The 142018-nt window shown below is 45.5% G+C and overlaps 11 protein-coding genes and 1 pseudogene across 16 annotated transcripts; 6 read left to right on the forward strand and 6 right to left on the reverse strand.

Annotated features, from left to right (window-relative positions):
• Positions 1–2069: 2069 nt before the first annotated feature.
• Positions 2070–3631, forward strand: LOC125535104 (bisdemethoxycurcumin synthase-like). The gene is made up of 2 exons (XM_048698154.2): positions 2070–2458; positions 2644–3631. Exons 1-2 carry the CDS (start codon positions 2272–2274, stop codon positions 3624–3626), a joined length of 1170 nt encoding a protein of 389 aa, XP_048554111.1. The 5' UTR covers positions 2070–2271; the 3' UTR covers positions 3627–3631.
• A 2972-nt stretch (positions 3632–6603) lies between these two features.
• On the reverse strand, positions 6604–9444 carry LOC125535103 (uncharacterized). The gene is made up of 3 exons (XM_048698153.2): positions 9231–9444; positions 8085–8221; positions 6604–6856 (listed from the first exon to the last, which is right to left on the reverse strand). Exons 1-3 carry the CDS (start codon positions 9354–9356, stop codon positions 6739–6741), a joined length of 381 nt encoding a protein of 126 aa, XP_048554110.1. The 5' UTR covers positions 9357–9444; the 3' UTR covers positions 6604–6738.
• Positions 9445–14596: 5152 nt separating this feature from the next.
• Positions 14597–21446, forward strand: LOC125535106 (cysteine-rich receptor-like protein kinase 44). Of its 6 annotated transcripts, none has more exons than XM_087542763.1 (11): positions 14597–15306; positions 15411–15485; positions 15599–15667; positions 15790–16198; positions 17043–17134; positions 18386–18471; positions 18713–18804; positions 19426–19657; positions 19762–19999; positions 20095–20239; positions 20615–21446. In XM_087542763.1, the coding sequence occupies exons 1-11, from the start codon at positions 15008–15010 to the stop codon at positions 20912–20914; spliced, it is 2037 nt and encodes a 678-aa protein (XP_087398889.1). In that variant the 5' UTR covers positions 14597–15007; the 3' UTR covers positions 20915–21446. The 6 variants fall into 6 exon arrangements, with proteins under 6 accessions (XP_087398889.1, XP_087398888.1, XP_048554112.1 ...); XM_087542762.1 differs by having other exon boundaries at positions 14598–15306; positions 15784–16198; XM_048698155.2 differs by having other exon boundaries at positions 14599–15306; positions 15784–16198; positions 19447–19657.
• A 6579-nt stretch (positions 21447–28025) lies between these two features.
• On the reverse strand, positions 28026–30070 carry LOC125535107 (7-deoxyloganetin glucosyltransferase). Its single transcript, XM_048698160.2, has 2 exons — positions 29352–30070; positions 28026–29259 (listed from the first exon to the last, which is right to left on the reverse strand). Exons 1-2 carry the CDS (start codon positions 29854–29856, stop codon positions 28289–28291), a joined length of 1476 nt encoding a protein of 491 aa, XP_048554117.1. The 5' UTR covers positions 29857–30070; the 3' UTR covers positions 28026–28288.
• Positions 30071–38070: 8000 nt separating this feature from the next.
• Positions 38071–41968, forward strand: LOC125534747 (protein FAR1-RELATED SEQUENCE 5-like; annotated as a pseudogene).
• Positions 41969–51324: 9356 nt separating this feature from the next.
• Positions 51325–53030, forward strand: LOC147982971 (glyoxylate/hydroxypyruvate reductase HPR3-like). Its single transcript, XM_087542767.1, has 2 exons — positions 51325–52256; positions 52342–53030. Exons 1-2 carry the CDS (start codon positions 51828–51830, stop codon positions 52861–52863), a joined length of 951 nt encoding a protein of 316 aa, XP_087398893.1. The 5' UTR covers positions 51325–51827; the 3' UTR covers positions 52864–53030.
• A 231-nt stretch (positions 53031–53261) lies between these two features.
• Positions 53262–55887, forward strand: LOC125535109 (7-deoxyloganetin glucosyltransferase). Its single transcript, XM_048698162.2, has 2 exons — positions 53262–54674; positions 54784–55887. The coding sequence occupies exons 1-2, from the start codon at positions 54164–54166 to the stop codon at positions 55218–55220; spliced, it is 948 nt and encodes a 315-aa protein (XP_048554119.2). The 5' UTR covers positions 53262–54163; the 3' UTR covers positions 55221–55887.
• A 651-nt stretch (positions 55888–56538) lies between these two features.
• Positions 56539–66886, reverse strand: LOC125535108 (ABC transporter B family member 25, mitochondrial). The gene is made up of 20 exons (XM_048698161.2): positions 66507–66886; positions 65553–65765; positions 64712–64898; positions 64483–64544; positions 63772–63815; positions 63396–63498; positions 63140–63247; positions 62912–62995; positions 62741–62801; positions 62224–62369; positions 61817–61933; positions 61615–61700; positions 61100–61188; positions 60146–60201; positions 59935–60015; positions 59091–59156; positions 58905–58997; positions 58734–58798; positions 57193–57328; positions 56539–56956 (listed from the first exon to the last, which is right to left on the reverse strand). Exons 1-20 carry the CDS (start codon positions 66765–66767, stop codon positions 56840–56842), a joined length of 2175 nt encoding a protein of 724 aa, XP_048554118.1. The 5' UTR covers positions 66768–66886; the 3' UTR covers positions 56539–56839.
• Positions 66887–68646: 1760 nt separating this feature from the next.
• Positions 68647–76220, forward strand: LOC125535110 (uncharacterized). The gene is given in 14 exon segments (XM_087540605.1): positions 68647–68749; positions 69199–69383; positions 70216–70369; positions 70605–70739; positions 70884–70966; positions 70968–71225; positions 71642–71701; positions 71785–72167; positions 72831–72996; positions 73392–73470; positions 73569–73830; positions 74813–74978; positions 75362–75440; positions 75698–76220. Coding segments are annotated over 14 exon segments (2367 nt in total). The 3' UTR covers positions 75952–76220.
• A 673-nt stretch (positions 76221–76893) lies between these two features.
• LOC125535111 (7-deoxyloganetin glucosyltransferase) lies at positions 76894–78601 on the reverse strand. The gene is made up of 2 exons (XM_048698164.2): positions 78010–78601; positions 76894–77902 (listed from the first exon to the last, which is right to left on the reverse strand). The coding sequence occupies exons 1-2, from the start codon at positions 78518–78520 to the stop codon at positions 76932–76934; spliced, it is 1482 nt and encodes a 493-aa protein (XP_048554121.1). The 5' UTR covers positions 78521–78601; the 3' UTR covers positions 76894–76931.
• Positions 78602–82322: 3721 nt separating this feature from the next.
• On the reverse strand, positions 82323–84193 carry LOC125535112 (7-deoxyloganetin glucosyltransferase). The gene is made up of 2 exons (XM_048698165.2): positions 83584–84193; positions 82323–83486 (listed from the first exon to the last, which is right to left on the reverse strand). Exons 1-2 carry the CDS (start codon positions 84116–84118, stop codon positions 82516–82518), a joined length of 1506 nt encoding a protein of 501 aa, XP_048554122.1. The 5' UTR covers positions 84119–84193; the 3' UTR covers positions 82323–82515.
• A 17674-nt stretch (positions 84194–101867) lies between these two features.
• LOC147982972 (7-deoxyloganetin glucosyltransferase-like) lies at positions 101868–103743 on the reverse strand. The gene is made up of 2 exons (XM_087542768.1): positions 103129–103743; positions 101868–103031 (listed from the first exon to the last, which is right to left on the reverse strand). Exons 1-2 carry the CDS (start codon positions 103661–103663, stop codon positions 102061–102063), a joined length of 1506 nt encoding a protein of 501 aa, XP_087398894.1. The 5' UTR covers positions 103664–103743; the 3' UTR covers positions 101868–102060.
• Positions 103744–142018: the final 38275 nt, after the last annotated feature.

Raw genomic sequence — 142018 nt, forward strand, 5'->3', positions numbered from 1 at the left:
CTCCCATCTCCACAGTGTTGATGGCTCAATGGCATAGATTCCTACCGACCTCTCTGGTTGGTTGGGCTAGTGGTAGATGAGGGTTTTTTGTCAAAAACAAATATGTAGTTAACTATTATATTTGGAGTATGAACTCTGTTTGTATTTTTTTTTTACACAGTAAACTACTAAGGTTTGGCGTGCGAACTTTTGTTTTTCTGTTCCTATACATTGAACTGATATGGTTTACAGTTAACTTTTGTTGTTTCATATAATGAACTGACACCTTGTATTTAATTTTTTTTGTAGTCTTTTTTTGGGTTGGGGGGGGGGGGGGGGGGGGGCAGTGGTCATTGTTGTTTAAAGGGTGAACTTCTGCTGTTCATGGAATTAGCTAGTGCGGTTTAGTGAAAAATGGATGCTGTAAAAGATCTATTATTTATGTTTCATTCACAGTATTAATTTTTACAAAATAATATGTATGTGCTTCCAGTAGCTTGGACCGATCCTGAAGTATTTTATTCATTACTATCGATAACATAAATGCTTATGCATTCTATGTAGAATTACTATTTTCGTGTATCTATCCTTTATGCAGAAAGGCCGTCTTTTTGTTCAAGAAATTATCAAATCCATGTTTATTTTATTCCAAAAGTGACAATATGGGTCGGCAAATAGACCATAGATAAATAGAAAGATTCATACTCCTGTATCCGTTTCAAATGGCACTTCTTGTCCCAGCTCACATTTGCTTATTCACCTTCTTCAATTTAGTTGTCAAAATAAGTGCTTCGTTGATGCATTGTCTTTGCACATTCTCCTCCAAACTAATTCATACGGCATGGATATACGTACATACTCTCTCCGTCCACGCGTTTGGCATGCTATGTTCCATTTTTCTTTGTAAACTATCTCGCAGAAAGACGCAAGCAAAAACCCTTAATTAGATTGAGAAAATTTTGTGCATGCAATTTTATTAAATGCCACATTGAACTTTAGTGTCACGTCAACAACAGCGAGAGCATTAAAACGAGTGTATTGTTGGCCTAATTTGTGGTCTGAATGAAAAATATGGAATTGTAGAAACAATCACTAAGCTATTGGCTCGATGGTGTCAATGATGATGTCGTCGGATGCATTCTAGCCCTGAAAGACTCCGATTGAATCATGTTGCATATGTTGTGTTGTGCCCTTAAGGCACTGGAACTGAACCGTTCTCTTTGTGTGATACAACGTTTTTCCTTTCTTTCTTTCTAGCTGTTAAATGACGGTTGGTGTTGTGGATGATTCTAGTAAGTTTTCTTGGCTTCTATTGTGTGGTGAAGTGGGAAAGACGAGATCACAAGAGTAGATGGCCAATTTTTGGCGGGAAGGAAAACATACACCTTGTCAAACTTCCCAAGAGATAGAGATTAATTAATGCCAAACTTTACGTGGGTAAAAAAGCTAGTACAACTTTGTACTAACTAAATCTTCTCGTTAGCGCTAGCATATATGTTTCTCCTTGAAAGAGTTTTTGGAAGCTAACCCCTAGCCACAAAAGCTTCCTCGTCTCGCCGCAGGCCAGGCTGTGGGCTTCCAAGATCTTGGGGAGGTGGTACTCAAGCACTAGCCTTTTGGTACTCTAGTTCGACTCCGACCCAACAAGTAGTAGCACTTTTGACACCTTCATGGCTGGAGCTTGTGTCTCTTGGATTTCACCCTTGGGATCTGTGGAGTTTTGTGTTTGCCTTCATCGTCTGGTCTGGCATCGTCTTCTTCTTCGAGCCGTTAATCCTTCTGAATCAATGTCCCGGATTCTCTTGAAAGAGTTCGACGACTTCCTGCTGCTTACATGAATAAAACTCTCTTGTTCAGGTACCGGCGCGGAACTCCAGCGACAACAATTATCGGCACACTGTTGGCATGTGCAAGTCGTATAAGATGGAGGAAACTCCAAGGTCCAACATGTAATATGATTTCTTCTGGAGTTTTTCTTCTAATTCTAGTATATTTTAATATTGAGCCTCGGGTTCTCCAGAAAAGAACCACATATGTAGGGTCATAGAAACCTAGAAATATCCATGGACCAGGATGTAATTTTCATTTTTCTCACAGATATTCTTGCAATGCTAAATCCATTTTAACATAGAGCCTCGGGCTCTTCTGAAAGAAAAAAACACTAAACATAGGTCGTTGAAACTTTGACCAAACGAACTACAAAAGCATGAGCCAACAGAGCCCATTAGACGCATCAGGTTGAACATTCCCAAAGTGCAGCCAGCAAAGAACGTACGTAACGACACATCCACCATGACTGCAAGAACCAACGGAAAGATGTTCATTCGGCAGCACGGTGAAGGCCCTTCTGCGATGCTCGCCATCGGCACGGCGAACCCGACGAACCTCTTGCTGCCCCAAGATGTTTTCGCCGACAACTTGTTCCGCGTGACCAAGAGCGAGCACCTCACTGAACTCAAAGAAAAGATGAACAGAATCTGTAAGCACACATGCATTCATTATCTATTGACAATAATTGTGCGTGTTTTTTTTTTGCATAACAGATTTGCTAATTCTCAGCCGCCTACCCTCACCTAGCGGTGGATATTTTTGACACGATAAAAATGTGAGGATGAATGTTCAAAAAATAATGTGAGGATGAGTTTGGAGTTTTCGTAATTCCAGGTCAGAAAACGGGCATCGGGAAGCGCCACTTCCACCTGACCGAGGAGACACTGGGCGCCCACCCGGAGTTCCTCGACAGGGAGCTGCCATCCCTCGACGCTCGCATAGAAATGGCCGCCACCGCCGTGCCGAAGCTCGCGCAGTCCGCCGCGGCCAAGGCCATCGCCGAGTGGGGCCGCCCGGCCACCGACATAACCCACCTTCTCTTCAGCACCTACTCCGCGTGGGAGGCCCCGAGCGCGGACCTCAAGCTGGCCACGCTCCTCGGCCTCCGCCCCACGGTCTGCCGCACCATCCTCAGCCTCCACGGCTGCTACGGCGGCGGCAGGGCGCTCCACCTCGCCAAGGAGCTGGCCGAGAACAACCGCGGCGCCCGCGTCCTCGTGGCCTGCGCCGAGACGACCCTCGTCTGCTTCGGCGGCCCCGACGGCGCCAACCTCGTGGGCCACGCCTTGTTCGGGGACGGCGCCGGCGCCGTCATCGTCGGTGCCGGCCCCTTCGGCGAAGGCGAGCGCCCGCTCTTCGAGATGGTCACCGCCACGCAGACAACGATCCCGAGGACCGAGCACGTGCTCGGCATGCAGGCCACAGCGGGCGGCATAGACTTCCACCTCGCCATCCAGGTGCCGATGCTCATCGGGCAGAACGTCGAGCGCTGCCTCCTCGACGCGTTCGGCGGAGACGGCGATGCTCCGGGCTCTTGGAACGAGCTCTTCTGGGCGGTGCACCCGGGTGGGCGTCCCATCCTGGATAACATAGACACGGTGCTCAAACTGGAGCCGGGTAAGTTGGCGGCCAGCCGGCATGTGCTCCGCGAGTACGGCAACATGAGTGGCGCCACCATCGTCTTCGTGCTCGACGAGCTGCGCCGGCGTCGCAAGGAGGAGGATGATGGTGGCCACCAGCTGCCGGAGTGGGGCGCCATTCTGGCGTTCGGGCCGGGAATCACCATCGAGACCATGGTGCTTCGCTCTCCACGCTGATCGATGTCGTCGGTCGAACTCAGGGAGAAATTTATGCTACTACTACAAAAGTACATATACTACCATATACGTACGTACTTATACTTTGTGTGTGCGTGTGTAAAAATGCATGGGTCAAGTCAAAGAACACAAACCACGTCCCATATATAGCACAGTGAAAATATATGAGTCGAGTGATTAAGTTACCTGGGTGCAATAAAATGAAGACCTCCAAAAGGAGATGTATCTATATAGGTTGTATGGCTAAGGAGATGTCAATATTAAGACCTCCAAAAGGAGATGTACCTATATATAGGTTGTATTGAATAAATATTGACCTCCAGATATGTGCCTGTGCGTTGTCAGTAATGTAAAAGGATATGCCGGCCGCTACAAAATACTTCCTGAAATAATTGCAAATATTTTGAATGAGGCTAGACAGAAGTGCACTCCGGGCCGGTCATATTCATGAGGCTGGACAAAAGTGTCATTTGTAGAATTGGCATGGGCGCATGGCAATGCAGATCCTTGATCAGACACTAGCTAGGCATGATGATTCTGGGTTTTAACCAGATGAGCAACTTGGATCTGAGAGTTTTACAAGCCAATCTTATAAAATCGGAACTAGCTGAGCAACTTGGATATTCCAAAGTCTGAGTTTACGAGCTGATCTTATAAAATCGACAGGCAAGAGCATTTCAGGCAATAATGTAACACGATTAAGCAAGTCCTCAAACTGTATGTGCGAAACGGAAAATATATTGAATCTGCTCACCATTATGCGTTCATTAAGATGTAATGCAAGGTCCGTCAAGCTGGCTTCCAAGTGCCTCTTAACCGTGCCCTGCCCCTAATTAACCAGATCATTCACTATGATCAAACTGGCTTCATCAGGGGCCGAGGGATTGCAGAGAATTTTGTCCATGCAGCCGATATTGTTCAATCTTGTTTCAAATGGCGCACGCCGGCAATTGTGCTCAAGCTTGACTTCCATAAAGCCTTCGACTCGGTCTCTTGGACCGCCTTATCTGCGATTATGCAGGCCAAAGGATTCCCACCCTCTTGGTGTCGTTGGGTTGAGACCTTGAACACATCGGCCAGCTCTGTTGTTCTTCTGAATGGGAAGCCCGGCCCCTGGTTTCAGTGTCGCAAGGGCCTGCGACAAGGAGACTCTCTTTCCCCCTATCTTTTCATCATCGTCGCCGATGTCCTAAAACTCCTGATTCTACACGCTTCCGAAAACGGGCTGTTGTCCCACCCGCTAGCTACCAACCGCCCTTGCACCGTCGTGCAATATGCTGATGACACCCTAATTGTCCTACACCCGACGCGGCTCAACTGCGCACTCTCAAACAAATCCTTCTTCAGTTCTCCGAGACCACCGGCCTCACCATCAACTTCCACAAAAGCACCTTAACTCCTATCCACGTGGACAAGGAGCTCTCTGAAAGCCTTGCGGCTATCCTAGGATGCCAGGTCGCTTCCTTCCCCCAGTCCTACCTAGGTCTACCTCTTTCATCTCATAAGCTTAACCTACCTGATTTCTTCTTCATCATCGACAAGGTCAACAAACGTTTAGCCGGCTGGAGGGGACTGCTCCTATCTCTAGCTGGTAGGGCTGTTTTGGTTCGCTTTGTGCTTCGCGCCCTCCCCATCTATGCTATGAGTGTCCTGCTGCTCCCTGCCGGGACGCTACAGGAAATCGATAAACGCTGTAGAGCCTTTTTTGGGCTGGTCAAGACTCGGTTACAGGCGGTCAATGCAAAGTGGCTTGGGATCTCGTATGGGCGCCTTTCACCAAAGGGGGTCTTGGGTTCCTTTCTCTCAAGCAAATGAATCTTTGCCTGCTTCTTAAGCACATCTCTAAGCTCCACGACGACCAGACCTCCCCAGACACTTCTTACCTAGTCTCCCGATATGGTTGGTCGCCGTCACATGATGTTGGCCCTCCTGACTCGATGCATCCCCCTATATGGCGGGACATCATCAAGGGGCTCGATTTCTACCGTTCAATCACCAGGGTCCATCTTGGCAAAGGGGCCACCACTTCATTCTGGCTCGATCTGTGGTTACCAAACGCCACTCAAACCCTTGCGCAACAGTTCCCGGCGTTGTTCACCCACTCTAACAGGATTCACAGTTCAGTGGCACGTGTATTGGCCTCGAACGACCTAACCTTGGAACTTACCCCTAGGCTCTCTTACACGGCTGAGCAAGAGCTCAATGATCTGCGATCTTTGTTGGCTGCGGTAAACTTGAATTTGCAGGCTGCCGACAGACGAACAATGAGGGAAGCTGGCCACCCACTAACTACTAAGCGGGCATATGAGGCAGTTTGGAGGTCACGGCCTACAGATCCTCTGGCGCCGGCCATCTGGAGAAACTACGCGCCCAACAAATGCAGAATCTTCGCCTGGCTTGCCCACAAAGACCGCCTGTTCACCAATGAGAGGCGTTTTCGCCAAGGCATTACTACTTCGGCGAAGTGCCCCTTCTGCGGTCAAGAAGAAACCATCGACGACCTGCTTTTCACCTGCAGGCAGCTTGCACCTCTCTGGGCCGAGCTAAACAGCCTATGCCACTCTCCGCACGGACTACTTCAGGCCTGGGAGGGTGACTTGAACAATAAAACCAGGTCCACCGTTCTTCTGGCCACCCTCTGGAATATTTGGAAAAGACGCAATGCCAAGGTTTTCCGGAACGAACACCAACAGCTACACCAAATTGCCAGCTCCGCTGCAGATGACCTACGCCTCTGGTCCTACAGATGCAAAAACATTCAGAAGCAAATCAGTCTTCGCGACTGGGGCTCCATGTTGTTCCACCTTGCTGGAAGATTATAGACCCCCAGCTTATGTGTAATCTTGCTTTTCTCCTTCCTCCTCTAACCCCCCTGTATTTCTGCCCCTTGTACTCGTAATGTTTGGTTTTGGCAATAAAGTTCAGACAGGCGTAAGCCCGCCGTTGACGAGTAAACAAAAAATGCAAGGTCCACAGGTAAAAGGTTCAATAAGATTCCATAATGCCGAACCAGAGTGTTACCTCAAACCTGGATCACTACAGCCATGAGAGCTTCAAACCTAGCATACATACACAGTCTCTAGGAGGGGTCATACGAGGCCTTGAGATGATACTAGAGAGACATAAGTAGAAGAACTGTCGTAGGCACCAGAACGATCAGTGCCACGTTGAACGCCTTCTCAATGTTCTTCAGCTTCTTAAGGAACTTCTCATGGTCCTCCGCACTCCGCCTGAAACATAAGGGCAACTACATTAGTTAGAAGATAAAAAGGTATCACTTTTTTACTTTTATTAAAGTATTACTCCCTCTGTGTCAAAACATAAGACGTTTTTTGACACTGTCAAAGTGTCAAAAAAACGTCTTATATAAAGTTACAGAGGTAGTATATACATTCTGCAACTAGGTTTATCTCAGGCAAGTCACAATTCACACAAAGTTCATCACAGGAGCCCTACTTTGTGTCTAAAACGCATCTTCATGCAGCACTGCTGCTGCCAGGAAGAGAATCGCTGTTCCCAGAACACATAAGGGGAAAATGGATTGCCTATAACAACCTATGATCAGCCCAACCCAATGCACATATGTACCATTAATACACACAACAAAAATCAAATAAACATATACCAGCAGGCCAATTAGTGGCCATCAGCAGAGCAGGAACCATAGCAACACTGGCAGCCAATCGAGGACAAACAGTCCTTGCAGCACTGCTGCTGCCAGGAACAGAATCGCTGTTCCCAGAAACTGCTACCATTGAAGAAGCAGACACGCATGAAAGCACGGCCAAAACGACACAACGGAACACACATATAAAAACTAAACAGCATACTACGCCACTTTCTAACAGCCAAAGAAAGAGGCCTAAATACACAAACATCACAGAAAATAAATTACTGCAGATTAAACCATATGGTTAACATCTGAAAGAACACACACCAAGATTGGACATAGAAGGTAGCAACAATAATCAGTCTGATCCAATCGAAGCCCCAGGTCCACCACACAGGAGAGGAAGGGACGACGGGTACGCAGCAGCAAAATTTTCTCACCAAAGGGGCCGGCAAGACAGTCAGAGCACCGCTGAAAAAACCGGGCCCCTCCCAAACCGACCTGACACAAACACCCCGACCACCGCACACCCGCAGCGAGCACAGCACCCCATCGATCGGCCCACACCCCATACACACGTAGCAGAAAACGCCCAGTCACCCAACGCACGAAAGCAATGCCTCCAAAAGCCAAGAAAGGCCCACACGTCAGTGTCACAGGAACGGGTGATGGCCTGAGCGAGCGCTATTCCAGCGACGCATAAACTTGGAAGGGATTTATTTTATATTCTGAACCAAAACAAGTTACCCGTTTTTGTGTGAAAACTCAATAGCGTTCAGAAACAGTATCGGGCATAAAAAATAAAAAAATGCTCGTTCAGTTGTATACTACGGTACAAAGGTATTTACCTTGCAATTTCATTCATGGCGTCTAAGTTCTTGCGGATCTCCAGCATGCTCTGGTCAAACTCAGCAGTCATTTGCTTTATTTCCTCACGCTGCTTAGCCAGTGTTTCATCATCATCAGAATAGACCACTTGTCGCCCCTATAGAAGGGCATTTGTAAACATTACAAATACTAGAAATTCATAAAGAAGTTGCAATGCAGTAGAGTATAAATTAGATGGTACTAGAGGGGAAAGCAAGCAGAGGAGGGGGAAGCTGGTCAGCCCTGAGCAAGTGCAGCAGGTGCCGCCGCACAGGGCCCCCAAATTTTTGGGGCCCCGACCCAAGTATGCATATGGCTAGAGATATTAGTGCCCATCCCGTCAGAAAAAAAAAAGCTGAAACAATCAGCCCAGGAGGCCAGGAATGGGCAAGGAACTAGCTTTACTGCTCCCTGTACGTGCGTAGAAACTGATTCGAGGCCCTTCCCTCATCTTCTCCTCTCGCCTCCCAAGTTCTCTTGCTAAATTACATGACGATGACACGCCTTCCCCCTAACACGATTTTTAGTACTTCAGACAGAATTAATAGAGGAGAAGATCTTGTTAATTCCCAACAAATCCCCCAACAATGTGTATCTGTATTCCCCTTATATTAGACATAGATTAATCTGTCTCTCTTCATTCGATATGATTCCATCAAGTCTCCCATGATCCCAATTCGTCAAAGACATGAGAAAAATAAGGATTTGAGAAGGCATCATCCAAGTGCTCTTTTTTTTTAATTAATTTCATGCCATAACTATTGCACTGCTTTCGTGCTATTTCATCTAGAAAGTATATGTTTGGGTTATGAAAAGGAGAAAGCGAGCAGATGAACTGAAAGAATCCCAACAGAGAGCTGGTATTTACAGAAAAAGAGTTAGTATATGTGCAGGTTATGCTAGAACTTGTCCCCAACTAGCTCCAGCAGGGCCCGGTTTGTCATCATCTTGCAGCAGGGCCCTAGCTTTGTCAGGGCCGGGCATGCCGCCACCCCACCAGCCGATGGCCACGGCAGGGGCGACCGCGCCGCTGAAGGCCCCCTCCACCCGGCAGATCTGACCCGCGCGAGAGGATGGACTAAGGGAACCCCGCCGCCGGCGAGGGAGGAGGGAGATGGGGTACGTACCGTCGCGGAGAGGAGGCGGGAACCAGCCGCCGGCGACAGCCCGGGCGACCTGAGGCCGAGGGCCTGCGATCCGCGGCCGAGGCCCGGCGCCGCCTTGCGGAGGAGGGAACGCATCGCCGCCGCCATGAGCGCCTTGGAAGGGGAGCGGAGGCGGTCGCCGGTGGTGGTGGGGGAGGATGTGGGTGCGCGTCGACAGACACAGAGCGTCTAAGCGAGACCCTATATCTATATATGGGCCACCCAAGCCCACTCACTCACTCACTCACTGCAACGCTATGTCTGTTTCGCTCGTTTGTTTTTCTTATTACTTTCGTTTAGATTTCAAAAAACAATCCAAACATTAATTTAGGTAAATTCTAAAAGTTCACCGCGTAGTAAAAAATATTCATGCAATGCATAATTTGCTCGTTAATCTTTAAAATATGTTCATATCATTCAAAGAAAATCTCCACGTATTTTTGAAAAAAATAGTATATATGATATAAAAATATGTTCGTACCATTTAGAAAATGTTGAAACGTTTTAAAAAATTGTTTGTATTTTTTAAAATATAGGTACATGAGAGCTTTTTGTGGCACTATGAGTGTACAGAAGGAGCATGAGTGTCGTACGGCATCAAAGAATCTCACACAACAATAAGATTCACAGAAATTTCCCTTTTATATTTCTTTCATTCAAAGGGCAAAACGTGTCAATGTTGAATCTACAGGTCAACACAAATTTAGGACCACAATCACTCCTTTTGTTTTATCAATTTCTGGTATCACGACCGATCTAGGGGCGGCCGAGCTTTCATCAACCCACCAACCGACCTGATCTCAAAGCTTTTACATGACCTTCCAAGCCGTCGAAACACGTTGGGCCCAGAATCACTCGACACGGGGTCTATGAGGCTGCATGAGAGTAAATATTATCTTCCCTGGCACCTTGGACAAGATGGGGATCTCCATCCCGCTTGAGCCCTTCGCCCATCAGCTTCCATGGTTTTGTACCAGGCAATCAGGTGCATCCCATCGGGCAACTTAACCTAGATGTCGTCTTCGGCGAGGGAGAAAACTTTAAATTAGAAACAATGTGCTTCAAGGTCGTGTCGTTCCGCACGGGCTGCAACAACATCCTCGACAGACCGGCCTACGCGTACCTTCAGCTCAAAATAACAAGGCCAAACTGCACTATCACCATTCCACGGCAGTGCTGAGGGGGCACTAGAAGCGCAGGTCGCGAACGTAGAACTTAATATTTAGTTCTCCGATCCACCAAGAGTATTGGCTTATAGAGGAGACACTTTGTACTTTGTCTAGAGCATATTTTATCTTAGTATACATACATTTGAAATATTGGTTAGTGGTCTTCTAAGTTACCAATACATATTCTGAATATGCAGGTTACAAAAAACTGATTTATTCCAGACTTCCAGTTCCAGGTCAATGTTATTGGCACTGAACCTACAATACTACTAGTACGTACCAAGCTAGTTTTGTTGGAACTGATCTCACGGTAAACAATCAAGAGAAAAATAAGGGAGACAAAGTCTCCACCCTCTCACGACTGTGCCTTGATGGGGAGCACATATAACAACTTTTGGTTTTGGTCCCATCTACCTAGCACACACATATATAAGGGGAAAAAAGAGGGGGGGGGGGGGGGGGGGGGGGGGGGGTTATAGATAACAAAATCACGATCAAAACCTCCTAACTGCCAATCCTAAACGTGCGATGAGGTATGTGAAGACCATCGACCACCACCGGCCGCCGTGAAAGCAGTGCCGGCGGTTTCCTGCTGACATCAGCAAAGGCTCCTGGACCAGCTGTTGCATCTCCACAAACACCTGCTGCCATCTACGTCACCCAGGTGGTGCTGCCCTTCTTCCCCGGGCATGTTTTCTCGGAGACCCCAAGGTGCAGCCATGGGCTATCTCCTGCTGATCCCTATCAATCACGGTTAGTCACTACTATTCCGCATAAGAGGTGTTCTAATCACGAGATTAAGATCATGTGTTAAGTTAATCTAAAGGAATTATTACTAACAAGTTTTGCTACGAGGTAATTCATAATTGTAAGCTCTTGCATCAACGATTATTCACTTGTTCAAAGGAAATCTGATTATTAATAGCTCAATATTGCATATTCTTTTTTTAGCCATATTTGTACAAGAGAACACTTCGGGGCGTACTGTAGGGCACTAAACTTTTTCATCTGTGGACAACATAATTATAGCTAGCTGCACTCTTATAGAAGTATAAGATGGTAAGATTTTTAGCCCATGAACATGTAATATATTTTGCTCTAGCTTTTGAAGTTCTTTTTTTTTACTTTCTCATATAATAACTCATATAGGCTAGGTCCCTCGTCTCCCGCCGGCTCCACCGCTAGTCCACCTCGTCTCCGATGACCTTAGAGCTATGGCGGCGTGATGGATTCTGGTCCTTGCCGGCAGGAGGGCTTCGTCGTTAGATATTCCTTTAAGTTTTGTTAGGATTTATATTCTGCTCAAAAAGACGAGACAGCGGCGACTTTCTAAAGAAAGAATAAGGTTCTCTCTGCCTAGTCTACATTTCGGTGATGCGTCTAGCATCGTAGCGAGCATATAGAGGTTTGTATCGATCGACCTGAAAGACTGTTTAGAAACACGTCAGAGACTCTAGTAGTAAATCGATCGCTTTGCTCCGGCCTGCAATTATTGATGTCCACATGCAAGTGGCGGGGACATCACCTTTTGTTTTTCACCGTGTCCCTACTGCTGCTGCCCATGCACATGCACATGCTTTTTCCAGTCGCGGTATCTGCGGAACATGTAACAATGGGACAAAACGGGGTGTGCTCACGGAGAAGATAGCGCCTGTTTATTCATGTGATCCCATCCGGCTGTCTTTTAGAGCATCTTTAGCCGTTGACCTCTTTAGGAGGCATAAAAACTGTCTTTCAAGGACGAGCCGACGGTAGAATCGGCTCTGGGGCGGTTGGATATCCAGCCGTCGTCTCCAGACACTGATATCAACCCATTTCTGACCGCTTTTCGGACCATTTCGACAAAAAATGGTCCAATATCGGTGAGAATCGGCCCATATTCAACATGGTTCAGTGTTGAATTCTTAACATAAATATTTTTTGTATTACATAGTTCATCATAAAAAATCAAATAGTTCAACAACATAATGCAACAACAAATAGTTCAATACAAATTATATAGTTCAACAAATAAAAAACTCATATTTCATCACACGTCGAGCTAGGCGTCATCCTTGATCCTCCATAGGTGCTCCACCAGATCCTGCTGCAGTTGATGATGCACCTGTGGGTCTCGGATCTCCTGACGCATACTGAGGTAGGCGGTCCAGGTTGCCGGTAGCTGGTGATCAACTTCGGCTAGATGACCCTGCTTGTAGTATGGTTCAGTGTCAAACACTGGCTCTTCCTGCTCGCTCTTCGATGATCATGTTGTGCAAGATGACACGGCAATTCATGATCTCCCACATTTGATCTTTCGACCAGGTCTGAGCAGGATAGCGGACAACAGCAAATCGAGATTGGAGCATACCAAAAGCCCGCTCGACATCCTTCCTACAAGTCTCCAGCACCTTGGCAAAGTGGGACTTCTTGCCTCCTGGCACAACGTTTGAGATAGTCTTCATAAATGTAGACCATCTCGGATAGATGCCATCAGCTAGGTAGTACCCCTTATTATAGTGCCGCCTATTGACCTCGAAGTTCACCGGAGGAGAATGACCTTCAACAAGCTTGGCACAGACAGGGGAGCACTGCAGCACGTTGATGTCATTGTGAGTTCCTGGCATACCAAAGAAGGAGTGCCAAATCCAGAGGTCATGTGTGGCCACCGCCTCAAGTACCACACTGCAACCGCCTTTGGCGCCTTTGTACATCCCCTGCCAAGCAAATGGGCAGTTCTTCCATTTCCAATGCATGCAGTCGATGTTTCCAAGCATCCCAGAAAATCCTCTTGTTGCATTCTGTGCTAGGATCCGAGCAGTGCCTTCCGCATTAGGGGTTCACAAGTATTGCGGTCCAAACACTGCCACCACTGCCTGACAGAACTTGTAAAAACAGTCAATGCTGGTGGACTCGGCCATGCGCCCATAGTCGTCGAGTGAATCACCGGGAGCTCCGTATGCAAGCATCCTCATCGCTGTCGTGCACTTCTGCATCGAGGTGAATCCAAGTTTGCCGGTGTGCAATCTTCCTTATACTTGAAGTAGATGTCGAACTCCCGGACGGAATTCACAATCCTGAGGAAAAGCTTTCGGCTCATCCGATAACGGCGCCGAAATGTTTTGTCGCCGTGCAGTGGAGCGTCGGCGAAGTAGTCGGAGTAGAGCATGCAGTAGCCTTCGAGACGATGCCGGTTCTTTGCTTTCACCCGCCTCGGCGCCGAGCCACCTCGCCGCGGCTTTTCATTGCTCGCCAGCAGCTGGGCGAGGGCGGCGAGCACCATGAGATGCTCTTCCTCCTGGACGTCGGCCTCGGCTTCCTCCTCCAACAGCGCGGCGAGCACTTCCTCGGCATCCGAGTCCATCTCGTCGAGGGAGGCAAATCGCCGAACACCTTGCGCGCCCGTGGGCGTGTACCCGCCGCTAAACCGCCCCTCCACGGCCGGAAACGGCCGGCTGTTGGTGGAGGGGCTACGTCGGCGAACCTCTACTATTTTTCCAGCGGGGATTGGCTATCTAGCGGTGAAAGGCGGCGATCGACGCCGGGATACAGCTAGTGGCGGCCGAGGGCGCGGGGGTGGGAGGCGAGACGGGGAAGAAAGACTTGACTTTTCACTTGACGGGGTGGGCCAGCCGCGCTTTTCCCTTGCGCCGGAGCCTCCGATCGCCCCCCACTGCGCTGGGTTCGGCTTGCGAGCGTCGGGCCCAAAAACGGGCCAAACCGGCGCTTTTCGACGTTCTTGGGGCGCGATTGGAGTTTTTTTAGCCTCGGTGCCGAAAAAGTAACCTAGTCCGGGAGGATGGGATCAGGTGACATGCGCTACGGTGACATGCACGGTGATATGCGGCCCAAATTCAAATTTAAACATTGCTAAAAAAATCTGAAAAAAATTATGCATATTCACAGCACATACTAAGATACCCTTAAAAATTTCAGATCAAAGTTCGAAACATACGTCGAGAAACAAAAAAGAAAAATTTGTAGACTATTTACATATGAGTTTTTTTTTATTTCTCGATGTATGTTTTGAATTTTGATCTGAAATTTTTAAGGGTTATCTTAATATGTGCTATGAACATACATGGTTTTTTTCAGATTTTTTTGTAATAATGTTTAAATTTAAATTTAGGCCATATGTCACCGTAGCGCATGTCACCTTTGGGCCTGTTAGGGGCACGGCTGAAGATGCTGTGACACGGTAGGAATGCTTGCCCCTACCACTACCAAGTTGGCACCGCAAACGCCCCACTTACTTGGGCGCCGCCGGCGAATCCGCCGCCTTCCTCCCACGGCGCTGGCGCCTGGCGGGCGAAGGGCGGGCCGTGCCGTGGTTACAGGATGCTTGTGCCGCAAGTGGAAGGAAGGGAGGGGCCTCAGGCCTGCGCCGCAGTCGACAGATCCTAACCAACCCCCGCGCCGAGCTCCACCGGCGCCCTCTCCCGCCCGAGCTTGCTCCGGCGACAATGCGGAACGACGAGCTTGACGGCGGAGGCCGGCCGAGGCTCCGGCCGTCCTACCCCAGGTACCTCCGGTCTTACGTACCCGGGAAGCGCGAGGTGGACCGGGACCCACCCCGCGGGCTCGGACCAGTGGTGCGCGGCGCCGGCACGGATGGTCGAGCTGGGCGGCAAGCTCGACCTGGCCCGGCCGGCCGCGTGGACGGGATGCGATTTGGCGACGAAGATGGGGACGAGGGCAACACTGTCTTTTCCATGCACCTCTTGGCTTTCTCTGTTAGCGAAATTCAGTACTCGTATGTCGTCGTATGATATTATTTTGCAAACGACTGAGGATGTGTTGTGTGCGGCAATTTTCAACAAGAACCGCGTGGTAGACGTTGACGGCAAGACAGGAGGTTGTATCTCCCTGAGAAGACTTGGCGGCTTGGCGCTGACCTCTGCCTCTACGGAGTGAGCAGCCTCTCCGTTCCGTTCATCCTCTGTAACTGCGATTACTTGGCGAGTCTTTCCTTCTTTCTTTGCCCTTTAATCAGATTGCCTTGCCGGCCACCTAGGTGCTCAAATCCGGGAGTCGTTTGGTGTAAGGGATCGGCCAGGAGCAAAGCAAAAGGAGAAGCCAGGAAAACAAGGTTGGTGCTTGCTCGCCCTCTTTGAGTCTTGTCTTGGCAAAGAAATTCCGAAATGTTTTTGCCTCTGTCGATCAGCTTTCCGGAGAAATCTGACTTGTGGATGATCAACGCAGCCTATCCTTTAATCGGTCAGGCAGGGGCAAAGTAAAGAAGAAGAAGCCAAATTACCACTTACCAGACAGGTTGGTGCGTACGTGCTTCCTTTCTTTGCTTGCTGTCATGATAAAAGCTATCAGAAATGTTCTTGTCTCTGTCCATCAGCTTTTCGGCAGCGAAATATGACCGGCGGATTTTCCAGTGACAGGATGGTCGATGCTGTGGGCAGCGTGAAGCAGGTTGTCCAGGTCGCGCTCAAGATCAAGGAGGCGGCCGACACGGTTCGCCATAACAAGGAGGTCTGCCATCAGATTAGAGGCCGGGTGAATAGACTTCGTGCTATCCTGTCAAAGCTCGAGGGTGCTAATACCATGAGCGATTCGGCGACTAGCGACACACTCAGGGACCTCGAAGAGACTCTGCATCGTGCCTACAGGCTCGTACATGCCTGTCGAGAGAAGAAGAACATCGTTTCCCTTCTCTTCACTGCCGGGAAGCTCTCGAGGCAATTGCGCCAGGTCAACGACGATATTTTGGCTCAGATGGCGGTTGCAAGTTTTGGCAACAATGTTCAGACCACCATTATGCTGAGTAGACATTTTCAGGACCCTCCAAAGGTACAATTAGGTTGCAAGTTTAGGTTCTTTTAAGCCTCACTTCAAGTTTTGTTATTCCTCCACCAGGCGGACAACAGTCAGGGGAATAATGTTGTGGCCCCTTAGCCCCTATTTCTGATGACCGGACCAAAGTTTCATATTCCACTGCCATCGCCCAAATAAGAACCTAAAGAATGGGTACTGGGCTGCATAAATATGCTGCTGCTCAGCATTCCTCAATTTATTATGGTTAACTTGCGCCCAAATTGATCATTGGGTATTTGGTTTGACGAACTAGAAGGTGAATTGATCATGTAAGCCTGGCTCGCCATATGTTTGAAGATGAGCTGGTTTATCACCAGTTCATCCTGTGTGATTCAAGGCTATCACAAAAACAGGGATCGAATCATCCATCCTGTAAATACAGAAACGCAGGAACCATGTAGAGTATGGTGATCCTCCAACCAAACACCTAACAAATTCATGTATGTAGCTTTCTGTGTTCTTAACCTAGGTATCCAATATAGGCAAGTATGAATTTTCTAATAGAATAACTCCAGTTGTTCATGCGAATCCCACTAAATAGGGCCACATTTTGTATGTTCCTTAGCTTTTCTCTCTAATCTTGTGAACATTTCCAAAAGCAGAAAATACTTGGCAGGGGTTGTCTGAGTCAGGGTTTCCCTCCAACTTTGGGTGGCGATCTAGCAATAGGCTTTGTCATGCTTGATTTTCTTCAAAAATTATGTGCTTATGAGTCATCGAATTTATCTTACAGTTCTTGTTCCAAAACTTTGTAATAATATAGTGCAGAGATCTCAGGGGCCCTCTTTTTCACTAAGGATAGCTTCCTATTTAATTTCAGGAACAAGAACAAATGGGACTTTCTATGTTGTCTCGGGAGGATGCAGAGCATGCCATAAGGTCGCCCGGCAAGTCACTCACGCATGACTCTAGGTAGGTTCTCTCAATATGCATTTTCATCACCATCCATTTAAAGGTACTTCAGTGTGAGTCATTTTCTCTGATAGTTTACATTAGAGTCTCTTACCTCCTTGATCTACGTACAGTCAATATACGCCCTAAATAAATGAAGCAGATTTCTTATCTTGCTCTGTTTGAGTGATTTGGGTGGTGAGCACTGTCTTGCACAGCCCCCCGCCATCATCTGGCGCCTGTTGCAAGCTCTTGATGCTTGCGTCCTTGCGAGATTCATTGACAATGCGGCTGTCTATAGCAGCAAGGGCGGCAGAGGAGTTGCTGCCGAGTGGGAAGTGCATGCTTGCGGGACCTGTGGCTCCGTGCAAGGAGGCAGCGCTCTCCCATCTCCCCTTCTTGATCTTGATCCAGCTGCACCATCAGTATGTGGTGGGCCCCTTGTCAATTGGATGAATGCCGGATGCGGCCCTTTATAAATTGTGAAGATGCCATTCATGGCTTTCAGCAGCAGTGCCCTCTCGTGTTGATTGCTACTGTGGTGGCCACTCATGGAATGTTCATTACTGCCTCACTCGGTTTTTTTTTTCAGATAGGTGCCTCTATGTGCCATGGGAGGTTCAATGGACATGGTACATGATTGATTTATCTAGGGCGTTTGTGGTTGCATCTCAGTCATCCACATTGGTGTAAGTGGTGATCTGGTCGTCATTAGTTGGATCAGACAAGGAGGTATTGAGTTGTTGTCTCCCAGCACTCTTTCCCTCTCTTTGGGTTGAAAATCTTGTAGCATTGACGCACATGTGTCGTCTCCTTAAAAGCATTGTCTTGAAGCTTCGGCTCGAGGGTGAGACCTTAGGTGTGGCTTCATGAGTGAGGACAAAGTGTGCCGTAAAGGCTTTTTGTTGGGTCTGTGGGGCCAGTCTGTAGCCTAAAGGATAGTCAGGGCTAACTACTGCTAGCACAGGAGTGGCTGGGGTGTTACAGTCCGGCAACGGCGAGGGGAGATGTGGTGGGAGGTGACAGGGATGGTGGTGGCTAGGATTTCGCCCGAGACTCCCCCTGTAGTGACACGGGCAATCAGTGAACCGTTGCTGCTTCAGCGTTTGTAATGTCTCGCCTAAGCTGGCCACGGACCAATTTGTTTATTATTCTGATTTTTTGCTCTTAGTGCCTTCATGATTTGCAATACAATCATCGCTATGTGGATTGAATGAGGCATTTATTTATTTGTATCAACTCCTCACTTTTGGCATGTGGTATGAATGACAGACTTGAAGGGAATGATGGAAATGGCGCAGCCCCTCAGGTTGATGAGCCTTCTAGAATTCCAAAGATCCCACATGCCTCGTTGCCATGTAAAACTACTTCTCTAACTTTCTGAAAATACTATCTCTGCGTAAATTTGTAGGCATTCAGTCAAGCAGCACATGAGTATTACCATGTTTCAGTATTACAAGTTATATTCTCAATGGTTCGTGTTTCCAATAAATGGGGACGAATAAACGTGCAACACATTAACTCCAACACTGAGGGAACTGAAAGCTGAGGACGCATGTGATCCTCAAATCTGAACCATCTTATTTCTTTTTGTGACAGGGTTTACCGTTTTTACTTACGCTCAGTTGACGCAGGCCACAAATAGTTTTTCATGCGAGCTTGGAAGTGGTGGCTCTGGTGTTGTTTACAAGGTATAATACATTTACATGGCATTAAATCATTCTACCTGAACGGGCGTGCTAATACTTGTTTGCTACTTGGTGTTGCACTCTTATTCAAGTCAAGCGAATCACATGATTTCCATTCATTGGAGCCCTTTATTATTGCTATATGCCCACACAAATTGTGCTACAGATTACCTTGTGTGAAATGTTTCCTTGAGTTGCTTTGGGGCATCATATAACTAATATTTCAGCACACTCAACATGCTAAAATAATTTAACGCGTGCGCATAAGCTGTAATAGAATCGGGGTTACAAGGTTCCTTCAGTGATTAATTTGTGCAGTATATGTATTGTTACAATTTAAATACACCAACAAGGAAGACATATATCTATCTGTTGAGTTCCTTTTTTAAGAAGTTTGTCACAGTTAATTGGTTGAACCATATTAAACATTTCACAATTTTTGTAACATTTCCACAATTTCCGAAGAGTCCAAAGTCTCTTGCACCTTGAGAGATTCGGCACAGTGCATTCTTGCTCTGTTCACTCTTATTAGCCAGCTATCACTAGCAATATAACAATGCTATTATGGCCATTACTCACCCCTTTTATTCAAAGAACATAGTTGATCACCATTAAAAGTTTCAGCTTCTCGTGTATACTTTTCAGGGCTCATTACACGATGGTCGCCAAGTTGCTGTCAAAAGAACTTCTATTCGCTCACCCAGTTGCAAAGAAGAATGTGAAAAGGAAGTTCGTCTTGCGGCAGTGCTTCAGCATATAAATATACTGAAACTTGTGGGATGTTGCACTACAGAAACAGAGTCATTTCATGTTTATGAATTCATGCGAAACGGCAGCTTGCACGACCACATACATGGCATGTCCAAACTGCTATTCACTCCATCTTCCTGTGTATATTTATTTTTACAGGTAAAAATAAATGATTAACAATTTGCAATCCATCTTATTGGCATTTTTCAGGAAAGAGGAGAGATACACTGCTGCCCTGGCCAATGCGCTTCCAGATTGTTGAGGGGATTGCCCAAGGTCTCCTTTATCTACACAAGCAGTGCGGACTAGGCATCATTCATATGGATATAAAACTGAGCAATATCTTATTGGATGATGCTTACATCCCCAAGGTTGGTGATTTTGGAATCTCCCTGGTGTTACCTCAGTTCCGGGATGAGAAGCAAACTTTTCACATAAGAGGCTCAATGTAAGATTATGAATCATGTCTCGAAGCCGTATACTATTTGCGTATCTGTTATTATTGTGAAGGAGGTTCATTTTCATACCCATCCATCTTTTCAGCGGTTTCATGGCTCCAGAAATGTATAGCTGTGGTCGTTTCTCTATCAAGACTGATGTGTATAGCTATGGCGTCCTACTCCTTGAGACCATTAGTGGGAAGTCCTGTGTCCAAGCAGGCAGCGATTTCAACACTCTATTTGCATGGGTAAGTAATATTTCATTCGAGAAGAGGTAAATTGTGCAAAGCACCTATTATATGTCTTGGTGCAAATCAAGACACAAAAGGGTTAAATGTTAAAGCCCACATCAGATTAGACTTTTGGAGTAACTGGCTGGAGCATGAATTCAATATTAAAGTATGGTTATTTGTTGAAAGCATGTAAAGAGTAAGATTATATTGCCCTGTTTCTCCCAAGCGAAGTATTATAGCATCTCCGTCTTAGGAAAACAAGCAGCAACTGTACATGTCCTTTAGTCTAAAGAACCATCTGCTTTGTCGATAATTGAACATTCCTGTTATCCGAAATTAATCATCGCATTTTATTATGATACATAATGTAGTTGTCTTTTTGGCCTGTAGGCATGGCATCTATGGAAAGCGAGAAAATTGGCAGAGTTCATCGACTCAAGGGTACGTGATGTTGCTGATGTATCAGAAATAGAGAAGATGAAAAGATGCATTCACATAGCGCTTCTCTGTATTGAACTTAACCCGGCACACCGGCCCACCATGTCTGATATTCTTGGGATGCTGGGCGATAAGAAACTGGAGCTACCTATCCCGCAGCAGCCGGCTGGAACCAACGAAAACAGTTTAGACAGCTCAGACAATGAACTAAGTGACTGGAACCCTCACACCCTGGGATTTACTTCCGCTTGAAACAACGGAAAAGTGGCGGGTATTTAAAGGATACGAGCACTATAACAAGATTCCATGTTACTCTCTGGGCTAGATGGCGTGCTAGGCTGAAGATGATTTATTGCAGGCCCTGGTATAGCAAGCAAAGCAGCCTGCTAAGCTATTAGGATTAAGGTGGTGTGTCAGTCAAGCTGGAGTCCTGTCGGACTCCTCCAGCCATGGGACGTGTCATGGTCAATGCTGATGGAGCTATGTCTGGGTCGGGGCAAAAGGTCTTAACGAGTATGGCAAGAGCCTAATCTTCGTTTGCTTGCCGATGGAACAGAGAACCATCTAAGTCGTCTTTTTTCTTTGTCTGGTACACAGAGTGAGCTGGCTTAATTGGCATCTTCTGCTATCTTAAGTTGCTATACCGGAGTTTTATCAGTAACAAACTAGTAGGAAAAGTATGTTATCTCTTGGCAGTTTTTTTTTTTTTGAGGATCCAATCTCTTGGCAGTTATGCAGCATTATACTCGGTAAGGATGTTGTAACTTGCTCTCCAAATTGTTAACCTGCTGATGTCCAAATCGTTTAGCGTCTCTTGCCAAACAGGGCCTTCTTTTTTGCACAAAAAATAGGGCCCGTTATGCTACTACTCCCCGTACCAAAATGTTACCTTTTTTAATTGTAGTGGTTCAACAAAATACGTTTTACCACCCGCAAAAAAAAATACGTTTTACATTTTGTTACAAGAGGGAGTCTTCACATCCTTTTGAGGCCCTTGACGGTTGCTGGCAAAGGAAACATGATAGGAGTCGCGAGTGACTAAAATGAAGCCTCTATTAATAACTATTTGTCGGCGACTCTGGTCATGTTATGCTTACTCGCTGGTTTTTAAAGAAAAAAAGGACTCTGATAAGTGCCAAACGTTTTCTATAGCAAGTTTAGTTACGTGAGGATAGCAACTTTCGTGCTTAAGTTTATTTTTGACAGAAACTTGTCGTGTGTCACTGAAATTTGCCATCTTTGTGTGACTAAAATTGCCATAAAAAAATATCAGGGCTGGAGTGTCACGCACCTGACGCGCGGCACTTATCATTTGAGGAAAGAAGTGAAATGTCTATGATGGCTGGTTACTGTAACAAGACGAGTAATTTGTGTTTGCTGGTGGTTTTGCGTTTGCCGTTGGTTTGCATGCACGCGTTTGTAGCGAGGCACATTGATTGTAACCTTGAAGCTCCAAGATCCAGTCCATGTTTCGATATAGATTGGATTCAGTGGCATATGTATGCTTTTCTGCTTGTTTACTATCCTTTCTTAATTTCCTACTTCTTTCGTTTCAAAATAGATGACCTAACTTTATACTAACTTTATACTAAAATTAATATAAAGTTAAGTCATCTATTTTAGAACGGATCATATGGAAACAGAACTACTACCTGGGTGCTGAGGATATGGCGTGGCGTCCAAGAGGTGGTGCGTTCTACTAGTTGTGTGGCTAGACATGAAGGAAGGGGAAAATATCTAGTGATACTGCCCACCACATGATACCATGCTCCTGGACTGTGTGGTGCGTTGGATCTACAATGCAAGGGACATGATCAACTCACTTATCATTTAAGCACAACAGATCACCACATCTCTCCTCAAGCTGTCCACCGTTCTCAGTTTTACCAACAAGTATTGAACCAATTTTAAAGAAAAATACTGAACACCGCAGTTCAAAACAAAAAACAAGTACTAAAGACCATATCCTTGCTGGTCTGATCTGAATCAAATCAAGAGGCGTTGATTAATCAAACTTACACCACAACATTACGCCATGTTCGGTTACTCACAGGGGATCAACCTGTGTTGGTTGATTCATTTTGGAATCAATGGGCCTTGGACCTTCGCCCAATTTATTTTTTTCATAATTTGGAGATTGACCAAAGTATGCAGGGACATCAGTGAGGGGGATCCTATTCTGCACGCAGATCATCCGTGGGTAGGGGTGGAAATTGGTAGCGGATAATCCGAAATATCCGATATTCGTATTCGAGAAAATGCCTATTCGTATCCGAAACATCCACATCCGGACCAAAATAGAAATGGAAATTATCCGTATCCGAATTTATTAAACAAATAAAAAATAAAATATGGTAGGAGATTTTGAGACAAATATGGATATGGAAGTGGATATATCCGTATCCGAATAAGATTATGGGAGATAATTTTCAAAATTCTAGACCCAATATTCCAATTATCCAACATAAAAGCCAAACAAGTGGTCAAATTTTACTATTTATATGATTAAACTTATAAATTATTATGCATTACAATACTATTTATTCATAAACCTATTTATCATTGACTTATTGTATGTCACAAGTTGATTATTTCAGGTCACATAGGTATCGACTAATTTACTTAAGCAATGTGTTGATATTATTCGTATCCGTTCCGAATCAAGAAAATATCCGATACGTATCCGTATTCGAATAATATCCGAGCCGCATCCGTATCCGATAACATCCGTATTCGGATTCGTATTCGTTTTGAAAATATGAAAATGGAAGTGGCAAGAGCACTATCCGATCCGCATCCGATCCGTTTCCACCCCTATCCGTGGGAATCCTATTTGGCGCAAAGGTCCCCCGCGAGCAACCTGGCGACGCGAGCGCTATGTCTCGCATTAAGCGAGACCTAGCAGCTCTGGCTGAAGCTTTTTCCTCCCTCCGTGTCATATTGGGCCGGCCCATTCGTATGGACATAGTAAGTAAAAGAGCAGAGAAAAGAGGAGCAGCACGGATTAAAGTGGTTTCCAGGGAAATGCTAGCGCTGCTAGCCACTTCGACTAAGTCGCATGATGTTGCAACTAGTAGGGCCGCATCCTACTTGAGGAGATTAGACCGGATTTTCTTTGTTTTTCTTCTTTTTTCATTTCTTTTGCTTATTTTCTTTTTTCTTATCTTTCTTTTCATTCTTTTTTGTATTTTATTTCTTTGTTTATTTGATTTTATTTTTTATTTTATTTATTTTGGTTTATTTATTCGGAATTATTTTTTTTTATTATTATTCTACAATTTTTTTAGTGTCAACAACATTTTCTAATAGACGTGTAACATTTTTCTAATAAAAATTAAACATTTTTGTAATACATAGTTAACATTTTTTCTATACACATTTTAAACATTTTTCAATGCTTGATTAAAAACATTCACATACAAGATTTTTTTTCATATACAAGATTAACATTTTCTTAATACATGGTCAACATTTTTATATACATTTTTCAAATACTTTTAAATGCTAGATTAATAGTTTTCAAATAAAAAGACTAAGATTTTTTTAATACATGATCAACATTTTTTCTATACACATTTAGCATTTTCCAAACGCTTAATTAACATTTTACACACTTGTACACCATTTTTATAAATCTTTCACTCACATTATTTTATACAGGATCAAATTCTATATTTTTTAATGCATGGTCAACATTTTTTTCTATACACATTTAACACTTTTCAAATGCTTCATTAACATTTTTCAAATACTTGTTCATAACATTTTTATATGCATGATCAAAAAATTTCATCAATTTTTAAATACAAGATCAACAATTTTCTGTACACATTCGACATTTTTCCGGATCCTTGATTAACATTTTTTAAATACGTGTTCAACCTCTTTCAAATAGTTGTTCAGTTTTTTTCAAATACTTGTTCAAACTTTTGAAAAAAAATTGTAGAGTGTTTTAGTAAAATAATTTAATATTAAATATTTCAAAGTAAAAACGAAAGTACAAAAAAAGAAAAAAAAGAAAACAGGAAAAAGAGGCTATGGCAGGTGCGCGCATGGGCCGGCCCATCTAGCTTGCCCCTTCAGCGAGTCGGAAGCTGGTCTCGCTGAAGGCGAGACATAGGGGCGCCCACCTGGCGGTACCCCCCTTGCGCGCTGGGTGTTCGTATGGGCCGGCCCACTTTACGGCTTTTTTCCTCTCGTTTTTTCCTTCCTTTTCTTTTCTTTTTCTTTTTATATTTCTTTTCTGTTTTCCTTTCTCTTTTCTCTTTTCTCTTGTTTACTTTTGGAGCCTGATATTCATCACACGTGTGGCACAATGGATACCTCGCCACACAGCTTGTCCGATCATGCTCAGGAGCCACCCTGTGTGGGCGAATATTAAAACTGTCCAAATGTGTGGCAGGAGGACCAGTGTACCGAACAAGTCGTTACGAACATCGTTCGATGGGAGAACCCATGGCCCGACCGCTCTATCCATCTCCCCCAACAGGCCTTCTCCCTGTAAAAACGCGGCTGCATTTCGGCCGTATCTTGTCCGCGTGCTAGGGAAAAATGCCATCATCTTTAAACAGTAGAAAAAATGTCATCATAAAGAAAAAACTAAAAATGCCCATGACAAAAATAAATTAACCATGGCATCCAACGCGCCGCATTTCGGCCGCATCCTATCCGCATGCATGCAAAAGTGGAAACAAAGGATTTTAAACCGCGGCCACGGTTCGCACTAGTTCACGCCGGCCGGTAACACAGTTGGCGGCCTACAGTCTGAAGCTAGCAACAAAGCCAGCGACTGACACACGAGCCAGCCTTCAAAAAGACATATTTCACGCCGGCAACAAAGCCAGCGGTCGGCACACTAGCCAGCCTTCAAAAGAGACAAGTTTTCTCGCTGGCAACAAAGCCAGCGGCCGGCACAGGAGCCGGCCTTCAGAAAGGACCGCCATCGTGGCCGTCGTCTCACCTAGATCATGCCGTCGCGGGCGAACATCTCCTTCTGCCGGTTCGTGAACCAAGCCTTCCTCTCTGGTGACATATTGTTCTTGTCGACGATCATAATAGCTAGTGCCACCTCCTTGGCCTTTGTGTCGGCATTGGTGGCCTTGATCTCTAGCTTCTTGAGTTGATCGGCCTCCTCGATGTCAAGCTTCCTCTTCTTCACGGCCTCCTCCATATCAAGCTTCTTTGTTTGAAGATCTAGATATATCTTCATTTACTCCTCCTTCCCTTTGCTCTTCCTCTCCCCCCTCAATTCCTTTTGGCTCATCATATCCTCCAAACTTCCTTGCATGGCTATAGAAGATGCATCACGCTTCTCGTCGGACTTCGAGCTTGTCTTGCCCCTCGGCCTCTTGAGCACGTCTCCCGCATCAGCCTCGGCCGCCGCTTCCTTCTCTCCTCTCTTCTTCCTACGAGCATTGTATTGTTCCTTGAACTTGGGGCAATCTTTGATGAGCATCCAACAATGCGTGAGAGTGAATGGTTTGACTTTATGCCGGGCCATGAAGGCTTCCAAAAATTGGAATGCTTACACAAACAAACATGCGGCCATCATGAAAAGGACATAGAATGCATGTAACTTAAATGGCCAGTGACCAAGACATGAATGGACGCATGTTGGAAAAGAGAGGGGTTCATACCAAGTCACCAAGGCCTAAGCCGCTCACGGGACGAGCTTTGACGCTCTCAAGCGCGGCATAATATTTGTTGCATTCTTGTTGGATGAATCTCCACCTCTTTTGGATTGAATTGATGCCGCGAGTGCTTGCGAATTGGTAGGGGGCAAACTTTCTTCGCTCATGAAAGTTTTTGTGAACTCTTGTCCAAAAGACCACTCCTTTTTGCTCGACACCTCTTATTGGATCTTGGCCGATTTCCTTCCAACTCTCACAAATCAAAGTGTCCTCGGCTTGGCTAGCTATATGATCCCGTGCGGATGCTCTTCCTCCTCTTTTGTGCTTCGGCCTTTTGGATGAGCTCGTCGATGAAACACAATGGCTCCGCGGAAATGTCGACCTCGTCTTCTTCATCTTCACAATACAAGTCATCATCTTCATGCCGCGAGTTGCCATGGTCGTCCTCATCAGCATCATCATGGCTGCCAAACTGAGAGTCATCATAGGTACCACGACCATCCTGGCTTTGGGTCGCATCCGCATCAAAAGGTTGCTCTTGGCCGCTGACGTGGAGCGCCTCACCACGACCCTCAAAGATGACGTTCTGCATGAACATGGAGTAGTACGGGTCGTCGACCGTCGACATCTGCGTCGGTGGTGGCATATCACTGAACAGCTTGCGGGTGCCGGCAATGTTAGCCGAGTCGAAGGACCGGGGTTGCTTCCTTTGCGCGTCGTCTTCGGTGTAGCCCGGCGTGATGTTGAGGTTGATGATGCCCACGGGCGGGTCGACCACCACACAGTCCGTCGATGGATAGAATCACGTCTGCCCATGGCCGCACGGCGGAGCACGAAAATCCGGCGTGCCGTGTGAGACGGACGAGCTTGGGAACGGTGCGGCGGCGGTCGATGGACCGACGAGCCTGTGCTCGCCGCGGCCATGGTAGCGGCGGAGTGAATGGCCGGCGTGGGGCGTGTCATACCAGCCATCATGAGAAGGGCGCGTGCCTTGGAAACGATGGACTCCTTGTCGTCGACCTCGGCATGGTGCTGCATCGCACGCCGCAGGGCACACTTCGATGCGTACTGCGCGGCGGCCTTCTTCTCCTTTTCAACGGCTTGTCAGCCCCTCCTCTTGGCCGATTCCTTGGCGAGTTTGGCGGCGGACGCCTGCGAGAGCTCCGACCGCGGCTTCTTTGCCACGGGCTTCTTCTTCTTCGCCACGGGCTTCTTGGCGGTAGGTGGTGGGTCGCCGGGATTCGCGTCGTCGGCCATGGTGGACGGAGAGAGGAGGCCGGGGCACGGGGAGAGTGGAGGGCGGGGCGCGGGAGGTTTTGGAGGGAAAGGAGGGAAAGTGGCCGGCTGTGCCACCAACAGGCGGGCCAGGGGAAGACAATAGCATGTGTCCCGCCCGTCCGTGCGCTGTCCTTTCGGCCGCAAACTCGATCCAAACTTGGGCCGGGATGGGTTAAAAGCGGATAAAAAATAAACGACGGTCCTTTTACGGCCACGCGTTAAAAAGCCTGATCTATGCGTTTATCTTTAAACGAACGCGAACGGACAGAATGGGGTCGTGGAGTTGGCCTAAATCCCTTTGCTCCAGCCTGCGATTATTGATGTCCACATGCAACTGCCGGGGACATCACCTTTTGTTTTTCACCGTGTCCTTACTACTGCTGCCCGCAGGCATATGCACATGCCTTTTCCCATCGCGGTGTTTGCGGAACATGTAACAATGGGACAAAACGGGGTGTGCTCACGAGAGAAGATAGCGCATGTTTATTCGTGTAATCCCATCCGGCTGTCTCTTATTTCTTCCCGTGGCCTTGTTTATCAAGCATGCAAGGGAAATATAATACTACTACATAGAAAAACAAAAAACAGAAGAGAAATTTTGCCAACAAATCAGAAACATTTATTGAAAGTTGGGGCAAATTTTGTTGAATGTTCGAAAAGTTATGGGAATATTTGTATCGTCCGTTGGATTTGGATCCCCATGCATGTCTCACAAACTCTACACAGCATTCCTCTGCGGTGAGCACAACACATCCTTGAGCAGGCACTCAAGGTTGGCCAACGACCTGCCATCAGGTAGCACCGTGGCATGGACGGCAATGTTCTTCCACTCAACCGCCTTCCGCCTCATCTCCCTCCCCACCTCGTTATCACCCATCACCTCCCTTATCCTCTCCTCGACCACCTCCCGGCGCACGTCGTCGCCGACCTCCATCCCGACGCCCCACTCCACGCACGCGTAGCGGCAGTTGGTCTGCTGCTCGGCGAAGAAGGGCCAGCCCAGCATCGGCAGCCCGGAGCTGAGCCCCTCCATCATGGAGTTCCACCCATAGTGCGTCAGGAAGATGCCCACGGCCTCGTGACGCAACACCGCCTCCTGCTCGCACCAGCTCGCGAGGAGGCACCTGCCCTTGGTCGCCTCTAGGAACTCCGGTGGCAGCACGGCGGCGTCGCCCTTCACCAGGTCGTTCCTCACGATCCAGAGGAAGTCGTAGCCGCAGTTGGCCAACCCCCAAGCGAACTCCACCAGCTCTTGGCTGGTCATGGTGGTTATGCTCCCGAAGTTGACGTAGACCACGGACCGGGGCTCCCTGCCGTGGAGCCACTCCAGGCAGGACTGGTCTTCCCTCCAAAGGCTGGGGCGAATCGCGGCGAGCGGGGAACTGCCATCGCCGTCGGGGACCAGCTGCTCCACAACAAAGTTGAGAGGGCCGATGGTGTAGATTGGCGGGGTGAGGATGGCGCGCATGGTGTCGAGCGCCGGTTGCTCAAGCTCGTCAAAGGTGTTGACGATGATGGCGTCAGCACGGCTCGCCCGCTCTAGCTCGTCTATCATGAAGTTGAGCAGGATGTCGTCCCGGTCCGTCGTGCGGATGAAGGACGGGAAGTCCCGGAGGCGCATCTGCCTGGTCATCCCGAGAGCATTTGTCACCGGCCTGTCCAAGTAGCCGTCGCTCAGTTGCTCTTCACCTGCTCATCAAACGGAACATTGGTTGTTACTTGTTTGTTGTTAACTAGTTACACATCTCAAAATATTAAAATCTTGGCTGTGATAGAGGTACCTTTGAGAGGAGTAAGGCCATGGTCTAGGAGGAACCGGAAGTTGTAGTAGCCCATGTAACCGCAGGCGCTGGCGGTCCAGAAGAGCGCGCACGGCACGCCGAGCTCCGCCGCGGCATCCACCGCGAAGCTCATGATGCTGTCCGCGACCACGCACGTCACCGGCGGCGTCCCGGCTGCGCTGTTGCTGAGGTCGCCGAGCAGGCTCTTCAGGTGGGGGAGGCAGGTGGTCGTGGTGGAGTAGCAGATGGAGGCCTGGTCCTGCGTGGCGTCGGGGTCGGACGGCGGCAGGCCGTCGGGGATGGTGGCGAAGCGGAAGTCCGGCAGGCCCGCGACGGCGCCGGCGCCGCGGGCGCGGACGAGGCGCCGGTGGTTGTGCTCGGTGTAGACGAAGGTGACGTGGAAGCCCCTGGAGTGGAGGACCTTGGCCAGCTTCATCATCGGGGTGGCGTGGCCCTGCGCCGGGTACGGCACGCACACGGCGTGGGGCTTGCCGTCGGCGCGCATGGCGTCGCCGGAATGGTGCTGATGCAGATCGAGACTGTGTTTTTTTCTGGTAGGAAAGAAAAGAAATGCAAGCAAGTTTACGTACGCTACAGAGTGAGTGGGAATACAAATCAGCGCGTGGGCTGCGTGGACACGGACAGGATAACCATCCCCGCAAAGAAAAGGGGACACAGGATAACCCCTTGGTGGTTAGCTTTCAGTATACTGTAACGCATGATGACTGACGACAAGCATGTGAGACTTTCTTTCTAAAGTTTAGGGCCTGTAGCCCTTAAAAAAAGTGATGCACTTATATACTCCCTCCGTTTCTAAATAGGAGTCCTTCTATAGATTCTAATATAGACTACATACGGAGCAATGAGTGAATCTACACTCTAAAAACTACGACGATATACACTTGTATGTAGTCCGTATTGTGGCTGTCCTACGACATCAGTAATGTGTTTGTCTCCCGTCCGTGCGTCTCTCCTCTAAGAAAAGACGGCTAAGGTTTCTGCCTCCTGTCTGCGGCGCCGTCGATCTGCCACGTCTCATGTGGTCTTAGAGCCATGGGTGCACGGTGGATCCCGACTCTTGCTGGCGGGAGGGCTCCGTTTTTAGGTGCTTCTTCAAATTTTGTTAGGGTTTTTGTCCTGCTCAGGAAGACGAGAAAGCGTCGGCTTCTTGAAGATGGATCTCCTTGTCTGGCCATCGTTTTGATGGTGCGTCTAGCATTGTCGGAGGGGGTGTGGACGTGTGTTTCCGGCGGATCTCACGAGATTTGGTTGGTGGTTGTCTTTGGTGAATCTTCTTAGATCCGGTCTTTATTCGTCTTTCTTCATGTGTCTTCAGGTTGGATCCTTTCGATCAAAACTTCTCTTTATCGGCGGTGGTTGCTGTTCTGGTGTGTTGGTCCTATGGGGCCTTAGGACGATGACTTCCCAACTGTCTACTGCAACAAATTATGCCCGACTCCAACGAGGGAGAGCCGATGACGTCGGTGCGCCTCCGGCTCGCTTCAGTGTTTGTAGTCATCGCTAGGTGGTCTAAGAATTTGGATGTAATTTTTTATTATTTCTGACGTTTGTTGTACTGCATGATTAAAGATGAATAGATTGAAACTTTCTTCAAAAAAAAGTATGTTGTCCATATAGAAATCTCTATATACATCTATATCTACCTACTAATAAAGTACGGAGCATTTCTGCCCTTCCGTCGTCATATGTTTTACAAGAGCCTTGATTTTTCTTTAAGTAGCCTGCAATTCAATATTAAGTATCCTTTCTTTGTTGGGCTTCGGCTTAATTGCGGCATCCGCTATCTCGCGCGCCTGCATGGCTGGTTAACATTCCGCGTTCAGGTGTAGTAGGCCCAGTTCGCTTTGTTTTCAGCCCCTTAAATCTCTGGCTTTTATTATTTATAGATAATATTGTAAACATGATTATGCTATTACTTTGCAACCGTAACTTGGATTCAAATAATTTGTATATGTAATTTGATCAAAAATGATTAGCTTCCAATCATGCTATTATTTGTTCCTATTAACCACTTTAAAATTTTGTTCAGGACATAAACTTAATTAACCTAATTAATTGCTATGGTGTATTTTTGAGAAAAATCTAACACACAATATAACTTTTATATATATTACAAGGGCCTATATAACACACAATATAACACACTATGAAGTATGTTACAAGGGCCTATATGGATTAGAGGGAGTATGAGTGATCTATTTCAGTGGGCATATAGGAGTAACTAGACCATGAAGGCGCGTGTTGCCGCGCCCGTTCATTTTAAGAAGCAAATAAAATGAATAATATAACATCTTGTAAATTTGGAGCAGTTGGACCAGGAATTTAAACGTCCGGTGGGGTCTTAAAAAAAGCATGGATTAGGTTCAATATTACTGCCCAAATTTTAAAAATTTAAATTACAGTGTGTCCACACAGGTGGTTGGAGATATTTAAATCGAAAATTCTTTTTTGATAATCATTTAAGTCAAAACTAATGCACACACGTAAATGCTTTCATTTTCTACATTTTCGGCCCATCGCTTAAAGAGGTTAAAAAATGGGTGGAGCAGAAAACTGAAACGTAATATCATCTTAGAAGTTAGCATTTCTACTTTTGCACAAAATTAAATCATAATAAGTCATGTCCTCGGGGAATTCAAGTCTTTTTTGATAATTATTTAAGTCAAAACGAACGCACGCACGTAAATACTTTTGCATCAGAAAAGATGAATGGCCGAATTAGAGATGCATGTGGCTGTCCTCAAAGACCTTCAGCACATTTGCAATTCCCAACATGAGAGTGGTTCTTCTACACCCACTCTCGGTGCACCCACGGTGCACCCACGCAAGAAAACATATCAAAACATTTCGAAAAAATCTGAAACTTCGTGGAAATGATCATCAACAAATGTTATGGGGGCTTGAAAAATTTGGTGGCCAAATAACATTCGAGGAGCTCTCTACAAAAAAGACAAAATCACTGAAAATTAGTCAAAATGTACGTACATTGTTTGAGCAGATTTTGCAATTTTGTCTTTTTTGTAGAGCGCTTCTCGAATGTTATTTGACCACCAAATTTTGCAAGCCCTCATAACATTTGTTAATCATCATTTCTACAAAGTTTCATATTTTTTCGAAATATTTTAATATGTTTTCTTGCGTGGGTGCACCGAAAATTGGTGCAGCCACTATTTTCCCTTCCCAACATAGGTGGGGAATATAAAACAGATTTTTCATGGTCAGCGCACAAGAGATCTCTACAAAGGAACGAACATGAAAGATGAGATAGAGCTAAAAAGATGAGACCTGAGGCGGGTAATGAGTATCTTGATGCCATCGTCCTGCGTAAGCACCAAGCTAATGCAGTACTTAATATTGGCCGAGCGCTCCTCTGAATACATGAGTGGTTGTGCAGTATGTTGCAGCCAGAGCGAGAATAAAACCAAAACATGAATCAGTCACCAGAATCAAATACCTGTACAGACTGCATCTTGAAGAAACCAGCACCAGACGACGTCGTTCTTCTCGGCCCGTCGTTGAGTGATTCGTTCAAACACGCGAGTGACCGCGAGAGTAGAGAGCAGATGGCGGCATGTACGTACCATCATGGAAGGAGGAAGAGGAGCCACCAGAAGGCTACCGGCAACTGGGAACTGTCCATTACTGCCGCTAGTGGAAGATCGCAATTAGGTTTCAGTAAGCACTTTGAAAAAAAGGGGACGGTAAAGCTTCCTCGTCGTTCCAATGCCGCCCGCCTCTATTTTTTTTTTTGAGGGAATAATGCCGCCCGCCTCTAGATGTGCCGAGAGAAGCTGAAAGTAGGTCGTCCCTTCGAGAAGCCGCAAGCGTGCAGGCCCGGCACTCTTGTACGGACCCAACCCCAAACTAATGATGTGAAAGTTTCTCGGCCCGTTTTATGATAGGCCATCCTGATCAATCCCTGGAGCAGCGGCCAGAGACGTCGAGGCCTGCATGACAGGGATGGTACCGATGAAGAAAAAACCTAGGTGCATGGTGGGACGACCAGGTGATCCGGGGCGTTCGTTTGCGGGATCCGAGGGCTGACTAACTCAGGGCATCTCCAGCCGCGCCCCTAACAGGCCCCCCAGGCCATTTTTTCGACGCCGGCGCCGAAAAAACGGCCCAGTCGCGCTCCCAGGACGTCGAAAATCGCCGGTTCGGACCTTTTTTCCGCCCGGCGGTCACAGGCCGAACCCGGCGCGCTGGAAAGCAGTTGGGGGCTCCGGCGCTAGGGAAAAGCACGCCTGGCCCACACCGACAGGGGAAAAGTCAAGGTTTTCTTCCCCCGACTCGCCTCGCACCCCCCGCGCCCTCGGCCACCACTAGCTATATCCCGGCGACGGCCGCCGCCCTACTTCGCTAGATAGACATTCCCCGCCGGAAAATAGCAGCACTTCGCCGCGGCAGCCCCTCCCACAGCAGCTGGGCGTTTCCGGCCGCGGAGGCGCGGTTTAGCGGCGGGTACACGCCCACCGAGCGCAAGGTGTTCGGCGTTTTGCCTGTCTCGGCGATGGACTCGGATGACGAGAAAGAGCTCGCCGCGTTGCTGGAGGAGGAAGCCGCGGCCGACGTCCAGGAAGAAGAGCATCTCATGCTGCTCGCTGCCCTCGCCCAGCTGCTGGCGAGCAATGAAAAGCCGCGGCGAGGTGGCTCGGCGCCGGGGCGGGTGAAAGCAAAGAACCGGCATCGTCTCGAAGGCTACTGCATGCTCTACTCCGACTATTTCGCTGTTGCTCCACTTCATGGCGAGAAAACATTTCGGCACCGTTATCGGATGAGCCGAAAGCTCTTCCTCAGGATTGTGAATTCCATCCGGGAGTTCGACAACTACTTCAAGTGCAAGATGGATTGCACTGGCGCTCTTGGATTCACCTCCATCCAGAAGTGCACGACAGCGATGAGGATGCTTGCATATGGAGCTCCCAGTGATTCACTCGACGACTATGGGCGCACGGCCAAGTCCACCAGCATAGAGTGTTTCTACAAGTTCTGTCGGGCAGTGGTGGCAGTGTTTGGGCCACAATACTTGAGAACACCCAATGCGGAAGACACTGCTCGGATCCTAGCCCAGAATGCAGCAAGAGAATTTCCTGGGATGCTTGGAAGCATCGACTGCATGCATTGGAAATGGAAGAATTGCCCATTTGGTTGGCATGGGATGTACAAAGGCGCCAAAGGCGGTTGCAGTGTGGTGCTTGAGGCGGTAGCCACACAGGACCTCTGGATTTGGCACTCCTTCTTTGGTATGCCAGGAACTCACAATGACATCAACGTGCTGCAGTGCTCTCCTGTTTTTGCCAAGCTCGTTGAGGGCCATTCTCCTCCGGTGAACTTCGAGATCAATGGGCACCAATACAACAAGGGGTACTACCTAGCAGATGGCATCTATCTGAGATGGTCGACATTTGTGAAGACGATCTCAAACCCTGCGGCATGAGGCAAGAATGTCTGGTTTGCGAAAGTTCAGGAGGCTTGCAGGAAGGATGTCGAGCGGGCATTTGGTGTGCTCCAATCTCGATTCGCTGTTGTTCGGTACCCCGCTCAGACCTGGTCCAAAGATCAAATGTGGGAGATTATGACTTGTTGTGTCATCTTGCACAACATGATCATCGAGAGCGAGCAAGAAGACCCAGTGTTTGACACTGAACCATACTACAGGCAGGGTCCTCTAGCCGAAGTTGATCACCATCTACCGGCAATTTGGACTGCCTATCTCAGTATGCGTCAGGAGATCCGAGACCCACAGGTGCATCATCAACTGCAGAAAGATCTGATTGAGCACCTATGGAGGCTCAAGGGGGACGCCGTGTGATAAAATACGAGTTTTTATTTGTTGAACTATATAATTTGTATTGAACTATTTGTTGTTGTACTATTTTGTTGAAGTATTTGATTTTTCTGTGATGAAATATGTGATAAGAAATAATTGTGTTGATAATTGAACGCCGAGACACGGCGAAACCACACCGAATATGGGCCTATTCTCGCCCATATGGGCCCTTTATTCGTCGAAATTGGGCTGCAACGTGGGCCAATTTCGGCGCCTGGGGGCGACGACTGGGCGCAAAACCGCCCCCAGCGCCGATTGTATCGCCGGCTTGTCCCCAGGAGGCGATTTTTATGCGTCCTGGAGGGGCAACGGCTGGAGATGCCCTCAAATCGCTGTGGTGGCTCCTGGCTAGCTACATCTTACTGTTTCTCAATAAAGAAAGCAGAGAACAAAGGTGTGATCAATAGGGATAAAAAAAGAACGGGAGATTCAAAAAAAAGGAGAATAACACACAAAAATTGGTATTAATACCAAAGCCGTGGCATGCATGCAATGCAATAATAAAAGGAATTAATACCTAGGACGTGGGAGGGCACACATATATGCGTTGCTGCGCGGTATGCGACCATTATGTGCGACAAAAATAAAAGCGTTGAGTTGTATGCACTAAACTAGGATTGTTTTGCTCAGGTCTAGATAAATCTTTTATTAATCTTCAAGCATATGCAAAAATTGCCTAAAACACATTTAACAGAATCATTTTATTGAGATCAGCCATGAGTTCGATGAAGCCTAGAGCGAAGACATCTCTCCAATTCCCTAACACAAAGATCTCCTTCCTCCTTCACAAGAAAAACTCTTCTCCTCCCGTCGGCGCTGCCGCCGGTCCGTCCCATCTCCGATGGCCTCTAGCCCATGGAGGTGTTGAGGATCTCGCCCCCCCCCCCCCTCGCCGGCGGGAGGGATCCCGTTCTCGTTCTCATTAGATTAAGAGTCTTGGTTGGGGCTATGTGGCGGCGGTGATCTCCCTTGGTAGGAATAATGTCTCCCACGCTCTATCCCCGTCCCGATGGTGCGTCTAGCATCGTCGGAGGGAGTGTGAAGGTTTGTCTCCGTAGGATCTTGCGGGATTCAGTCGGTGCTGGTCTTCGGTGGATCTATTTGCATCCAATCTCCGTTCGTCTCCGTTTATGTGTTTACAGGTTTGATCCTTCTGATCTACGACTTTCTTCATCGGCGATTGTTGCTACTCTGATGCGCTGGTCCTATGGGGCCTTAGCACGGCGACTTTCCGACTGTCTACTACAACAAGGTTTGTCCGGCTCCGATAAGGGAGGGGCGATGATGGCGACGCGCCTTCGGCTCGCTTCAATGCCTGTAGTCATCGTTAAGTGGTCCACGAACATGGTTGTAATTTTTATTGGGTCGCGCTAACTGCCACATGTGTGGCGTGGATGGGAACCCGCCCGCACGCCTCATGTGGCATGGACGGGAACCCGCCCGCACGACCCCGTCCGCGCGCATAAAAGCGCGGCCCGCACGTCCGCTGTGTGGCAACCCCGCCCGCACTGCCTCGTCCGGGCCAGACGACCCACTGCCCGCACGACCCAGCCGTTCCCGGCCTCGTCCCCTCTCTCGTCTGCCGCCCTCGTCCCCTGCCTGTCGAACCCCGACCTCCGTCGCCGGCCATCTCTGGTTGCCATGGCAACCAGGGCAGATCCGTAGTGCGCTCCCACCGCAAACCACACCCCTTATCTCCCCCACCCCATCCCACCCCCCCATCCCCCACTCCAACAACGCCCTCCAAAGACGACCAGCTAAAAGCAGGTGAATCTCCCGATCTCCCTACTGCTTCTCATCCTTCTTTCTGGGCAGAAAATTGCAAAATTACCGACGAAGTTGGCAACTAGATCCATCCTACAGCGGTAAAACACTACGTAAGTTGTGTGTCTGCACAGTTGCCAAGCAGAATGCACTAGATCTGCCATGTAATACGCTAGAGATAACCGTAAGTTCTCACTAGATTGATGCACGTAGTTGGTAAATGAATGGATGTGCAGGAATCCATAAAAAGGGAGAGAAAATTGAGAAATTTGGAGTATTGGGGGGTGTGAAAATTAATTGCCATTGGTGTCTAACGTCAATTGCCACCTATCATTGTCGTCAACTGCCACCATGTCAACTTATTGCTTGCCATCCTATTGTAGAGGCTGATGCCATCGAATCAAACGGATAGCTAGCACCCAGATTTTAGAAAAGATAGTGGATGTGCATGTCCTACTAGCCATGATATGTTGGTTGCCTACGCATGAAAATGTGATAACACTAACGTGTTAACTTCTACATGCAAGCAGCACAATGATAAATTTTTTTGTGGATTGTTGATGCCTTCTTGTTCATCCAGTGATTGAGAACACATCGGAAAGAAGCGAGACACAGAAAGAATGAATCACGAAGATGGCGCTGATGCTTGGGGTTCTCAAAGGCCAGAAACGCCCCCTTTGGATGCATCAGAGTACAGTCAGCTCATCTCTGCGGGGCCGTTGCTGCCACTACTAGAACAGTATGCAGGCGTAGGTATGATGCGTGCTAAACAATGAAGAGAACAGTTGCCATATTCGCAACGATGAAGATGACATTCTACTTATGTCGTGCACTGTCATTTTTTATGCAGGTTCTTATGACCAGAACACTCTTAGGGGTCCCCCGTGGCAAGTTCAGTCACAAGGCGCTAACGCTGACAAATGTACGGGAAGCCAACTTCAACTAGCTAGTATGGCTAATCAAGGTAATGCAAAACGAAAAAAGAGCACGTACTGCTGTGGACATGAAAAATGAACATGAAAAAAAGATGGCAAAAGGACTCACGAGTTATCACGGGTGAAAAATGCAGAGCCTTCATGCAGCACGTGGCATCAGGCAGCACCCATGTACCTGCCATCGATGTCGTACACAGGTGAGTCCATAAAAATAGTGAAGTTGCGGATGCTCAGTTAGCACAAGGAGCAAAGTTGACAACTACAAATTGCCATGACTGGACATCTACAATTGCCATGGATTAAAAACTACACTTGTCGTCCGTGGAAAACTGTTGTTGCCATCCCTGCACACCTGCAGTTGCCATGGAGGAACAGCTGCAGTTGCCATGTCGTGGGAACTGTAGTTGCCATCTAGGAACAACTGCGGTTGCCATACCGATGCAACTTCAGTTGCCATGCAAGCAAAAACTGATGTTGCCACGTAAGGGCCAACTGCAGTTGCCGTGCTAGCACGAACTACATTTGCCACGAATTGACCAACCACTACTATGCTTACAGGTTATTACGCTGGCGGTGACCCGGCAAATGTCTCCTGGCAAGCTTCACAAATTGCAGGTGGAGCACGTCATTATGGTGTCACAGACCACACAAGATGGTCAAATACAGCACAACAAGGTAAAAGGAAAAATCTGAACCAAAAAAACAGCGCTACATTTGCTATTTGTAGTTATTTGTAGGCAAAACAATAGTTGCCATGTTTGTTGAACAGTAGCTGCCATGACTGGACAGCTACAGCTGCCGTACATGTCCACGCGCAGACTCACGGCTTGCTGTCTGAAATGATGTCATGCCAAATCACTCGAAGATGGTGTGATCCGTTGCGATACACATGTTATCCAACACAAAAATCTTACTCTCGTACCTGTTTTTTCCTATTACAGAACCTACAACTACAATGCATAGTGGCGCAGGAACATCTACTGCGGGGAGCTCTGAACGCACGGAAGACGCGTTCCACCAACCAGCAGACAATCATGCCGCAAACAATTTCGAGTCAGAGTCGGGAATGGCAATCATTCCAGCAATGCGGCAAGCACCCCTTTGAACACAAGCACTGGAAACACTCAGGTGGATGGGACTGCCGCTGATACTGAAGTGAATGATGAAACTGACGACGACGCACAAGGGGATGAAGATGGTGGGAAATCAGAGATCGTGGTACCTCAGCCACCGTACATTGGGCAGAGATTTGAATCGTTCGAAGCAGCAAAGGAATACTACCAGACATATGCAAAGTTCCATGGATTTGCGGTCAACACCGAGTACCATAGGAAAATTAAGAAAACTAACGAGTACAGCAGAGGTGAGATGAGGTGCCACAAGGCGCGGAGGAACAAGAAGGGGAAAGGCGATGCGCCTGTCGTTCCGGAACGAAAGAGAGGTATCATTCTCAAGACTGAGTGCCCTGTCCGGTGTAAGCTAAACGTAGATGGAGCACAGTGGGTGGTCAATGAATATTTTGACGAGCACAACCACCAACTTATAAAGAAGTTCGACCTGGTGAAATTTCTGACCGCCCACGGAGGGTTCACCCCTGTCGAAAGGCAATTCGTAAAGCTGCTACATGATTGTAACGTCGGTCCATCAAGAATGGTGCAGATACTATCTCTCATCCACAGCAAAAAGGGGACTCTGAGTAGCATGCCGTACATACCAGCTGACGTCACAAACCTACAGGCCAGGTACCGTAGAGAGAGCAAGTTGGCAGACATAGAGGCCACAATTGCCTACTTCGATGCGAAAGCCAAGGAAGATCCAGATTTCTTCTACAGGATAAGGTTGGACGATGAGGACCGTGTCAGGAACATGTATTGGGTGGATGGTGCTGCAAGGAGAGCCTACAAACATTTCCGAGATTGCATTTCATTCGACGCGACGTACCTCACCAATATGTACAAGATGACATGCGCTCCGTTCATAGGAATAAATAACCACAATCAGTCGTTGCAGTTTGGCTGCGGGCTCATCCGGAACGAAGACACGGATGGGTACGTTTGGCTGTTCAAGACCTTCTTGGAGTGCATGGATGGACTTGCTCCGATGAACATAATAACAGACCAAGATTTCAGCATGCGTGCAGGCATAGAGGAGGTCTTTCCGTTGGCAGTGCACAGGCACTGCAGGTGGCACATTATAAAGAAGGCTGAGGAGACGCTAGGACCGTTCTTTGCTGACCGTCCAGAGCTTCACAAGGCATTCGAGCTGTGCGTGGACCACAGCTTGACGGTGGAGGAGTTTGAAAGGAGCTGGATGGCCATGACTGAAACACATCAAGTCCAAGACAACGAGACTCTTGTTAGCCTGTGGGAGAAGCGAATGTACTGGGTGCCGGCCTACTTCATGCAGTGCTTCTTCCCCTTTCTGCAGACTACGCAGCGCAGCGAGGGGTTCAATGCTGTTTTGAAGCGGTACGTCAGCCCTGGCAACTCATTGCTACAGTTTGCCAAGCAGTACACAGCTTTGCAACAAAAAATTCTGGGATCTGAGCTACAGCAAGAAGCGACCACGGCACTAAAGCAGCCAAAATTGCTAACGTATTTACCGATAGAGAGGCAAATGAGCAAGATATACACCAACAAGATCTTTAACAAGTAAGTTAGTTGCGTTACCGTCTTATTTGCAGAAAAAGCACCAAGTCAGTAGGTGCCTTATAGAGTGCAATGCAGTTGCCATGATATGCAGTTTCCATGTTTAATGAAATACTGTTTGCCATGCTTACTCAGCTGCATGTTGCCATGTTCAATGAAAATTCTGTTTTGCCATGCTTGCTCGGGTGCATTTTCCTTGTTGAATGAAGTGCAGTTGCCATGTTTAATGCACTGTGCTTCCATTGGGGCATGTTGGCATGCAAATGCCAATGTCAACTAGAAAAAATGTTATATTGGCGACACATATGCTGAAATGCAGTTGTCATGTTTAATAAAATGCATCTGCCATGTTTGTTGAAATGCAATTGCCATGTTTACTCAACTGTAGATGCCATGTTTAAATAAAAGGGCAGTTGCCATGTTTTATGCAATGTGCTTCCATTGGGGAATGTTGGTGTGGAAAAATGACGATGTCCAGTTGAAAATGTACTACAGTTGCCATGTCTAGTGTACTGCATTTGCCATGTCTAGTGTACTGCATTTGCCATGTTCAACGTACTATATTTGCCATGTTCAATGAACTATGTTTGCCATGTTCAAACAAAATGTATTTCTATTTCCATGACAACATAAGGTGGTACAAGAAAAGAGCGCACGATAGTTTAACAAAAAACACACAAAACTTGCAGATTCCAGGAAGAAATAAAGTGTGCCAGCATGTTCACGGCTTTCCAGGTGGACGAACATACGTTCAAGGTGTGTTCTATTTTGGGCATGTCAGATTCAGAACCTAAAGACCCGGAAAAAGGAAGGAACTACTTCGTCAAAGCCTCGATAGGCAAAGGCGAGTACTACTGCCAATGCTGCAAGTTCAAATGGGACGGCATTGTGTGCTGTCACATACTAAAAGTAATGGACATGAACGTTGTGGCACGGATGCCCCACCATTTCATAAGGAGGCGATGGACTTGGGACGCTGACGACGCGTTGGCGCCGCAGACAACACACGCAGTTCTGGCTGTGCATGACGAGAGACCTGAGTCAACCATGGAAGCCGTGAGGCACGTTGTGCTGACAAAGAACTATGTTGAGATAATTGATGAAGCGTGCAAGAGTGATGAGACAGCGAGAGTCGCAGAAAAACACAGGAAGGCACTGAAAAGAGAGCTTGATGAGATCAAGAAGAGGAAAGCTGAGGAAGCCTTACACCGGCTCCCCCGCACATCAAGTGTGCCTTCATCCACGGGGCCATCATCTGAAAACTCGGAGATAGGATCTGGAACAGCAAGCACACAGACCCAGGTCAGGAACCCACCCCGTTCCATCACAAAGGGCCGTCCAAGAGAGGTAAGGTACAAGTCGGGATTGGAGATCCAAGCAAAACACAAGAAAACGAAGAAAGGGGCGGGCAATCCATGAGCAAAAATTGGGGCGATGTGACATGGTCCTTGTGGACGTTTTGTTTTGTACCCTAGATTATGAGAATTTTTTTTAAAAAAATTGGGAGAATGACTCTTGAGGGGCATCAGAAGTGGAAAGAAAATTCATTGAATGGATAAATGCAGTTGCCATGTTATGGGTACTTAATCTGCCATGTTATGTGTAGTTAATCTGCCATGTTATGTGTAGTTAGTCTGCCATGCTATTTTATACTAAATATGCCATGCTATTTTATACTAAATATGCCATGCTAGTTGTACTGGATCTGCCATTTTAGTTGTACTGGATTTGGCATGTTAGTTGTACTGTATCTGCCATGTTAATTATGCTGGACTGCCATGTTGTTTGTACTGTATCTGCCATGTTAGCTGTACTGAAAATATGCCATGGTATTCCTGATGACTCTGCATGGCATATATTTCCATGACAATACGACGCGGTTTAGAGACATATAGTGTGTTGTGTGCAATGTATGGGAAACAAGTTGGAAAAAGCGTAACGTGCATAAACCGCAACAAAGGTTGTGGCTACATGATCAACCTACCCATGCTAGCCGGTGCAGTTAGCGATGAAAAAGAAGAAGCAAAACAACCAAAATGAAAAACGACGATGACTTTCACTACCCATGTCTGATGAACTACATTTACCATCTTTTTTAAAACATCGTAGGCGCATTCGAAACAGCAAACCGGTGCTAGAAACGATGAAAGCATTGTAATAATGACAAACATAAAAACATATCTGCTGTAACGCCTAAAATAGGTTCATGTCCACACATATATTACAGAAACTATTCAAATGTCGCTCACACACCACCACTACATAGTTAGGCGACGCGGGGTTGCAGTCATAACATAGCACACAAACATAGTTTTCAACGAGAAACAAAGAGATAGCACCTTACATTCTTCGGCAACAGAATGTAAGGTATACGTCCGGTGTGTAACGCCACGTGATCACTTGTACTTCTTGATGACTTTCTTGACAGCTTCCTCCACGAACTCGCGTGCTCCGGACCGCTTGTTGAAATCTTCATTCGTCAACCAGTTCCATGTGTAGATTTTCCGGAGCTCAACGACCGTTGCAGCTGTAATAGGGGGGACAATTCTGCCTTCCCACTTTGCAAAGTATTCCAGCGCGTGAAAGCCACAGTCCGTCCTGCATGAGGAAAAGAGTCAGGTGAACACGCAAAAAGGACAGTCGTAACAAAGATAGACTTCAATTCAGATGTGACAACAAAAGAGGGGTTGGATTGATGTAAATGGCACATGAAGGAAGGAAGAAATTACGTGTTCCCTTGCTTCGCAGTCGCCACATACTCAGTCGGGAAATGCCTGATCTGGACCTTTGAATGTTCGTAGTGACGGTTCCATGTCTCTTTGAGGTTGTTAATGAAGAATTTGGCATGCGTAGTAAGGTCTGCATCAGCTTACGAACGGATTGAATCAAGCACCTCAAAACGTTGGTTCTTCAGGTCAAGACAGATCGCATAGTGGTGAGCACACTTGTCGTGTGGGTCATGTGGTGCAAGCTCCTGGAACATGGGGAACATGACCTGCATTTAAAAGTGAAGAAATGAGAAGCAGAGTTCACATAAAGAACAGCAGACGGACAAAAAAAAGAATCACGTAGAATGTTTGGTTATGGGTGGGGGTAGTTGAAAGAAAGTTGCTGTCCATGTATGAACAAAATGTGCCATGTATTTTATTATCAAGTTGCCACATAGTTTGCACGGGATGCAAAAATCAAGAAGTCAGTGTGCACGGCAGCTGTTGCCATATGAAAGCAGCTGTCACGTAAACACAAGTGCAGATAATGGCAAAAAAGCACACCTTGTGAAAAAATAGTGCAGACAGTGAAGGAGTACTCACATATTTCTTCAGTGTGAGCTTGAAATCACCGTGTTGGGCAAAGTTCTTCCTCAGGATTTTGTGGTGGAAGTCACCATCCCATATTTTGCAGGTGACACTGTAATGCATAATTGTCTTGTCGGCGCACACATCAGTGTGGTTGTTGATGTAGTCAATCCCGCATGCAACTACATTCGTCGACATTTTGCCGTTTGGCCTCACGGACTCAGCAAGATCACCCAGGTTGACGTACGTCGCTCCGCATTGAATGATTTTGGTTCTGTCCAAACATGAGCTGTATGAAAACAATATAACATGGAAGAATCATGCCTACTAAGTAAAAAAAATTATGAAAGAACTAAAACGTAAGTGGATCGTGCATAGAAAGTACGAAGGAGGTGAATGGTAAAAAAGGAGCAAAGCAAAATGAGATATTATGGGGTGTGGTCGTTTACGCTTTCAGCTCCTTCATGTGCTTGCCGCTGGACCTCGCATTTCCAAACCGCTTGACGATATCGTACAACTGGGTCTGTTCCTTAGTGGCCCTGAATTCGGGCTCGTAGTCTTCCGCGGGAGGTGGGTGCACTACCCTCTGCTGCCTCACAGAACCAGGAGTGGCACTCCTAATGGTCTCCTCAGATACCGTGTCTGCAGCCACGTTGGAACTTGATTGCCCTTGCCCTCATGATGACCTCCTCTGCAATGCTGCCTCCTCAATCATGCGGTAAGTTTCGTCAAGGGACGGTGAAATCTCCTCAGGGGTGGCTGCAATGATAAAAAAATGGCTTACGATACCTAGGAAATCGAAAACAGATGGTTTGTGAGAAGATAGGGTGCATGATGTGAGATGTGGGTACAAAAAAGTGGGGCAGTTGCCATGTGTGGTTAACTACAGTGGCCATGTCATAGCAACTACAATTGCCATGTAGTTGCACTGTAGTTGCCACCTAGTTGGACTGTAGTTGCCATGTCACAGCAACTACAGTTGCCATGTTGTGTCAACTCCACTTGCCATGTGATTGCCGTGTGAAAAAATGCAGCATGGAAACAAAAAGTCCAGGTGACATGGTGTCGCAGATCAGTTGCCATGTGTGATGCACTGTGTTTGCCATGTGACAGCAACTACAGTTGCCACGTAGTTGCCCAAACGTCAAATGCAGCATGGCAGCAAAAACAAAATGTAGGTGACATGGTGCATCAAATCTAGATGCCATGCCATCACATGTCAGTTGCCATCACAAAGTGAGAACCCCCCGAAAAAATATGTTTGGGACAAAAGTCAAACTACAAAAGATGTATACAAGAAAAATCATAAGGGCATGGCAAGTGTACCTTGCACAATCGGCTCTGCGAACTTGACAGCCTTCCTGCCCTCGACCATTGGCTACGCCATCATTGCAGGCATGCCTCCTGGGAAAGCAAAGGCAACTGGCATAGGATCTTGCACCACCGGTTGATCTTGACTGATGCGAAGGCTGAACCTCGGTGGGGTAAAGGCCATTGGGTGCCTCTCATTCCTACTGGCCAGACCACGAACGACTTGCGGGGAAGAATCCAAGGGTGAAAGATCAACAAACATATCTAAATCGGCCGCTACAGAATGATCGACCTTATTTGCAGGGCGGGACGTGTTGTCAGCGGTATCAGCCGCAGCTTTCATGACAATCTTCTTGTTTGGGCTGTAGGGGACACGGACATTGACTGGGAGCCTGGAAGTGCGCAGATTTATGCTGGGGATTTCCACTGCGGGTAAAGGCGCAGTCTGCTCCGGGTGTTCACCTGCGTCGCTCGTGCCCGGCTTGACACCTGCATCAGTTGTGCTCCGGTCTTCCGGTTTCTCCGTCACATTGCTTTTGGCAGGTGGCGGGAACATTGTGGACGCAGGAACAAAACCAGACTCATCTCTCCTGCTCCTGGCTACAGCCGGTGCGTTCGGTATGTCTGTTGGTTGCTTGCGGGGCTACGACGCCTAGGTGGTAGACCAGACGCGAAACAGCCGCCTTAGCAGTATCTGCACCGTCAGGAGCTGGAGCTGTTGTGCCAGGACTCTCACCTGTAGATGGCATGTCCTTGTGAACTGCCGCCTCGACCGCTTCTGTCGTGGACACAGGAGTGCCACCGCGCACGCGCTTGGATTCAGTGTCAGATGAGCGGGAATCTTCCTTGCCTAGGTTCGTCTCGGGAGCGTCCACTTCAACGCTTGCTGATGGGGTGGCATGGCTCACAGCAGCATCCTTCATTGCCAGAAGAGTTGGCAGTATTTCAGCTGTCCTGGCAGATACCGACTCGTCACTCCCCGATGTACGGATGCCTGTTGTTCTAGCCTGCACATCTGCAGCCGGCGGAGATGGTCGGCCACTTGCATCAGAGTTGGTGGGAGCGGTCAACGGTGCAGCAACAGTATTGTCGCCTGGTGCCTCGTGTACATCTGAGTTGCCCCCTGTTGACAACTTTGAATGCAGGCGTTCGAGCGGGTCCTTACTGATATGCTTGGACCCACGCATAGTAGTCTTCTTCACCCTGCAAAAAAACGAAACACATGAAAAAGGTATTTAAAAAATGAAACAAAATTATGTTTGCCTTGGTAGAAAATCTTAAAAAAATGGAAAACAGGTGGAAAAGCTGGTAATTGTCATGTAAGGGGAACATGAGTTACCATGCGTCATAGTTAGCAGTTGCCATCCAGCAGCAGTTGCCATGTTAGCAACCTTGAATAATGATAAAAATGTCTGATCTGCCTAGGGGTGGGATGAGCTCACAAGCCAACGGTAAAAAGATGGCAGTTGCCATTAGGTGCATTAAAGTTACCATTTTGGCCTACATTCCACTTGCCATGTGAAAACAAATAGGAGTTGCCACACGCTTAGAAAGGAAAGAAAGAACCATTTGGTAAAACAGTGGTTGCCACGTGTGGGGGCGATGACAGAAGACAATGTGACAAGCTAAACGAATGCATTGGAAAATCAAGGAAATATAGCACTATGTCAATGCAAGCGGATGAAAAAACCTACTTCCTGACTGCCTTCCTCAGGTCTGGCAACACGACAGGATCCCCGGTGTTGGTTGTCGTCGTGCGAGGAGATGTCCTGGTGGAAGTGGTGTCACCGGCAATGGGGGCACCTTTGTTCAACCGAGCAGAAACACGGGTTGGCGTTGGCGCCTGTTTCTTCGTAACTGCTTGTCCACCAGCTGTCGGCTCGCTGCACGTATGAGATGGAGTGAAAAAAAAGGTGGCAATTGTCAGTCAGCAATCTCGTTGCCGCGTTTGACAGAACACAAGTGCAAAAAAGAGGATGAGTCTGTTCGAAGAAAATAGACAAAGCAAAAAACTAAGATGAAAGTCGAACCTCTTCCTGGCAGCTACAGGGTCGGTCCTAGACCTCTTGGCAGCAGAACCCTGCCCAACACCCTCTGGAGCCATCCCCCTCTTTGATGGCAAAACCCCCTCGCCTCTCACAGCCGTGTGTTGTTTGACTTTATCTGGTTGGGGGACATCTGTTGCATCCTTGCCCTTGTTACCACCTGCGCGAACTTCAGCATGTTCATCATCATCGGTGTCCTCTTGCAAATTATCCATAACATCGTCGTCATCCTTGCTGAGACCAGCGTCTCCACCTAGTTCATCTTGTGTGTCAGCAGGCTCCTGGGAACTGTTGTAGTCATACCGGCCACGGCAACCGGTTGGCCAGTGTGTACGCTCTGGGACAAATGAAGTGAATTGCCTCACAACCGCATTGCTGTCAGAGCCACTGAGGGACGTCCACCCCTCAACCAACTTCCCGAGCAAGCCGATCATTCCAGATGCAAACTGCCCTATTAGCTGCTCAACAGGTGCCCTCGCCTGTACACGAAACAAAAAGGCATCAATGACCACCCCGTATTGCAATCACTTGCACGACATCGAAAAATACTCCACGGCAAACCATAGATGTAGATCTTTTTAATTACCTCGGTAGGGCAAGACGGAGCTGAGTGCACGTCCATCCACTTCCCAAAGTTTTCAGGCCCCCCAAACACGCTGTAGTCTATAGCATGCTTGGCCATCAGCTGGAGAGAACAAAAAAATAGCTATTATATAAGAGAGAGAATGATGAACACTGACTAGCAGTTCATGTGTTGCAAAAAAAGCAGAACTAACCTGTAGTTTTCCATATTTGGTATCAGTTACCCTGTCTGCAGCAAGCACAGCCTTGACAGCATCGATAGTCCACGCAGAAACAGCAAACTTGTGCGTAGGCGGCGGGCCTCCTGTCCCAGTGAAATCCACGGTGGACAGATCAAGGCAGTCGACGTACATGAGCTGATGTACAACAATTTTAAAAAGAAAGAAAAATCAGTTGCGATCATGGTATTTTGCGAAAAAAATAGGATAATATATGTTCCTACGATCATCAAGTTGAGGTGCATGAAAAAGAGAAAAAAGAAGAAGTTGCCATCTGTATGTGCTAGTTGCCATCATAATGTGATGGCAGTTGCCATCATAGTATGATGGCAGTTGCCATATTGTCATGATGGCAGTTGCCATCATAGTATGATGGCAGTTGCCATATTGTCATGATGGCAGTTGCCACATAATCAACATGGCAGTTGCCATCTTGTTATGATCAGGTTGCCATGCATGAATAAAAAGGTGTTAAAAAAAGTGTTCACAGAAAGGACCGGTAAAAAATACCATTAAATGCAGTCGACAACCCTTCTGGTACACCTTGCTTGCGAATGCATCATGCAGGAAGTCGGCAATGAACTTACACCAATTCATGTTCTTCACATCTTTCAGTTTCGCCTGCACCGCACAAAATTCAGGACAACGAGTTGCCGCGTCAGAAATCCAATGGAAAAAACATCAGAAAACACTGGCAGTGACTAGCTTGCACATGACATCGGAGCAAAAAAATTGAAGGAAAAATAATGTAGTAAAGATAGATCACTCACCAGGATGGGGAAGCATTTGTTGCTTGGGCGAAGAGAAGTGGTCGGCGCGAAAACGGCTGAGATGAGGTACATGAGTAGCTTCATCTTGAAAACATCTCCATGCGTCGTCATGGCCTCCAGCGAATCTGTCACTGCAGACATGTTCGGCATGGATTCCAACCCAGGAAACAAACGGGGGAACAGCGCTTCCTCGATCTCATTGCTGATCTCGTACGGGACTTTGATATGTCCACGAGGCACACCCAAAGTGCAGAATACGGATTCCTCGTTCAGCGGTAGTCTTCCGCGTCCCGGAATCACGAATTCCCTGGAGGCGGGGTCGTAGATCTCACCAAGCCAATCGCATACAGGGTTGACAAGGTTCGTGCACCGGACAGCCATCATAGACTGCATACCCATCTCAGCAGCAGCCCCCTTCTGATCGTCGCTGAATTTGTCAGTCAACGCAGTCAGTCGTTCTTGGGAGGCTCTGTTGCGAATACGTTTCTTCTTCTGCAAAAAACAGACATAAAGTGATCAGTTGTTGCCATGTTTTTGCAAAAAAGAGATCAGTTGTTGCCGCGTTTTGCAATGTAAAGAAATTTTAGTTCGTGTCAGACGACTGCAAGCTCAAGGTGTCAACCATTAACATACAACAGGAGGAAGGGGGGATGTATGAACATTTACCTCATCACCCTCTTTTCTCCGCCCAGTTGCCCGATTACGCTGTGGTGGATCCATGAAATCATCATCGTCGTTTTGACGATCGCCACGAGCCATTCTGTTGAGATGGGAACAGACCAAATTGTCATGGTGGAAATGTAAATGCAAAGAGGTCAGCAAAAACTTGCCACATGCAAAGCATATGTATGGCATCTGATACATTTGATATGCAAATTCGGTTGCCACATTATGCAACCAATTTGCCACACTGTCTTATATGCAGAATGGCAACAGACAGTGTGTTCACACTCTATTTGCCACATGAATATACTATCCAGGTGGCAACAGGCACACTTTATGTGCACAGTGGTTGCCATCCAGTACAGTTGGCTCGTGAATGTACATTGACTACCGATTGTGGCAACTATCACAGTGTGGTTACTATCACATATCATTCGGAAAAACACTGGCCGCAATGAAAATAGCATGATTGTGGCACCTAACACAGGAATTCAGCAAATCTTAGTTGCCACACGGAGAAAGAGCGTGTGTGTGGCAACTATCACATTACTTCAGCAAAATTATTTTCCACATGGAAGAGCGTGTGTGTGGCAACTATCACAGTCATTGAATGAAAAATAGTTGCCATGTGAGAAAGCTTACATGTGGCAACTAACACAGTCATTTCACTAATTTGTTGCCGCAAGGGGAAACACTTTTGTGGCAACTATCAAATTTGTTCAGGGAGTTAGTGGTCGCACAAACATGATAGTTAATATAACTATCAAGTTCGCCTCATACTGCATTTTTAAAACCAAACTAACTAGATCTAGGGTTCAATGGCAACTACCTCGACTTCAAATTCACCCTCAAAATTCTCCCATGAACTGACTGCAAACACAAAATCGAACCAACGCGCATCAAAAACAACCCGGGAGACACCTGCTCAATCCATAGGCAAGACTAGTGCGTGCCTCCGAACAGGCAGAACCACGCCGATGATGCCGCCGCCGCGCCCGCGATGAAACTGACCAGTGCAACCAAAAGCGGCTAGCTGACGACTTCGGCGCCGGCGGGAACGCCGACGCATCGACGAATCGCCTGAATCTCTACGAATCTCGATCGAGGAATCGAACAGGGAGGGAAGGGGAGGAAATGCAGGAAGGGATTGCGAGGGTTGCAGCGAGCAGTACCTTCAACCCGCAGGCGCTCCGGCGAGCCGCTTCGTTCCGGCGAGCACCACCGACGGTCCCGAACACCGTCGATTCTTCCGCCTCCGCCGTCGCCTTCTCCCCTCGCCTTCTCCTTCGATGGTTTGAAATGCGAGTGGGTTCTGCCAGTAACTGCGGTGCGGGTGAGTAAATGGAAGCGTGAGGGAGAGGGGGCAGAGGCGTGCGACGTGTTTGACGTCAACCGCGGTCGATGCGTGGCGTGCGGGCGCATTGCAGTTCCACCGCACGACTCAGATGGCAACCGCTGACCGTGGGGTGGCAACCAACGTGCGGGCGAACCTCCTCGCACATCGCACACGCGCCTCGTCCTACGTGGCGCAAAAAACCGCCCGATTTGTTCCAAGATTCGTGCACAGACCTGCCAACGGTGATGCTTGCGTGTGGTCGGGGTGGTGAACGCCCACACGTGTGGGCGTTAACATTTCCGTTTTTATTACTTTTGTTGTTCTTTATACTGTTATGATTGAAAATGAATAGATTGAAAGTCTCTCGAACAAAAATGCCCTAACACAACTCAACCCGGTCAAAATCGCTGGACAATCCAAATTGGGAGTTGTAATTTTTTATTGGGTCGCATTCAGACATGAGCCTCAAAATATGGCTGACATTCCAACGGTGTTCACCTCCTGGTCTCAGGTGGTGTCATTTTCCAAGTTCAAAAAACAATTTTTTTTTAGAAGAAAAGGGCAGTCCCGCCCCTGTTCCATTTCCATAGAAAATGAAACACACCGAGTACATCATATTACAGACCGCGGGAGGAGATTGAGTATCTCTCCGGCAACATTTTTGCAAAGCAAAACATAAATGACGAACCTAGGCAATAAAGCAACAGTCTGAATAAAACACGCTAAAACATAAACCAGCTACTGGACATTTTTAAGATGAGACAGGAGGCCACATCAACTCTCCACGGAACAGGCTCTCCTCCATGCTCATCAAGCCACCCATCTTTTGCAGGGAGTACAACCCCCAGAGCTCGTTCTTCTTCAGCCTGGCTCTGGCCAGAGCAGCAGCGGTGGTTTTCTTGCCTCCTCCCTTATAGCCGTGTTCAAAAAACAATTGTAGCCGGCTCGGGAGATTCAGCAGCAACGGCTTGGCTTCTAGTCACCCTGACCACCAACCGCGTCCATTGTCTCCGAATCATCAGCTGCTGGATTCCATCCCCTTCTTCCAATAGGGGACATGGCCGCGCCGCCGCCCGCCGACGAGAGGCCGCTGGTGATGCTGGCGCAGCCACTCTTCCCGGAGTTCGCCGCGGCGCTCGCCGGCCGCTACCGGTTCGTGCTGCTCGCGGACGCCGACGCGCCGGCCGCGGCCGAGGTGAGGGTGCTGTTGGTCGGGGGCCTCCCGCTGGTCACGGCCCAGCACCTGGGCGCGCTCCCGGCGCTCCAGCTCGTGGCGTGCACCTCCGTGGGCGTCGACCACGTGGACCTCGACGCGTGCCGGAGCCGCGGGCTCAGCGTGACCAACGCCGGCGCCGCGTTCGCGGCCGACTCGGCCGACTACGCCGTTGGGCTTCTCGTCGCCGTGCTCCGGAGGGTGGCCGCCGCCGACACGTACGTCCGCAGCGGCAGGTGGACGGCCGACGGCGACTATCCTCTCACGACCAAGGTTAGTACCTACTGCTCTACAGTACTATAGACTACTCTGTTCTTGGCCATAAAGAAGAGCATGATTTGAGTCTTGGCGATGGCAGGTGAGCGGCAAGCGGGTGGGGATCGTGGGGCTGGGCAACATCGGCTCGCGCGTCGCCCGGCGTCTCGCCGCCTTCGGCTGCGCGGTCTCCTACCACTCAAGGTCGCCCAAGCCGTCGGCGCCGTACCCGTTCGTCCCGGCGCTGCGTGAACTCGCCGCCGGCAGCGACGTGCTGGTGCTCTCCTGCGCGCTGACGGACGAGACGAAGCACATGGTGAACCGGGACGTGATGGAGGCGCTGGGGAAGGGCGGGGTGCTGGTCAACGTCGGCCGGGGCGGCCTGGTGGACGAGCCGGAGCTGGTCAGGTGCCTCCGTGAGGGCGTCATCGGCGGCGCCGGCCTGGACGTGTACCAGAACGAGCCCGCCGTGCCGCCGGAGCTGCTCGCCATGGACAACGTCGTGCTGTCGGACCACAGGGCCGTGCTCACGACAGAGTCCATCGGCGGCGTGCTTGAGGTCGTCATCGCCAACCTCGACGCCTTCTTCTCGGGGAGGCCGCTGGTCAGCCCCGTGCAACTCTGAAACAAGAACATCACTCACTGGTTAGATGAAATTGACCCGAAATTACATTCTGTAACAAGATGAAGTGATTAAACACACTTGGTTCCCTTATTGCCAATTTCCGAGTGAACACATAATCTGGGAGAATAAGATCTGCAAGAATAGACTTGTCATCACTTCATTTTCAATGTGGCCAAGTTGATCATTTTTAAAATCCGGGTTTGGGGTATTGTATGGACTTGGGTATCTATTTCCTTCGGGACATTGCATACCTTCATGAATTTTATTGGCCCTTGGCGGGGACGTGGCTTCACGCAACGAAATGATTATATATGTAGTGTGAAATGTTTGGAAAGAGCAAAATAGGAAACTTTCCAATAAGCCTCCCTAAACTGCTTGACATTACTCTTTACTCATCTTTTAAAGGACCTTAATAACCAAGTGTGGTTGGCTTTTGTAGCATTACTCCTACAAAAGTTGACGGAAACTCCGACCCAAGATAGATTCTAAGGTAAATACACTAAGGCCTCCTTTGGTTCATAAGATAGAAATGTTGTATGAATAGGAAAATCATAGGAAGTGAGATGACATGCATCTCAATGCCTATAGAGAAAGAGATGTCATTTGATGCATAGGATAGGAATTTTTTCATTGAGTCTTAGCTAATGTTTTTTTTCCTCCAAAATGCGAAGGATTGATTCCTATCCTATATAGTAATAGGAATCCATTCCTACAAACCAAAGGGCCTCAAAGGAAATTTTGCTATACAAATCCTATCCTGTAGAAATCCTATGACATTCCTACAAACCAAAGGAGACCTAAGAGTGCTAGAACTTACGCTGGATGGTCACTTTGGAACAGGTAGCAAAATACACATTTTCAATGCTCCAACTTGCATGTACCGTGCAAATACGGTGTTTTTTTTTGGGTCAGTTAGACAGTTAAAGTGAAGCATCCCCTTCTCCGCAAAAAAAGAAAAGAAAATGGGTGAAGATTTCCGCCAAATAAAACCCTCAAAAAAGAGTTCAAGTGAAGCTACTAGGATGCCAGTTGCGTAGGAAGTCAAAAATGGACGTGCTTATCCAGTTGTATAGGCGTTTCTACGATTAGTCTTCTGATGTGAAGCAACGTGCATGTCCGTTTCAGAAAATTCAAAACCGCACATGCGTACACGTATCGCCACCAGTTGTGACTTTGAACGGTATGAGTCCAATTTCAGGCCAAGTTGGACACTTACTCTCGTGTGCTATATATACAAGCACTGCAACATCCAACTTTCGCATTTACTCCCACAAAACGCAAAATTTCTCGAGGCGACGACATGGCCACGAACCAGAAGAAGCCCCACGCCGTGCTCGTGCCGTTCCCGGCGCAGGGGCACGTCACGCCGATGATGAAGCTGGCCAAGGTCCTGCACCGCAAGGGCTTCCACATCACCTTCGTCAACACCGAGTACAACCAGCGCCGCCTCGTCCGCTCCCGCGGCCCCGGCGCCGTGGCCGGCCTCCCGGGCTTCCGCTTCGCCACCATCCCAGACGGCATACCCACGTCCGATGCCGATGCCGACGCCACACAGGACCCGCCGTCCCTGTGCTACTACACCATGACCACCTGCCTCCCTCACTTGAAGAACCTGCTCCGCGACCTCAACGGTGTGGTTGGGGCGCCGCCCGTGAGCTGCGTCGTGGGTGATGGCGTTATGAGCTTCTGCGTGGACGCCGCCGCGGAGCTCGGGGTGCCCTGCACGCTGTTCTGGACTGCCAGCGCCTGCGGCTTCATGGGCTACCGCAACTTCTGGTTCCTCCTAGACGAGGGCCTGACCCCTCTCAAAGGTATGTATGGCCGGCGCCATGCCCAACTTTGTAGCAACCAGCAACCATTTCCCGAAGATATGTTGCATTGCATATGTGTGATGCTGGGCAGTCTGATTGATCTGAGCAGACGAGGAGCAAGTGAAGAATGGGTACTTGGACACACCGGTGACGCAGGCATGCGGCATGAGCAAGCACATGCGCCTCCGGGACTTCTCGTCTTTCGTCCGCACGACGGACCGCAGAGACATCCTGTTCAACTTCCTGCTGCACGAGGTCGAGCAGTCGGACCGCGCGACCGCCATCATCCTCAACACCTTTGACGAGCTCGAGCAGACGGCACTCGACGCCATGCGCACCATCCTTCCCCTGCCCGTCTACACCATTGGCCCGCTTAATTCCCTCACCGATCAGCTGGTCTCGGAAGGCGATAGCAGCGGCACGCTCGGTGCCATACGCTCCAGCCTCTGGAGAGAAGATCAGTCATGTCTCGAGTGGCTCCAGGGCAGGGAGCCCCGGTCCGTGGTGTACGTCAACTACGGGAGCGTGACCACCATGTCCAAGTAGGAGCTGGTGGAGTTCGCGTGGGGGCTTGCCAACTGTGGCTACGACTTCCTGTGGATCGTGAGGAACGACCTGGTGAAGGGTGATGCCGCCGTGCTGCCTCCCGAGTTCCTCAAGGCCACCAAGGGCAGGTGCCTCCTGGCGAGCTGGTGCGAGCAGGAGGCTGTGATACGTCACGAGGCGGTGGGCGCCTTCCTGACGCACTGTGGGTGGAACTCGATGATGGAGGGGCTCAGCGCTGGGGTGCCGATGCTGTGCTGGCCCTTCTTCGCCGAGCAGCAAACCAACAGCCGCTACGCGTGTGTGGAATGGGGCGTCGGAATGGAGGTTGGTGACGATGTGCGCCGGGAGGTGGTCGAGGCAAGGATAAAGGAGGTGATGGGAGGAGAAGTAGGGAGGGGGATGAGGAGGAAGGCGGCGGAGTGGAAGGAGGTCGCTTCTCGCTCAACCGCTCAACCCGGTGGCAGGTCATTGGCCAACCTTGAGAGCCTGCTCAAAGATGTACTGAAGTGGCCATCAATAACAAATAATTAAGCTGGGTATATAGTCACTCCTTGCAAAATTATAGTGCATATAAGTTTTTCCAAAGTCAAACTTTGTAAACTTTGACTATGTTTATTGAAAACTTAACTACATTTATCAATTAGCCTTCTACCATTTACCCGCTAAACTTTGGAAGCTGCCTTTCAAGTTAACAAATATATTTATTGAAAAGCTAACAAATATAGGTCGATAAAAGCAGAAATTTGTGTGTGGCGGGTGCATGCAATATGGTAGTCTATACGAATTTCTTGGCTAGAAAAGCTAACAAATATATGTATTGATGGAATCTAGAGAAAGCAGGACGATATATCGTTCTTCTGCTTATGTCTGTGCCCTATGAATGCAATGCACAACCTGAAGATCAACAGGTGATTCAGTGTTCAGACTATTGTGTGGTGTGGTTTCAGTGTTGAGTGATATCTGGTGGCGAGCTGCACAAAGCACCAATACAATATTCATGGAGCTTAAGACACAACATCAAATCATTTAGGAAAACAAATATGCATAGATTGCTTGCATTTACCTATCACCATGCCGCCGCCGCATTGCCACACCGGCGATTGACGAAGGACGGCGCTTGTGGAACGGTGCAGATCATTCGGCCAACAAGATTTCTTCAGTCCCTGATGTCTGGCCCGAGAGACACACAGGCAGTCAGGGTGACACAAAACGTGACAGTAAAAAACTAAGACGAGGCACACAGTTGATCAGACAGGTATTTAACTGGAAATAACTGAATATGTGAATACTACATTAATCTGCCTGCCAGCCAGCGTCATAAAACAGCGGAAATTATTTACTTATTCTGTGTAGTAAAAATATATTACATCGACATATGGACATATGCCAGTATTGTTAGTTATCTGTACAGGAAAATTTCGCCTCTCGGCTCTATGAAATGGAGGATTTCCCCCTCAACTGTAAATTTCTGTTTCCCCTGTACCTGAAATCTCAAGAACTCCATTTACAAGGCAGATAAATAAAAACCTGCTTCCTTTGAAGTATGGCTGTGTATTGTTTTCCCATGCAAAGGGAAAACGTATTGGGTCTATCAAACTTATGTACCAAAAGCAGAAGCATCAACTGGCTTCAGTTGTATTCTGCTGGGACCAAAGTTCGGCATAACGCCCGCGCTTCGACAGAAGAAGATCATGTGGTCCTTGTTCCACTACTCTTCCATTCTCGAAGACGATGATCTGAAAATCAGTTGAAAGATTACTTACATGGGAAATATGGAAGTGAATGGATTCAAAGTATAAAGGAGTTTAGCCCATAGTGAGTACAGCAATTTCATGAACAGTTGCAATAGCAACTTTTATGACTGTAAACCTGGCTTAGTATTCAGATATTGATTGTCAATATAGCAGCAAGACAAAAAAAAATTTCAGATATGTATGCTGTACTGTCTATGTATGTGCAGAAATATGAATACCTCGTCGCATAGCATTGCAGTTGTGAGTCGATGAGCAATAAATATTGAGGTTCGATCGACGGATAAAGACATTAGAGAATTCAAAATCGATGATTCAGTAGTGCTATCCAGTGCGCTTGTAGCTTCATCACATAACCTGGTACGAATCAGGTAAGAAAGTTAATTCAGTGAGGGAAATTCCTAAGCCCATTATTTGCACTAAAAAAATTGTTTGGTAAGTATCCGGAATTAGTTCAAACATCAAACCCTTTTAGCGGGCCTAACTCATGTTTTTTTAAACAGAGGCAAAGTTGTTTGATAAGCATCTGAGATAGAATGAAACTCCGAAGCTCTCATCTCATACTCTGTATCCTCATCCCCTTTTCTTTCGATCCAACAAACACAGCCGCGATGCCCTAGTTGTGAGGATTCCTTCACAAGGCCTCACAAACTGGTATAAGAGCCGGGATCTGCTCCGTCTGCACTCATGAAATCTCGCGATCAATCCGTAACATCCACCACGAAAGGTGCAGCTCGATTCCGGTTGAGCAACACAAAATCCTTAGCCGGGTTGGATTGATTTGAAGTTGAGCTGCGACGGCGCCTTCAAAGCTTTGGCAGAAACAAGGCAGATCTTGAGCGCCATGCAAGCTCCTGTACCGGATGGAGCACGACCATCAAGTTCTATGGTGCCGTCGCTTCTGTTCATTTGCAAGCTCCCTCGAGTGTCACTAGCGCAGTCGCCTTAGCTCGCATTCAGGAGGATGAGCTCAACGCCCCCCCCCCCCCCCCCCCCCCAGCACTATCCCTCCTGCATCTTCCAATTGGCAGAAGCGTTCAACTGCTGACGATTTCACTCGCGGTCATCAGTTGCGAGATTTTCGGTGTGCGAATGGACTGTGCTTTCAATGTGTAGATAAGTACGGCCGAGTCTCCTATGTGGCGTGCCGTCTGAGGGCTGGGCTCCCCTCAAGTGCAACGTGTTCATGTGGTTAGCGATGGAGAATGGGTGTAGGATGGCAGAAAGACTGGAGCAGAGAACTACCGCCTGCCTGCCCTCTGTGCGACCAGACAGCCGAGGCCATGTCACACATGACACATCCTCACTGACGACTTCTTCGAACGAGTGTAGGATGGCAGACAGTTCTCTCTACAATTCAGATGGCCTCAGGCAGGCGATGAGCAGGTGCCCCGGCTGGACCATGCTGCAGATTGCGCCAGGGTTGGTAAGTTAAGGGATCATGTTGCCTAATCTCTCTAATGATGTGGCGCATCTGGCGACTTCGAAATGACCACTTCTTTGACAGCGCAACCAGAGGTGCAGACACCGGTGGACAAGATACTCCTGGAGGCAATACTCTGGATGATCGCAGGTGCAAAGGCGCTGAGGTGACAGCCACAACATGCTTGCCCACCAGATGGTTTTTGAGTAGTTTAGCTGTACAGCGCATTTGTTTCTTTTGTTCTCATTTTTTTCTTCTAGTTTTTTGCTGTAAGTACTAATACAAAATGATGTGCACTTTAGGTGCGTATTCCACAGAAAATGTATGAGAGAAACTCACAGAATGGAAGGCTCCTTCAAGAATACACGAGCAATTGAGACTCGTTGTTTCTCACCACCACTTAACTGCAAAAACAGCCAAACCACAATTCTTGAGATATGCTGAGCTGTTGTCATAGAACAAAAGGTTACGACATTTCGTGATTCTGCACAAAATGAGGCCATGTCTTACCTTCAATCCACGCTCTCCCACAACCGTGTCATACTTGTCAGGAAAGTTCATAATTGTATCATGGATAGAGGCACGCCGAGCAGCATCGTAAACCTGTATGAAAAATTGGAAAAGAATACATTAGCTTCACAAAAAAAAATTAGACCATGCTATAACACTCCCATATTGATTGAAAGAACATTTTACCTCTTCATCATTCGCTGATAACAGCCCATATTGTATATTATGCTTAATTGTGTCATTGAAAAGTACCTGTAATGGTATTAATGGTGTAAGTCTGGACACAAAATGGATTGACCTGATTCCCAAAAGAAAAAACAAATCCAGTCTATCCCAAGATTTTATGACGCTGAACAAAGTTTGCATACAGCAGCACCATATCTTTTCAATTATCTATTGGAACCTTTTAAACTAGTCCAACAATGCTGAAGCCCTGTCGATATCCAACAAGGGATGAGCCCGATGCAGTTCTAATTTAGGTCGAAATAACCATGAGATACCATAATTCGCTATTGAAAGGAGTAGGACCCTAGTAGGCAAGAACACACCAGCAAGTCCTTACCAGTTACTACTGGACCATGGCTCAGTTCTAAATTGTCCATTGGCCCTCCGCATGTGTTAAATAGATTCCCTATCCCACATGTAGTGATACTTCAATTTGTATTTCAATAAAAAAAAAGGATTCATATTTGGTTCCAAATAGATAATGAGGATATATGCATTATACAACAATGATAGCTAGCAGAAGTTCTTAGGCCCTGTCTGTGGGTTGTGGCTTCAACAGAAGCAGATGTGGTGGGGACTGCGGAAGCTGATGTGCCGCAAAAGCTATTCTTTTGTACGATGGTTTTACATGGAAACTTGGCTTTCTAAAACAGAACTTAAAAGATGCAAAAAAAATCCATTTCAAAAGTAAATCGTATAGGAATGCATTTTGATACTGCAGTACAAATTAGTAGATTCTGTAAGAGGACAACAGAAGTAGGATAAATTAAAGCGTTGACAGAGAATAGAGTATCAGGTGGCTAACCGTATCCTGTGGCACAACACCAAGAGACTTCCGAAGACTCTCCAGTGTGACTTCCCGAATATCTTGCCCGTCTATTCGTATCTGCCAGGAAGAGAGAACAAAGGTATCACAAGAACAGAAACTTTAAAGTACATGACAAACTTGAGAAGCCTTCAGGGGCATCAATTCATGAGTAGGAAATCAAAAGGGAGATTGATGCGTGTGTTCTTACAGATCCTGAAGTTGAATCAAAAAATCTAAAGAGAAGTCTAAGTATGGTTGACTTTCCTGTAGAAGAAAGGACTAGTTAATGCACAGTCACTCACCCAGAAGTAACAATTCTTTTATGGTTCACATTAAAGCAAAGATTAAACACTATGCGCTGTAAATCCTGTAGACAAGATTTGGACTCATATAAAATGCAGAAGCAAAGCTACAGAATAATCATATGAAAATGAAATAAGCCCTATAAGTATATTTGGATAAAACGTTTGTAAATCCATTACAGAAAAATATGGTATCCTTCATACTTTTTCCCCATTTGCCATGACAACACAGCATGTTACAAAATCATGCATTGGCCAAATATATATGAAGATCTTGTATTATATATACTCCTCCTTCCCATAATATAAGAGCGTTTGACACTACACTAGTGTCAAAAACGCTCTTATATTATGGGACGGAGGGAGTAAGATATTGCTGATGCTTTCCCTACTAAGATGTCTAGTTAGTGTATTTAAAGATCTAAAAAATAAATCAAAGTTCTTGCTAATCACAACTGAGATATGTCATCACATTGCACGTCTAGAGAAGCACTACAAAAACAGACGATTCAATTAACTCTACAAAAAAATTATGTTAATAGTAGCAACTAACAGTGGGGTGTCAACTCTTGTATAATTACGTAGAGGTGTGTATAAGGGCACTTCAAGATGAGCTTCAAATTCCAAGAAAGCCCTCCATACATTCACATTTTGATCTCTATTTTCAGAAGTGGCTTATGATATCCACCACAAATGACCTATAGGTCTACAAATATGATATGCTAACAATTCTACTCGGCACCACAAAACCCGTGAGGCAACGAGGCCCATGAATTTGAATGTTATATTTGGTAACACAAACATAAGATAGCTGATAGCATTGACATTAACATTAGTTAAGTAAACAAGATTAGCTTTACCGCTGCCACTAGTTCCAACAATTGCCACACTTTTTCCTGCCGGTACAGTGAAAGTGGCCCCATTAAGAATCTGCCTTTCTGGTACATACCTGGAAGAAATCAAATCTCTGAGCTACCCATAAAATAAATATGGCACAGAATAAGATCGTTCTAATTACAGCTATACTACCTCATGCGTCATATTTACATATTGTGTTTAAAACCTTGTTATCTTTTTTTTTGAGAAAAAAACCTTGGTTGTCTTGATTAAACATCTTTTGTATGCGTCATATTACTCCCTCCGATCCATATTAATTGACGCTGGTTTAGTACAAAGTTGTACTAACGTTGTACTAAACAAGCGTCGATTAATTTGGATCGGAGGGAGTACCATTGTGTTGACTATCAATGGTTAAAACAAAATAAGCTCCTTAGTGTTGAGATGCTTTGAAACTTGCTACTTATGTGGTATTACTTTTTGGAAATAGCATAAGCACTTAGCGGCACTAAACAATCTAACAGAGGACAGAACTTACCCAAAATGGACATTCTCGAATTCAATGCATCCTCCCTTGAACTGCAAAGGTTGTGCATGAAGCTCATCCTTTATTCCAGGTTTTTCCTGAAAAGACGCAATGAATAGTTCTAAGGTCTTTGAGACCATGGTTTTAAAGATAAATTAAAACTGCATGCCATTAGGCACTAAGCAATACGAGTCTATGACTACAAAGCTTTTACCTCAAGCAATTGAAACATGGACTTCATGTCAATTAGGCTTTGTCTAGATTCTCGATATACACTACCAAGGAAGTTCAGAGGCACTGAGAGCTGGAATAGAAGTCCATTAACCATGACCTGTATGGCAAGATTTCAATACATCAATCAAATGCAACCGCAAGACTAAGGAAAGCAGAAAACCGAAAAGAACTGAAGCTTCATATCAAGTCATTTTTAAAGATTTTTATTTTCCAGTTACACTTTTTCACTTCTAACAACCTGAGGTAATATTGGGAAAACATTACCTTACCGCAGTTACATATCTTTCTACTTTGGTGTGCATGGGTTGCTACCTCAGTATGTCAAAGTGATCTCAGAAGTGAAACGACAGTAGATATAAAACACAAATGATTGACATAAAGAATTACCAAATCACCGACAGTCAGAGCACCACTCATTATACCATATGAACTCAAAACCATTGCTGTGGATAATGTCAAACTAAATATAACATTTTGCCCAAAGTTCAAGTAGGCAAGGCTACTTTGGGCTTTCAGTGCAGCATCCTCGTATCCTGAGCACATTGTTAAAGAAAACACTAGTTAATAGATAAAAAATATCAACCAAAACTAACTTATGGTGTATGCAATGGTAATCCCATTTAAGATTCACCTAATGTTACAGCATAACTTAATGTTCTATTTGACACTTTCTTAAGTATTAATCTTATTTAGTTTTTGTTTTTAACTACCAGGTTTCAATATACACAGATGTGAAACATAGACATCAGAAATTTCATATGTATCAAACTGTAATTTTTCAGTGTCCGTAGTTTTGTTAGAAAGGTGAACATATATTTAATGCCAGTTGGTCAAATAGGTGAATAGCTGTGCATTTCCGCTCTATAGTGACATCTCCCAAGAATGAATGGACACATGTACTCACTCTTTAAATATTTGTCATACTTCTGAACTTCAAATTGCTCATTGTTGAAGTATTTGACAGTCTGTAGACAATCAGAGTAAAGATTGGTACGAAGATGCTTGAATTAAGATATTGAAGATTAGAGAAATAGACCAGACACCAGATTAATGGATGGGATAACCATGGGATGACCTCGTAATTCAGAAGGGAGTCAACTGCCACCGCACCAGAAGCATTATCAGCTTTATTCATGGCTGTCCTAAACTTGGTCCGCCACTGCAATAATGAAACAGAAAGCGATGAGAGGAATAAGAGTAAGACATGATACAAAAGTGATCATTAGATATATTAGATTGAGCATTTATGTAAGCAAGAATATCCTAAGACTACAGCTGTGATGACAGAGTACAGCGTTCGCACCTGTGTCAAAGCCAAAGTGAAAACAATATAAGTAGCAACTGAAACTGAAGTAATCCAAGCAAAAGTGGAGCCGAACTTGTAGGCAAGTATACTTGACACCATACCAATCTGTAAATACGAAACAAAACACAATGCAGACAAAGCTCAAGCAAACGCTCCGAGAATAAGTGACATCAATTACCAAAAGCAACATCAATATCACAGGCAATATGCACAACTGATGGATGGTGACCGTTGGAGAAGTAATTATGAGTACCTCTAGTATTGTGGGAACAATATTGAACACTGTCACCGTAAGAATGAAATTTATTGCGTTGCTCCCTCTGTCAATTATGCGACTTAGAGCTCCAGTTTGCCGGCTGAAAAACATAAAAAGGCGAAGGAACATAAAAATTCAAATAATCCCCAGCTCGTAAACATCAAAACTCAGCAACTACATAATAACTGCAAGTGTTGAATTCTTATAACGTGTTTCCACAATGATTTACACAAGCAGCAGTTAGACCTAGGGCCGATTAATAGCTAGCAGGGAGGCACCTTACTGGCCGCATGGAATATGGTGTGGACAATCAATGAATTAAGGATAACATTGAAGCACACATGATGGCATGAATCAGAGCATTCACAGATACCTTAGATGATAACGAAGATCAAGCTCATGCAAGTGAGAAAACACCTGCAATACGAAAAGTTAATAAACTAAAGTAATACTCCCTCCGTCCGAAAATACTTGTCATCAAAATGGACAAAAAGGGATGTATCTAGAACTAAAATATATCTAGATACATCTCCTTTTATCCATTTTGATGACAAGTATTTCCGGACGGAGGGAGTACTTAAAGATAAACATCAAAATAGCTGCGCAGGACTACAGGTCCATCGAAAACTGAAAATGGATACAAATGTACAGATGACACTCGATCCTCACAGAAGTACAGATAAAAATAGTTGGGCTCCAGTGAAGTGCAAGATCTTCAAATGATTCTTTCCTTTTTCTAGCTTTTCTAGTTTCAGTTAGGCCTTTAGCGTTCTTTTGCTTGCTTTCAGTTTTTTTTATTGCTAGATAGACCTTGCGCCATTTGGACATTTTTTTGCTAATGAAAATGACATGCACTTAGGTGCGGGTTCGAGCAAAAGAATGTACAGATATCATTCATAGTAACCTTTTATCATCTTCATGAATATAAGGACACATAGGAGAAAATGTATAGCAAGAAAATAAGATATACTTCATTCAAGATATATCCATACTGTGTGAAATATCTGAAATTCTGGATAGCTACAGTAATCAAACAACTTCACTAAAAAGTAATACCATGGAAATGAAAAGGTTCAAAATTTACCATCCTGGAGAGTGAACGGATGGCTCTCCAGGTAACTTTCGAAAATAAAGCATTCCGCAATTCTGGAAACAGAAAATTTACCATAAATATTTGCCATAATGCATAAAACATAGTTGTATATGTTATGACAGGAGAGCAGAAAGAGAGAACCTAAAAAATGCTGAGTTTCTTTCGGCGGCTTTTCAGGCATAAGAAAACATTGATAAGCAAGTTCTGTAACAAAATTTACCTGTACAAGCTGATACTCCTGACCGTGCAATACCATATCCAATCAGAACTGCTGCTGGGCTTGCAAAGAGAGCCAACAGGGTTGCATTAGCATCTGTAAATCCTGCCAGTGAGGCTTCAGCGCCGCCAAGTGCTGCAAGCCAATCGATAGCAAGCTTAAACAAGAAAGGCACTTGAACATTTATGACCTGGTGTTCATTGTAAATAGAAAAGGTTAGGTGATAAGGTTGAAAGCTTCATGTAACCCTGGATCAATTATCTTTTGTGAAATTAGATCAATTCAGATGGGGAGCCCTTCCACGCGATGACAGTTTCAAAAAAAAAAAACTTCATGTAACAGCTTCCATGTTTTAAGTTCATCATGGCATATATCATAACTGCAAGGGAAATATTCTTTTCTTTGATTTAAGAATGATGATAGTTGACTATCTCTATCTGAGACCTTGTTGAGCAATTAAACAAGAAGAAATTACCTATTTTGTTTTACAAAGAAATAAGCCTCCAACAAATAGGATGCATCTGATTTTACCACATTGCATCAGAATAGGTCAAAAGGGTCATTTGTATAAAAGCCAAGAATATCAGTACACTATGAGTAATGCAAATGCACTGCATTCCAACAAAGTGGGGTAAGGAGATTATCAATTTTGAGCCTACAGCATGATTGTCAATGGTAGACTCTACAGAAAAGTGTTAGCCCAACTGGGGTTGTTAATACATCACAGATCGCTAGTACTTAATAACTTAGCAGAAAACAAAAGCATTTGCTAACAAAAGTGGATTGCATTATTTTAGCTCGAATAATATTTGTACAGGCAACAATTTCCACGAGTAACATGTACCTTTGCGCCGACTAAGAGACCCAAGGACAACACAATCCTGATGTTGAAATCGCGGCTATTGTTCAGCCTCAAGTACTTCCAAAGGTTTTGAAGGATCTGAATATCTGCTATCTGATCATCGATGTCCTTCTTCGGGACATCTTTATGCTCGTTGTCATCAGCCGGTTTCCCAGCTGTCACAGCACTGGCAGAAGTGGAGAATGCATTCCCTCTCTAAAAAACAAGTAAGAATCACAAAACCATAATTTGGCAAAGAAATAGTACCTTCTATGAAGAAAAGAAACAGAACAGATGAATCAACTTCTTTCTATCGTTCTGTTAACCATTGATGTCATGAACCAACCACAAAACGATACTTGAGTAACCATATTTTCAGTTGGAGCTAAAAAAAGGGCAGGGTAAGTGCGGTTACAGTTCATAGAATCAGAACAAGTAGAGAGAAAAATGCAATACTACCATGTGCTTCACACTTGTCCTTCATTTTGTGCTTTGACAGATTAGTCCAGGAACTGATTTTCACACAGAAACACACTGGAAAAGTTGAGTGCAGGTTGCAGGTTATCTTAGGTTCTCAACAGAGAAACCTTTGTATGCAGCCAGAAATAAGGCTACACTGAAGTTTCTAGATACATCCCTTCGCAACCACTAGCTCCCACAAACTCCAGCACTTGCGATTCATTAGCGGATCACCCTACTATTGCTTCAGTAAAACATTATCACTTGCTTCAGTAAAACATTGATACTTATATATCCATGAATCTGTTATCTATGCATCTCAGTGAATCACTGACACTATATATATATATATGAGTCTATTCCCGGCTACTGATTTACTGGGAAACTCTCACTTGCTTCAGTAAAACATTGATACTGTATATTTATCTATGACTCCAATATATGTGCATCTCAGCGTTAAGAAAAAAAACTGGGATGAGGCAGACCGCACAAAGTTACCAGGTCGCGGAGAGGCCACGCGCCCCACCGCGGCGGGAAGGCCGAGCCCGGGAGCAGGCAGTGGGGGCGGCCCAAGGGGGAGCGTCTCCCAGTCCCCGGAGAGACCCTGCAGCCTGGTCGGAAGCCCCCGAGTTGAGGTGTCGGCGCGGGCGGACCGTTGGTCCCGCCGGGCCGCCGGAGCGCCGCGGCGGCCGCGGGGAGCTGGGAGCGGGAGCCGCGGAGGAGGTGCCTCGCGGCGAGCACGCGGGAGCAGGGCCGCATGGCGGGGCAGCGGCGCTCCCCGGCCGGCGACGGAGGGGACGAGGGAGAGGGGAGAAGGCCGGTCAACCTTGGGAGGCGGAGCTGGACATTTCGCGGGCGCCGTGGCTTGTATCCGATCTCCAGATGCGATCGTGCTACGATGCGGTGTCGCGGGCCGTTGGATGTGTAATGAGCGGTGCAGATCGGGTTATGGTGTTCATAAATTTTAGAGCATTCCCCGGTGTCAGATGATGTGAATTTTGGTGCCAAAAATGGTTTGGGCGCCAGAAATTTTCTTGCCATAACAGATGATGTAAAAGGCGGCGCCGCGAGCTTCTTCAACTATCAATCAAAATCTTTAAATCATGTTCAACCCAGATAATATAAAAATCATATCAAATTAATCAGACCAGGCACGAGGCAGTGACGGCCGCCGCCTGTGCAAGGATACATCGACTATGTATGGGTCTGACACCCTAGTCTTGATAGATATATTTGTTTTTGCCAACTATGGCACATGAATGTGATATCGGTCGTATCCTGCACCTTCCTTTTTGTTTCGTGTGAAATCCATTCTAAAAAGCACGAGTTGGTGAAGGTAGGGGTAGCAACCAACGATGGAGAGCATAGGCACGGTCTGGATTCCCCGCAGCGGCGACTGACAAGGACGAGGGTATGTGACTTCTGCATCCCCATAACGATGATGTCGAGGTGCAAGTCCCCGACGGCAGCAACCTCCTCAACTCATCAGGTACCACAACAAACCCCTTGCGCCCTTCCTATAGCTGCTCAATTTCAGAAGGGGATTTTGTCTCTCCAATAGAGGTTGTGTTTCACAAAGGGGAAAAAATTCAGAAGGGAAAAAGCATTTGTCTCTGCAACAACATAGGTTGTGTTTCAGAAAGAAATTTTTTGTTTTGGACTGATTGCAACAAAGGCTCTTATTAGAGTGTCCATAGCAGACCCCATAAAACCACGACCCGCATAAGGCGTTTACAGTTCGACGAAGAACTGTTTTGCGGGTCGAAATCGTGCGAGGCAGAGTAAAACCCGTATATGAAACTACATAATTTTAAAAAGTGCTTCGCGGAAGAAATTGCAACCACACTAGTTCATCACATACTACATAATCATTCATAGTTCATCATCACATACTACATGATCATTCATAGTTCATCATCACATACTACATTATCATACATACTACATACTACTACTACTACTACTACTAGAGGGGGTGGGGGGTCTCGCGGCGGCAAGACCGAGGTCGATATACCAAAATGGATGAGTTCGCGGTCGAGGATGATGCGGTGGAGGAGCTCAGTCCTCGTCGGAGCTGACGAGATCGATGAACTTCTCCCTCTGCTCCTCGCGGATGCGCCGCCACTCGTCATCCTTGTCCTTCGTGGCAAGGTTGGCCGCGACCGTCTGCTTGAGGATGAGGTCTTCGAACTCCTCGTCGTGGCGCCCGCGCTCCGCCTCCTCACGCAAGCTCCGTTCGGCAATGGCGGCTGTGACCACGTCGAAATTGGCCACGAAATCTTCGAGCCCGACGACCCCTCGGCGTTCGATCTCCCCCGGCTCCTGCTTGACGGCGACGACCTCGATCTCCTCCGGCTCCTCCGACCATTCCCTCTTCACGGGGAGAAGCCCCGCGCCGAAAGAGGAAGAGCTCGCGGCGGAGGACGCGGCCGAGGAGGGCGTACGCCCGTGCCGACAGTCGTACTCGTCCATCTCGCGAAGGAGGAGGCTCGACGGCGTCTCGAGGCCCTTGTTCATCCACTTCCTCGCCGCGCGCTTCCTGGCGCCGTCCGAGCGGACACGCCGCTCGCGCTCGAGGTCGTCGTCCCCGCCGGAGTTGCCACTGGAGCTGCAACCGAAGCTCCACATGTGGCCTCACATGGCGGGTGGAGGCAGAAGGGGGCTCACTGGCGGCGAGAAATGTGACGAGGGAGTGAGGAATTGTGGCGAGACGCGGCGGCAGTGGGATAGGATTTCGACCCGTATCTGCCCCGTGAACCCGTAGATATACTGCTTGGGGGAGGGGGGGGTTGCGGGCCGCATTAAAAATATTTACGGATCAGACGAGTATACTGACTTTGTTCAGGTTAGAAAATTGAGACCGAACCCATATACTCGCGAGAATTTTGTGGGTTTGCGATTTATACGGGTGTGCTAGAGTTGCTCTTCCTGCCCACACAGGCACACACCTCCCTCTCCCTGTCGTGGTTCAAATTTTAATTTTCCTTCGGTGCTCCGCTCCTCCTCGCCGGCCATCGCCGCCTCCTTGCCGGGGAAGGGAAGAGGAGCCGATGAAGCTCGGGATCAACAGCGCGTGCGACCTCCGCGCCGTCTCCCTCCCCCCGCCCCGGTAAGACCAGCCCCCCTCCATCCCCTCCCCTTATCCCCGTCCGCTGCTGCTGAAACGTGCGGTGGTTCGATTTCGGACCAGGAGCGGCGGCGGGAGGGACGGCGCGCCCCCTGATTCCTCCGCGTCCGCCGCCGGGGAATCCGCTCCAGGCGGCGCCGTCGCAGCAGCAGGCCTTCTCGCTCCCGCGCCCGAAGCTGCCGCGGCTCTCGGAGGCGGAGGCCTTCGTCGGCCAGACCCTCCACCGTCCCACGCCCGCGCGCCACCAGGTCTCCTGCGCAGCCGCACCGCTCCCCCTTCCTCCCCGCTGTTGCCACTGAATTCGTCCGTGGATCCGGTGTGTTTGTTTGTTTGTTTGTTCAGTTCAGTTCAGTTCGTCAGCGCCACCGAATTGGTTCAGCGGATAAACTCCAGCAGCGTTTCCGATGAAAAAATTGGCTGGGGCTGGGTCTGGGTGATGATGATTCATGCGTCGTGGAATCAACAGTTCGAATCCACAGGACGATTGATTGATTGATTGAAATGAATCTATAGTACTATATATACTGCAGAATAGTACCAAACTGAAACTGGTGCAAGATCCAAGAGATTATCTGCTTGTCCAACCTTCGTTTTGCGAACGAACGACCAGTCTACTGTTCTCGCTATGGCTGTGGCGGCATTGCGCCATTGGTATCTTTTCTGTTTGTTGCGCGTGTACTGAAACATGAGGGCATGCAGCTTCTGCCGGACTGGCACCATCCTATATTATAGAAGCGGTCCATTGTATGCAGCTTCTGTTCGTCGTGAATAACTTCCGCGTTATCTATAAAAGCATGATGAATGACTTCATGTTGTGGTATTTTTGTTTGTTACACATGTATGTACTGAAACATGAGGTCTGGGTCCCAGGTGGTTTATCTGTATTTGACTATTTGTGCTTTGCTTCTGCTGGACTGACCTCCTTATTATAGATGATGCAGCTTCTGGTCATTGTCTTGCAGCTAAATGTTTCACTAACAGCACCTGTCTTCCTACTCACAGCTTACTAATTACGAAATATGTGTAGCACTTGTGCCTTCCCCAATTTTGACCTCCATTTTTCATCTCGTTGGTGGCCAGGGATTTGGCTTGCATGACGACTTGTCGAAGAGGATGCCTCCATTTCCTCCCACTTCAGCGTCTCATGCACAAGAAGAACCCCAGCAGCAGCAACCGGTGATCATACCCAGCAGCACTACCCTGCGCTGGAATCCCTCTCCTACAGACACTAGATGTAAGCTCTGAATCCCCAAGTAATGCATCCGATTGATTTAACGTCTCTCACCAACTTCAGGAACATTTTTTTTGGTCACCTCTGTTTTATCTCATTGTCTGGGCATGCAAACTGCACTGGCTTGTGCTTTTATGGTAGAAAGAGCACCGGATGCCGTTCTGTGTCTAGACCTCACCATCACTAAGCTGTGGGTATGTTTTGTTTGGTTTGCCTGATGATGGTAGCATTTCAACAGGTCGGGTTAACGAGGACGCTGAGTGCAGGTTTCAGCAGCTGTCAGGTTCAGTACACAAGGTGGGGATGGTATTGGACTCGGTACAAACTGATGTTATTCAGTTAAACCGAACCATGAAGGAGGCGTCGCTTGACTGTAAGCCTTGCAAACCAGTACTGTTGATCATAATAGGAATTGCAGCAGCTTCTGCTTTGCTCATAAACTTTGCACTTTGATTTTTCTTCTTCTTCGACAACTGATGCATCATATAAGTGAATTGCATTTATCTGTTATGTGCAGCTGGTGGTGTGCAGCAAAAGTTCGATCTCCTAGAGGATACACTTCAGAAAATTGTAAGAGAAGTTGATGTCTCAGTTCTTTCTCCTACCATTTCATTGTTTGCAAAGACAACAAAGTTTGATATATTCAAACATGTTATCGCAGATTAAAGGACAAAATGATCTGAAAGTACTTGCTGAAAACAACACGAAAAGCAACTCTGATCAGCTGAATGTAATCAACTCTCGCACCAGCAAATTGAATGAGATGTCTTTGGTCGTTTCAGTCTGCCCAAAACAAGTGCAAGCAGATTTAAAAGAGCTGCATGGTGACATCTTCAGGGTTCTTACAAAGGACATGGAGGTACTTCTTCTGCTGCTAATCTACCGCTAGCTTTGGTACATCTTTTTTGGATTCATTTTGTCTTTAGGAATTATCCTGATGGTTGGCATGTGCACATAAGTAATTAATGTACCAGTATCCCAAGTTCTCTGTTGTCTCCATATGTGTGGGTTCAGTTCCATATAAACATACAAGTTTTCCTAAATCTCTTCGTGTATCCAGATTCTTGAAATAACATCATTTTCTTGTATAATGTTCATGTCACATAGCATTCAGCATTCTCAGTAGGTGATAGCATTTACTTTCTCTTTGAGATGGCTCAAAAAGCTCACAGTCCTGTCTATTAAGTGGCATGTCACTCTTTTCGTACTGAAGAAACCTACGTGGATAGTTTTGCACTACAACTGCCTGATCTTTGTGTCTCTTCATTCATGCAGGGGGTTGTTAGAGATATCAGGTCTCTGAGTACTAAGCCTGCTGTAATGCCAATGCTGCCAGTATGTTTACTCATTACTTGATGAGCTGAATCCATAAGTCTTTTCTTATCCTTGTCTCACTGTCTTTTCTGTCTTGGTTGAAGGACCATGTGGTAGCAAAAGGAAGTCCCCTGATGAACAAGATGTCTGTAGCAAACGGAAGGCCTACAATGAACCAGACACCAGTAGCAAAAGGAAGTCCCCTGATGAACAAGATGTCTGTAGCAAACGAAAGGCCTACAATGAACCAGACACCAGTAGCAAATGGACGACCCCTGATGAACCAAACACCAGTGGCAAATGGAAGCCCCATGATCATCAACCAGGCTCGAGTAGGAAATGGAAGGTCCCAGCTGAAACAAACACCAGTTACAGATGCAATGCCCCAGAGGGATCTAACGCCAGAGATAAATGGAAGGCCCCAGAAGGACCGAATACCATTAGCAGATGGAAGTCCCCATATGGAACAAATAACACCAACAAAACCGTAATATTCTAGTCTCAGTTTTTCACATAATTCAGTTATTAGCTAAATATACAGAGATTTTATACAAAGATTCCTAGAAGTATCCTGCTCTGATAGGGATACAAAGCTATGTGGTGTGGCCACAGAGAAAAACCCTTTTTGTAATGATAGTTTTCTCGCTGTTATTTCAGTTCTATCAGCAAGGTTTTCTTTACCTGAATCACATGATGCCAGATTTAACCTAGGTGTTTTTGCACATAGAAGGGGCATCAGAGCACAACATGTATGCCCTATAATTTAGAGAATTGAAGTCACAGTTTTCATGAAAGGGTGTTAAAAAAAGGTTTCTTGATGTGCTAACTAAGACTAAATTTTGAAATCCTCAAACAAAAGTGCGAAGACTGTTTAACTATTCAAAAGGTTCAAATAACCATTCATATTTGCATAATCCTGAGGTAAGATTCTTATTTTCATGATAGAGCAGAGCTGGTTTAATGCTGGCAATTCAAATCATGAAATGACACATATTGTATTGCTTCAAAACATTCTTTCTCTCTTCACTCTTCAGGAAGATTATATTCACGACTTCTCAGTTGTACTACAAATATGACTCTGCATATACATTATGTCTTCACTGTTTTCTTAGATTTTTGGATTCTGACAAAGCTTGCTTATTAATGTCAGCCTTCCTGCATGTTCCACTTATGCTACAAGGGTGTCAGTTCTGAAGCCAAAGGTAGAACAGGGTATGGTTAAAGCAGCTCACATGGTTGGTACAAGCTACAGGCTAGCACCTTCACAGAACGAGAAGTTGAATCAAAAGGTCAATCCCCAAGAGCCAACTAAGAAGGTAATCTGTGATACCTTGCCCCTTTCCATCATAATGAAATTGGTATAGGATTCCTCGAGCAAACTAATGTTGTTGGCTAGTTTGTATACGATTTTCATGCTTTCAACAGTTAAAGGAAACACCTGTTGCAATACTGCTTACAGTTCAGGGCCAATGTCCTTCTGGAAAAAGCATACCACTGAGTTCTGGTTCTGAAAAAAAGCACACCACTGAAAAAAGCATACCATTGAGTTACGGTTCTGAAAAAGCATACCTATGAATTATTGAATTTACTGGAACATGATTGAAGCTGCAGCTGTAACTTTTCGTATGTGCATCTGCAGTAGACTGAAAACTTGCGCTTGCATTATATTCAGTGTGTGATCGTGGCTCTGTACTTGTGTTTGAAAGTGCAGGAACCAGTTAAAATAATCATCAATTCGGATAATGGCAGTAAAGCGTGCACTTCCCGGATGATTCTGAACATGGAACCAGGTAGAGCTCATTCCTTTTTGTGCATGCTTTTCTTATATCGTTTCTAGTTTCCTGCCTCAAAAAGGAGAGGGAGACCCTGATGAACGGAACGTCTGTAGCAAACGGAAGACCTACAATGAACCAGACACCAGTAGCAAATGGACTACCCCTGATGAACCAAACAACAGTGGAAAATGGAAGCCCCAATATCGTCAACCAGGCTCCAGTAGGAAATGGAAGGTCCCAGCTGAAACAGACACCGGCAACAGATGGAACGACCCAGAGGGATCTAACACCAGAGATAAGTGGAACTCCCCAGAAGGACCAAATAACAGTAGCAAATGGAAGGCCCCATATGGAACAAATACCGGCAGCAAAACCGTAATATTCTAGTCTCTATTTCTTACATAGTTCAGTTGATAGCTAAATATACAGAGATGTTATACAAAGATTCCTAGAAGTATCCTGCTCTGATAGGGATACAAAGCTATGTGGTGTGGCCATGGATTTCGAGTCGTGTGACTAGTTGCGATTAGTAGATGAATCGCAAAAAAAATGTCGACTCAACTTAGTGTCGACTCATGACTCGAGTCGCGACTAGTCACAACTGCAGGCTCGACTTTTTCCGAGTCGCTACCCCAGAATGACTCATCGACTCGAAAACCATGGGTGTGGCCACAGATAAAACTCCTTTTCTCATGAGAGTTTTCTCACTGTTATTTCAGTTCTACTCACAAGATTTTCTTTACCTGAATCTCACGATGCCAGATTTAACCTAGGTGTTTTTGCACATAGAAGGGGATTCAGAGGAGAGCATGCATGCCCTGTAATTTAGAGAACTGAAGTCACAGTTTCATGAAAGGGTGTTAAAAAAGGTTTCTTAATGTGCTAACTAAAACTAAGTTTTGAAATCCTCGAACACAAGTGCGAAGACTGTTAAACTTTCCCAAAAGGTTCAAATAACCATTCATATCTGCATAATCCTGTGGTAAGATGCTTATTTTCATGACAGAGCTGGTTTAAGGCTGGCAATTCAAATCTTAAAATGGTACATATTGTATTGCTCCAAAACACTCGGTCTCTCTTTCTTCAGGAAGGTTATATTCATGACTTTTCAGTTGTGGTACAAATATGATTCTGCATATACATTATGTCTTCACTGTTTTGCTCATTATGTCCTTGTTAGATTTTTTGATTCTGACAAAGCTTGCTTATCAAGTCCTGGAAACAGCCTCTTACAGAAATGTAGGGAAAGGCTGCGTACAATAGACCCAAAGTGGTCGGACCCTTCCCCAGACCCTGCGCAAGCGGGAGCTACATGCACTGGGGCTGCCCTTTTTTAAAGCTTGCTTATTAATGCCAGCCTTCCTGCATGTTCCACTTATGCTACAAGGCCATCAGTTCTGAAGCCAAATGTAGAACAGGGCAAGGTAAAAGCAAATCATATGGTTGGTACAAGCTACAGGGTAGCACCTACACAGAAAGAGGTGTTGAATCAAAAGGTTAATTCTCAAGAGCCAACTAAGAAGGTAACTGTGATACCTTGCCCCTTTGTACCGTAATGAAATTGGTATGGGATACCTCGAGCAAACTAATGTTGTTGGCTAGCTTGGCTGCGAATGCTTTCAACAGTTAAAGGAAACACCTGTTGCAATACTGCTTACAGTTCATGGTCAATATCCTTCTGACAAAAACATACCACTGAGTTCTAGTAGTTCTGAAAAATGCACACCGCTGAAAAAGCAACCCACTGAATTACGGTTCTGAAAAAAGCATACCTATGAATTTACTGGAACATGCTTGCAGCTGCAACTGTAATTTTTCATATGTGATTCTGTAGTAGACTGAAAAGTTGCGCTTGCATTATATTCAGTGTGTGATCGTGAGTTCGTACTTGTGTTTGAAAATGCAGGAACCAGTTAACATAATCATAGGTTCAGATAATGACAGTAAAGGGTGCACTTCCCGGGTGATTCTGAAAATGGAACCAGGTAGAGTTCATTCCTTTTTGTGCATGCTTTTCTTATGTCGATTCTGGTTTCCTGCCTCGAACAGGGGAGGGAGACCCTAACTGGTAATCATTTATAACAGAGAGATAATCATCGGCGATTACCATTTACCACTTACTAGTTTCTATTGCAGCATGCATTGTTATTACCAAAGAAACAAGAAATCCTCATTTGCAGCACAAAATAGATTTAAATGAAAAGAAGCAAATCACATCCTCTGTTATGTATATATGCTGCAGCTGACCTGATGAAGGAAGTCGGCAGCGAGTCGGGCCCACCACTTGTGTGGGGGGTGAGGAAGAGGAGGACAAGCAGCGAGACGCTGTCCATTGATGCCGCCACCTTGCTGCCAGGAGAAGGGGAGAAGAGGAGGCGGGGACCTGCACCAGAAGCACAGAAGGACGAGGCTGTTCACACGGTTGAAGCCGCTCCAGCAAAGCGGGCTCATCGGTTCAATCCCAAGTACGACGCGACCCTGTGGATCACCTGCTGATGCGGTCCGAAAAGCCACGTCGGCGCCGGGCACACTGGCAGAACAATGGTTGTTCGAATTTGGCAACATCAATGCACATAGTATCGTTTCACCTATGACCCCCACAACTCAAACACATTACACATGTACATCATAGATGTCCAGAGAGGTAAAGTCCTTTTTTTCAACCATTTCAACTGTTGTTTACATGAGGTCCACATGAGGAACAGAATGAAGAATTGCAAATGAGATACAACTAGCACTTGCAATATAGTACCACGTTGAGCTTCCCTTTGTTTTCTGGCCTCCTCTCGAGCTCAATCGCCGCCACTGTGTTCGCTCCTGATGATATCCCCACCAGCAAAAATTGGACAGGTTCAGCAACGGTCCAATGAAATCGATCCAGTTTCACATGGGCCAGGTTCAGCATCAGGAGTCTGTTCTTCATCTTCCCCAAACATACATTTTCTTTTGGTAAGGGAGCGGTAAATTTATTTTTGCAACTTACCAGTAGACCCTCTTGCAGTGCCAACTTTATGGATAAATATTTGGACATATGTAGATAGATAGATATTGATATTTGTGCTTTTGATTATGACCACTGATAATCAGACCGTCAGGACATTCGATTGGCCTAGTGCTGCTGCAGCTGCAGGGTGGAGAAGGACGAGACGCCGGTGCCGGCACCAGCAGATCGTATTTAAACAATTCAAAAGATTCTGCCCCTAGAATACATTACACGGTTTCCTGAAAGAAGGTACACCACCTTACCATTATTTTTTCAAAGTATCAAATCTCACAGACATAAATGAAAATACATTACATGTACACATGACCATATGATTCGGTGCAACATTATTTCCCTAGCACAACCAACTAATAACCCACGATGGATAACTTCTCATACGGCCACAACCCAACCAAACAAAATGCTAACCCACGCCTTATTGGATCAGCGGTCCATGCAGAAACTGAAACTCGCATTTCTCAAATTCCCAATTCTACGCAACATTCTTAGTGGCGGTCAGTAGTACATCCTTGAACATACTCTCAAGGTTGGCCAACGACCTGCCACCAGGTTTTGTCGTCGCACGAACGGCTATCTTGCTCCATTCCGCCGCCTTTTGCCTCATTTCTTTTCCCATCCCTTCTCCTCCCATCACCTCCCGTAACCTTGCCTCGACCACCTCCCGGCGCACATCATTGCCAATTTCCATCCCAACGCACCAATCCACACACGCGTAACGGGAATTGGTTTGCTGCTCGGCGAAGAAGGGCCAACACAACATTGGCACCCCCGCACTAAGGCCTTCCATCATCGAGTTCCACCCACAGTGCGTCAAGAAGGCACCCACTGCCTCGTGCCGCAACACCGCCTCCTGCTCGCACCAGCTTGCAAGAAGGCACCTACCCTTGGTCGCCTCCTGAAACTCAGAAGGCAGCACAGCTGTATCGCCCTTTACCAGGTCATTCCTCACGATCCAGAGGAAGTCGTAGCCGCAATTGGCAAGCCCCCACGCAAACTCCACCAGCTCCTGCCCAGACATGGTGGTTATGCTTCCGTAGTTGACATACACCACGGATCGGGGCTCCCTACCCTGAAGCCATTCGAGGCAGGATCGGTCTTCTCTCCAGAGGTTGGGGCGTATGGCGGCGAGCGTGCCACCAGCATCGCCTTCCGAGACCAGCTGCTCAGTGAGGAAGTTAAGCGGGCCGATGGTGTAGACGGGCATAGGGAGGATGGAACACATGGCGTCGAGGGCCACCTTCTCGAGCTCGTCAATGGTGTTGAGGATGACGGCGGTCGCGCGGTCCGACTGCTCGACCTCGTGCAGCAGGAAGTTGAACAGCACGTCGCCACGGTCCGTCGTGCGGATGAAGGAAGGGAAGTCACGGAGGCGCATGTGTTTGCTCATCCCGCGTGCCTCCGTCACCTGCGTGTCCAAGTACGCGTTCTTCACTTGCTCTTCGTCTGCTCAAATCAATGAGAACGCCTAGCATCACCCACATGGAATGCAGCATATCTTCGGGACATGGTTGCTACTTGCTACAAACTTGGGGGCATGGCACCATACAAACCTTTGAGAGGGGTGAGGCCCTCGTCTAGGAGGAACCGGAAGTTGCGGTAGCCCATGAAACCGCACACACTGGCAGTCCAGAACACCAGACACGGCACGCCGAGTTCCACCGCGGCATCCATGCTAAAGCTCATGACGCCGTCCGCCACAACGCAGCTCACCAGCGGCGCCCCAGGCAGACTGTTGAGGTCGTGGAGCAGGTTCCTTAGATGGGGGAGGCAGTGGGTCATGATGGAATAGCAGAGGGATGGCATGTCCTGCGTGGTGTCGGCGTCCGACGGGGGCAGGCCGTCCGGTATGGTGGCAAAGCGGAAGTCCGGGAGGCCCGCCACGGCGTCAGGACCGCGGGAACGGACGAGGCGGCGGTGGTTATACTCGGTATTGACGAAGGTGACGTGGAAGCCCTTGCGGTGGAAGATCTGTGCCAGCTTCATCATCGGCGTGATGTGCCCCTGAGCCGGGAACGGCACAAACACGGCGTGGGGCTTCTTGTTCGTGGTAGTAGCATCCATGTCGTTGTCGCCTGGAAATGCAGCTCAAGATTTGAAACTGTGTTTTTAGAGGCAAATGTGATCTTCTCTGCTTGTACGGGCAATCACAGAGTGCGTATATATAGCGACTGAGAGTGGCAATTGCTGCGCGTATAGAGTACAATATTAGTCTAAAGAAAGGTCGGACAGTTTAGACAATTAGGGCACGAATGCACGATGGATGGATGATAATGTGTATGTGATTAAGTGCTCATGTCGTTTGTCTTTACTAAAGTAGTAATGAATATTATCGATAAAATGCTCCATCTAGAAGTTTTGTGCAACAGAACCAGATTATTGAGCCATGCTCACTGAACGAAAGGTGACTGCTGAGTATTTAAATTGTTTTCAAGGTACCAACCTTAGGGCATCTCCAGCCGTTGGCCCCCCCAGGACGCATAAAAATCGCCCTCTGGGGGCGAGCCGGCGATACAATCGGCGCTGGGGGCGGTTTTGCGCCCAGTCGTCGCCCCCATGCGTCGAAATTGACCCACTTTGCAGCCCAATTTCGGCGAATAAAGGGCCCATATGGGCGAGAATAGGCCCATACTCGGCATGGTTTCGCCGTGTCTCGGCGTTCAATTATCAACACAATTATTTCTTATCACATATTTCATCACAGAAAAATCAAATACTTCAACAAAATAGTACAACAACAAATAGTTCAATACAAATTATATAGTTCAACAAATAAAAACTCGTATTTCATCACACGGCGTCCCCCTTGAGCCTCCATAGGTGCTCAATCAGATCTTTCTGCAGTTGATGATGCATCTGTGGGTCTCGGATCTCCTGACGCATACTGAGATAGACAGTCCAAGTTGCCGGTAGCTGGTGATCAACTTCGGCTAGAGGACCCTGCCTGTAGTATGGTTCAGTGTCAAACACTGGGTCTTCTTACTCGCTCTCGATGATCATATTGTGCAAGATGACACAGCAAGTCATAATCTCCCACATTTGATCTTTGGACCAGGTCTGAGCGGGGTACCGAACAACAGCAAATCGAGATTGGAGCATACCAAATGCCCGCTCGACATCCTTCCTGCAAGCCTCTTGAAGCTTCGCAAACCAGGCGTTCTTGCCTCCTGCCACAGGGTTTGAGATCGTCTTCACAAATGTCGACCATCTCAGATAGATGCCGTCAGCTAGATAGTACCCCTTGTTGTATTGGTGCCCATTGATCTCGAAGTTCACCGGAGGAGAATGGCCCTCAACGAGCTTGGCAAAAACAGGAGAGCACTGCAGCACGTTGATGTCATTGTGAGTTCCTGGCATACCAAAGGAGTGCCAAATCCAGAGGTCCTGTGTGGCTACCGCCTCAAGCACCACACTGCAACCGCCTTTGGCGCCTTTGTACATCCCCTGCCAACCAAATGGGCAATTCTTTCATTTCCAATGCATGCAGTCGATGCTTCCAAGCATCCCAGGAAATCCTCTTGCTACATTCTGGGCTAGGATCCGAGCAGTGTCTTCCGCATTGGGTGTTCTCAAGTATTGTGGCCCAAACACTGCCACCACTACCCGACAGAACTTGTAGAAACACTCTATGCTGGTGGACTCGGCCATGCGCCCATAGTCGTCGAGTGAATCACTGGGAGCTCCATATGCAAGCATCCTCATCGCTGTCGTGCACTTCTGGATGGAGGTGAATCCAAGAGCGCTAGTGCAATCCATCTTGCACTTGAAGTAGTTGTCGAACTCCCGGATGGAATTCACATTCCTGAGGAAGAGCTTTCGGCTCATCCGATAACGGCGCCGAAATGTTCTCTCGCCATGAAGTGGAGCATCGGCGAAGTAGTCGGAGTAGAGCATGCAGTAGCCTTGGAGACGATCCCGGTTCTTTGCTTTCACCCGCCCGGCGCCGAGCCACCTCGCCGCGGCTTTTCATTGCTCGCCAGCAGCTGGGCGAGGGCGGCGAGCACCATGAGATGCTCTTCTTCCTGGACGTCGGCCGCGGCTTCCTCCTCCAGCAGCGCGGCGAGCTCTTCCTCCTCATCCGAGTCCATCGCCGAGGCAGGCAAAACGCCGAACACCTTGCGCTCGGTGGGCGTGTACCCGCCGTTAAACCACGCCTCCGCGGCCGGAAACGCCCAGCTGCTGTGGGAGGGGCTGTCGCGGCGAAGCGCTGCTATTTTCCGGCGGGGAATGGCTATCTAGTGGAGTAGGGCGGCGGCCAACGCCGGGATATAGCTAGTGGTGGCCGAGGGCGCGGGGGGTGCGAGGCGAGTCGGGGGAAGAAAACCTTGACTTTTTCCCTGTCGGTGTGGGCCAGGCGTGCTTTTCCCTAGCGCCGGAGCCCCCAACTGCTCCCCAGCGCGCCGGGTTCGGCCTGTGACCGCTGGGCAGAAAAAAGGTCCGAACCGGCGATTTTCGGCGTCCTGGGAGCGTGACTGGGCCGTTTTTTCGGCGCCGGCGCCGAAAAAGCGGCCTGGGGGGCCCTGTTGGGGGCGCGGCTAGAGATGCCCTTAGATGTGTGTGCCCCAAACTCGACATTGTGGCTTGGTTGGGGCCTTCGGCTTTGGATGTTAGGCTTTAGTGCGAAGTCTGTTTGGTACTTGGCTCGGATTTTCGGCACCCCTTCATCAAGTGAATAGGAATAGCGACAGATCTTGCCGGGATGGTGGCTTCAGACTTATTGATGTATTACTTTATAAGGTGTTTGTGAATAATTAATAAAGTGGTTGTATGCATCGTCCAGATGCAGAGGCTGGGGGTCATCCTCTTTTTTAAAAAATAACCTCAGATGTGAAGAATAATCTATAATTAACTGTGTCCGACGCTATTATATAATTTACTGGATGTGTTTTTGTTGATAATTGCTATTTGTTTTTGTGAAGAAAAAAATCCAACTCTCACCCCAACAAGTATTTTTGTTCATTCTTTTGTTCTTACTCATTGCTGTTACCAACATGGTGAGTGTCCTCTGTCTTCCATTCTTTTGTCCACCATGCTAAAATGCTGATATACAACCTAAGAAATGGCCCACACAAATAATATGATCTAACGCCATCATTAAGGGCATCCACAACATTACAATAAAACATTCTCTAAGCAAAGAAAGATACATGTTATTGGTCTAGAAACTTTAGCATATGTTCTCTACAAAAATAGAAGGGAAACATACAAGATCATGTGAAAAGAGAGGGTAAGAGGAACCATGTTAAAATTGCTGGAACCATGTTAAAATTGCTCTTGAACGTAGGACATATTTCTATGGAATTTTATCCTTTAGTTCATCACTATAGTAATCATATTGATTGGTAACTTTATGTATACTTCATCTTCTATTATGTCTGCTAATCCACCCTAGAATTCGCCACGTTATAGTGGTGCACGAGGGTGATTTTTGTTCCAGTTCTACCCCTGCCCGTTGTCCGGGAGAATGGTAGTTTTTACAGGAAACACCACCGGCTTGTCCACAATACAACGAAGGATTGAGCCAACTCTGAAATCCTTTTATTTTTATTGTTATACAATTATACTTGCAATCATCCAAACCATCAAACACACCACTAAGCACTTTATTTATTCATGTTATTCATAGCTATCTTTCATGCATCCACGTATCATATTTATTCCAAAGTATCATATCTTACAAAAATAATTAAGAATACATTAATGTAGACACAAAAAGAATAAAACCAGATAGAGGTACCAACCTACAATGGCAAGCTGATGACATGGCCACAACCCAAACAAACATGACAGATATAACCTTATTGGACAACCAGTCCATGCAGAAACTAATCCGCATTTGACATTCTTGATAAAAGACATAGCAAAATGGCAGGAATCGTCTCTCATTGATGATTGTGGTTACAATATATAGTCCATGAAGGGACGCTTCGTTCCTGAAGTGATGCTTCGTTCCCAAAGGGACGTCTACAACATCGGTCGTATCCCTTCGGATGGCAATTAACATGTGGGATATTTAAATCTCAACAATTCTGTCGGTTGGATCTGCATGCATCTCAGTTCTAGCCAACATTCTTACCTGCACTCAATAGTACATCCTGGAGCAGACTCTCAAGGTTGGCCAACGACCTGCCACCAGGTTGTGCGGTTGCGCGAACGGCGATCTCACTCCACTCCACCGCCTTCCGTCTCATCTCCCTCCCTGCCTCTCCTACTCCCATCACTTCTCGTATCCTCTCCTCGACCACCTCCCGGCGCACGTCGTCGCCGACCTCCATCCCGACACCCCACTCCACGCACACGTAGCGCGAATTGGTTTGCTGCTCCGCGAAGAAGGGCCAACACAGCATTGGCACCCCTGCGCTGAGCCCCTCCATCATCGAGTTCCACCCGCAGTGTGTAAGGAAGGCGCCCACCGCCTCATGATGCAGCACCGCCTCCTGGTCGCACCAGCTCGCCAGGAGGCACCTGCCCTTGGCCGCCTCTTGGAACTCTGGAGGCAGCACAGCAACATCGCCCTTTACGAGGTCATTCCTCACGATCCACAGGAAGTCATAGCCACAGTTGGCCAGCCCCCATGCAAACTCCACGAGCTCTTGGCTGGACATGGTGGTGATGCTACCACAGTTGACGTACACCACAGACCGAGGCTCCCTGCCTTGGAGCCACTCGAGGCAGGACCTATCTTCTCTCCAGAGGTTGCAGCATATCGCGGCGAGTGTGTCGCTGTCATCGCCATCGGGGACCAGCTGCTCGGTGAGGAAGTTTAGCGGGCCGATAGTGTAGATTGGTAGGGGAAGCATGGTGCACATAGCGTCCAATGCCGGCTGCTCTAGCTCGTCAAAGGTGTTAACAATAATGGCGGTCGCGCGGCTCGACTGCTCTAGCTGGTGTATCATGAAGTTGAGCAGGACGTCGCCGCGGTTCGTGGTGCGGATGAAAGACGGGAAGTCTCGGAGACGCATGTGCTTGCTCATACCACAAGCATGTGTCACGGGCGTGTCCATGTACCCGTTCGTCACCTGCTCTTTATCTGCTCAAAACCGAATATTGCACATGCAACAATGGTTGTTACAGACTTAGGATATGTTTGTTCAACTTCAAGAAGTTTGTCATACATGGATACATACCTTTGAGAGGAGTAAGGCCCTCATCTATGAGAAACCTAAAGTTGTGGTAGCCCATGTAGCCGCAGGCGCTGGCAGTCCAGAACAGCGCGCAAGGAACGCCGATCTCCACCGCAGCATCAACGCTAAGGCTCATGAGGCCGTCCGCCACGACGCACCTTACCAGCGGCGTCCCGGATTTATTGTTGAGGTCATGGAGCAGGTTCTTTAGGTGGGGGAGGCAGGTGGTCATGGTGGAATAGCAAAGGGATTCCGGGTCTTGCGTGGCATCGGCGTCAGACAAGGGCATGCCGTCCGGAATGGTGGCGAAGCGGAAGTTCGGGAGGCCGGTTATGGCGTCAGGGCTGCGGGAGCGGACGAGGCGGCGTTGGTTGTACTCAGTGTTGACGAAGGTGATGTGGAAGCCCTTGCGGTGAAGGACCTTAGCCAGCTTCATCATCGGCGTTATGTGCCCCTGCGACGGGAAAGGCACGCACACCACGTGGGGCTTCTCATCGGCCAATGTAGCACCCATGTCGTCGCCCAGAAAGGCAGACATGCAGATCGAGATTGAAACTGTGCAAGAGTGTGAGCTTCTCCGCTTGTAGTGACAATCGCACAGACCCACAGTCCATATGGCTGCACATATATATACAATATTAGTTCCAAAGGACGAGCAGATCAGCATAAACTATAGATGAGAATATGCTAGGTTTGGTTAAGTGGCTAATAGTCATCTGTCATCCCAATGTTCTATGACTGTATTGAAGTAGTGAATAGTATCGATAAAATGCTCAACTAGATATTGTGCAACAGAATCAGATTCTTCCTCCATATGCTCCTTGAGCAGAAGGTGGGTACGAAGCTCATAATGACCTATAATTTACTCAATTTGTTACTAAAACTGTAAATTTCTGCGGGTTTGTAGGATTGCACATCGAGTTTGTGAAGAAATATAAAGTTTCCCACAATCAATATTTTGGTTCTTTTTTTTTTCTCTTACTCGTTGGTGTTATCAACATAGTGTGGTCTATTCTCTCATTCTGGTGTCCACCACGCTAATGCTGATATGACAACCTCTAAGAAATGGTCCACATAAAGATATGCTCTTACTCCATCATCAAGGGCATCCGCATCATTACCAAAAACATTGTCAAACAAAGGAATATACTATATGTTATTGGTCAAGACAAATTTAGCATATGTTCTCTAGAAAAATAAAAGGAAACATATCTTAAATTACAAGCCGAATCGATGTTGTTGCACCTAATTTTGGGTCCGGAGAATTTTATGATGGGTCCAGAGAGGGAGTTTTGAGAATACGGGTCCATGTGTGAACCCACTTTGTAAGACTTCATGAACATTGTATTTCTTAGTTTTGAGAAATTGTGAAAAACCGTTGGTATTTGGTAGAAACTTACTCATATGATTCTTCATAAAAAAAGATTATGACCATTTGAGATATGTGTGAAACTTGTACCGCACCTTTCTCATTCTGATATCCACATAGGCCGCAACTTGTCATACTTTTGATGGAAACTAGTGGGTCTAGGCTCATTTGTGCACATATCTAGCTTATGCACCTCGGTGGGTCTAGGCTCATCCTTGAAGGTAGTTATGTACAACAAAAGTGATTTGACACATGCGAACATGCTATCTTTGCTGACTTCAACCTCCCGAAGAGTTCCAGAATTTATTACAAACTTGCTATTATGAGGATCACATGTGCTCAGACAAGTGTTTTCATCATTCCAATTCCAAATGTCCTAATGCTTGATTCTGGTGCAAACCTATAAGAAATAACACATACTTATGTATGTTTCAGCAAGTATTTGCCATAATGCGGTTTGACCTCAAGTTCCACCATCCTAGGAACGCCTGAATAATCATCCTTGTGGTTGTGTATAGAGTGATTCTCATCCTTGCTCTAGAAAATATGTCCATACTGGCCCTTGACACATTTTGCTTACGCAGAAATGCTTTCAAAAACATCATAAGTAAAAGAAGATAGCATCCGTATAAACATAAGTGATTGGGTTCATCTAAACACGTCAGAGAACGTAAAAGAACACATATATTGGTGAAATTTAGATCTTAAACTAAATATCTGAAACAAACAACAGTAGCAACTCATGCAGGAAAACCCTAAGCAAGAGAATCTCTAGGGACATCGTTAGTCATTACACTTAACAGTGGGATAAAGCATGGGATGACAAGTGAAATAAAACAAACCTGGAATAATCCTACTATTCTTGCCAGGCAAATCAGGCAAATACTTGAATTGCCAAGGAAAAAAATCTACAAGGAGTCCAGCTCTGTCTTATTGACTTTTTACATTATGAACCTCTCAGCTTGGTTACAGCAGATGAGTGCATGTTTAGTAATAACAAATGTCAATACTTCACTTGTTAAGTCGTTGTATGCAAGATGGAAACATGTGTAAACCGAATGAAGTGCAGATTGATTCAGTGGAAGAAATGAAGTTATTAGTAATTGACAGAACACAAGTCAGCTTTAAATTTTCTTTTAAAATAGATAAATACGAGTTGGAACAATTTCAAAAAATCAAGCTACTGCTAGACTTGAATAGAAGAAAGTAGTGAAACTGACACCAACAAGTGGTTTTTCCAAATGCTAGTTTTCCTTGAGATGCCATGGTGGTCCAAGTCCTAGCCTAGCAAGCTACTGTGTAAACAAGTTGAACACCACGGTTAGACACCTCAATTTACAGATATCACATATAATTAAGGGCCAATTCTTTTGAGGTTCGAGCTGCTTATTGTGAAAATAAGTCAGAAGCCCAAAAGAACTCGTTTTTGGCTAAGGGCTTAACTTATTTCCACCTCCCTTTCCTTCACAATGAGAAAACGATGGGGGGAGGGGTGCTTCACGCAGAAGCTCACTTAAAATTGAAGGGGTATGTATATCTCTTCGCCACTGAAGTTCATGCATATTACGTTGAAACTATTACAACATAAGTAGTTTTTGTTGAGCTTCTGTGGGAATACCATATTTAGAGGTACAAAAGAGAGTACATATCAAACTAATTAGCTAACATAGTAAAAAGACCCAGCATAACATACCTGACTATACTTCCACTGGGACTATTACAAATAAGTAGTATTTTGTTCTTGATCTGCACCAATAGACCAAATGTATCACGCTGTTGTGTTAGAGAATACCATGTTTTCTATTTTACTCTTTGTTATCTTGCCTTGTGAAATGCAATTTGATACTTTGTACACATACATGTTTTGTGCATAAAGCAAAAGCATCAAATGACTAACATGAACAAAAAAGGGGATTGCAATGAATTAAAAAAAGACGATATTCTGATGAATTAAAAGTTAACATACAGAAATATTCATAATGGTAAACCTAAGGCATAGCCTTTCCTGTAGTTAGTACAGGCATATCAAATTGCATGCCAAAAAACCTAACAAGAGGCAGGAACTGGTTACTACAGACTGAAATCAATCAACGTCACAACACTGCGGATGCCTAAAAACTAATCTACCAATGAATCCGATCTATTTGATCTAAAACAGGAAGAGTGGAGAATGAAAAGAGCAAAAGAATTCGTCGTGGATCTTCTTAGAGGCCTTGTGCAGACTACGACACATGGATCACCACGGCCTTCATGTTCCAACAACATCCATCTGGTTTATCTCGTTTCTCGTACACCGATGCCAAATAGATCGGCAGGCACAATAGATCAAGAGGATCTGGGTGTAGCGAAAGGCGACTTACATTGCAGTGTTGATGTACAAGTCCTCGAGGTCACTCTTGAGCTCCTGATTGACTTTTTCGAGGTCAAGTAAAGCCTACAGAGATATTAAGCACCACAGGCATGTCAAACCTTGGCAAACCCAAACAAAAGAGCAGTACTAGATATAGAAACGAAACACATGAATGGCACAAAGCCAGCGACGAGAGGGACGCAAGATAGACGCTCACCTGCGCGATGGTATCCTTAAATTTGGAGGGCTTGACGCCCTGGTCCTTCTAGATCTTGATTAGTGTCGTTACACCAGGGGTGATCAAACCCTTCTCTGCGTCTTCAATCATCTTTTTTTTAGAACCTGGAAGAGTGGGAGAGGTTCCCACTGTTATATATATTACTCTCACCAAATTACAATTTACATGTTACTATTTTACAAACCCATCCCACTTTGTGGGTTGGGGAGGGGAAAAGGCTATGAATGCTAGCAAGATATTACAAGTTTGGAAGGGTTGCGATTAGGGAGAAGATAAAGTCTTTGTTCTTCTCCTTGACTCTATACTGTAATAAGGACATGTCTTCTTTGAGTCTATGTGTCCAAGAATGTACTGTGGGCTGGGTCCCTCTGAAGTACTTATTTCCTCTCTTTCCAGATGCTCCATGCAGCCTGTAAGAAGACAGTCATGAACATGGGTTGCGCCCAGTTTGATTTTGCTTGTTCAATCATATCCAAATGTGTGTTCTGGCTTGACCATCTAATCCCGAGTGTATTCCAACATAGTTTACTAAATTGGCATGTGAAAATCATGTGTGTGATGTCTTCTTCAATGGGTTGATCACAGAGGATGCAATTGAAGTTGTTGCCAATATTGTAGTGTCGTCTCTTGAGAATGTTTATTGTATTGAGTCGATCTGTGAGCAGTAACCAGCCAAAGAATTTGATTTTCATTATGACCTTGGATTTCCAGAGCCAATGGTATGCCTTGTGTGTGATGACCTCTCTGTAATAGAACTGGTAATACCGCTTGGATGAGTAACAATCATCTTGCAAATAGAAGTGCACGCAATATGGTAAACAAACTACATTCACTATTTGGTTGTCCTTGCAAAAATGTTTGTTGTTTGACATGCATAAAACTGACAATTTTGTATGCCAAAATTTCTTTTGCAAACGAAAAGGTGCTCCAATAGTATGCTCTGCAATTTTCAGTGATATGCTGCACCTATTGCTCGTGCCATGCTAAAAACTTGTCTCATACTTGACTGAATTATCCATTTAGGATCCATATAAGAGCTCATTACCTTTATTAATCTCCTATTGTTATGGTCATTTAGGTGGTTAAATTCAAGAGACACAAGTGCCTGTAGTATGCTTAGAGGGTAATGCGTCAGCATAATTTTGACAAGAAATGAACTGAACAAGTCACAAAAATCTATGTGTAATGCATCTTGTAAGCAGGTAGATAGCTCGCTGCTATTCGTCTTGGTTTAATCTACATTCAGCTCTAATGGATTTGGCTGTCATTCATTCAAAAAATTCTAAACTATGCATGCATGTGTGATATCAAATAGAGCCACACCTACCACGGCATCAAAGTCCTAGAGATAAAAGATCATTAGTATTTCACTTGTACAGATACATTAACTATGAATGGTGTAGATTTAAGATAGTAAACTTACATTCATGAGAATATTGTTGATAAGCTCTGGATAGCTTGGATTCTAACTACCATTCCCAAACAGAACAAACTTAAATGGAACTGGATATTGTAACAAGTTTGCTGCAGCAACTAACACATCAGTACAAAGAAACATAGTATGGGGAAAGTTGATAAAAGTGATGGATTCAACAGAATTACGTTAGAGTAAGAGCATCTCCAACAGCCGCGCTAAACAAGCGCCGCGCCGCAAATTTTGCCATTTTAGCGCGCGCGCAACCTGTAGACAAGCTCCAGCGGGCGCGCAATAACCGTGCGCGCGGCATATGTAGTTGGATGCGCGATCCGAAACGCCAACTCGTCCTGTGTATTTGGGCTGCCGGCTTCCGCGCGCGGCACACATGAGCGCTCGCGCTGCACTCTCTCCTCCCCGCCACCTTCGCCCTGCGCGCGCCGGCGAACTTGACCCGATGGACGCACGCGTCGGCACCCCGCTCACCCCATCCTACAGCCGCGACCCCTCCCCCGCCGGCGGAAACCCTAGCACGGGGAGCGTTGGCCTCGCCACCGCCGGAGCTCCTCCGAGCATCGGCCTCTTCATGCCGCCGCAGAAGACCACGGCGGCGGGTGGCGTTGCGCCGGCGCCGCCCCCCCCCCCCCCCCCCCCGCCTCGAAGCTCCCCAATGCGCTGCGACCGAAGAAGGGCAAGACATCCGCGAAGACGAACAAGGCGGTGGACGGCTCCAACACCTCGAAGGCGAGGAGAAAGAAGCTTGCAGGGCGTGTGACGGGCGCGGCAGCTACCGAAGCGCCGGCGAGCTCACTCGTTGAGCCGGCGGCCCACACGCACAATGTGTTCGACGATATGCCCCAAAGGTAGAAAAAAATTCCAACTTTTCTTTTCTTGTTATTTTTTGAATGCATCCATATAGATAGCTTATTTGCATTGTTCTATATATTTTGTAGTGTCAACGATGATGTATACATGTCAACTATGGGTGTTGGCTCCAACAATTCGCATTGGTCTCAAACCAATGACATGCATTTCGAAGAACATGAGTTCGAGGTGGACGAGGATGGTGAGGGCATTGTCGACGCACCGAAAGGAAGAGTGGGCAATTACACCAACGCCGATGACATCTTACTATGCAATACTTGGTTGCAAGTGTCGAGAGATCCATCCGTTGGAGGTGATCAAAGTAGAGATGCTTATTGGGGGCGGATGAAAGAACACTTTGATGTTCGCAACGTGAGTGGAATTGGCCGCTCCGAGAGATCATTTCGGTCCCGGTGGTCGACAATCAACTCGGATTGTCAAAGGTGGGCGGCCGCACAAAAGGCGGTTGACAAGTTGAACCCAAGTGGCACAAATGAGGACGATAGAGTAAGTGGCATTTCATACATGTTCATCATACTTGTTGGTGTTCGAAGTGCTAACTTGCTTTGTTTTCATGTAGTACAACATTGCACAAAACTTGTTCAAAGGAGAGGAGAAGAGAACCAAGAAGGGGAAGATCAAGAAAGGAAGGATATTTACCTTGCCTCATTGCTATGAAGTGTTGAAGGATGATGAGAAATGGAAAAAGCGTGATGATTTGGATGATTTGCATTTGAGCAACAAACGCAAGCGAACAATTGAGTTGAATGATGATGATGAGGAGGAGGATGCATCAAGTGACGGCAAGAGAAGCCCCACACCTAACTCGGTTTCATACTCAAAGCCAAAACGACCGGATGGGTGCAAGAAAGATGCAAAAGAAAAGAAGAAGGGGAAAGGAGATGATGAGCTCAAAATGCTATCGAAGCTATTGTGAAGGCAAGAAAAGAAGCCAACGAGGTGAGGAAAATGGTAAGGAACCAAGATGTCGCGGCCGAGGAGAGGAGGTTGGCGGCCGAGGAGAGGAGGGTGGCGGCCGAGGAGAGGAAGGTGGCTTTGGAGGAGAGGAAGGTGAGCAATGAGGAGCGAACTAGATTGTTGGAATGGGAGAAGCACTTGTTCTTATTGGACACATCTATCCTCAATGAGGTGCAAAAGGAGTATGTCAATCTTGCCCGTGAAGAAGTCTTGATCCAAAAAAGAGCCATGATTCGCGCAATGGGTGGCGGTGGCCTTGGCTCCATGGGTGGCGGTGGCCTTGGCGACATGGGTGGCGGTGGCTTTGGCGCCATGGGAGGCATGGGTGGCTTCGGAGGTACCGTGGGCGGTTTAGGTGCCATGGGTGGCTTTGGAGCTACCATGGAGACCATGGGAGGCATGGGTGGCTTTGGAGCACCCCCCCCCCCCCCGACACTATGGCCGCCATGGGAGGCATGAGTTTTGCTTCTCTCATGGGAGGCATGGGTGCACTGATGTCTACTACACAACCTTCTTCTTGTAGACGTTGTTGGGCCTCCAAGTGCAGAGGTTTGTAGGACAGTAGCAAATTTCCCTCAAGTGGATGACCTAAGGTTTATCAATCGGTAGGAGGCGTAGGATGAAGATGGTCTCTCTCAAGCAACCCTGCAACCAAATAACAAAGAGTCTCCTGTGTCCCCAACACACCCAATACAATGGTAAATTGTATAGGTGCACTAGTTCGGCGAAGAGATGGTGATACAAGTGGTATATGGATGGTAGATAAAGGTATTTGTAATCTGAAATTATAAAAACAGCAAGGTAACAAGTGATAAAAGTGAGCGTAAACGGTATTGCAATGCTAGGAAACAAGGCATAGGGTTCATACTTTCACTAGTGTAAGTCCTCTCAATAATACTAACATAATTGGATCATAAAACTATCCCTCAACATGCAACAAAGAGTCACTCCAAAGTCACTAATAGTGGAGAACGAACGAAGAGATTATGGTAGGGTACGAAACCACCTCAAAGTTATTCTTTCCAATCAATTCGTTGGGCTATTCCTATAAGTGTCACAAACAGCCCTAGAGTTCGTACTAGAATAACACCTTAAGACACAAATCAACCAAAACCCTAATGTCACCTAGATACTCCAATGTCACCTCAAGTATCCGTGGGTATGATTATACGATATGCGTCACACAATCTCAGATTCATCTATTCAACCAACACAAAGGACCTCAAAGAGTGCCCCAAAGTTCTACCGGAGAATCACGACGAAAACGTGTGCCAACCCCTATGCATAGGTTCATGGGAGGAACCCGCAAGTTGATCACCAAAACAACATCAAGTGAATCACGTGATATCCCATTGTCACCACAGATATCCACGGCAAGACATACATCAAGTGTTCTCAAATCTTTAAAGACTCAATCCGATAATATAACTTCAAAGGGGAAACTCAATCCATTACAAGAGAGTAGAGGGGGAGGAGAAACATAAGATCCAACTATAATAGCAAAGCTCGCGATACATCAAGATCGTGCCAAATCAAGAACAGGAGAGAGAGAAAGAGAGAGATCAAACACATAGCTACTGGTACATACCCTCAGCCCCGAGGGAGAACTACTCCCTCCTTGTCATGGAGAGCACCGTGATGATGAAGGTGGCCACCGGAGAGGGATTGCCCCCTCTGGTAGGGTGCCGGAACGGGTCTAGATTGGTTTTCGGTGGCTACAGAGGCTTCTGGCGGCGGAACTCCCGATCTAATCTCTGTTCTAGAAGTTTTACGATACGTGGGTATATATGAGTGAAAGGAGTACGTCGGTGGAGCGAAGGGGGGCCACGAGGTAGGGGGCGCCCCCCCTACCCTTGTGAGCACCTCCTTCATCTTCTGACGTAGGGTCCAAGTCTATCCGGTAGGTTTCCTTTCAAAAATAACTTCTCCAGTTGATTTCGTTCCGTTTCGACTCCGTTTGATATTCCTTTTCTTCGAAACACTGAAATAGGCATAAAACAGCAAATCTGGGTTGGGCCTCCGGTTAATAGGTTAGTCCCAAAAGTAATATAAAAGTGGATAATAAAGCCCAATATTGCCCAAAACAGTAGATAATATAGTATGGAGCAATCAAAAATTATAGATACGTTGGAGACGTATCATGCACCTCCAGCCGCGATGGGCGGAATGTCTTCCGGTGTGCCTCCTCACACACATTCCCATGACACTAGTGCAGAACCGGGCTTTAGTGCCAGTTCGTAAGGGTCTTTAGTGCCGGTTCCACAACCAGCACTAAAGAGTGGGGACTAAAGCCCCCCCCTTTAATATCGGTTCATCACGAACCGGCACTAAAATGCCACCACGTGGCACGAGCCAGGCCCGGGTGCGTGTAGGACATTAGTACCGGTTGGTAACACCAACCGGTACTAAATGTTTGGGGGTGTTTTGTTTTTATTTTTATTTTTACTTTAATTTTGTGTTTTCAATTTAATTTAGTGATTGTTTTACATTATAATGAGTTGTTAAATCATTAGGCGAAAGTACCGCAGATTATTTTCGACTGGATGCATGTGGATCCTAGCTAAGTGATCAAGTATATGCCATATCCATATTATACTTGATCACTTAACTAATCTGCGTTTTCTTTCATAAATGATATAATAACTCATCATCATCATCATATTAATATAAAAACTCTTGCATCATATCATCAACAACAGTATACTAGCTAGCTAAAAATCATCATAATCGTCATTACCACTATTTAATCATCATAGTCATTACCGCTATCTAATCACCACCAACACTAGCTTAAAGAAGAAACATTCACTTGTACCAGAAGCAAAGATATCATCGAGTTCTACATGCATGGTCATGATATTATAAGCGTTCATAACACCACAAAAGAAAATCACTCTTTGAGATTAAGTTCAGGACGAAGAACACGGACATGAGAGGACAAGTACTAAGAGCATGAACTAGCTAAATCACTCCTGCTGCTCTCTCTCTCTCTCAGGTAAAATAGCATAGAACATGTATAGCTCTCCTGATTCATCATACTGAAGCATGCAGATGAACATGTCTCCTAATCGTGGGCTGCGCTTCTCATTGTTGCCCCCTAGTACTTCTCTGGGATCGTTAACAATTTTGCTCTAATCTTTCACTATTAAGCATTCATCGTTTTTAGAAATCCTGAATGCACTCATGTGCAATGTAGGATATCTTGGCCGTAAGCTAACCATTGACATGCGACCTTTAGTCTCGATCCACTGAGGCACAACTGTCATCGGGAGTCCCTGTTGAAGAACATCGTATAGTAATTAATATACTTAGCAATGAAAGTTTAGCAAAAAAATAATGTATGCAAAAGATGCACTGAGGGAAAATAGTAAAAATCTTACCATCTTTCCTAAATAGATGCGACCGTAGTTCAATACGATCACTATTGGTCGCACGTTTTGAGTACTAACATTTCTAAGTGCAGGAAGAAAATTTGTCTTGACAGTATGAAGATCCTTAAGCCATGAAACATAATGACTTATCTCCTCGCAGTTTAGTTCAGCTCCGGGACAGTAGTAGGTCCTGTCTACCAAGCGCCGGACATGTTTGCTTGAATGGAAATAAGCTGTTAATAGAAATTAGTTGTCAACTATTTTTGAATAAACAATATCAAAGACATAAATATGGTTGAGAAATTCACATAATGGTAGAACTGGAGGCGTCTGCACATCGACCCAGATGTCTCTATTACCTTCAATATCATCTTCCGGATGAATATCAAAGGTGATGACCATATCAGGCTCAAATGCATAAGCTTTGCATAGTGCTTGCCAAGTTTTGCATTCAAAATAGGTGTACGTGTCTGCATTGTATAATTTGACATTGACAGTATAACCATGCTCGGTCTTCAGGTAAACACTCTTTACCTCCATAGTTTCCATAGCACTGAAACCTATCTTATCCAAGACAAAAATTCTTGCATGGCAGGGGATGCGCTAGTAGAATAGTGAAAATTTAAAATTATAAGTTGAAGCAAATGAAGCATATATAAGTCATGCTTAATGATACGTCCATTTTGCATCATGCTTTTATATCGATATTTATCGCATTATGGACTGTTATTTCACTTTATGTCACAATACTTATGGCTATTCTCTCTTATTTTACAAGGTTTATATAAGGAGGGAGAATGCCGGCAGCTGGAATTCTGGGCTGGAAAAGGAGCAAATATTAGAGACCTATTCTGTGGAACTCCAAAAGTCCTGAAACTCCACGGAACATCTTAAAACAAATAAAGAAAAATCCTCGCCAAAGATGAAGGCCAGGGGGCCCACACCCTGCTCACGAGGGTGGGGGGCGCCCCCCCCCTTAGGGCGCGCCCCCTACCTCGTGGGCCCCCTGGTGGCTCTCCGGCGTCCATCTTCTCCTATATGAGGTCTTTCGATGAGAAAAAATAAGAGGGCACTTTTCGGGATGAGACTCCGCCGCCACGAGGCGGAACCTTGGCGGATCCAATCTAGAGCTCCGGCAGAGCTGTTCTGCCGGGGAAACTTCCCTCCGGGAGGGGGAAATCATCACCATCGTCATCACCAACGCTCCTCTCATCGGGAGAGGGAAATCTCCATCAACATCTTCACCAGCACCATCTCATCTCCAAACCCTAGTTCATCTCTTGTATCCAATTCTTGTCTCAAAGTCCGGGATTGGTGCTAGTAGGTTGCTAGTAGTGTTGATTACTCCTTGTAGTTGATGCTAGTTGGTTTATTTGGTGGAAGATCATATGTTCAGATCCTATATGCATATTATTACCCCTCTGATTATGAACATGAATATGCTTTGTGAGTAATTACGTTCGTTCCTGGGGACAAGGGAGAAGTCTTGCTATTAGTAGTCATGTGAATTTGGTATTCGTTTGATATTTTGATAAGATGTATGTTGTCTAGCATCTAGTGGTGTTATGTGAACGTCGACTACATAACACTTCACCATTATTTGGGCCTAGAGGAAGGCATTGGGAAGTAATAAGTAGATGATGGGTTGCTAGAGTGACAGAAACTTAAACCCTAGTTTATGCGTTGCTTCGTAAGGGGCTGATTTGGATCCATATGTTTCATGATATGGTTAGGTTTACCTTAATACTTTTGTTGTAGTTGCGGATGCTTGCAATAGAGGTTAATCATAAGTGGGATGCTTGTTCAAGTAAGAACAGCACCCAAGCACTGGTCCACCCACATATCAAATTATCAAAGTATCGAACGTGAATCATATGAACGTGATGAAAACTAGCTTGACGATATTCCCATGTGTCCTCGGGAGCGCTTTTCCTTTATAAGAGTTTGTTCCGGCTTGTCCTTTGCTACAAAAGGATTGGGCCACCTTGCTGCACTTTATTTACTTTTGTTACTTGTTGCTCGTTACAATTTATCCTATCACAAAACTATCTGTTACCACTTATTTCAGTACTTGCAGAGAATACCTTGCTGAAAACCGCTTATCATTTCCTTCTGCTCCTCGTTGGATTCGACAATCTTAATTATCGAAAGGACTACGATAGATCCCCTATACTTGTGGGTCATCAAGACTCTTTTCTGGCGCTGTTGCCGGGGAGTGTAGCGCCTTTGGTAGGTGGAATTTGGTAAGGAAAAATTTATATAGTGTGCTGAAATTTACTATCACTTGTTACTATGGAAAGTAATTCTCTGAGGGGCTTATTCGGGGTACCTTCACCCCGTCCAGTAGAGCAAAGAGTTGCTCCTTAACCTACTGAACCCTATTGAAAATGAAACTCCTTTTGAATTTCCTTCGGGTATGATGGAAAAACTGCTAGCTAACCCTTTTACAGGAGATGGAACAAAGCATCCTGATGAGCACTTCATATATGTGGATGAAGTTTGTGGATTATTTAAGCTTGCAGGTATACCTGATGATGTTGCTAAGAAGAAGGTCTTCCCTTTATCTTTTAAGGGAGAAGCATTGGTATGGTATAGGCTATGTGATGATATGAGATCATGGGACTATAAAAGATTGAAGCTAAAATTTCATCGAAAGTATTACCCTATGCATCTTGTTCATCGTGATCGCAATTATATATATAATTTCTGGCCTCGCGAAGGAGAAAGCATCGCTCAAGCTTGGGGGAGGCTTAAATCAATGTTATATTCATGCCCCAATCATGAGCTCCCAAGAGAAATGATTATTCAAAATTTATATGCTCGGCTTTCTGATAACAATCGCACCATGCTCGATACTTCTTGTGCTGGCTCTTTTATGATGAAGACTACTGAATTCAGATGGAATTTATTGGATAGAATTAAATGCAACTCTGAAGATTGGGACCTCGACGAAGGTAAGGAGTCAGGTATGACACCTAAGTTTGATTGTGTTAAATCTTTTATGGACACCGATATTTTCCGTAAGTTTAGCACTAAATATGGACTTGATTCTGAGATAGTAGCTTCTTTCTGTGAATCTTTTGCTACTTATGTTGATCTCCCTAAGGAGAAGTGGTTTAAATATCATCCTCCCATAAAAGTAAAAGTAGCTGCACCTATCAAAGTTGAAGAAAAGACTGTCACTTATTATGATCCTATTGTTCCTACTTCTTATGTTGAGAAACCACCTTTCCCTGTTAGAATAAAGGATCATGCTAAAGCTTCAACTGTTGTTCGTAAAAAGCAATATTAGAACTTATACACCTCCTGAGCAAGTTAAAGTAGAACCTAATATTGCTATTGTTAAAGATCTCTTGTCTAATAATATTGATGGGCATGTTATTCAGTTCAAAGGTGAAACTGCTAGAATTGCTAAACCTTGTGATAAAGATAAACATAGACCTGTGGTAGGCGTGCCTGTTATTTCTGTTAAAATAGGAGATCATTGTTATCATGGCTTATGTGATATGGGTGCTAGTGCTAGTGTTATACCGCATACTTTATACGAAGAAATTAAGAATGAAATTGCACCTGCTGGATTAGAAGGTATTGATGTCACAATTAAACTTGCCAATAGAGATACTATTTCACCAATTGGAATTGTTAGAGATGTTGAAGTCTTGTGTGGGAAAACTAAATATCCTGCTGATTTTATTGTTCTTACTTCTCTGCAAGATAGCTTTTGTCCCATTATATTTGGTAGACCCTTCTTAAATACTGTCAATGCTACCATATATTGCACAAAGAATGTTGTTACTGTTGTCCTGGATGATATGGTTCATGAGTTTAATTTCTCTAAATTTAGTAAACAACATCGTGAGGAAGAATTATCTAGTAAGGATGAAATTATTTAGTAAACAACATCGTTGTCGCCTGGAAATGCAGCTCAAGATTTGAAACTGTGTTTTTAGAGGCAAATGTGATCTTCTCTGCTTGTACGGGCAATCACAGAGTGCGTATATATAGCGACTGAGAGTGGCAATTGCTGCGCGTATAGAGTACAATATTAGTCTAAAGAAAGGTCGGACAGTTTAGACAATTAGGGCACGAATGCACGATGGATGGATGATAATGTGTATGTGATTAAGTGCTCATGTCGTTTGTCTTTACTAAAGTAGTAATGAATATTATCGATAAAATGCTCCATCTAGAAGTTTTGTGCAACAGAACCAGATTATTGAGCCATGCTCACTGAACGAAAGGTGACTGCTGAGTATTTAAATTGTTTTCAAGGTACCAACCTTAGGGCATCTCCAGCCGTTGGCCCCCCCAGGACGCATAAAAATCGCCCTCTGGGGGCGAGCCGGCGATACAATCGGCGCTGGGGGCGGTTTTGCGCCCAGTCGTCGCCCCCATGCGTCGAAATTGACCCACTTTGCAGCCCAATTTCGGCGAATAAAGGGCCCATATGGGCGAGAATAGGCCCATACTCGGCATGGTTTCGCCGTGTCTCGGCGTTCAATTATCAACACAATTATTTCTTATCACATATTTCATCACAGAAAAATCAAATACTTCAACAAAATAGTACAACAACAAATAGTTCAATACAAATTATATAGTTCAACAAATAAAAACTCGTATTTCATCACACGGCGTCCCCCTTGAGCCTCCATAGGTGCTCAATCAGATCTTTCTGCAGTTGATGATGCATCTGTGGGTCTCGGATCTCCTGACGCATACTGAGATAGACAGTCCAAGTTGCCGGTAGCTGGTGATCAACTTCGGCTAGAGGACCCTGCCTGTAGTATGGTTCAGTGTCAAACACTGGGTCTTCTTACTCGCTCTCGATGATCATATTGTGCAAGATGACACAGCAAGTCATAATCTCCCACATTTGATCTTTGGACCAGGTCTGAGCGGGGTACCGAACAACAGCAAATCGAGATTGGAGCATACCAAATGCCCGCTCGACATCCTTCCTGCAAGCCTCTTGAAGCTTCGCAAACCAGGCGTTCTTGCCTCCTGCCACAGGGTTTGAGATCGTCTTCACAAATGTCGACCATCTCAGATAGATGCCGTCAGCTAGATAGTACCCCTTGTTGTATTGGTGCCCATTGATCTCGAAGTTCACCGGAGGAGAATGGCCCTCAACGAGCTTGGCAAAAACAGGAGAGCACTGCAGCACGTTGATGTCATTGTGAGTTCCTGGCATACCAAAGGAGTGCCAAATCCAGAGGTCCTGTGTGGCTACCGCCTCAAGCACCACACTGCAACCGCCTTTGGCGCCTTTGTACATCCCCTGCCAACCAAATGGGCAATTCTTTCATTTCCAATGCATGCAGTCGATGCTTCCAAGCATCCCAGGAAATCCTCTTGCTACATTCTGGGCTAGGATCCGAGCAGTGTCTTCCGCATTGGGTGTTCTCAAGTATTGTGGCCCAAACACTGCCACCACTACCCGACAGAACTTGTAGAAACACTCTATGCTGGTGGACTCGGCCATGCGCCCATAGTCGTCGAGTGAATCACTGGGAGCTCCATATGCAAGCATCCTCATCGCTGTCGTGCACTTCTGGATGGAGGTGAATCCAAGAGCGCTAGTGCAATCCATCTTGCACTTGAAGTAGTTGTCGAACTCCCGGATGGAATTCACATTCCTGAGGAAGAGCTTTCGGCTCATCCGATAACGGCGCCGAAATGTTCTCTCGCCATGAAGTGGAGCATCGGCGAAGTAGTCGGAGTAGAGCATGCAGTAGCCTTGGAGACGATCCCGGTTCTTTGCTTTCACCCGCCCGGCGCCGAGCCACCTCGCCGCGGCTTTTCATTGCTCGCCAGCAGCTGGGCGAGGGCGGCGAGCACCATGAGATGCTCTTCTTCCTGGACGTCGGCCGCGGCTTCCTCCTCCAGCAGCGCGGCGAGCTCTTCCTCCTCATCCGAGTCCATCGCCGAGGCAGGCAAAACGCCGAACACCTTGCGCTCGGTGGGCGTGTACCCGCCGTTAAACCACGCCTCCGCGGCCGGAAACGCCCAGCTGCTGTGGGAGGGGCTGTCGCGGCGAAGCGCTGCTATTTTCCGGCGGGGAATGGCTATCTAGTGGAGTAGGGCGGCGGCCAACGCCGGGATATAGCTAGTGGTGGCCGAGGGCGCGGGGGGTGCGAGGCGAGTCGGGGGAAGAAAACCTTGACTTTTTCCCTGTCGGTGTGGGCCAGGCGTGCTTTTCCCTAGCGCCGGAGCCCCCAACTGCTCCCCAGCGCGCCGGGTTCGGCCTGTGACCGCTGGGCAGAAAAAAGGTCCGAACCGGCGATTTTCGGCGTCCTGGGAGCGTGACTGGGCCGTTTTTTCGGCGCCGGCGCCGAAAAAGCGGCCTGGGGGGCCCTGTTGGGGGCGCGGCTAGAGATGCCCTTAGATGTGTGTGCCCCAAACTCGACATTGTGGCTTGGTTGGGGCCTTCGGCTTTGGATGTTAGGCTTTAGTGCGAAGTCTGTTTGGTACTTGGCTCGGATTTTCGGCACCCCTTCATCAAGTGAATAGGAATAGCGACAGATCTTGCCGGGATGGTGGCTTCAGACTTATTGATGTATTACTTTATAAGGTGTTTGTGAATAATTAATAAAGTGGTTGTATGCATCGTCCAGATGCAGAGGCTGGGGGTCATCCTCTTTTTTAAAAAATAACCTCAGATGTGAAGAATAATCTATAATTAACTGTGTCCGACGCTATTATATAATTTACTGGATGTGTTTTTGTTGATAATTGCTATTTGTTTTTGTGAAGAAAAAAATCCAACTCTCACCCCAACAAGTATTTTTGTTCATTCTTTTGTTCTTACTCATTGCTGTTACCAACATGGTGAGTGTCCTCTGTCTTCCATTCTTTTGTCCACCATGCTAAAATGCTGATATACAACCTAAGAAATGGCCCACACAAATAATATGATCTAACGCCATCATTAAGGGCATCCACAACATTACAATAAAACATTCTCTAAGCAAAGAAAGATACATGTTATTGGTCTAGAAACTTTAGCATATGTTCTCTACAAAAATAGAAGGGAAACATACAAGATCATGTGAAAAGAGAGGGTAAGAGGAACCATGTTAAAATTGCTGGAACCATGTTAAAATTGCTCTTGAACGTAGGACATATTTCTATGGAATTTTATCCTTTAGTTCATCACTATAGTAATCATATTGATTGGTAACTTTATGTATACTTCATCTTCTATTATGTCTGCTAATCCACCCTAGAATTCGCCACGTTATAGTGGTGCACGAGGGTGATTTTTGTTCCAGTTCTACCCCTGCCCGTTGTCCGGGAGAATGGTAGTTTTTACAGGAAACACCACCGGCTTGTCCACAATACAACGAAGGATTGAGCCAACTCTGAAATCCTTTTATTTTTATTGTTATACAATTATACTTGCAATCATCCAAACCATCAAACACACCACTAAGCACTTTATTTATTCATGTTATTCATAGCTATCTTTCATGCATCCACGTATCATATTTATTCCAAAGTATCATATCTTACAAAAATAATTAAGAATACATTAATGTAGACACAAAAAGAATAAAACCAGATAGAGGTACCAACCTACAATGGCAAGCTGATGACATGGCCACAACCCAAACAAACATGACAGATATAACCTTATTGGACAACCAGTCCATGCAGAAACTAATCCGCATTTGACATTCTTGATAAAAGACATAGCAAAATGGCAGGAATCGTCTCTCATTGATGATTGTGGTTACAATATATAGTCCATGAAGGGACGCTTCGTTCCTGAAGTGATGCTTCGTTCCCAAAGGGACGTCTACAACATCGGTCGTATCCCTTCGGATGGCAATTAACATGTGGGATATTTAAATCTCAACAATTCTGTCGGTTGGATCTGCATGCATCTCAGTTCTAGCCAACATTCTTACCTGCACTCAATAGTACATCCTGGAGCAGACTCTCAAGGTTGGCCAACGACCTGCCACCAGGTTGTGCGGTTGCGCGAACGGCGATCTCACTCCACTCCACCGCCTTCCGTCTCATCTCCCTCCCTGCCTCTCCTACTCCCATCACTTCTCGTATCCTCTCCTCGACCACCTCCCGGCGCACGTCGTCGCCGACCTCCATCCCGACACCCCACTCCACGCACACGTAGCGCGAATTGGTTTGCTGCTCCGCGAAGAAGGGCCAACACAGCATTGGCACCCCTGCGCTGAGCCCCTCCATCATCGAGTTCCACCCGCAGTGTGTAAGGAAGGCGCCCACCGCCTCATGATGCAGCACCGCCTCCTGGTCGCACCAGCTCGCCAGGAGGCACCTGCCCTTGGCCGCCTCTTGGAACTCTGGAGGCAGCACAGCAACATCGCCCTTTACGAGGTCATTCCTCACGATCCACAGGAAGTCATAGCCACAGTTGGCCAGCCCCCATGCAAACTCCACGAGCTCTTGGCTGGACATGGTGGTGATGCTACCACAGTTGACGTACACCACAGACCGAGGCTCCCTGCCTTGGAGCCACTCGAGGCAGGACCTATCTTCTCTCCAGAGGTTGCAGCATATCGCGGCGAGTGTGTCGCTGTCATCGCCATCGGGGACCAGCTGCTCGGTGAGGAAGTTTAGCGGGCCGATAGTGTAGATTGGTAGGGGAAGCATGGTGCACATAGCGTCCAATGCCGGCTGCTCTAGCTCGTCAAAGGTGTTAACAATAATGGCGGTCGCGCGGCTCGACTGCTCTAGCTGGTGTATCATGAAGTTGAGCAGGACGTCGCCGCGGTTCGTGGTGCGGATGAAAGACGGGAAGTCTCGGAGACGCATGTGCTTGCTCATACCACAAGCATGTGTCACGGGCGTGTCCATGTACCCGTTCGTCACCTGCTCTTTATCTGCTCAAAACCGAATATTGCACATGCAACAATGGTTGTTACAGACTTAGGATATGTTTGTTCAACTTCAAGAAGTTTGTCATACATGGATACATACCTTTGAGAGGAGTAAGGCCCTCATCTATGAGAAACCTAAAGTTGTGGTAGCCCATGTAGCCGCAGGCGCTGGCAGTCCAGAACAGCGCGCAAGGAACGCCGATCTCCACCGCAGCATCAACGCTAAGGCTCATGAGGCCGTCCGCCACGACGCACCTTACCAGCGGCGTCCCGGATTTATTGTTGAGGTCATGGAGCAGGTTCTTTAGGTGGGGGAGGCAGGTGGTCATGGTGGAATAGCAAAGGGATTCCGGGTCTTGCGTGGCATCGGCGTCAGACAAGGGCATGCCGTCCGGAATGGTGGCGAAGCGGAAGTTCGGGAGGCCGGTTATGGCGTCAGGGCTGCGGGAGCGGACGAGGCGGCGTTGGTTGTACTCAGTGTTGACGAAGGTGATGTGGAAGCCCTTGCGGTGAAGGACCTTAGCCAGCTTCATCATCGGCGTTATGTGCCCCTGCGACGGGAAAGGCACGCACACCACGTGGGGCTTCTCATCGGCCAATGTAGCACCCATGTCGTCGCCCAGAAAGGCAGACATGCAGATCGAGATTGAAACTGTGCAAGAGTGTGAGCTTCTCCGCTTGTAGTGACAATCGCACAGACCCACAGTCCATATGGCTGCACATATATATACAATATTAGTTCCAAAGGACGAGCAGATCAGCATAAACTATAGATGAGAATATGCTAGGTTTGGTTAAGTGGCTAATAGTCATCTGTCATCCCAATGTTCTATGACTGTATTGAAGTAGTGAATAGTATCGATAAAATGCTCAACTAGATATTGTGCAACAGAATCAGATTCTTCCTCCATATGCTCCTTGAGCAGAAGGTGGGTACGAAGCTCATAATGACCTATAATTTACTCAATTTGTTACTAAAACTGTAAATTTCTGCGGGTTTGTAGGATTGCACATCGAGTTTGTGAAGAAATATAAAGTTTCCCACAATCAATATTTTGGTTCTTTTTTTTTTCTCTTACTCGTTGGTGTTATCAACATAGTGTGGTCTATTCTCTCATTCTGGTGTCCACCACGCTAATGCTGATATGACAACCTCTAAGAAATGGTCCACATAAAGATATGCTCTTACTCCATCATCAAGGGCATCCGCATCATTACCAAAAACATTGTCAAACAAAGGAATATACTATATGTTATTGGTCAAGACAAATTTAGCATATGTTCTCTAGAAAAATAAAAGGAAACATATCTTAAATTACAAGCCGAATCGATGTTGTTGCACCTAATTTTGGGTCCGGAGAATTTTATGATGGGTCCAGAGAGGGAGTTTTGAGAATACGGGTCCATGTGTGAACCCACTTTGTAAGACTTCATGAACATTGTATTTCTTAGTTTTGAGAAATTGTGAAAAACCGTTGGTATTTGGTAGAAACTTACTCATATGATTCTTCATAAAAAAAGATTATGACCATTTGAGATATGTGTGAAACTTGTACCGCACCTTTCTCATTCTGATATCCACATAGGCCGCAACTTGTCATACTTTTGATGGAAACTAGTGGGTCTAGGCTCATTTGTGCACATATCTAGCTTATGCACCTCGGTGGGTCTAGGCTCATCCTTGAAGGTAGTTATGTACAACAAAAGTGATTTGACACATGCGAACATGCTATCTTTGCTGACTTCAACCTCCCGAAGAGTTCCAGAATTTATTACAAACTTGCTATTATGAGGATCACATGTGCTCAGACAAGTGTTTTCATCATTCCAATTCCAAATGTCCTAATGCTTGATTCTGGTGCAAACCTATAAGAAATAACACATACTTATGTATGTTTCAGCAAGTATTTGCCATAATGCGGTTTGACCTCAAGTTCCACCATCCTAGGAACGCCTGAATAATCATCCTTGTGGTTGTGTATAGAGTGATTCTCATCCTTGCTCTAGAAAATATGTCCATACTGGCCCTTGACACATTTTGCTTACGCAGAAATGCTTTCAAAAACATCATAAGTAAAAGAAGATAGCATCCGTATAAACATAAGTGATTGGGTTCATCTAAACACGTCAGAGAACGTAAAAGAACACATATATTGGTGAAATTTAGATCTTAAACTAAATATCTGAAACAAACAACAGTAGCAACTCATGCAGGAAAACCCTAAGCAAGAGAATCTCTAGGGACATCGTTAGTCATTACACTTAACAGTGGGATAAAGCATGGGATGACAAGTGAAATAAAACAAACCTGGAATAATCCTACTATTCTTGCCAGGCAAATCAGGCAAATACTTGAATTGCCAAGGAAAAAAATCTACAAGGAGTCCAGCTCTGTCTTATTGACTTTTTACATTATGAACCTCTCAGCTTGGTTACAGCAGATGAGTGCATGTTTAGTAATAACAAATGTCAATACTTCACTTGTTAAGTCGTTGTATGCAAGATGGAAACATGTGTAAACCGAATGAAGTGCAGATTGATTCAGTGGAAGAAATGAAGTTATTAGTAATTGACAGAACACAAGTCAGCTTTAAATTTTCTTTTAAAATAGATAAATACGAGTTGGAACAATTTCAAAAAATCAAGCTACTGCTAGACTTGAATAGAAGAAAGTAGTGAAACTGACACCAACAAGTGGTTTTTCCAAATGCTAGTTTTCCTTGAGATGCCATGGTGGTCCAAGTCCTAGCCTAGCAAGCTACTGTGTAAACAAGTTGAACACCACGGTTAGACACCTCAATTTACAGATATCACATATAATTAAGGGCCAATTCTTTTGAGGTTCGAGCTGCTTATTGTGAAAATAAGTCAGAAGCCCAAAAGAACTCGTTTTTGGCTAAGGGCTTAACTTATTTCCACCTCCCTTTCCTTCACAATGAGAAAACGATGGGGGGAGGGGTGCTTCACGCAGAAGCTCACTTAAAATTGAAGGGGTATGTATATCTCTTCGCCACTGAAGTTCATGCATATTACGTTGAAACTATTACAACATAAGTAGTTTTTGTTGAGCTTCTGTGGGAATACCATATTTAGAGGTACAAAAGAGAGTACATATCAAACTAATTAGCTAACATAGTAAAAAGACCCAGCATAACATACCTGACTATACTTCCACTGGGACTATTACAAATAAGTAGTATTTTGTTCTTGATCTGCACCAATAGACCAAATGTATCACGCTGTTGTGTTAGAGAATACCATGTTTTCTATTTTACTCTTTGTTATCTTGCCTTGTGAAATGCAATTTGATACTTTGTACACATACATGTTTTGTGCATAAAGCAAAAGCATCAAATGACTAACATGAACAAAAAAGGGGATTGCAATGAATTAAAAAAAGACGATATTCTGATGAATTAAAAGTTAACATACAGAAATATTCATAATGGTAAACCTAAGGCATAGCCTTTCCTGTAGTTAGTACAGGCATATCAAATTGCATGCCAAAAAACCTAACAAGAGGCAGGAACTGGTTACTACAGACTGAAATCAATCAACGTCACAACACTGCGGATGCCTAAAAACTAATCTACCAATGAATCCGATCTATTTGATCTAAAACAGGAAGAGTGGAGAATGAAAAGAGCAAAAGAATTCGTCGTGGATCTTCTTAGAGGCCTTGTGCAGACTACGACACATGGATCACCACGGCCTTCATGTTCCAACAACATCCATCTGGTTTATCTCGTTTCTCGTACACCGATGCCAAATAGATCGGCAGGCACAATAGATCAAGAGGATCTGGGTGTAGCGAAAGGCGACTTACATTGCAGTGTTGATGTACAAGTCCTCGAGGTCACTCTTGAGCTCCTGATTGACTTTTTCGAGGTCAAGTAAAGCCTACAGAGATATTAAGCACCACAGGCATGTCAAACCTTGGCAAACCCAAACAAAAGAGCAGTACTAGATATAGAAACGAAACACATGAATGGCACAAAGCCAGCGACGAGAGGGACGCAAGATAGACGCTCACCTGCGCGATGGTATCCTTAAATTTGGAGGGCTTGACGCCCTGGTCCTTCTAGATCTTGATTAGTGTCGTTACACCAGGGGTGATCAAACCCTTCTCTGCGTCTTCAATCATCTTTTTTTTAGAACCTGGAAGAGTGGGAGAGGTTCCCACTGTTATATATATTACTCTCACCAAATTACAATTTACATGTTACTATTTTACAAACCCATCCCACTTTGTGGGTTGGGGAGGGGAAAAGGCTATGAATGCTAGCAAGATATTACAAGTTTGGAAGGGTTGCGATTAGGGAGAAGATAAAGTCTTTGTTCTTCTCCTTGACTCTATACTGTAATAAGGACATGTCTTCTTTGAGTCTATGTGTCCAAGAATGTACTGTGGGCTGGGTCCCTCTGAAGTACTTATTTCCTCTCTTTCCAGATGCTCCATGCAGCCTGTAAGAAGACAGTCATGAACATGGGTTGCGCCCAGTTTGATTTTGCTTGTTCAATCATATCCAAATGTGTGTTCTGGCTTGACCATCTAATCCCGAGTGTATTCCAACATAGTTTACTAAATTGGCATGTGAAAATCATGTGTGTGATGTCTTCTTCAATGGGTTGATCACAGAGGATGCAATTGAAGTTGTTGCCAATATTGTAGTGTCGTCTCTTGAGAATGTTTATTGTATTGAGTCGATCTGTGAGCAGTAACCAGCCAAAGAATTTGATTTTCATTATGACCTTGGATTTCCAGAGCCAATGGTATGCCTTGTGTGTGATGACCTCTCTGTAATAGAACTGGTAATACCGCTTGGATGAGTAACAATCATCTTGCAAATAGAAGTGCACGCAATATGGTAAACAAACTACATTCACTATTTGGTTGTCCTTGCAAAAATGTTTGTTGTTTGACATGCATAAAACTGACAATTTTGTATGCCAAAATTTCTTTTGCAAACGAAAAGGTGCTCCAATAGTATGCTCTGCAATTTTCAGTGATATGCTGCACCTATTGCTCGTGCCATGCTAAAAACTTGTCTCATACTTGACTGAATTATCCATTTAGGATCCATATAAGAGCTCATTACCTTTATTAATCTCCTATTGTTATGGTCATTTAGGTGGTTAAATTCAAGAGACACAAGTGCCTGTAGTATGCTTAGAGGGTAATGCGTCAGCATAATTTTGACAAGAAATGAACTGAACAAGTCACAAAAATCTATGTGTAATGCATCTTGTAAGCAGGTAGATAGCTCGCTGCTATTCGTCTTGGTTTAATCTACATTCAGCTCTAATGGATTTGGCTGTCATTCATTCAAAAAATTCTAAACTATGCATGCATGTGTGATATCAAATAGAGCCACACCTACCACGGCATCAAAGTCCTAGAGATAAAAGATCATTAGTATTTCACTTGTACAGATACATTAACTATGAATGGTGTAGATTTAAGATAGTAAACTTACATTCATGAGAATATTGTTGATAAGCTCTGGATAGCTTGGATTCTAACTACCATTCCCAAACAGAACAAACTTAAATGGAACTGGATATTGTAACAAGTTTGCTGCAGCAACTAACACATCAGTACAAAGAAACATAGTATGGGGAAAGTTGATAAAAGTGATGGATTCAACAGAATTACGTTAGAGTAAGAGCATCTCCAACAGCCGCGCTAAACAAGCGCCGCGCCGCAAATTTTGCCATTTTAGCGCGCGCGCAACCTGTAGACAAGCTCCAGCGGGCGCGCAATAACCGTGCGCGCGGCATATGTAGTTGGATGCGCGATCCGAAACGCCAACTCGTCCTGTGTATTTGGGCTGCCGGCTTCCGCGCGCGGCACACATGAGCGCTCGCGCTGCACTCTCTCCTCCCCGCCACCTTCGCCCTGCGCGCGCCGGCGAACTTGACCCGATGGACGCACGCGTCGGCACCCCGCTCACCCCATCCTACAGCCGCGACCCCTCCCCCGCCGGCGGAAACCCTAGCACGGGGAGCGTTGGCCTCGCCACCGCCGGAGCTCCTCCGAGCATCGGCCTCTTCATGCCGCCGCAGAAGACCACGGCGGCGGGTGGCGTTGCGCCGGCGCCGCCCCCCCCCCCCCCCCCCCCGCCTCGAAGCTCCCCAATGCGCTGCGACCGAAGAAGGGCAAGACATCCGCGAAGACGAACAAGGCGGTGGACGGCTCCAACACCTCGAAGGCGAGGAGAAAGAAGCTTGCAGGGCGTGTGACGGGCGCGGCAGCTACCGAAGCGCCGGCGAGCTCACTCGTTGAGCCGGCGGCCCACACGCACAATGTGTTCGACGATATGCCCCAAAGGTAGAAAAAAATTCCAACTTTTCTTTTCTTGTTATTTTTTGAATGCATCCATATAGATAGCTTATTTGCATTGTTCTATATATTTTGTAGTGTCAACGATGATGTATACATGTCAACTATGGGTGTTGGCTCCAACAATTCGCATTGGTCTCAAACCAATGACATGCATTTCGAAGAACATGAGTTCGAGGTGGACGAGGATGGTGAGGGCATTGTCGACGCACCGAAAGGAAGAGTGGGCAATTACACCAACGCCGATGACATCTTACTATGCAATACTTGGTTGCAAGTGTCGAGAGATCCATCCGTTGGAGGTGATCAAAGTAGAGATGCTTATTGGGGGCGGATGAAAGAACACTTTGATGTTCGCAACGTGAGTGGAATTGGCCGCTCCGAGAGATCATTTCGGTCCCGGTGGTCGACAATCAACTCGGATTGTCAAAGGTGGGCGGCCGCACAAAAGGCGGTTGACAAGTTGAACCCAAGTGGCACAAATGAGGACGATAGAGTAAGTGGCATTTCATACATGTTCATCATACTTGTTGGTGTTCGAAGTGCTAACTTGCTTTGTTTTCATGTAGTACAACATTGCACAAAACTTGTTCAAAGGAGAGGAGAAGAGAACCAAGAAGGGGAAGATCAAGAAAGGAAGGATATTTACCTTGCCTCATTGCTATGAAGTGTTGAAGGATGATGAGAAATGGAAAAAGCGTGATGATTTGGATGATTTGCATTTGAGCAACAAACGCAAGCGAACAATTGAGTTGAATGATGATGATGAGGAGGAGGATGCATCAAGTGACGGCAAGAGAAGCCCCACACCTAACTCGGTTTCATACTCAAAGCCAAAACGACCGGATGGGTGCAAGAAAGATGCAAAAGAAAAGAAGAAGGGGAAAGGAGATGATGAGCTCAAAATGCTATCGAAGCTATTGTGAAGGCAAGAAAAGAAGCCAACGAGGTGAGGAAAATGGTAAGGAACCAAGATGTCGCGGCCGAGGAGAGGAGGTTGGCGGCCGAGGAGAGGAGGGTGGCGGCCGAGGAGAGGAAGGTGGCTTTGGAGGAGAGGAAGGTGAGCAATGAGGAGCGAACTAGATTGTTGGAATGGGAGAAGCACTTGTTCTTATTGGACACATCTATCCTCAATGAGGTGCAAAAGGAGTATGTCAATCTTGCCCGTGAAGAAGTCTTGATCCAAAAAAGAGCCATGATTCGCGCAATGGGTGGCGGTGGCCTTGGCTCCATGGGTGGCGGTGGCCTTGGCGACATGGGTGGCGGTGGCTTTGGCGCCATGGGAGGCATGGGTGGCTTCGGAGGTACCGTGGGCGGTTTAGGTGCCATGGGTGGCTTTGGAGCTACCATGGAGACCATGGGAGGCATGGGTGGCTTTGGAGCACCCCCCCCCCCCCCCCCGACACTATGGCCGCCATGGGAGGCATGAGTTTTGCTTCTCTCATGGGAGGCATGGGTGCACTGATGTCTACTACACAACCTTCTTCTTGTAGACGTTGTTGGGCCTCCAAGTGCAGAGGTTTGTAGGACAGTAGCAAATTTCCCTCAAGTGGATGACCTAAGGTTTATCAATCGGTAGGAGGCGTAGGATGAAGATGGTCTCTCTCAAGCAACCCTGCAACCAAATAACAAAGAGTCTCCTGTGTCCCCAACACACCCAATACAATGGTAAATTGTATAGGTGCACTAGTTCGGCGAAGAGATGGTGATACAAGTGGTATATGGATGGTAGATAAAGGTATTTGTAATCTGAAATTATAAAAACAGCAAGGTAACAAGTGATAAAAGTGAGCGTAAACGGTATTGCAATGCTAGGAAACAAGGCATAGGGTTCATACTTTCACTAGTGTAAGTCCTCTCAATAATACTAACATAATTGGATCATAAAACTATCCCTCAACATGCAACAAAGAGTCACTCCAAAGTCACTAATAGTGGAGAACGAACGAAGAGATTATGGTAGGGTACGAAACCACCTCAAAGTTATTCTTTCCAATCAATTCGTTGGGCTATTCCTATAAGTGTCACAAACAGCCCTAGAGTTCGTACTAGAATAACACCTTAAGACACAAATCAACCAAAACCCTAATGTCACCTAGATACTCCAATGTCACCTCAAGTATCCGTGGGTATGATTATACGATATGCGTCACACAATCTCAGATTCATCTATTCAACCAACACAAAGGACCTCAAAGAGTGCCCCAAAGTTCTACCGGAGAATCACGACGAAAACGTGTGCCAACCCCTATGCATAGGTTCATGGGAGGAACCCGCAAGTTGATCACCAAAACAACATCAAGTGAATCACGTGATATCCCATTGTCACCACAGATATCCACGGCAAGACATACATCAAGTGTTCTCAAATCTTTAAAGACTCAATCCGATAATATAACTTCAAAGGGGAAACTCAATCCATTACAAGAGAGTAGAGGGGGAGGAGAAACATAAGATCCAACTATAATAGCAAAGCTCGCGATACATCAAGATCGTGCCAAATCAAGAACAGGAGAGAGAGAAAGAGAGAGATCAAACACATAGCTACTGGTACATACCCTCAGCCCCGAGGGAGAACTACTCCCTCCTTGTCATGGAGAGCACCGTGATGATGAAGGTGGCCACCGGAGAGGGATTGCCCCCTCTGGTAGGGTGCCGGAACGGGTCTAGATTGGTTTTCGGTGGCTACAGAGGCTTCTGGCGGCGGAACTCCCGATCTAATCTCTGTTCTAGAAGTTTTACGATACGTGGGTATATATGAGTGAAAGGAGTACGTCGGTGGAGCGAAGGGGGGCCACGAGGTAGGGGGCGCCCCCCCTACCCTTGTGAGCACCTCCTTCATCTTCTGACGTAGGGTCCAAGTCTATCCGGTAGGTTTCCTTTCAAAAATAACTTCTCCAGTTGATTTCGTTCCGTTTCGACTCCGTTTGATATTCCTTTTCTTCGAAACACTGAAATAGGCATAAAACAGCAAATCTGGGTTGGGCCTCCGGTTAATAGGTTAGTCCCAAAAGTAATATAAAAGTGGATAATAAAGCCCAATATTGCCCAAAACAGTAGATAATATAGTATGGAGCAATCAAAAATTATAGATACGTTGGAGACGTATCATGCACCTCCAGCCGCGATGGGCGGAATGTCTTCCGGTGTGCCTCCTCACACACATTCCCATGACACTAGTGCAGAACCGGGCTTTAGTGCCAGTTCGTAAGGGTCTTTAGTGCCGGTTCCACAACCAGCACTAAAGAGTGGGGACTAAAGCCCCCCCCTTTAATATCGGTTCATCACGAACCGGCACTAAAATGCCACCACGTGGCACGAGCCAGGCCCGGGTGCGTGTAGGACATTAGTACCGGTTGGTAACACCAACCGGTACTAAATGTTTGGGGGTGTTTTGTTTTTATTTTTATTTTTACTTTAATTTTGTGTTTTCAATTTAATTTAGTGATTGTTTTACATTATAATGAGTTGTTAAATCATTAGGCGAAAGTACCGCAGATTATTTTCGACTGGATGCATGTGGATCCTAGCTAAGTGATCAAGTATATGCCATATCCATATTATACTTGATCACTTAACTAATCTGCGTTTTCTTTCATAAATGATATAATAACTCATCATCATCATCATATTAATATAAAAACTCTTGCATCATATCATCAACAACAGTATACTAGCTAGCTAAAAATCATCATAATCGTCATTACCACTATTTAATCATCATAGTCATTACCGCTATCTAATCACCACCAACACTAGCTTAAAGAAGAAACATTCACTTGTACCAGAAGCAAAGATATCATCGAGTTCTACATGCATGGTCATGATATTATAAGCGTTCATAACACCACAAAAGAAAATCACTCTTTGAGATTAAGTTCAGGACGAAGAACACGGACATGAGAGGACAAGTACTAAGAGCATGAACTAGCTAAATCACTCCTGCTGCTCTCTCTCTCTCTCAGGTAAAATAGCATAGAACATGTATAGCTCTCCTGATTCATCATACTGAAGCATGCAGATGAACATGTCTCCTAATCGTGGGCTGCGCTTCTCATTGTTGCCCCCTAGTACTTCTCTGGGATCGTTAACAATTTTGCTCTAATCTTTCACTATTAAGCATTCATCGTTTTTAGAAATCCTGAATGCACTCATGTGCAATGTAGGATATCTTGGCCGTAAGCTAACCATTGACATGCGACCTTTAGTCTCGATCCACTGAGGCACAACTGTCATCGGGAGTCCCTGTTGAAGAACATCGTATAGTAATTAATATACTTAGCAATGAAAGTTTAGCAAAAAAATAATGTATGCAAAAGATGCACTGAGGGAAAATAGTAAAAATCTTACCATCTTTCCTAAATAGATGCGACCGTAGTTCAATACGATCACTATTGGTCGCACGTTTTGAGTACTAACATTTCTAAGTGCAGGAAGAAAATTTGTCTTGACAGTATGAAGATCCTTAAGCCATGAAACATAATGACTTATCTCCTCGCAGTTTAGTTCAGCTCCGGGACAGTAGTAGGTCCTGTCTACCAAGCGCCGGACATGTTTGCTTGAATGGAAATAAGCTGTTAATAGAAATTAGTTGTCAACTATTTTTGAATAAACAATATCAAAGACATAAATATGGTTGAGAAATTCACATAATGGTAGAACTGGAGGCGTCTGCACATCGACCCAGATGTCTCTATTACCTTCAATATCATCTTCCGGATGAATATCAAAGGTGATGACCATATCAGGCTCAAATGCATAAGCTTTGCATAGTGCTTGCCAAGTTTTGCATTCAAAATAGGTGTACGTGTCTGCATTGTATAATTTGACATTGACAGTATAACCATGCTCGGTCTTCAGGTAAACACTCTTTACCTCCATAGTTTCCATAGCACTGAAACCTATCTTATCCAAGACAAAAATTCTTGCATGGCAGGGGATGCGCTAGTAGAATAGTGAAAATTTAAAATTATAAGTTGAAGCAAATGAAGCATATATAAGTCATGCTTAATGATACGTCCATTTTGCATCATGCTTTTATATCGATATTTATCGCATTATGGACTGTTATTTCACTTTATGTCACAATACTTATGGCTATTCTCTCTTATTTTACAAGGTTTATATAAGGAGGGAGAATGCCGGCAGCTGGAATTCTGGGCTGGAAAAGGAGCAAATATTAGAGACCTATTCTGTGGAACTCCAAAAGTCCTGAAACTCCACGGAACATCTTAAAACAAATAAAGAAAAATCCTCGCCAAAGATGAAGGCCAGGGGGCCCACACCCTGCTCACGAGGGTGGGGGGCGCCCCCCCCCTTAGGGCGCGCCCCCTACCTCGTGGGCCCCCTGGTGGCTCTCCGGCGTCCATCTTCTCCTATATGAGGTCTTTCGATGAGAAAAAATAAGAGGGCACTTTTCGGGATGAGACTCCGCCGCCACGAGGCGGAACCTTGGCGGATCCAATCTAGAGCTCCGGCAGAGCTGTTCTGCCGGGGAAACTTCCCTCCGGGAGGGGGAAATCATCACCATCGTCATCACCAACGCTCCTCTCATCGGGAGAGGGAAATCTCCATCAACATCTTCACCAGCACCATCTCATCTCCAAACCCTAGTTCATCTCTTGTATCCAATTCTTGTCTCAAAGTCCGGGATTGGTGCTAGTAGGTTGCTAGTAGTGTTGATTACTCCTTGTAGTTGATGCTAGTTGGTTTATTTGGTGGAAGATCATATGTTCAGATCCTATATGCATATTATTACCCCTCTGATTATGAACATGAATATGCTTTGTGAGTAATTACGTTCGTTCCTGGGGACAAGGGAGAAGTCTTGCTATTAGTAGTCATGTGAATTTGGTATTCGTTTGATATTTTGATAAGATGTATGTTGTCTAGCATCTAGTGGTGTTATGTGAACGTCGACTACATAACACTTCACCATTATTTGGGCCTAGAGGAAGGCATTGGGAAGTAATAAGTAGATGATGGGTTGCTAGAGTGACAGAAACTTAAACCCTAGTTTATGCGTTGCTTCGTAAGGGGCTGATTTGGATCCATATGTTTCATGATATGGTTAGGTTTACCTTAATACTTTTGTTGTAGTTGCGGATGCTTGCAATAGAGGTTAATCATAAGTGGGATGCTTGTTCAAGTAAGAACAGCACCCAAGCACTGGTCCACCCACATATCAAATTATCAAAGTATCGAACGTGAATCATATGAACGTGATGAAAACTAGCTTGACGATATTCCCATGTGTCCTCGGGAGCGCTTTTCCTTTATAAGAGTTTGTTCCGGCTTGTCCTTTGCTACAAAAGGATTGGGCCACCTTGCTGCACTTTATTTACTTTTGTTACTTGTTGCTCGTTACAATTTATCCTATCACAAAACTATCTGTTACCACTTATTTCAGTACTTGCAGAGAATACCTTGCTGAAAACCGCTTATCATTTCCTTCTGCTCCTCGTTGGATTCGACAATCTTAATTATCGAAAGGACTACGATAGATCCCCTATACTTGTGGGTCATCAAGACTCTTTTCTGGCGCTGTTGCCGGGGAGTGTAGCGCCTTTGGTAGGTGGAATTTGGTAAGGAAAAATTTATATAGTGTGCTGAAATTTACTATCACTTGTTACTATGGAAAGTAATTCTCTGAGGGGCTTATTCGGGGTACCTTCACCCCGTCCAGTAGAGCAAAGAGTTGCTCCTTAACCTACTGAACCCTATTGAAAATGAAACTCCTTTTGAATTTCCTTCGGGTATGATGGAAAAACTGCTAGCTAACCCTTTTACAGGAGATGGAACAAAGCATCCTGATGAGCACTTCATATATGTGGATGAAGTTTGTGGATTATTTAAGCTTGCAGGTATACCTGATGATGTTGCTAAGAAGAAGGTCTTCCCTTTATCTTTTAAGGGAGAAGCATTGGTATGGTATAGGCTATGTGATGATATGAGATCATGGGACTATAAAAGATTGAAGCTAAAATTTCATCGAAAGTATTACCCTATGCATCTTGTTCATCGTGATCGCAATTATATATATAATTTCTGGCCTCGCGAAGGAGAAAGCATCGCTCAAGCTTGGGGGAGGCTTAAATCAATGTTATATTCATGCCCCAATCATGAGCTCCCAAGAGAAATGATTATTCAAAATTTATATGCTCGGCTTTCTGATAACAATCGCACCATGCTCGATACTTCTTGTGCTGGCTCTTTTATGATGAAGACTACTGAATTCAGATGGAATTTATTGGATAGAATTAAATGCAACTCTGAAGATTGGGACCTCGACGAAGGTAAGGAGTCAGGTATGACACCTAAGTTTGATTGTGTTAAATCTTTTATGGACACCGATATTTTCCGTAAGTTTAGCACTAAATATGGACTTGATTCTGAGATAGTAGCTTCTTTCTGTGAATCTTTTGCTACTTATGTTGATCTCCCTAAGGAGAAGTGGTTTAAATATCATCCTCCCATAAAAGTAAAAGTAGCTGCACCTATCAAAGTTGAAGAAAAGACTGTCACTTATTATGATCCTATTGTTCCTACTTCTTATGTTGAGAAACCACCTTTCCCTGTTAGAATAAAGGATCATGCTAAAGCTTCAACTGTTGTTCGTAAAAAGCAATATTAGAACTTATACACCTCCTGAGCAAGTTAAAGTAGAACCTAATATTGCTATTGTTAAAGATCTCTTGTCTAATAATATTGATGGGCATGTTATTCAGTTCAAAGGTGAAACTGCTAGAATTGCTAAACCTTGTGATAAAGATAAACATAGACCTGTGGTAGGCGTGCCTGTTATTTCTGTTAAAATAGGAGATCATTGTTATCATGGCTTATGTGATATGGGTGCTAGTGCTAGTGTTATACCGCATACTTTATACGAAGAAATTAAGAATGAAATTGCACCTGCTGGATTAGAAGGTATTGATGTCACAATTAAACTTGCCAATAGAGATACTATTTCACCAATTGGAATTGTTAGAGATGTTGAAGTCTTGTGTGGGAAAACTAAATATCCTGCTGATTTTATTGTTCTTACTTCTCTGCAAGATAGCTTTTGTCCCATTATATTTGGTAGACCCTTCTTAAATACTGTCAATGCTACCATATATTGCACAAAGAATGTTGTTACTGTTGTCCTGGATGATATGGTTCATGAGTTTAATTTCTCTAAATTTAGTAAACAACATCGTGAGGAAGAATTATCTAGTAAGGATGAAATTATTGGTCTTGCTTCTATTGCCGTACCTCCTAGTGATCTTTTAGAACATTATTTGCTAGACCATGAAAATGATATGTTCATGAATGAAATAAGGGAAATAGATGAAGTATTCTTTAAACAGGAAGCTATTCTGCAACATAATTTGCCTGTTCAAATTTTATGGGATCCTCCTCCACCCAAGGGTGATCCCGTGTTTGAGCTTAAACCTTTGTGAAAGAACATGCGGTGCCCCCATGTTTGATTTTGGTAATTGATGACAATCTCTATGGACTAATGGTTGCCTTGAGTTATATTTGAAGGTTTTGTCCATAGGCTTTTCTTGGAGTATATGTGTTGGTTTCAAGGAGAGTTTGTGTTGACCAAGGAGCTATTAAGGAATTATCCAAAGCTTGGTCATGTGAGAGTTGAGCTTATTGCAAGCATGTCTTGAAGAAGAAGATTGTGTGATCAGAGTACATGTGTTGGTTTCAAGGAGAGTTTGTGTTGACCAAGGTGCTATTAAGGAATTATCCAAAGCTTGGTCATGTGAGAGTTGAGTTTATTGCAAGCATGTCTTGAAGAAGAAGATTGTGTGATCATTCATGTTTACCTTCAAGACATCATCCAAATGAAGAGAGTTGGAAAGATTCAAGGTTGATCAAGACTAAGTCAAGAGTGAATCAAGTTGATCAACTCACAAAGCGTAGAAGATGTACCGAGAGGGATCAAGTGATCCCATGGTTTGGTAAGCATTGTCCATTGTGCTTTGTGTACTAACCCATGGTCTATGTGAGAGTTCTACGTGGGGTTAGGTACGTGTTCATGGGCTTGTGTCAAGAGGAAGATATCACTCAACCCATGGAGAGGATGACATCAAGTGGTAATCGTCATCAAGATTGCCGTGTGCAAGTTCAAGTGGATCATCGCGAAGAGATCAAGTGCTTGAAGCTTGCCATCCATTGTGGTGACAATGGACTTGTGAAGATGTGCCGAAGAGTGGCTCACCCATAGTGGACTATGGGGGAGCAATCATCTAGTCTTCATCGAGCCAACGCAATCAAGAAAGGTGGTCCAACTTGAGGGAGTCAAGATCGTCATCATCTAGCTCAAGTGGACCATGTGCAAGGCAAAGGTTTGCCCTTGATAGGTTTTCTATTTTACCGGTCTCATGGTGGTAGTTTGGAGACCGGGTTATAGGATCGTTTGTCGTACTATCAAGGGGGGCTCTCAAGTTGGTAGCTTGATCGTATCGTTAGTAGAGAGCTCAAACCATTGTATCCTTGCATCATCTTTCTTGGTTCTTGTTTGGTTCTCTTTGTGAGTCTTAGAGCTTATGGTCATCTTGATGACAAGCTTGAGTTCATCAAAAACGGAGTTCGCATGCATCTTCTATGATGTTTTCGGTGTTGGAGGTTTTACCGGTCTTTTCCGAGGAAGGGTTCTCACCATTTTCTTATGGGCCTTTTCTCATTTGCTTCTTATTGATATTTCTTTGAAGATTGTGTTAGCCCTTGTCGCTAGCTTTCCAACAAACTTGGTTTCATCGAATTCGGAGTCCGTTTGCAAAAGTTGTGGCAGTTTTGGTGTTCTGAAAAGGTTGCAGCGGTACTACCGCGAATTGGAGCGGATGTAATTTTTTTACTACCGCTCCAGAGGAGTACTACCGCGGCTCCTACAGCGGTAGTACCGCTCCGGACCAAAAACTAGTCCCAAGTCTTGCGGTGGTAGGCCCGGATGTATTTTTTTAGTACCGCTCGCAAGCAGTAGTACCACTATCATTTACAGTAGTACCGTGAGGTCGAGCGGTAGTACCATGAGGACGAGCGGTAGTACCGCTCCGGCGGTTCTTCTGGCCTTTTGCCTCCTCGCTGTTGTTTTTCAAAGGGGTACTTCCGCCCTAGCGGTAGTACCGCTCCTTGGAGCGGTAGTACCGCTCTGTGCGGGCTGTGAGCATAACGGTTGGATTTTTCCCCACCTATAAAAGGGGGTCTTCTTCCCCAATGAACCTTATCCTTTTACCTCGTGTTCTTCCCCCATTGTTGACCTTCTTCGAGCTTGCTAACTCTCAATCCCTCCAGTGATTCTTGCTAGTTCTTGAGGGAAAAGAGATAGGAGATCTAGATCCACGTTTCCACCAATCACTTTCTCCTCTAAGTGAGGGGAACCCCTTGGATCTAGATCTTGGAGTTCTTCGTGTTCTTCTTTCGTTCTTCCTCTCATTTTCTTCCCTAGCATTAGTTGCTTTGGTGGGATTGGGAGAGAAGGACTTGGGCACTCCGTGTGCCCTTGCCATTGCATTTGGTGCATCGGTTTGAGTTCTCCACGGTGATACGTGGAAGTAAAGTTTGAGAAGCTTATTACTCTTGGGTGTTTGGGCACCCTAGAGCTTGTTACTCTTGGGTGCCTTGGCGTCCTAGATGGTTGGTGGTGTTCGGAGCTTAATCATTGTGGTGTAAAGCTCCGGGCAAGTGTCGGGGTCTCCAATTAGGTTGTGGAGATCGCCCCGAGCAATCTGACGGGTACCGGTGACCGCCCCCAAGGGTTGCCAAAGTGTACGGGTTCGGTGACCGCCCCCAAGGGTTGCCATTTGTACGGGTTCGGTGACCGCACTCAAGGGTCCCTTAGTGGAATCACGGCATCTTGCATTGTGCGAGGGCGTGAGGAGATTACGGTGGCCCTAGTGGCTTCTTGGGGAGCATTGTGCCTCCACACCGCTCCAAACGGAGATTAGCATCCACAAGGGTGTGAACTTCGGGATACATCGTCGTCTCCGGGTGCCTCGGTTATCTCTTACCCGAGCTCTTTACTTATGCTCTTTACTTTGTGATAGCCATATTGTTTCTTATCATATATCTTGCTATCACATAGTTGTTTATTTTGCTTAGTATAAGTTGTTGGTGCACATAGGTGAGCCTAGTTGTTGTAGGTTCTGTGTTTGACAAATTAACCGCTAGGTTTATTCCGCATTTGTTCAAGCCTAAACCGTAATTATTTTAAAGCGCCTATTCACCACCCCCTCTAGGCGACATCCACAATCTTTCACTTTGCCTGATAATCTTAAATATGCTTATCTTGATGAAAAGAAGATATATCCTATTATTATTAGTGCTAACCTTTCAGAGCATGAAGAAGAAAGATTATTGAAAACTCTGAAGAAGCATCGTGCTGCTATTGGATATACTCTTGATGATCTTAAGGGCATTAGTCCCACTCTATGTCAACACAAAATAAATTTGGAAGCAGATGCCAAACCAGTTCGTGATCCTCAACGACGTCTGAATCCTAAAATGAAAGAAGTGGTAAGAAAAGAAATACTAAAGCTTCTGGAGGCAGGTATAATCTATCCCGTTGCTAATAGTGAGTGGGTAAGTCCTGTCCATTGTGTCCCTAAGAAGGGAGGTATTACTGTTGTTCCTAATGATAAAGATGAATTGATTCCACAAAGAATTATCACAGGTTATAGGATGGTAATTGATTTCCGCAAATTAAATAAAGCTACTAAGAAAGATCATTACCCCTTACCTTTTATTGATCAAATGCTAGAAAGATTATGCAAACATACACACTATTGCTTTCTAGATGGTTATTCTGGTTTCTCTCAAATACCTGTGTCGGCTAGAGATCAATCAAAGACTACTTTTACATGCCCTTTTGGTACTTTTGCTTATAGACGTATGCCTTTGGTTTATGTAATGCACCTGCTACCTTTCAAAGATGCATGATGGCTATATTCTCTGACGTTTGTGAAAAGATTTGTGAGGTTTTCATGGACGACTTTTCCGTCTATGGTTCCTCTTTTGATGATTGCTTGAGCAATCTTGATCGAGTTTTGCAGAGATGTGAAGAAACTAATATTGTCTTGAATTGGGAAAAGTGCCACTTTATGGTTAATGAAGGTATTGTCTTGGGGCACAAAGTTTCTGAAAGAGGTATTGAAGTTGATAAAGCCAAGGTTTATGCTATTGAAAAGATGCCATGTCCCAAGGACATCAAAGGTATAAGAAGTTTCCTTGGTCACGCCGGATTTTACAGGAGGTTCATTAAGGACTTCTCAAAAATTTCTCGGCCTCTGACTAATTTATTGCAAAAAGATATACCATTTGTCTTTGATGATGATTGTGTAGAAGCATTTGAAGTACTTAAGAAAGCATTAGTCACTGCACCTGATGTTCAGCCACCTGATTGGAACCTACCCTTTGAAATTATGTGTGATGCTAGTGATTATGCTGTAGGTGCTGTTCTAGGGCAAAGAGTTGATAAGAAATTAAATGTTATTCATTATGCTAGTAAGACTCTAGACAATGCTCAAAGAAATTATGCTACTGCTGAAAAAGAGCTTTTAGCAGTTGTATTTGCTTGTGATAAGCAGATCCTATATTGTTGATTCTAAAGTAACTATTCAAACTGATCATGCTGCTATTAAATATCTTATGGAAAAGAAATATGCTAAACCTAGACTTATTAGATGGGTTCTCTTGTTACAAGAATTTGATTTGCATATTGTTGATAGAAAGGGAGCTGAGGACCCCGTTGCAGACAACTTGTCTAGGTTAGAAAATATTCTTGATGACCCACTACCTATTAATGATAGCTTTCCTGATGAACAATTAAATGTTATAAGTACTTCTCGTAGTACTCCATGGTATGCTGATTATGCTAATTATATTGTTGCTAAGTTTATACCACCTAGCTTCACATACCAGCAAAAGAAAAAGTTTTTCTATGATTTAAGACATTACTTTTGGGATGACCCATATCTTTATAAAGAAGGGGTAGATGGTGTTATTAGACGTTGTGTACCTGAGCATGAACAGGAACAGATCCTACGCAAGTGTCATTCCGAGTCTTATGGAGGACACCATGCTGGAGATAGAACTGCACATAAGGTATTGCAATCTGGTTTTTATTGGCCTACTCTCTTCAAGGATGCTCGTAAGTTTGTCTTATCTTGTGATGAAAGTCAAAGAATTGGTAATATTAGTAGACGTCAAGAAATTCCTATGAATTATTCTATTGTTATTGAACCGTTTGATGTTTGGGGCTTTGATTATATGGGACCTTTTCCTGCCTCTAATGGATACACACATATTTTAGTTGATGTTGATTACGTTACTAAGTGGGTAGAAGCTATTCCAACTAGTAGTGCTGATCATAACACTTCTATTAAAATGCTTAAGAAAGTTATTTTCCCAAGGTTTGGAGTCCCTAGATATTTAATGACTGATGGTGGTTCACACTTTATTCATTGTGCCTTCCGTAAAATGCTTTCTAAATATGATGTTAATCATAGAATTGCATCTCCTTATCACCCTCAGTCTAGTGGTCAAGTAGAGTTGAGCAATAGAGAGCTCAAATTAATTTGCAAAAGACTGTTAATAGGTCTAGAAAGAATTGGTCTAAGAAACTTGATGATGCATTATGGGCGTATAGAACTGCATACAAAAATCCTATGGGTATATCTCCGTATAAAATGGTTTATGGAAAAGCATGTCACTTACCTCTCGAACTAGAACATAAGGCATATTGGGCTATTAAAGAGCTTAACTATGATTTTAAACTTGCCGGTGAGAAGAGGTTATTTGATATTAGCTCACTTGATGAATGGAGAACCCAAGCTTATGAAAATGCCAAGTTGTTTAAAGAAAAAGTTAAAAGATGGCATGACAAAAGGATACAAAAGCGTGAGTTTAATATAGGTGATTATGTATTGCTATACAACTCTCGTTTAAGATTTTTTGCAGGAAAACTTCTCTCTAAATGGGAAGGCCCCTATGTTATCGAAGAGGTCTATCGTTCCGGTGCCATAAAAATCAACAACTTCGAGGGCACAAATCCGAAGGTGGTAAACGGTCAAAGAATCAAACATTATATCTCAGTAATCCCATAAATGTTGAAACCAATATTATTGAAACCGTAACCCTGGAGGAATACATAAGAGACACTTTCTGGAACGTTTCAGACTCCGAAAAGGAATAGGTATGTGGTACGGTAAGTAAACCGACTCCAAAACAATTTTAAGGCAATATTTCTCCGTTTTGGAATATTTAGAAAAATAGAAAAATAAGTAGCAGTCCGGGAAGGACACGAGGGCCCCACGAGGGTGGTGGGCGCGCCCTACCCCCCTGGGCGCGCCCCCCTACCACGTGAGCACCTCGGGTGCCTTCTGGACTCCGTTTTCTTGCACGTTACATATTTTGGTCGGTAAAAATTCATTATATATTCTCCCGAAGGTTTTGACTCCCGTATCATGCAAATTTCCTCTGTTTTTGTTTTCGAGCTGTTGCTGCTACAGATTAGAGCAAGATGTCTTCTCAAGAGTCAATCGGGGAGAGCTGGGTATCTAATCCGGCACCGGAACCAAGGGCAAACAGCGATGCTGACCATTTTGGGCCAGCAACGGAGGAAGAGATGGAGACTGACTTGATGAGAGTAGATGCCATGGAGGATCAAGAAGTCACCTCTCGCCTCCGAGCTGGGTTCACGATGGGGGAACTACAGAGCTCAGCTATTCCAAACTCGGTTGTCCCCTCTAATGTTAGATTTCTTACCTATGAAAATATGAAGAGGAGTGTCACTTGTTCTCCTATAGCTATGCAACACCCTTGGGTGCAAGGAGCTTTAGCTGTCACAGGAAAGCTTCGTAAGGAAATAATGGACCTCAAACATCAAGTCAATAAGCTCGAGGAGGAGAACCGCATCCTGAGGGGAATCATCGCCAAGAATATTACACCGACAATGAAGAAGGAGACATAATCACATGGGTATGGGCACTCCCCTTGGCAACTGCCAAGCTTGGGGGAGGTGCCCCGGTATCGTATCACAATCACAACTCCTATCTTTACCATTTTTTCTTAGTTCAATCCTATTAGTAGTATCTTGATCTAGTAGAATAAAGTTTATGGCATGATCTAGTTTTGAGTTTGCTTTATTATCTCTCTATGTAATCGAGTCCGTGAGCTATATATAATAAAGATTAGTGTTGAGTCAAGGGCTTGATTATTTTGCCATGATCTTGGGTGAATAAAAGAAAAGAGAAAAAGAATAAAAAGAAACAGAAAGTTCATATTGATCTTATTGAGAGTAATGACTTCACATAAAAAGAGTATGATGATTATGTTGGAAATATGCCCTAGAGGCAATAATAAAAGCATTATTATTATATTTCTTTGTTCATGATAATTGTCTTTATTCATGCTATAATTGTATTATCCGGAAATCGTAATACATGTGTGAATAACAGACACCAACATGTCCCTAGTAAGCCTCTAGTTGACTAGCTCGTTGATCAACAGATAGTCATGGTTTCCTGGCTATGGACATTGGATGTCATTGATAACGGGATCACATCATTAGGAGAATGATGTGATGGACTAGACCCAATCCTAAACATAGCATAAAGATCGTGTAGTTCGTTTGCTAGAGTTTTTCCAATGTCAAGTATCTTTTCCTTTGACCATGAGATCGTGTAACTCCCGGATACCGTAGGAGTGCTTTGGGTGTACCAAACGTCACAACGTAACTGGGTGACTATAAAGGTGCACTACAGGTATCTCCGAAAGTGTCTGTTGGGTTGACACAGATCGAGACTGGGATTTGTCACTCCGTATGACGGAGAGGTATCACTGGGCCCACTCGGTAATGCATCATCATAATGAGCTCAAAGTGACCAAGTGTCTGGTCACGGGATCATGCATTACGGTACGAGTAAAGTGACTTGCCGGTAACGAGATTGAACGAGGTATTGGGATACCGACGATCGAATCTCGGGCAAGTAACATATCGATTGACAAAGGGAATTGCATACGGGGTTGATTGAATCCTCGACATCGTGGTTCATCCGATGAGATCATCGTGGAGCATGTGGGATCCAACATGGGTATCCAGATCCCGCTGTTGGTTATTGACCGGAGAGTCGTCTCGGTCATGTCTGCATGTCTCCCGAACCCGTAGGGTCTACACACTTAAGGTTCGGTGACGCTAGGGTTGTAGGGATATGTATATGCAGTAACCCGAATGTTGTTCGGAGTCCCGGATGAGATCCCGGACGTCACGGGGAGTTTCGGAATGGTCCGGAGGTAAATATTTATATATGGGAAGTCCTGTTTCGGGCATCGGGACAAGTTTCGGGGTTATCGGTATTGTACCGGGACCACCGGAAGGGTCCCGGGGGTCCACCGGGTGGGGCCACCTGTCCCGGGGGGCCACATGGGCTGTAGGGGGTGCGCCTTGGCCTACATGGGCCAAGGGCACCAGCCCCAAGAGGCCCATGCGCCTAGGGTTTCAAGGGAGGAAGAGTCCTAGGAGGGGAAGGCACCTCCTAGGTGCCTTGGGGAGGAGGGATTCCTCCCCTTGGCCGCACCCCCCTAGGAGATTGGATCTCCTAGGGCCGGCGCCCCCCCCCTTGGCCCTCCTATATATAGTGGGGGAAGGAGGGCTTTCATCCCACGCCTTTGGTTGCCTCCTTCTCCCTCTCCAACACCCCCTCCTCCTCCATAGCGCTTGGCGAAGCCCTGACGGAGTACTGCAGCTCCATCATCACCACGCCGTCGTGCTGCTGCTGGAGCCATCTTCCTCAACCTCTCCTTTCCCTCTTGCTGGATCAAGAAGAAGGGGACGTTACGTTGACCGTACGTGTGTTGAACGCGGAGGTACCGTACGTTCGGTGCTAGGATCTTCGGTGATTCGAATCACGTTGAGTACGACTACCTCTTCCCCGTTCTTTGAACGCTTCCGCTCGCGATCTACAAGGTACGTAGATGCATCTAATCACTCGTTGCTAGATGAACTCCTAGATGGATCTTGGTGAAACCGTAGGGAAAAAATTTTGTTTTCTGCTACGTTCCCCAACAGTGGCATCATGAGCTAGGTCTATGCGTAGTTCTTCTTGCACGAGTAGAACACAATTTGTTGTGGGTGTTGATGTTGTCAACTTTCTTGCCGCTACTAGTATTATCTTGCTTCAACGGTATTGTGGGATGAAGCGGCCCGGACCAACCTTACACGTACACTTACGTGAGACCGGTTCCACCGACTAACATGCACAAGTTGCATAAGGTGGCTGGCGGGTGTCTGTCTCTCCTATTTTAGTTGGAGCGGATTCGATGAAAAGGGTCCTTATGAAGGGTAAATAGAATTTGACAAATCACGTTGTGGCTTTCACGTAGGTAAGAAAACGTTCTTGCTAGAACCCTACTTCAGCCACGTAAAACTTGCAACAACAATTAGAGGACGTCTAACTTGTTTTTGCAGCAAGTGCTTTGTGATATGATATGGCCAAAGTTGTGATGAATGATGAATGATCTATATGTGATGTATGAGATGTTCATGCTATTGTAATAGGAATCACGACTTGCATGTCGATGAGTATGACAACCGGCAGGAGCCATAGGAGTTGTCTTTATTTTTTGTATGACCTGCGTGTCATTGAGAAACGCCATGTAAATTACTTTACTTTATTGCTAAACGCGTTAGCCATAGTAGTAGAAGTAATAGTTGGCGAGCAACTTCATGGAGACACGATGATGGGGATCATGATGATGGAGATCATGGTGTCAAGCCGGTGACAAGATGATCATGGAGCCCCAAGATGGAGATCAAAGGAGCTATGTGATATTGGCCATATCATGTCACTATTATTATTTGATTGCATTTGATGTTTATCATGTTTTGCATCTTGTTTACTTAGAACGACGGTAGTAAATAAGATGATCCCTCATAATAATTTCAAGAAAGTGTTCCCCCTAACTGTGCACCGTTGCGACAGTTCGTTGTTTCAATGCACCACGTGATGATCGGGTGTTTGATTCAAAACGTTCACATACAACGGGTGTAAGACAGATTTACACATGCAAACACTTAGGTTGACTTGACGAGCCTAGCATGTGTATAGACATGGCCTCGGAACACAGAAGACCGAAAGGTCGAGCATGAGTCGTATAGAAGATACGATCAACATGAAGATGTTCACCGACGTTGACTAGTCCGTCTCACGTGATGATCGGACACGGCCTAGTTGACTCGGATCATGTTATACTTAGATGACTTAAAGAGGGATGTCTATCTAAGTGGGAGTTCATTGAATAATTTGATTAGATGAACTTAATTATCATGAACTTAGTCTAAAATCTTTACAATATGTCTTGTAGATCAAATGGCCAACGTAGTCCTCAACTTCAACGCGTTCCTAGAGAAAACCAAGCTGAAAGACGATGGCAGCAACTATAGGGACTGGGTCCGGAACCTAAGGATCATCCTCATAGCTGCCAAGAAAGATTATGTCCTACAAGCACCGCTAGGTGATCCACCCGTCCCACAGAACCAAGACGTTATGAACGCTTGGCAGACACATGCTGATGACTACTCCCTCGTTCAGTGCGGCATGCTTTACAGCTTAGAGCCGGGGCTCCAAAAGCGTTTTGAGAGACATGGAGCATATGAGATGTTCGAAGAGCTGAAAATGGTTTTTCAAGCTCATGCCCGGGTCGAGAGATATGAAGTCTCCGACAAATTCTTTAGCTGTAAGATGGAGGAAAATAGTTCTGTCAGTGAGCACATACTCACTATGTCTGGGTTACATAACCGCTTGACTCAGCTGGGAGTGAATCTCCCGGATGATGCGGTCATTGACAGAATCCTCCAATCGCTTCCACCAAGCTACAAGAGCTTTGTGATGAACTTCAATATGCAGGGGATGGAAAAGACCATTCCTGAGGTATTTGCTATGCTGAAATCAGCAGAGGTAGAAGTCAAGAAGGAACATCAAGTGTTGATGGTGAATAAAACCACTAAGTTCAAGAAGGGCAAGGGTAAAAAGAACTTCAAGAAGGACGGCAAAGGAGTTGCCGCGCCCGGCAAGCAAGCTGCTGGGAAGAAGCCAAAGAATGGACCCAAGCCCGAGACTGAGTGCTTTTATTGCAAGGGAAGTGGTCACTGGAAGCGGAACTGCCCCAAATACTTAGCGGACAAGAAGGCCGGCAAAACAAAAGGTATATATGATATACATGTAATTGATGTGTACCTTACTAGTACCCGTAGTAGCTCCTGGGTATTTGATACCGGTGCAGTTGCTCACATTTGTAACTCAAAGCAGGGGCTGCGTAATAAGCGGAGACTGGCAAAGGACGAGGTGACGATGCGCGTCGGGAATGGTTCCAAGGTCAATGTGATCGCCGTCGGCACGCTACCTCTATATTTACCTTCGGGATTAGTTTTGAACCTTAATAATTGTTATTTAGTGCCAGCTTTGAGCATGAACATTGTATCGGGATCTCGTTTAATTCGAGATGACTACTCATTTAAATCCGAGAATAATGGTTGTTCTATTTATATGAGAGATATGTTTTATGGTCATGCTCCTATGGTGAAAGGTTTATTCTTAATGAATCTCGAGCGTAATGCTACACATATTCATAGTGTGAGTACCAAAAGATGTAAAGTTGATAATGATAGTCCCACATACTTGTGGCACTGCCGCCTTGGTCACATAGGTGTCAAACGCATGAAGAAACTCCATGCAGATGGACTTTTAGAGTCTCTTGATTATGAATCATTTGACACGTGCGAACCATGCCTTATGGGTAAAATGACCAAGACTCCGTTCTCAGGAACAATGGAGCGAGCAACCAACTTATTGGAAATCATACATACTGATGTGTGCGGTCCAATGAGTGTTGAGGCTCGCGGTGGCTATCGTTATGTTCTCACCCTCACTGATGACTTGAGTAGATATGGGTATGTCTACTTAATGAAACACAAGTCTGAAACCTTTGAAAAGTTCAAGAAATTTCAGAGTGAAGTTGAGAATCAACGTGACAGGAAAATCAAGTTTCTACGATCAGATCGTGGAGGAGAATACTTGAGTCACGAATTTGGCACACACTTAAGAAAATGTGGAATAGTTTCACAACTCACGCCGCCTGGAACACCTCAGCGTAATGGTGTGTCCGAACATCGTAATCGCACTCTATTAGATATGGTACGATCTATGATGTCTCTTACCGATTTACCACTATCTTTTTGGGGCTATGCTTTAGAGACTACCGCATTCACTTTAAATAGGGCTCCGTCGAAATCCGTTGAGACGACACCGTTTGAATTATGGTTTGGTAAGAAACCTAAGTTGTCGTTTCTGAAAATTTGGGGATGCGATGCTTATGTCAAGAAACTTCAACCTGAAAAGCTCGAACCCAAGTCGGAAAAATGCGTCTTCATAGCATACCCTAAAGAAACTGTTGGGTATACCTTCTACCTCAGATCCGAAGGCAAGATCTTTGTTGCCAAGAATGGATTCTTTCTAGAGAAAGAGTTTCTCTCAAAAGAAGTAAGTGGGAGGAAAGTAGAACTTGATGAAGTATTACCTCTTGAACCGGAAAATGGCACAACTCAAGAAAATGTTCCTGAGGTGCCTGCACCAACTAGAGAGGAAGTCATTGATGATGATCAAGATACTTCTGATCAAGCTCCTACTGAAATTCGAAGGTCCACAAGGACACGTTCCGCACCAGAGTGGTACGGCAACCCTGTCTTGGAAATCATGTTGTTAGACAACGGTGAACCTTCGAACTATGAAGAAGCGATGGCGGGCCCGGATTCCGACAAATGGCTGGAAGCCATGAAATCTGAGATAGGATCCATGTATGAAAACGAAGTATGGACTTTGACTGACTTGCCCGTTGAACGGCGAGCCATAGAAAATAAATGGATCTTTAAGAAGAAGACAGACGCAGATGGTAATGTGACCATCTATAAAGCTAGGCTTGTCGCTAAGGGTTATCGACAAGTTCAAGGGGTTGACTACGATGAGACTTTCTCACTGGTAGCGAAGCTGAAGTCCGTCCGAATCATGTTAGCAATTGCCGCATTCTACGATTATGAGATATGGCAAATGGACGTCAAAACGGCATTCCTTAATGGTTTCCTTAAGGAAGAGTTGTATATGATGCAGCCGGAAGGTTTTGTCGATCCTAAGAATGCTAACAAGGTGTGCAAGCTCCAACGCTCGATTTATGGGCTGGTGCAAGCATCTCGGAGTTGGAACATTCGCTTTGATGAGATGATCAAAGCGTTTGGGTTTACGCAGACTTATGGAGAAGCCTGCGTTTACAAGAAAGTGAGTGGGAGCTCTGTAGCATTTCTCATATTATATGTAGATGACATACTTTTGATGGGAAATGATATAGAACTCTTGGACAGCATCAAGGCCTACTTGAATAAGAGTTTTTCAATGAAGGACCTTGGAGAAGCTGCTTATATATTAGGCATCAAGATCTATAGAGATAGATCAAGACACCTCATAGGTCTTTCACAAAGCACATACCTTGATAAGATTTTGAAGAAGTTCAAAATGGATCAGTCCAAGAAAGGGTTCTTGCCTGTTTTGCAAGGTGTGAGATTGAGCTTGGCTCAATGCCCGACCACGGCAGAAGATATAGAAGAGATGAGTGTCATCCCCTATGCCTCAGCCATAGGTTCTATTATGTATGCCATGCTGTGTACCAGACCTGATGTAAACCTTGCCGTAAGTTTGGTAGGAAGGTACCAAAGTAATCCTGGCAAGGAACACTGGACAGCGGTCAAGAATATCCTGAAGTACCTGAAAAGGACAAAGGACATGTTTCTCATTTATGGAGGTGACGAAGAGCTCGTCGTAAAGGGTTACGTCAATGCTAGCTTCGACACAGATCTGGATGACTCTAAGTCACAAACCGGATACGTGTATATGTTGAATGGTGGAGCAGTGAGCTGGTGCAGCTGCAAGCAGAGCGTCGTGGCGGGATCTACATGTGAAGCGGAGTACATGGCAGCCTCGGAGGCAGCACATGAAGCAATATGGGTGAAGGAGTTCATCACCGACCTAGGAGTCATACCCAATGCGTCGGGGCCAATCAAACTCTTTTGTGACAACACTGGAGCTATTGCACTTGCCAAGGAGCCCAGGTTTCACAAGAAGACAAGGCACATCAAGCGTCGCTTCAACTCCATTCGTGAAAATGTTCAAGATGGAGACATAGAGATTTGTAAAGTACATACGGACCTGAATGTAGCAGATCCGTTGACTAAACCTCTCCCTAGAGCAAAACATGATCAACACCAGAATTCCATGGGTGTTCGATTCATCACAATGTAACTAGATTATTGACTCTAGTCCAAGTGGGAGACTGTTGGAAATATGCCCTAGAGGCAATAATAAAAGCATTATTATTATATTTCTTTGTTCATGATAATTGTCTTTATTCATGCTATAATTGTATTATCCGGAAATCGTAATACATGTGTGAATAACAGACACCAACATGTCCCTAGTAAGCCTCTAGTTGACTAGCTCGTTGATCAACAGATAGTCATGGTTTCCTGGCTATGGACATTGGATGTCATTGATAACGGGATCACATCATTAGGAGAATGATGTGATGGACTAGACCCAATCCTAAACATAGCATAAAGATCGTGTAGTTCGTTTGCTAGAGTTTTTCCAATGTCAAGTATCTTTTCCTTTGACCATGAGATCGTGTAACTCCCGGATACCGTAGGAGTGCTTTGGGTGTACCAAACGTCACAACGTAACTGGGTGACTATAAAGGTGCACTACAGGTATCTCCGAAAGTGTCTGTTGGGTTGACACAGATCGAGACTGGGATTTGTCACTCCGTATGACGGAGAGGTATCACTGGGCCCACTCGGTAATGCATCATCATAATGAGCTCAAAGTGACCAAGTGTCTGGTCACGGGATCATGCATTACGGTACGAGTAAAGTGACTTGCCGGTAACGAGATTGAACGAGGTATTGGGATACCGACGATCGAATCTCGGGCAAGTAACATATCGATTGACAAAGGGAATTGCATACGGGGTTGATTGAATCCTCGACATCGTGGTTCATCCGATGAGATCATCGTGGAGCATGTGGGATCCAACATGGGTATCCAGATCCCGCTGTTGGTTATTGACCGGAGAGTCGTCTCGGTCATGTCTGCATGTCTCCCGAACCCGTAGGGTCTACACACTTAAGGTTCGGTGACGCTAGGGTTGTAGGGATATGTATATGCAGTAACCCGAATGTTGTTCGGAGTCCCGGATGAGATCCCGGACGTCACGGGGAGTTTCGGAATGGTCCGGAGGTAAAGATTTATATATGGGAAGTCCTGTTTCGGGCATCGGGACAAGTTTCGGGGTTATCGGTATTGTACCGGGACCACCGGAAGGGTCCCGGGGGTCCACCGGGTGGGGCCACCTGTCCCGGGGGGGCACATGGGCTGTAGGGGGTGCGCCTTGGCCTACATGGGCCAAGGGCACCAGCCCCAAGAGGCCCATGCGCCTAGGGTTTCAAGGGAGGAAGAGTCCTAGGAGGGGAAGGCACCTCCTAGGTGCCTTGGGGAGGAGGGATTCCTCCCCTTGGCCGCACCCCCCTAGGAGATTGGATCTCCTAGGGCCGGCGCCCCCCCCTTGGCCCTCCTATATATAGTGGGGGAAGGAGGGCTTTCATCCCACGCCTTTGGTTGCCTCCTTCTCCCTCTCCAACACCCCCTCCTCCTCCATAGCGCTTGGCGAAGCCCTGACGGAGTACTGCAGCTCCATCATCACCACGCCGTCGTGCTGCTGCTGGAGCCATCTTCCTCAACCTCTCATTTCCCTCTTGTTGGATCAAGAAGAAGGAGACGTTACGCTGACCGTACGTGTGTTGAACGCGGAGGTACCGTACGTTCGGTGCTAGGATCTTCGATGATTCGAATCACGTTGAGTACGCCTACCTCTTCCCCGTTCTTTGAACGCTTCCGCTCGCGATCTACAAGGTACGTAGATGCATCTAATCACTCGTTGCTAGATGAACTCCTAGATGGATCTTGGTGAAACCGTAGGGAAAATTTTTTGTTTTCTGCTACGTTCCCCAACAGATTAAAAGTTGTTGGGAGTTGGCAGACATAGCTTTGGTCATTGTTGCAATTAATAGGAAGTAATAAGGAAAGAGAGGTTTTCACATATAGATATATTATCATTGACATCTTTTATGATTGGGAGCACTCATTAAAATATGACATGCTAAAGAGTTGATGTTGGACAAGGAAGACAACGTAATGAGCTATATCTTTCTTATATCCGAGATAAAGTATGTTGTCATGGATCCTCTAACTTGTTGAGCTTGCCTTTCCCCCTCATGCTAGCCAAATTCTCAGCACCAAGTAGAAATACTACTTGTGCTTCCAAATACCCTTAAACCAGTTTTGCCATGAGAGTCCACCATATCTACCTATGGATTGAGTAAGATCCTTCAAGTAAGTTGTCATCGGTGCAAAGCAATAAAAATTGCTCTAAATATGTATGATTAATTGGTGTGGCAGAAATAAGCTTTATACGATCTTGTGATGTGGAAGTAATAAAAGCGACGGACTGCATAATAAAGGTTCATATCACAAGGGGCAATATAAAGTGACGTTCTTTCGCATTGAGATTTTGTGCATCCAACCATAAAAGCGCATGGCAACCTCTGCTTCCCTCTGCAAAGGGCCTATATTTTATTATTATCTTCTACCTTATGCAAGAGTCATGGTGATCTTCACCTTTTCTTTTTCATTTTATCCTTTGGCAAGCTCAGCATGTTGGAAAGAACATGATATATATATATATATATCTAATTGGATGTAGGGGAGCATGAACCATTATTGTTGACATTACCATTGAGGTAAAAGGTTGTGGGGCAAAACTATAAGCCCCTATCTTTCTCTGTGTCCGATTAAAACTCCGTAACCATAAGTATTGCGTGAGTATTAGCAATTATGGAGGACTAAATGATAGTTGAGTATGTGGAGTTGCTTTTTAGCTCTCACATAGACTCTTTCCGATGTTATGATAAATTGCAATTGCTTCAATGACTGAGATTATAGTTTGTCGGAGCCCAATAAGGTTTATGATTTATACTTTTGCATTGTGAATAGATCATCACTTGAACATAAGTAATCATATGACAAAATCTATATATGTTGCTGTTATGAGAATAATCATGATGCCTTCATGTCCGTATTTTATTTTTATCGACGCCTCTACCTCTAAACATGAGGACATATTTATTGTTATCGGCTTTTCTCTTGAGGACAAGCGAGGTCTAAGCTTGGGGGAGTTGATACGTCCATTTTGCATCATGCTTTTATATCGATATTTATCGCATTATGGACTATTATTTCACTTTATGTCACAATAATTATGGCCATTCTCTCTTATTTTACAAGGTTTACATAAGGAGGGAGAATGCCGGCAGTTGGAATTCTGGGCTGGAAAAGGAGCAAATATTAGAGACCTATTCTGCGCAACTCCAAAAGTCCTGAAACTCCACGGAACATCTTAAAACAAATAAAGAAAAATCCTCGCCAAAGATGAAGGCCAGGGGGCCCACACCCTGCTCACGAGGGTGGGGGCGCCCCCCCCTAGGGCGCGCCTCCCTACCTCGTGGGCCCCCTGGTGGCTCTCCGACGTCCATCTTCTCCTATATGAGGTCTTTCGATGAGAAAAAAATAAGAGGGAACTTTTTGGGACGAGACTCCGCCGCCACGAGGCGGAACCTTGGCGGATCCAATCTAGAGCTCCGGCAGAGCTGTTCTGCCGGGGAAACTTCCCTCCGGGAGGGGGAAATCATCACCACCGTCATCACCAACGCTCCTCTCATCGGGAGAGGGCAATCTCCATCAACATCTTCACCAGCACCATCTGATCTCCAAACCCTAGTTCATCTCTTGTATCCAATTCTTGTCTCAAAGTCCGGGATTGGTGCTAGTAGGTTGCTAGTAGTGTTGATTACTCCTTGTAGTTGATGCTAGTTGGTTTATTTGGTGGAAGATCATATGTTCAGATCTTTTATGCATATTAATACCCCTCTGATTATGAACATGAATATGATTTGTGAGTAGTTATGTTTGTTCCTGAGGACAAGGGAGAAGTCTTGCTATTAGTAGTCATGTGAATTTGGTATTCGTTTGATATTTTGATAAGATGTATGTTGTCTAGCCTCTAGTGGTGTTATGTGAACGTCGACTACATAACACTTCACCATTATTTGGGCCTATAGAAAGGCATTGGGAAGTAATAAGTAGAGGATGGGTTGCTAGAGTGATAGAAGCTTAAACCCTAGTTTATGCGTTGCTTTGTAAGGGCTGATTTGGATCCATATGTTTCATGCTATGGTTAGGCTTACCTTAATACTTTTGTTGTAGTTGCGGATACTTGCAATAGAGGTTAATCATAAGTGGGATGCTTGTTCAAGTAAGAACAGCACCCAAGCACCGGTCCACCCACATATCAAATTATCAAAGTATCGAACGCGAATCAGATGAACGTGATGAAAACTAGCTTGACGATATTCCCATGTGTCCTCGGGAGCGCTTTTCCTATTATAAGAGTTTGTTCCGACTTGTCCTTTCCTACAAAAGGATTGGGCCACCTTGTTGCACTTTATTTACGTTTTTTATTTGTTGCTCGTTACAAATTATCCTATCACAAAACTATCTGTTACCACTTATTTCAGTACTTGCAGAGAATACCTTGCTGAAAACCGCTTATCATTTCTTTCTACTCCTCGTTGGGTTCGACACTCTTACTTATCAAAAGGACTATGATAGATCCCCTATACTTGTGGGTCATCACTTAATTACGAAAAAAGACTTGTCGTTGTGACATACTGTATCCACTTCGAAGGTCTCATCCAGCTTGATGCTGAAGCGTCTATCATCAACAAGGAAATTTCTATCACACGTGTCGCGTTGGTCTTCATAGTATTCGCACATAATAAAAAAAAATTCATCGTCAGACGACATTTCCTATGTTCATATAGGTGAAACATTAAACACATACTAGTTCTATTAATTCAACTAATTCAACTACTTCTATTAATTCAACTACTTTTATTAATTCAACTAAGCATTTATTAAAAATAAACTTGTTCTATATTAATTTTCTTACTAAAATAAAGTAGCTAGTTCTATATAGTAATATTTTAATTAGATTATCAAATCTCATATACCTAAATTTTCTTACTAAAAATAAACTAGTTCTATTAATTCAACTAGTTCAACTAAGCATTTACTAAAAACAAACTAGTTATATTAATTCAACTAGTTCAAATAATCTCATATACCTAAATTTTCTTACTAAAAATAAACTAGTTCTATTGATTTTCTTACTAAAAATAAACTAGTTATATTAATTCAACTAGTTCAAATATCATATATATACCTAATTAATATCTACCTAATTCATCTAACAATTGACATTAATATTTAACAACTTTTCTATCTAATTCATCTAACATTAACATTCTAACATTCTTATCTACGTAATTCATCTAACATTAATCTAAACAACAGAAAACAAAAAATAAGTAAAAAATATGTGTGTGTGTGTGTCTGTGTGTGTGTGTATGTGTGTGCGTGCGAGCGGGGGGCGGCGATGTAGGGGCGGCGCAACGACGGGCGGCGGGCCGGGGGCGACGGCGCGATCGAGAGACAGCGACGTAGTACGGGGCAGCGGCGCGAGACAGCGACGACGGGGACGGCGACGACGGGCGGCGGGGGCGACGGCGCGCGGCGGGGGCGGCGAGGGAGGCACGCGATGGGCGACGGCGCGGCGGCGGCGGTGATGTCGCGCGAAGAAGTTGGAGAAGAAGTGGTGGTCGATGAAACTGAATTTTTCGTAAGTGCCATATATATAGGAGGGGCCTTTAGTACCGGTTAGAGCCACCAACCGGTACTAAAGGCCAATTTTGGCCAGGTCAAGCGGCGGGAAACGGCCCCTTTAGTACCGGTTCATGGCTCCAACCGGTACTACAGGCCCACCCATTAGTACCGGTTCATGGCTCCAACCAGTACTACAGGCCCACCCATTAGTACCGGTTGGAGCCACCAACCGGTACTAATGGTTGTGCGCTGCCACCCGCGGTGCACAATGTTTAATTCCACCTCGCCGAGGGAAGGGCAGCCGCACTGGTTTATAAACCCAGCCGCGGCTGCTCCTTCAAACTCCTCTATATAGCAGACTTTTGGGCCTAACTATGGCGCGCTGCCCTATGAGCCTTCTGGCCCTTCTGGGCCTGAATTTGCACGCTCTAGGTCTGGCAGGCCCACTAGGCAGCGCCCCAACAAATTTTTATATAGTTTTTTTCTTTTCTGCACTATTTTTTTTCTTCTATTTATTTTTGAGTAATTTTTGCCGTAACCCTCTCTTCTATTTATTTTTTAGTAGTTTTTGCCCAACAATTTTTTATATATTTTATTTTGTAGTGATTTTCAATTTCACGGTCATTTACCTCTCTAAACAAATCGTTAAATGACTGAAAACAGTAAATGATGTCAGAACGTGTTGGAAATTGATGACGTTGTTTTGAATGCTGCATACTGAACGCAAAAAAACTTTGGAGTTCAAAAAAGTTTAAAAAACATCAAAGTGCCCGTGTAACAGATGAGTTCTCGTCCGAAACCGTGATACTCCGAAAGAGATTGTCCAGTTTGTACACGAAGTGCGTCCAGTTTTTACCGTGACCTTCTGTACTCTTTCGCACATGCTATGCGGGTGAAATGATGATACCATGCCAAGTTTCAACATTTTCAGAGTTTATTTTGTAGTGATTTTTAATTTCACGGTTATTTAGTTCTCTAAACAAATCGGTAAATGACTGAAAAACAGCAAATGATGTCAGAACATGTTGGAAATTGATGACGTCGCTTTGAATGCTGCATACTAAACGCAAAAAAAGTCTGGAGTTCAAATAAGTTTAAAAAAACATCGAAGTGCCCGTGTAACAGATGAGTTGTCGTCCGAAACCCTGATACTCCGAAAGAGATTGTCCAGTTTATTTTTGTCGTGACCCTCTCTTCTATTTATTTTTGAGTAATTTTTGCCCCAACAATTTTTTATAGTTCATTTTGTAGTGATTTTCAATTTCACGGTCATTTAGCTCTAAACAAATCGTTAAATGACTGAAAAACAGTAAATGATGTCAGAACGTGTTGAAAATTGATGACGTCGCTTTGAATGCTGCATACTGAATGCAAAAGAAATCTGGAGTTCAAATAAGTTTAAGAAACATCGAAGTGCCCGTGTAACAGATGAGTTCTCGTCCGAAACCTGATACTCCGAAATAGATTGTCCAGTTTGTACACGAAGTGCGTCCAGTTTTTGCCGTGACCCTCTCTACTCTTTCGCACGTGCTATGCGGGTAAAATAATGATACCACGCCAAGTTTCAACATTTTCAGAGTTCATTTTGTAGTGATTTTCAATTTCATGGTCATTTAGCTCTCTAAACAAATCGGTAAATGACTGAAAAACAGCAAATGATGTCAGAACGTGTTGAAAAAAATGTCGCTTTGAATGCTTCATACTGAATGCAAAAAAAGTCTGGAGTTCAAATAAGTTTAAAAAACATCGAAGTGCCCGTGTAACAGATGAGTTCTCGTCCGAAATCTTGATACTGCGAAAGAGATTGTCTAATTTGTACACGAAGTACGTCCAGTTTTTGCCGTGACCCTCTCTGCTCTTTCGCACATGCTATGCGGGTGAAATGATGATACCATGCCAAGTTTCAACATTTTCAGAGTTCATTTTGTAGTAATTTTCAATTTCACGGTCATTTAGCTCTCTAAACAAATCGGTAAATGACTGAAAACAGCACATGATGTCAGAACGTGTTGAAAATTCATGATGTCGCTTTGAATGCTTCATACTGAACGCAAAAAAGTCTAGAGTTCAAATAAGTTTAAAAAACATCGAAGTGCCCGTGTAACAGATGAGTTCTCGTCCGAAACCCTGATACTCCAAAAAAGATTGTCCAGTTTGTACACGAAGTGCGTCCAGTTTTTGCCGTGACCCTCTCTACTATTTCGCACATGCTATGCGGGTGAAATGATGATACCATGCCAAGTTTCAACATTTTTAGAGTTCATTTTGTAGTGATTTTCAATTTCACGGTCATTTAGCTCTCTACACAAATCGGTAAATAACTGAAAAACAGCAAATGATGTTAGCACGTGTTGGAAATTGATGACATTGCTTTGAATGCTGCATACTGAACGCAAAAAAAGTCTGGAGTGCAAATAAGTTTAAAAAAATAAAGTGCCCGTGTAACAAATGAGTTCTCGTCCGAAACCCTGATACTCCGAAAGAGATTATCCAGTTTGTACACGAAGTGCGTCCAGTTTTGAAGTGAGTGGAGAGAGTGAGGGGCGGCCGGCGGGGGAGGACCGGCGCAGGGGATTGAGGGGAGACCGAGTGAGTGGAGAGAGTGAGGGCGTAAACATGTAAAAATATACATCAAAAATACATTGATTATCAATGACCTTTTGTGTACAATCTGAATTGTCAATATAAGTCCTCAACGGTTTAGAAACTGGTGAAGACTCATATTGCGACCACAAATTCTACAATAGAGTTCAATGAAGACCAAGTGCTTGTGATAGTTTGAGAAGTAACATATTTAAGGTGGTAAAAATCTTGCTAGGGGAGCGAGGTGGGGCTAAAAACAGCCTGCCACAACCTCTTTACTACTGGTTCATGCCACGAACCGGTACTAAAGGTGCTGGTCGGGCCCCAGCCTCTTTAGTACCGGTTCGTGGTACTAAAGGTGCTGGCCGGGCCCCAGCCTCTTTAGTACCGGTTCGTGGCATGAACCGGTACTAAAGGTTCGCAATGAACCGGTACTAAAGATCTCCTCCCGCCTAGCCGTTTGAACCGGCACTAATGGACACATTAGTGCCGACTCAAATGCAAACCAGGACTAATGTGTCTCACATTTGACCCTTTTTCTACTAGTGTAAAGATGTCGTTGAAGATCTTGCCAATACCGTCGGAGCTTCACGTGATGCGGTGCGTGATGAGGAGGAGGAAGAATCATCTTCGGGGGAGGAAGAATCGTCTTCCGAAGATGAGGACGAAGACGAGGGCGAGGCTTGGTGTGTCTTTCGTTTGTGTGATGAACTTGGTTTGCATTTTGAACTTGGTTGGATGAACTTGTGGGCATGATTTTAAACTTGTGGGCATGAACTTTTATTCATCAACTTGTTTGTGTGAAATTTATATGTCATGTTCATTGCATTTTGAAGGTTTCATATCCATTTTGTGTCCAAAATGCAACATATGCAATGCTCCGGCGAGTCGCGCGCGTTGCATTTTTTGCGCGCTGCTGGAGCGGCGCGCGCGTTGTATTTTAGCGCGGCTGTTGGAGCCAGTGCTGCCGGCCGCGCAAAATCAGACGAAGGGCGCATTGCAAGGTAGTTTTTTACACGCGACGCACAGTGCGACTGTTGGAGATGCTCTAACTCCATTATAACAAAAAGGGGAAGCAAGATTCTTTAGTTACTTCTAAAGTCTTATGTCACTGCAGTTATTGATCCGCAGTTCTACTGGTCATGGGCCTGGTTGTTGTTACGCGCCTCGCCAAACAATGCTCTCTTGGTCTGTACCTAGCGATGCCTTCTCAGGGGAATTTTGTTTCTAAGTCATGACCAGCTCCTCCAAAATTGTCCTAAAAACAAAGCGAGCAAATTTTATTATTGCACATATGAGAAAACCGAAGGCATCAGACAGAGATTACCATAGATAGTGGTGCCCATAGAATAAAGGCTAGACCTTGTAAAACTCTGCTTAAACCCACTCATACAGATAACTACATAGACATGCATCGGATAACCACATAGATAGACACCCGACACAACAATCATAGACACGCACAGGGTTTATCTATGGGATTAAACCACCATTAGAACAAAAAGCAGAAAATCATTTTTTGACAAATCTAAACAAAGATTAAGCACACATGCGGGCTGATCGCATTAATGCATCAGGTCATAGATTTTTCAGCACAAATCACCACAAGAACCGTGAGCAAGAAAGTAATATTTTTTATAAAACTTAAGCATAGATTCTGGACACCGGCAGGCTGGCCGCACAAATGCATTGGCCCATAGGTGTTTCAGCAAATACTAAACAAGCAAGGCAACTTAACAGGATGGAGAAACCTAATTTTCTTGGTCCTATCTCTTCTTTCTCAGATATGCAAATATCATGTTCCCTACCATTCCATTTAGAATTTGCTCTCTCTCCCTCTCCACATCCCACTCCCACTACCAAACATGCATCAGAAAACACATAAAGAAGAATGAAGTAGTTTTTCACACGATATGAGAAAAGGTTTGTTGTATTCTGTGTAGTTGTGAACTTGTGATCCTTCACAGGAAAAGGAAAAATAGCTTCAAGTTTTAACTGCTGCAAATTCAGGGTTTAACTGCTCCAAATTCTTAGGTAACTGTCGGTATTTAGCACACTTTTTCAGGTTTTTAACTTCTGCAAAATATAATATTAGCTATTATAGAAACTAATTTGGAACTTCCTATTTCAATGCATAACTTCTGACTAACTGAGACAAAAAAATGTGGATTGAAGAGAAGGGATGCCAGATCGTGGCAGTT

Source organism: Triticum urartu, chromosome 2A (assembly GCF_056163025.1).
Source record: "Triticum urartu cultivar PI428250 chromosome 2A, HENAU_Tu73, whole genome shotgun sequence".
NCBI lineage: Eukaryota > Viridiplantae > Streptophyta > Magnoliopsida > Poales > Poaceae > Triticum > Triticum urartu.

Excerpts from the sequence above, each read along its gene's own strand:
- LOC125535103 (XM_048698153.2), bottom strand. The coding sequence starts at position 9,356 with ATGGCGGCGGCGATGCGTTCCCTCCTCCGCAAGGCGGCGCCGGGCCTC. Across the intron at positions 8,222-9,230 it reads CCCGCCTCCTCTCCGCGACG|GGGCGACAAGTGGTCTATTC; the intron begins GTACGTACCCCA and ends GCCCTTCTATAG. Across the intron at positions 6,857-8,084 it reads GCCATGAATGAAATTGCAAG|GCGGAGTGCGGAGGACCATG; the intron begins GTAAATACCTTT and ends CTTATGTTTCAG.
- LOC147982972 (XM_087542768.1), bottom strand. The coding sequence starts at position 103,663 with ATGTCTGCCTTTCTGGGCGACGACATGGGTGCTACATTGGCCGATGAG. Across the intron at positions 103,032-103,128 it reads GGGCCTTACTCCTCTCAAAG|ATAAAGAGCAGGTGACGAAC; the intron begins GTATGTATCCAT and ends GGTTTTGAGCAG.
- LOC125535111 (XM_048698164.2), bottom strand. The coding sequence starts at position 78,520 with ATGGATGCTACTACCACGAACAAGAAGCCCCACGCCGTGTTTGTGCCG. Across the intron at positions 77,903-78,009 it reads GGGCCTCACCCCTCTCAAAG|ACGAAGAGCAAGTGAAGAAC; the intron begins GTTTGTATGGTG and ends TGATTTGAGCAG.
- LOC125535104 (XM_048698154.2), top strand. The coding sequence starts at position 2,272 with ATGACTGCAAGAACCAACGGAAAGATGTTCATTCGGCAGCACGGTGAA. Across the intron at positions 2,459-2,643 it reads AGAAAAGATGAACAGAATCT|GTCAGAAAACGGGCATCGGG; the intron begins GTAAGCACACAT and ends TCGTAATTCCAG.
- LOC125535109 (XM_048698162.2), top strand. The coding sequence starts at position 54,164 with ATGGCCACGAACCAGAAGAAGCCCCACGCCGTGCTCGTGCCGTTCCCG. Across the intron at positions 54,675-54,783 it reads GGGCCTGACCCCTCTCAAAG|ACGAGGAGCAAGTGAAGAAT; the intron begins GTATGTATGGCC and ends TGATCTGAGCAG.
- LOC125535107 (XM_048698160.2), bottom strand. The coding sequence starts at position 29,856 with ATGCGCGCCGACGGCAAGCCCCACGCCGTGTGCGTGCCGTACCCGGCG. Across the intron at positions 29,260-29,351 it reads TGGCCTTACTCCTCTCAAAG|GTGAAGAGCAACTGAGCGAC; the intron begins GTACCTCTATCA and ends TTTGATGAGCAG.
- LOC125535112 (XM_048698165.2), bottom strand. The coding sequence starts at position 84,118 with ATGTCTGCCTTTCTGGGCGACGACATGGGTGCTACATTGGCCGATGAG. Across the intron at positions 83,487-83,583 it reads GGGCCTTACTCCTCTCAAAG|ATAAAGAGCAGGTGACGAAC; the intron begins GTATGTATCCAT and ends GGTTTTGAGCAG.
- LOC125535108 (XM_048698161.2), bottom strand. The coding sequence starts at position 66,767 with ATGCGGCCCTGCTCCCGCGTGCTCGCCGCGAGGCACCTCCTCCGCGGC. Across the intron at positions 61,934-62,223 it reads CTCTGACTGTCGGTGATTTG|GTCATGGTTAATGGACTTCT; the intron begins GTAATTCTTTAT and ends CTTGCCATACAG. Across the intron at positions 59,157-59,934 it reads GTGTTGTGCCACAGGATACG|GTACTTTTCAATGACACAAT; the intron begins GTTAGCCACCTG and ends ATACCATTACAG.
- LOC125535106 (XM_087542762.1), top strand. The coding sequence starts at position 15,008 with ATGGTCGAGCTGGGCGGCAAGCTCGACCTGGCCCGGCCGGCCGCGTGG. Across the intron at positions 15,486-15,598 it reads GGAGAAGCCAGGAAAACAAG|CCTATCCTTTAATCGGTCAG; the intron begins GTTGGTGCTTGC and ends TGATCAACGCAG. Across the intron at positions 18,472-18,712 it reads CCCACATGCCTCGTTGCCAT|GGTTTACCGTTTTTACTTAC; the intron begins GTAAAACTACTT and ends TTTTTGTGACAG.
- LOC147982971 (XM_087542767.1), top strand. The coding sequence starts at position 51,828 with ATGGCCGCGCCGCCGCCCGCCGACGAGAGGCCGCTGGTGATGCTGGCG. Across the intron at positions 52,257-52,341 it reads ACTATCCTCTCACGACCAAG|GTGAGCGGCAAGCGGGTGGG; the intron begins GTTAGTACCTAC and ends TGGCGATGGCAG.